The sequence below is a fragment of the Peromyscus leucopus genome, chromosome 19 (genome assembly GCF_004664715.2).
Source record: "Peromyscus leucopus breed LL Stock chromosome 19, UCI_PerLeu_2.1, whole genome shotgun sequence".
NCBI classification, from domain to species: domain Eukaryota; kingdom Metazoa; phylum Chordata; class Mammalia; order Rodentia; family Cricetidae; genus Peromyscus; species Peromyscus leucopus.
This window is the reverse complement of record NC_051079.1, coordinates 35,640,566-35,784,744: the sequence shown is the minus strand read 5'-3', so window position 1 is coordinate 35,784,744 and position 144,179 is coordinate 35,640,566.

The window sequence follows — 144,179 nt, the reverse complement described above, 5'->3', positions numbered from 1 at the left end:
AGATAAAAATCTCAGTTGATTGCTCAGTCTCAAAAGTATCATAGTTATCAAGAAGTCAATTGTGTAGGCTGGAGAGAGGGTTCAGCAGTTAAGAGCACTTGCTGCTCTTGCAACTGACTCTTATTTGATTCCAAACATCCACACAGCAGCAGCTCACAACCCTCCTAAAGTACAGTTACAAGAGATCTGATACCCTCTTCAGCTTTCGTAGAAACATGCCACACAAGTGGTACACATGCATCCATGCAGGCAAACATAAAATAACAAACTTTTTTTTTTTAACGGAAAGCTGATTTTAGGTATGTAGTAGTGGTAGTGGTGTGTCTTGGAGAGGAGATGACACTTTAAGAATATAAAATATAAAAGCCATGACAGACAAGATTAAAGATTTCCAGAGAAAAATGAAGGCCCCAGGTGGGAAAAGGCACCAAGCAATATATCATCATGGGAAGAAAACTTTTAAAAATAATAATAATGAAAGAAAAATCCCCAGTTCAGTTGAATATTTGGAAACTGTTCTTATTTAGTCAAAATCAAATAACAAAAAATAAACAAAATCAAGTAACTAGAAATCTATGGGTTCGCAAGCAATCTAGGTAGTATGTGTCAAAGAAGACAGTGGTGGGTAGTATAGGCCACTGGGGGGGAAAGTCATTCTGAACAATAATATACACATTCGTTTAACTCTTAGATGGCACCTTACATATCTGAAAACATAAATGAGAGAGCTTTTTTTCTTTATTTGTGTGTGTGTGTGTGTGTGTGTGTGTGTGTGTGTGTGTGTGTATGTGTGTGTGTGTGTGTACCTGAAAAGTCCCCTGAGGCTGTGAGGCTGGAGATACATGAGGTTATGGTCTACCTATTGTGAGTGTTGGGAACCAACCTCAGGTCATCTGGAAGAGCAGCAAGTGAGTACTCTTAACAACCACTTCATCTCTCTAGTCTAAAACTATTTTCTGTGCTTGTTTGTTTGTTTCCTTTGTTGTTTGGTTGTTTGTTTAGAGGCAATCGTATAGCACAAGCTGGCCTTTGAAATGGAGGATGATCTTAAACTTCTGATTCTGCTGCCTCCATTTCTAGAGTACTGGGATTTCAGGTGTACACTACCACATCTAGTTTTATATAGTGCTGGGAACATAATCCAGGGTATACAGCATGCTAAATAAGCACTGGACAACTGAGCTACATCCCTTGTCCTGAAAATACAGGTTGTTTGTTTGTTTTAGTTTAGTTTTTTTTTTTTTTTTTTTTTTTTTTTTTTTTTTTTTTTTTTTTTTGTTTTTTTAACCTAATTCAGTTTTTTTTTTTTCTGTTTTTGAAATTTGAGAAGCTTTGCATTAGTTTATAGAGCCAAAATTGAAAATCAATGTATATGCTTTCAGATTAGATTGAAAAAGGAAGTATTGGATCCACACAATGGTACAATAGGTAGTAGGAAAAAAAAAAAAAAAAAACAAGACTAGAAAAGTTATTCAGCAGAGTCAGCTCACATTATGGAAAAAAAAAAGCATAGAAATGCACACAGAAGACAAATATGACTGTTTGGTCATACCTGCCTTGCACTGCCTTTTCCTTCTTACAGTTTTGAAACATGTGTAAGCAGGTACAAAAATCCAAAACTAAATCTTAGCAGTTAAACTAGAACAGATAATAATATCAATAATATGGCTAACAGAAAACAAAACACTAAAGCTTACTGAAGGATGTTCACTGTGAAAAAAACATTAAGATGCGTTACTAGCAGCAAAAGAAACAAAACAAACAAGTCGAATACTGGAAGCCAGTGAATGGCTAAATAATGCCTTAGATGGTGGCTATAGAGTGACCAAAAGGGAAATCCCTGAAAGCATCCAGTCACAGATTTCCAATGAACTAATCAGTTTGAACAGATGGTGTAAAACGTGATAGTAGGGTCCCAATTCACTCTGTTCCTCTGAACTGAGTACTAACTCTCAAGATCATTCCCTTCCGTCGCCAGCACTGTTTGCTAATTCTGACATTGCATGGCTTACACTCTTGCATTGTAAAACACTCCTGCAAATTAGCTTATTTAATACTGGTGAAGGAATATTGCATTTACTCAATTTAGTAAACATTTTGCTTGTTTCAATTATAAGATTAGATCCTTTGAAAGAAACAGTTTTGTTTTCATAAGTGACTTCATGCAGATTGTGCCCAAATACTAAGAACACTAAGAGCTAGAAGGAATTGCAGAGAGAAATGGACTGAATGGCATGATCTTGAATACTTCATTAATCCAATAAAGCAGCTCCCAATTCCTTATTAATTAGAAAGTACTCAAAATCTATGCATTTGAAGAAACATAACATAATACATTGGGTGAATTTAGTTTCTACTAGGGGAAAAAAAGAAGTTTTATACATGAAGATTAAAAGTGGCAAGCAACTGGGATGCAGCTGCAGCCAGCCCCAGGAACACATAAAAATGGATAAAGCATCATTTTGTCACCAGCTTCATGGCTTCAACTTGAGTGATGATTTTTGCAAAAAAAAAAAAAAAGTAGAGGGGGTTTCAGTTTGTATAATTATCTGATTATATCATACTGCTGTACACAATTTCAGATAGAAGAAAAATTTAAATTATTTTCTCTGGTCCTACTTATTTGGTTTTGGCATCCTTCTTTCCCTTCATCACCAAAGACTTACACATCTTATTAAATGCAATTTGAAGCAAATTTAAATAGAAATTGATTCCCAATATCACATAAGATATGCAGTACTATATATTAGCCATGAACAAATAATTGAATATTCTATAAACTCATAGGCAGCCATGTAAATTAAACCAAATAAAAAAATTTCAGGATTAAAAGAAATCTAATTCTTGAGGCCGCTGTCACTGTCAGCTGTTACAGTGGGCATGCACTGGAAGCAACTGTGTTAAACACTAAGCTTTGCATAAATATGACTAGGTATTCTGAAAGACTGTAGATGGGTGAACATGGGATATACATAAATGATGGGGGTTTGCCAGTCTGATGCTCAGTCATCTCTTTTATTATCAAACCTGCTATGTAGTTACTATATAGGTGATTATAAGAATCAAAAGGGTAGAGACAGATAAATATTTCTAAACAATGATTCCTCTCAAAACAAGAAAGAATATTGATTCAATGATCATATCATAGATAGCTGACGATGCTCAACTCTAGACTCAGTCAACTAGGAATATAAACATTGTTACTTATAGTATCAAGTGAAAACCCTGACTCTTTTTTCACCCCAGCCCCACAGAGAAGGACTGTTTCTTAGTGATTAATAAAAATAAAAGACATTCATTGGGATGAATTAGAGAATAGCATTATGCAGGAGAAGGGGAGACTCTCTAGGCAAACCTTCCTTCTATCTCTGTGTCGTTTCTTGTCTTGAATCTTGAGGGGGTAAGATGGGGCAGGAGAATGTTCAGCCCTTTGATTTGAGTAACAGTGTACTGTGTAGCCTGGCTCCTCAAGCTCGTGCTGCTTTCTTAGAACTCTTGGGGATAAGGCAAGCTGAGCTTGCTGCCTATTTTATCAAAATGAGTAGTCCAATTCATGAGATGTCAACACTAGCTCTTCTAGATAGAAGAAAATTGACCCTTTTTATCTGATGCAGTGTAGCTGGGATGTACTGTATAGCCATGTGACTTGCCTGTGGAAGTAGAAGATGGATGGCATTGTAATGTGGCTGTACATCTAAATAAATTGGTTTCCTATGGGTTCCTGTCAAGCTATCAAAACTACACTGAGGTTTGGACCAAGATATTCACAAGTAGTGAGTATTTCCTTTGTCCTCTGTTCTTACACTTGGTCTAAGAACCCAAGAATGGGAGAGAAAAGAAAAGAGGTGGTAAGAGACACTTCTCATCTCCACCTTAACATCTCTACTCTGTAAAATATATATTGGAAACTCTAGAAATTTTTGAGTGAAATAAACTTCTTAGTTTTTAGTTTCCTACAGACAATTAACTATAACAAATTTTACAATAACTTAAATACCTCTCATTCAGTGTCACATGTTCTTAGATTAGAAGCAAAGACAACTCCATATATTTATACCTTAACAGGGTTTACAATGGAGGCTAAAAGCTAAATAAATGAATGAATGTGAATGTAGACATAAGATAACATCTAAGGAATTAATATTTAACTTAATGATAAATGACTTCTGCATGACATTTAAAACAGATAACTGAGTAGACAAAAAGTAGAACTCCTTCAAACTCTAATAACATATGTCATGATGGGCACATGTATAACATTTAATACATTTGAAATCCTCATTCTTAAACCCTTAGCCAAATGTGTAGTACTAATTATGATACAAGGATATCACTGATTCATTTGTGGGAAAGCCAACCAAAATGTAATTTTGAGACACAAAAGTCACTCCTGTTTTAAAGAATGAGTTTTTTAAAGCATATGAATATTACAGACTTTTCTCATTGCCTCATCCAACTATCTGACAAAAATATACCTGGAGGAGGAAAGTTTTGCCCTGATTTGTGGTCCTAGTGGGTCCCATCCATCACAGTGAAGAGAGCAGGGTGGCAGGTATGAAAATTAAGTCTTTCCACTTCAATTAACCTAATCAAGAAAACCCTTCCCAAATATGCCTAGAGGCTAGCCTAATCTAGATTATCCTTCACAGGTGTGCTCAGACATGCATCATGATGGTTCAAGATCTTGTCAAGTTAGTAGTCAAAATTATCATCAAGTTTGTCTCTGTTGATTTGACACCCAAACACACCATATTTGAGCCATAGACTTACTCCCTTTGTACCCATAAATTCACAGCAATATCATAATTTGAAATGCAGTCAACCCAACTTTAAAGTCTTCATAGTCTTTAATTGTTCTGATACTGTTTAAAAGGCATTGTCTCTTCTTCAACTCAAGACAACCACTTAACTGTAAACCTTTGAAGCCTTTAAAACCAAACGAAAGACTTTTTATATACTACAACATAAGGCAAGCATTCCTATTTCAGAATGGAGAAGTTGGGGCATAGAAAGGAATGCTTGGACCAAAGCAAAACTGAAGTCCAGCAGAGCATACACCAAATCCTACAGCTCTGTGTTCAGCTGGGACCTATAGTGGAATCATCTGGACTCTGGAGGAATTAGAACAGTATCACCCCACGTAGCTCTGCTACCTATAGCACACATAGACTCTTTCTTGGTCTAGTTCCACTCTATTCCTGCAGATTAATTCAGCTGATGTCTCATCATCCTGGCATCATCAGTATCCTGGGGTCTCCATTGCACCTTGGACTTCACTTTCATACCTTTATACAGTGACCTCTTTGTAGGAATTCCAAACCTGCCACACTTGGCCTGGGTTTCAGATGCTCTCTCTAAATGCATGTAAAAGCACTTCATGAACCTCTTAATTCTGAGACTTTAACATTTGCAAAACCACTACCACTTCATAGTATTCCTACCAAGAATTAAGCTATAGCCTACCCCCTTGGACTACAGATTCCTTACGCAGTTGTCTTAGAGAAGCGGGGGCTCCTTCAGCTACATTCACAGTTTAGGCTCTCTCCTTTCAAATAAATTTTCACTTTCTCAAGTCTGAGCCTTATAAGGGTGAGGTCCTCTTCTCAGAGGACCTTTGTTATTGGGCTAGGACAGAACAGGGTGTTTCTCTTTGACAATGAAAGACTTTTTCAGCACTGGCTTTGCTTGGGTGTTAAGCTGATTCACACTCTCCCTCTCCAAACTTCACATTTTTACAACATTTTATTAATCATTACAATGTGGATTTTATGACTTATTAAAATTCATCATCATCCTTAGTTGTACTACTACTTTGCAATATTTTCTCATTGGTTCTTTTACTCACCTAGTTGTCTCCTTAAGATGAGCTTTAGTGTGTTGTAAATAGGTTCAGACTCCCTGTTGTGTTAATCTGCTTCCCACTACCATACAAAACAATAGTTGTGAAAATAAACTTGAAAAAGAAAACAGAGAGTATTCATCTCTGTCTGCTTCCTGACTGTAGAAGTGATGTGTTATGGAATAGTCTTTTTTGTATACTGTGAAGATATGTTGTTCTCATTGGTTTAATAAAGAGCTAATGGCCAATGATAGCCAGTCAGGGAAAGATTAGGCAGGACTTGTGGACAGGGAAAAGGAGAGTGCAGGGATGAAGATGGATAGTGTTGTGAGGAGATTTTTTTTTGGGGGGGAAGCAAGATGACCATACTGTGCTGGAAAAAAAGTTACTGCTGCATGGTATAGTGCAGATAAGAAATATGGGTTGATTTTAGTTGTAAGAGCTAGTTAGTAACAAGCCTAAGCTATCAGCCAAGCATTTATAATTAATAATAAGTCTTGGTGTTGTTTATTGGGAAGGCAGCTGTCCCAACAGAAAACTCCCACCTACAGTGAGTGGTGATATGACAAGCAGCCTTTTTGATATTCTGGCTTTCCCACCAACAGGGGCTATATCTTCAAAATTGATAAACCCTCCTTTCTTTGAGTTAAAACAACAAACAAAAGAGCCACATTTACTTTGTGTCACATTTTTGGAAGCTTCACTCTGTATCAACTGGGCCCATTGTTTTATCCATGTAGCCAAGTAGAAAGAAGCTCATGTTCAGAAGAGTGGTATGACAAAGAGTTGGTGGAATTTGGATTAAATCTCAGAATCTTTAGAGACTGGCATCTCTAAAGAGCTAACCATCTCCAGCATGATCAGATCTCTCTAAGGTTCCAGGACCTTCTAACATCTCCCCCCTGGGGTCCAAACCTTTAATGTATGATCTTGGGAGTGACATTAACAATGAAAACTATACTACCAGGCATTAATTTTCTTCCTTTCTAGTATAGAATAATGCATCTATGTGTTTAGAAATAGCATCATAATTTTATAGCATGCATTACTCAAAGAACTATATCTAGGAGTTAGGGTATTGAATTCCCTTCTGTTGCTAGTCTCTTAATATGTCCTACCTTGTCATAATACCCCACTGTCACTAGGTGAATACTGATGACTCAGTGGTAACATGGCATCTTTGTTCTTTCTTCCAGAGTTTGAAATTATACACAAAGAGAGCTGATCAGTTTCATAATCTCACAGATTGTCATAATTCTTAAAAATTCAATTTAACTCTCTTTGTGTTTAGCCATAAACACAAACAACAGTATAGTGTGGTATGTTCTGGAGACTGGAAATTCTGAAGCACAAAATCATCCTTCATGTTTAAGAACAGAGGGTTTTTGTTCTCTCTTAATTTTCAAACATCACTGAAGATGAGACTTGTGTTGAAGTCTAGAGAGAGAAAGTACCCCTGGGTGGAGGTGAAATATCTCTAACATATGTATCCTTCATTTTCCTGTTGATTATTGTTTAAATTCCTTTCCTTTTTATTGTTTCTATAATCCTAGAAAGTCCCTTGTTGCAGAGGAACAAGTACTCCATGGAGAATATGTATTATGGATAAGATCTGCCATCTTGCCTCTCCATTCCCATCTGCAGCTGCTCATAAGACACACAACCTCCAATTACACAGTATTTTATTCCTCTACACTTAAAGAAATAGGCAGATACAATGCACACCTGCAAATCCTGCCCAGATTCACTGAAAGTGCAGCTTGTTGCTAATATTGAGAAAAATTTTACAAAATATGTATTACCTTCTTTTATCTGAAAAAAAAAAGATGAACAAAAAGAGATTCTGTTGGAAAGGAAAAATAAATTACCAAGAAATTAAAAGTGTTGACTTTCTAATGTCATTTATGGATTTAAAGCCATGTTTGTTTTTATTCTAACTCTAATAAAGTAAAATTTTCTACTATAAGAGAGGAAATGCAAAAGGCTGAAAAATTAACTACTAATGATTCCTGTTTAAACGCCTTCCTCTAAAGATCTCATTAAAGTTTGTCTCCATTTGAAAATACCTTTGCTTCCCTGTTGAGTTTCAGCATTTATATATTCACATCAAGTCCTGCCTAACAAAGCTCAGGCAGCTTTTTTCATATTAGCCTACAGCTAGAATCAACTCAAATATCTACCCATTCATGAATTCATGATGAAAATGTGCCATAACTCTGCAGTTGATGGTTGTCTCAGTTTAAAGGAATGCTGTACCCTTAATGCATAAGCATCCAAATAGTTTGCTTATTGAGTGAGGTCTGATCAAGAGTTCCATTTTGCTTATATTGTATCTCTAAATTAGAGGTAAATGATAGGCAGGTACCAGCATTAAGAAAAGGAAAGGCTATGAAGGAACCAGCTGCCTTCTGAATGAACTTGAGGCATGCTTCATTGGAAAGAATCCAGACCTGGAACTGTAACCCTGGTCAACAAGCCACAACTGGGGAGGTTTCAGGTCCAAGGAGGGAACTTACTACTGTTATTAACTAAATGGGCACATCATCTAACTGCCTTCTAAATACCTAAACATGTTTATGCTCATAGACAAGAGTCACTCTCTGGCTTAATCAGGGAAGTTTCTCTATTCAGTGAAGGGCAGTAACTAGGGAGACTTGTGATAAAATAGAGCTAAGAGCAAGTGATGACTGAGGGTTCAGTCCTAAAAGCATTTACACCATCCCATTTAATGATCAGGAAACACTATGAAAGAGGGGGCAGTATTTGAAAGCCAAAGATGGGGTGATTAGTGAAAAGCTGTGAAATGCTATCCTGTAGACTCAACACAAAAGCCACTCTATGATCCTGAACTCATGACAAATGCAGTTACTGCACTAGGCTCCCATGCAAGACTAGACTGACCTTGTCAACAATCAGTGGTGGATGGGCAAAGAGCTCTTCCTTAATGCTGTACTTTTGGCTACTGATAGATTCTAGAAAGAGGAGAATTGTTGTCTTCTATTGTATCCCTACAGCTAAGTACTCCAGGCTCTAACAGAGAGTTCCAAACCCATGTAACACAGACAATCTTGATTTAACCAATGGGTCACAAACAAGTAGATGAGAATGGGAGAAACAATCGAAGGGAAGAGGATTGGGTAGACAGTAGAACCAGAGAAATGGAAGGGGTTAAGGTTAACAGTAGTCAGTGAACATTGTGTATGTATGTGAATTTATCAAAAAAAGTAGTGATAAAAATGATTGCTAATGGTATTTGTCTACACACATAGATCAGTGCCTTTCTCAGCCATCGTTAGAGAAGCTTCCTCCTACAGCAAATGTGAACAACTCCAGAGACCCACAGCCAGACTTTACTCAAAGAGAGAGAAACCTAGGAACACACAGCTCCAAATAGGACGTCTCCATTAAATCTCTCCTCTCAGAGCTCAAGGAATCTCCTGGAAGAGGAGGCAGAGTCTAAGAGCCAGAGGAGATAGAAGACACCAGGAGAACAAGGCCTTGATTGGTTTAGAAACCAACTCAGCAAAGCTCATATGAACTCACAGGGACTGAAGCAGCAAGCATAGGTCTCACATGGGTCTGCATCAGCACATACACTATAGCATTCAGTTTAGCATTTTTAGGGGCCTCCTGCATTTGTGATGGAGCAGATCTCTGATTTTTGTGTCTGCTCCCGAGGCTTTTTTGGTCTGTTGGTTTGTCTTGTCCAACTTCAATGTGATGATTTTTGTTTTATTATATTTTGCATTGTCGTGTTTGGTTGTTATCTCTTAGAAGCCTGTCCTTTTCTAATGAGAGGCAGGAAGGGAGTAGATCTGGATGGGAGGGGAGGAAGAGTAGGAGGAACTGGGAGGAGTAGAGGGAGGAGAAACTATACTCCGGATATACTGTGTAAGAAAAGAATCTATTTTCAATAAAAGGGGAAAATAATAAATTGAATTAATATTTTTTTCTGAAGAGCCAGAAAGGAACTTTGCTTGTTCAATTGGCTCATATCATAAATGGGGTGAGGACAGAATCCTGTGCATTTCTCAGAAATTTTTAATCTGCATCTTAAACTAATTTGTTATAATTTTGTATTTCAATAATTCTAAACTGTCAGTGGATTCCCAAGGGCATGGTAGCTTAAATCAAAGGAGATGGCATTAAAACAAGATAAGATAATTAATTAAAAATGTGCACCCTTCAACTCCTAAGATTAGTAGCTTGTATCAAAGGTCAAACAGATGTGTTAAAATGTCATGTCTACCAGTCAAGCTATCAAAAAGAGGATGACAGCAGTGTCTAAGCATAAAGATTTAATAAATAAACAAGATATGTTGAAGTGCTAGAAAACAAACAACATCATCAATGCTCCTCGGAAGCCAGGAAAGACGAGCAGCAGAGGACTACATAGAGTGGACACATGCAGATGGTGGATGCTGAGCCTGAGGACCACATAGGGCCGTCTTAACGATTCTGCTTTAAATGATGGTAGCTAATATCTATCAACTGAATCTATCAAACACTATTCCAAGTACTCGGTGTAAGCTATTATATATTATGCCTATTATCACATCCATTTTTAAGCACTGTCAATTGAGTTTCCATAATATATTCAAGATCACAGAGAGGACAAAAATAGAACCCAAGTAAGGGTCTCTAGCTTTGGAGCACACTCACTTGACCACTGTGTTGTATGGTTTCTTTTTTATTATATAATTTATATTCAACTTAAGATTAAAGTATATGCTCACAGGCTCTACTCTTTAAGTTGGAAAAGTGACCTCTTCTGCATTGTGAAGAGTATGTCACACAGAAGTAGGGAAGGATTTAGGAAGAATAGTCAGAAACTACTACACTGTCAAGGCTGGCTTCATAGGTAGGTGTCCTGTCTGCTTGCAAAGGAGCCTCTACTTGAATTTTATTTAATTTTATGCTAGGTATCCTGAAAACTTAAGTGTTTTTAAAGCCAGAAGCCCTATGTTTGTATTTTGTACTGAACCCCTAAATTATGCAGCTGGCCTAGGCAGTATTTCATATATAAGAGTTTCTAATGACTTTGGTGTCTAGATTCAGTTGTCTTTGATGATGTGAAATCTGTACTACCCTTTCTACATTCTTGCTTGGAGACTGAATGGAATAACCAATCTATTCAGCATGAAGGTAGGCAATATACCAGTTTATAAAGATAATTCAACTAGTCAATACCCATAACCACCTTATAATGGAGATTCTATTATCAGCATTTGTTTAGGTGAGCAAACTTTGGCTCAAAAAGCTTATAGAACACAGAGAGGCTGATTGTGCAAACTCAATGCCCATTCTTCTAAATCTAAACCAAGTCTTTTCTCAAAGTTCTTGTCAATACCACCCACTAGAGACCGATAGTCATGTTCTGCCCACTCCTGGGACTGCCTTACTATGGCTACTGGCTGGAGTTATTGGAGAACCCCTTTCCCCATAAATCCCCTGTGAACATCTACCACCTTTAAGGACCTAGCTTACCTGTTCTTAGTTCCCAATAATATGGAAATGAACAGCTATGAATTCTGAGGTAAATAAAGTATTATGAAAAAATCTTGACAAATGTGCAGTATGTTTTTCAAACTCTGGAGTAATATATATTCACTGACTTCTTAAGGTGGCCAGGTAAGGTTACTGGGAGACACACGGCATTTCTATTTGTGTGTGTGTGTGTTGTCAGATAGGAAAGTCTGACCATTGCAGCTGTTGTTATGTCCAATCAGTATGTCCAAACTTCAGAGACTGCAATGCATATCCAGGGACACAAGAGGCTCAACTTCTGCTCCTATGCTCTTTAATACCTGAAAACCTTGCACATTTCAGTACCACTGCCCCAGGTGTAAGGACAGCAAGAGGGCAGGGGATTCAACCACTGAAGGCAATTCCTTATGCAATGTAAGCATTTTGGCAAAGCATTGGGGTTGGAGCATAGGGTGAAAGGTGCCTTCTATTGGGCCCATGTCTTAGAATTCAGCCACCTATAAAAAGCAATGCTAAACAAAATTCTGTTATACTCATGATTTTAGACAAATTTTAATTACAACAGTGTATCTGAGGTATCTGTAGTTTTCCTGAGAGAATTTTTGGTGAACTATTCAAAAGCAAAATGAGTGTAGTAGCTTTAATTACACTGAAGGAGAGTCAGTATGCATTCAAATTGCTAATGAGAATTTGCTTCCAAAGTCTCCATTTCCTTTCTATTGCATGCCTTGAAGGAAAAAATAAGGGTCTTTAACACTGTTTTAATGCTGGGTAAGAATAAGGAACGGAAGCTTCTATCTTTCGCTGAGAAATTTGATGATGCGTCATTTCTCATTTCCTGGATATTATTGCTTAGGCAAAATATCCACTAAAATTCACAATTATCTATCATTTCCTAGAGTCACAGTCTCTTTCTGACATCCTACAGACCTATTCATGAGCAGCAAAATTCAGGTAGCTGTTAATGACATAGCATTGCATGTCACTTATACTACATGCTAATCCTCTGCACAGCTCACAACGGAATTCAACCTGACACTTCTCATGTACATGAAGCTGACAGTTTCTGCTGGTTAGAAAGTTCTCAAGAACTTCATGTTTCAACACAAATATACGTGCACCTGGATGATGTCCCAAGTACATTAAATGGACCCACTGTCTATGTGGCATGCCCTTCTTCGTAGCTTAATTAACAACAGCACACTTTTCTTGTAGCCTTTCTTGGTCATCAGATTGGTTGTGATATTTCCATCTTCTATAATCATTTCTGGGGTGAATTACTCATTTCTGAAGAGACTCACATTCATTGACACATACCTGAAGTGGCCTGATTGTAGGGGACCAAGTAAAATCCCCTTATTACTAAAAAAATAGAAAAAAATACATTTCAAAATGGTTATTGGAGAAAATGGACATTTGAAATAAGTAGGGAATCTGTACTTGGTAAGTTAGAAAATTTATTAGAAGTTAATGGAGGCAACAAAGCATCATTTTCTCTAAACTTGACATATTCCCTAAAGATGAGCAGTTACTTTTTTTTTTAAGAAATGTTATTTTAAACACCTGCTAGAGCTGAAGAAATGTTATTAAAAAGTCTGTTAGATCTCAGTTAAGGTGGACACATGATTTACAATGTAGAAGCACATTCAATGGTAAAAAGATTAACTATAGAGGCAGCTAGAAATAAGCAAAATAAAAAGCATTGTCAAAGGTAAAGCTAAAATGCATCTCCCCCAACATCGATGCCTGGGGCAGGTGGGAGAGCTGGCCCTGTGGTCATAAGAATGGGTGAGCTATCCTTGATCCCTACCAGCTGCAGCTCTACACCACTCCAGGGCACCACTCCAGGGCAGCACAACAGATCCAACCCTGTTAGCGGAGGTGTGGGTGAGCCAGCCCCGAAATCATGACCATGGAACAGCAGTCCCAATTTACCATCTGGCAGACCAACCTTACACCTGCCCAGGCCCAGGCCCAGGGTTGTGACTTGACCTGCCCCAGCATCCATCCCATCTATGATCTGCTGGAGCACTTGAAGAGACCTGACCCACAGACCCAAAGCTGCAGGATCTCCACAACACAAGGCGCCAGCAGGATGTCCAGGTAGAGTCCTAGTGGTGGTCCAGCATCAAACATGTAGTGGAGACCAGGGGCCTTGAACCAGAGCAATGACTCTTGGCAGTGAACACTTGCAAGTAGAGATGTATGGACCAAGGGATATATAGCATGACTTGTTGGGTCACACTGCAGCTTCCATGATGAGACTTTAAATTATTTCCCTATTTTAAAAAAAATTTCACATTTTATTGTCTTCATTTTTTTTTCTCTTAAAGTGCAGACCTTAAAGATCATTTACCTTTTGTTGAAAAAAATTTCATGCAACATATTTTGATCATATTTTTCTTTCCCCTAGAACCTCTCAGATCCTCCCACCTCCACACCCACCCAACAACTTTATCTTCTGTCTTCCAAAGAAAACAAAAAAGAGAAGAAAAGAAAAGAAAGAAACAAAAAAAGATAAAAAATAAACATATTTTTTAAAAATAAACACTTGCACATATGCACAAGAAACAAAAACACAAAACAAAAATCAAAATACACAAGCAAAAAAAAACCAATAAGACTAAAAAAAAATGTCAAAACAAAACAAAATGAAATAAAAGTACCCTTGAGTTCATTTTGTGTTGGTTAACTACTCCTGGGTATGGGGCCTGTCCTGAAGGACAGTTAAAACACTCAATGAAAATTCAACGGAGAAAACTCATTTCCCCTTTGTTAATGTCTATCATTTGTCGATAGCTTCTTGGTTGGGGTGAAACCCTGTGTCCACAACCCCTTCTTGGTGCTGGGGCCCTGTCTTGCTTGAACCCATGCTAGCCTTGTGTCTGCTGCCACAGTCACTCTGGGTTCACATATGCATCAGCTCTGTTGTATCTAGAAGACACTGTCTCCTTGGAGTCATCTGTCACCTCTGGTTCATACAATCTTTCTGCCTCCTCTGTGGCATAGCTCCCTGACCCTTGAAGGGCAGAGTTTCATGAAGACATCCCATGGAGGACTGAGTGCTTCCAACTCTGAAGATTACTTTATAGCACTGCCTGATCACTCCAGATTTAAGGAAAATCACTCAATAACTAACCGAGAGATCATGTAAATCAGAGAGTGGACAATATAATTAAAGATGTCAGTATAGAATAGCATGCTTCATTCTTAGGAGCAAGTCTCTGACTGTCTGACAAAACCACTGTAATCACACATATTTTAGCTTAAATAAAAAGGAAGAGGGTGTGCCAAAGTGGACTCAGGAAGCATGACATGAAAGGGCATTTGAACAGGAGGAGCTCAGGCAGGCAAGAACTGTTAGCAGAGGGTCACAGAAAACTACCGGTGAATGTTCAAAAGGCTGTCATAAATAAGACGAATGTCTTCCATGTCAGACATAGGATTATCCTCTTGATTTTATTCAATGGCTCTGAAGCAGAGCCTGAGATTCCTAACCAAACTCCCAGGTACTACAAACACCGCTGTTTGAGAAACCACATGCATTTTAAGAAACTGAAGAGGAAAATAGATCAGGCAGTGCAACACAAATCATTGTGAACAATGGAGAATTCCCAGTGATAGAACAGGGTTCACATGAGTTAGTGAGCTCTGCATAAAGAGAAGTCTACAAAGCCAAACCAAGACAACTATTTAGATCCTTCATAAAATGTGCAGTGCATGCCATGCATCGAGCTCAACAGTATTTGGTTACAAGCCTAGATGTATGACTTTTATGTAAATAGTTAACAAAAAAAAATCATGGTGGTGAATGCCACTAGTCTATCTACTTGGGAGAATGACAGAAGAGGACCATGAGTTCAGTGCCAACCTGGACAACAAGATAAGATCCCCATCATCAAACACAAACACACACACACACACACACACACACACACACACACACACACACACACACACACACACACACACACACTATATGGGCTGAAGAAAGAAATGGCTCAGCAATTAAGAGTATTTTCTGCCCTTGTAGAGGACCTGAGTTGTTCCCAGCACCCACATGACAGTTCACAACTGTCCATAACTTTAATTCTAGGGAACCTAATGCCTCTTATGACCTATGCTGCCATTAAGAATGTACATGATACACACACATACATGCAGGCAAAATACTCATGAACAAAAATAAAGTCTAATAAAATATTTTAATTAAAATTAAATTCCAAGAATGCTACATGAGGGTCACTATTGGAATCATGCCCATTTTCTCAACACTGAATTCCCCAATCAATATTTATTCCTGGCTCAAATGAGAGAGACATGAACACTAAGAAAAATTATCTCCAGCCTTACTATTCAATTCATGGTTCACAGGACAGTCTGCAGGACCTAGAGGCTTGGTTAAAAATTGCAGGTTGCTCTACAGAGCCATTTAATTAAATTGAATAAATAAATAAATAATAAATAAATAAAACAAATAACAAAAATTTATGAGTTGTTTTTATACTAAAGCTCACATATGTCTTTCCCACAGCATCATCTACATTTTCCAAGTCCTAGATGGTGTGATCGTGCTGGCTAACTATTTTAAGTCAACACCACATAAGCTAGAATCGTTTTAGAAGAAACAACCTCAATTGAGAAAACACTACCACCAGACTGGCCATGGGCAAGCCTGTTGTGTATTTTCTTGATTGGTGGTAAATGTGGGAGGGCCTAGCTCACTGTGGGCTATGTCACCCTGGGCTAGTGGTCCTGGGTGCTGTAAGAAGACAGGTTGAGCAATCACAAGGAGGAGACCAGTAAGCAGCACTCCTCCACGGCTCTGCATCGGATCCTGCCTCCAAGCTCCTGCCCTGACTTCTCTGGATGATGGACGACCAGCTGTGCTGCAGCCAACCTTTTCTTCCCCAAGTTGCTTTTGGTCATGCTGTTTCATCATATCAAGAGAAATCCTACCTAAGACAGCGATCTTATGAAAACATCTAAAAGAATAAAATTATGGCGGTATCAAAATGTTTGAACTTGAGTTTGAGGTATAGATCACAGAATAAAAAAATTAAAAAAAAAACTGCTATCACAGAACTTAGACCAGTCATATGAAGCCTAGAAGTCTCACTTCCCATGTTAAACAAAATTCCACATGGGAAATTTACAAGTCCTCTCTCTATCATTTTTCCATACCTTTGTAAAACACTGTTGTGCTAATTTTAGGATTACATAATTAGAAATGTACTCAGCATTCCCACAGCTTCTTATCTGAAGCTATCAAATGCTATCTAAATAACTGGGCTTTAGAAAGAAGGTAAGAGAAACAGCTTATTTGTAAATTTGTATTTGAAGTTAGCATACTGAAATACTACAAAAACTTTGAAAAAAAAAACCTAATATGCAAGAGACAACATGGGACCTTTTATGGGATGACAGAATAATTAATTGGTTGTATCATGGCCAAAGGTTATTAGTGAAGCAGCTGCTTTTTTATGAAGTCTGTGTGATCTATAGCCAAGGGGTTACAGCTGAAGAAAAAACAAGGTCTGTTTACTTATGACAGTGGTTCTTTTTAATTAAACATTTTCTTCCCTGCTTGCCTTTCTGTAACAATTTCCAATGAACAGAGCAAGTGGTTAACTGTGAATACAGACTATTTTAAGAGTTACCCATATCCCTGAATACTAGACACAATGAGAAACTATAGGAATGGGAGGGTAATATACTTTCAAGCCAGATCTGAGGACTCCAGTCCCCCCCCCCAATAATAGAAAAAATCTGGACTGCATGACCTAGTAGAGATTGAAGGGATCATCGCCTTTCCGTGAATAGTAATAGGATATCATCAAGTCCTATTTCTAGTTGTGGTGGGCCAAGAGCAAAAAATGTATACTAAGATATCTATGTAATGATTTGCGTGTGTGTGTGTGTGTGTGTGTGTGTGTGTGTGTGTGTGTGTGTGTGTGTGTGTGTAAGAAAGTGGGGAGGGCTTTGGTAGTCTGAAAAAGCTGAGACCAGTCCGATTCTGTGAAGAGGAGAAAGGAAAGGGATGTTGAGGTGGGCCAGACAGCTATGAGGCATACGGAGGCTGCCACCAGAAGACAGCACAACTCAAATCAGCTGTCAGACAAACTCCTGCTATCAAAAAAAAAAAAAAAAAAAAAGCTTTATCAAGTATTCCTGCTATGATTTGTCATCTCCTGGGAAAGGCCACAGAGAACCTGACCTTTGTCAGAACATGGGAAGAAGTTCCGAGCACAGCAGCTGGGCTTTTGCAGGATTATGTAAAGGGCAAGCAGTACCAGAAACTGTTCTAGGGGATCACCTAGGCACTACAGTTTTCCTACATGCCCCTTTAAAAGTTTTATATCCTCCTGCTAATAAAGACCGTTTACCTTCACTAGTACAATTACTTTCCTATTAGCTTGCTGCTCTCTGAACACAGAGAGGCCAAAGCATACTGATGACAAGGTTTAATTTGTAGCTTGCTGGGACCCTTGGTTTGTTCTCCATCTAGTGGATGTCTCTGTTTCTCTGTGTCTGTCTCTCTGTATCTGTCTCATCTCTCTCTGTCTCTCTCTGTGTGTGTCTTCCTCTGTCTCTCTGTCCCGCCCCCCCCTCTCTCTCCTTCCCTCCCTCCTTCATGTGCTTTGTTTTGTTTAGAACCAGACCTCCATTTAGGTAAAACTTGGTGTCATAGAGAAGGGAAACCAAAGCTTTCATTCAGAATGGTGGTTGACGAAGGTCATTTGGGTCATTGATAATGACAGGGAAAAGGGCCACCTCCACCTCCACTCCTTGGCTCCTGTATCCACAAGTCTCTCCTGTCTGGGACTAGAGCTCCATAGATGCCTCTAATTTAAGAAATACACCATATCGTCAAGGATGCACCCTAAAACTTTTGTCTGAGTAAACACTTGAGCTGTATCTTTATGAGGCCATTTCACTCTTCTCTAAGAACAGTAGCTTTAAAACACAGGGTGATACTTCCAGTAACATATATATTTGGTTTTTTGAGACAGTTTCTCCATGTAGTTTTGGTGCCTGTCCTGGATCTTCCTCTGTAGACCAGGCTGGCCTCAACCTCACAGAGATCCACCTGGCTCTGGCTCTGCCTCTCGAGTGCTGGGATTAAAGGCATGTGCCACTGCCACCCAGCTCTATGTTCATATATATATATATATATATATATATATATATATATATATATATTTCTACATGGGAAAGACAGGCACGTAAAGAGACAGACAAGAAGAAAGAAAGAAAGAAAGAAAGAAAGAAAGAAAGAAAGAAAGAAAGAAAGAAAGAAAGAAGAAGGAGGGAGGGAGGGAGGGAGGGAGGGAGGGAGGGAGGGAGGGAGGGAGGGAGGAAAGGAAGATATTAATTATCAGAGATTGGCCTGTATAAACAAAGAGTCCCACAATCTTCCTTCAGTAATCAGAAGGCCCAGGAAAGGATGTGGTTTAGTGTCAATAAAAAAGTAAATGCCTAAGGACCAGAATATAATGAATGGTGGGAGTCTTAATGAAAACTTTTAGGCCCCTTGAATCAGAAATATCTGTGGCTAATGGAAGGAGAGTATAATGTCCCACAGCTCAAGTAGAGAACAAATTTACTATTACATGACATTTCTGTTCAATTACGGCCCTCAACAAATTGGAAGATACCATCCTACCTTTGCGAGGGTGATCTTCTTTATTAGATCTGTGACTTGAATGCTAATTAGTGTCTTCAAAATGTAACTTTACAGGTGAACTAAAACAATTTTTTGACTGTCTGAGTATTCCCTACAACAGCCAGGTTAACACATGAAATTAACCACCACAGCCACTTTTTTTTTCTTTCACACATAATGTGTAGCTTGGTATAACCCTACAGTGCCACTTATTGGAAGTTTTTCTTTTTTCCCTTGCTACTGTCTAAAATAAAAACAAAAACAAAACCCAAAGCCTAACCTTTTACCAAAAGTATTATTTGTCCCACACTCAAGAAATAAAAGCATTCCAGGCCTAGCAGCTATGGCTGAGTAGTATTTAGTGAAGTTCACGGTAATCTGCGAGCATCCCCCATAGTCTCTCACATCCTATCTGTGTCAGTGTAGTTTTATAGGGCTACAGCTGACTAAGCAAAGGTACTGAGAGTGGTCAACGAACAGCTAAGCAGAGCTTAAATTATTATGGGATTTCCCCATCCCGATATCATTTGATGTATCAGCAGAGCAACTCATTTATATAATTCACATTGTGAAAATTCTAGACATATATACACATAAGAAAGAAGGCAATGGATTCCATGAAATAGAAAGTGCCAAGGAAGTACATCACATCTTCTGTAACTCTTGTATATTAATTAACCAATTTGCTTTGCAGAAAACGATGTCCTAGAAAGAAAGAGAAATATGGAACACCCTGACACTTCCCTTTTCAGGAATTTCTTGCTTGTCCATGAGTGAAAGGAAGACAACGTGGCTAGAAGGTAATAAAAATTCTGGCTTATGTTTGTACTGTTTCCATTTTTTACCAAGAACAGTGTACATATGCATGTACAAGCTTTCAGGTACAAACTATGTAACTGAGAGATCCTAGATAAAGGAAATATTACTATTCAATGCTGCTATTGCACAGCATAATTATCAATGTCACAATTCAAACCAGTCATTTAATATTTTAATTTATATGTACTTAGAACATTGAATATTATTTTACAACCACTTTGAAAAGTCAAAATAGGGACTACAGGAGAGAGGAAAATGATTTATATTTATCAACACTTTTCCCCCTGCCCTTTTAATAAAGGTCACTATATTTTCATTTTGAAGCAGTCCTTGCAAATTATGTAGCTGGCCATGCTTGATGGATTGCACCCCCTATAGTTGAAGATCTGGAGACTGCATTGTCGTAGCTGGCACGTCAGTTTTAATGTATGAAAAATCCAAGGTTCAGACTTAGAACACCTAAGCATTGATTATTCATCTTATAAACCTGCACAGCATTTCATTAGCTAGACACCCTGGGGATCTGCTCGACATGCTCTACACTGAAACCAGTGCAGCTGACAGATGGTAATGATTATATGTGTCACTCTGCTTATCAAGATGGGCTTCTATCACTGTTCCAAAGTGGTTTGATATGCTCTTTGAGGACCTATTGATTTTTCTTTACAGTAAACATTATGACTTTGGGCTTAGACTACATAGGTTCTACTTTTGACACCACAGTGTTATGTGATACATTGCTGAAGCCATCAGATCAGTGTCTTTCCCTATAAAACAGGCTAAAGTAAAACAATTGATAAAAGGGAAGAAGGAGAGAATTTAACCAAGTGACATTTGTATATTGTTGACCAGGGTTACCTATGTGTCTTAGTTATTTTTTAAATTGTTGTGGTATGATACCATGACCAAGATAATTTATGGAAAGAAGAGTGTATTGGGAACTTATTGTTTAAGAGGGTGAATCCATGACCACCATAGCAAGAACCATGGGAGCAGGCAGGCAGGCATGGCACTGGAGCAGTGGCTGAGAATACATATCCTAAGTCAACAACCATGAGGCAGAAAGAGAGAGAACTAACTGGGAATGGTGTGGATTTTTGAAAACTCAAAGCCCATCCCACATCCTTCAACAAGGCCACACCTCCTAATCCTTCCCACACAGTTCCACCAACACAGGTCCTAGCATTCAAATATATGAGCCTACAGGGGACATTCTCATTCTAACCACCAGAGTATTATAACTCCATTCTGATGCTGCTGATAGTTCAAATTCTCTAAAAAATTGCATCTGTTTCTCCAGCTCAAAATCTGTGAAAACAGACCTTCACATTGGAAGTAATCTCTATTGGGCAATTAAGTTAGTAATGTATGAAAGCTGTCAGATCATTGCCTGCTCAACTCAGCTTTTGCTCAACATATATCTTTAAAAATAGTTTATTACACTGACTAAATTAAAAGGAACACTTTATCATGGATTGTAATCGTATCCATAAATCATCTATGATCTTGCATTATAAGAAAAAACTGTCCAGGGTTAGAAATTTAATACATTATCCTATATGCTATGAGCTTTATTAAGGAATGAAAATAATATTGCTTAAGGATTTTTATAAATTATTAGGTTACATTTTGCTTTGTTATTTAACAAAATGTGTATCTCTGTCTTTATACACACACACACATATACACACACTCTTTGTTTCATTATATGACAGAATTCAATGTGACAATAGACCTTCTTTTAGTACAAAATGCCCATAGGTTAAAGTAGTAGGTGGGAAACACCTACCAGTGTTAACTAGTGGAATCAAAGACTGTGACACCACAAACCATCACAGTGAATTTTCCCTTTCTTATTTCCCCAGTTGTACAGTACAATAAGATACCTGCCAGTCTCTTGGACAGGAAACATGAAGGGACTCAAACAAAACTCAGATCAATTTGATTTATTCTCCTGGATTTGGTCATGATGATAACAGATTGTCATATGGTCCTTGGGAATTGCACCCTGCAATCTCATTGGCTCCTTTTAACAGTTTCATAGCACTGTGCGATCTTGTCTGAGTTTCTAAACTATTTATTGGCTAGAAACTCCGGTAGTTCTTCCTCATCTCAGTGTTTTTCCCTTCTAAACTTGAGTTAAGCTGAAGTCCTATTGGGAAAGGATGGTTTTGAACATCACTGTTCAGGGATCTCGTGCGTGCTCAGATTTGGGAGGCCTCTGACTTAGCAATGTGCAGCCACAGGAATTCTCTAGCACTCTAACCTCTGGTGTTACCTCTGAGAACTTCAAGGTCAGTTTGGAGAAATATTCCCACTCACTATCTAGTAATTATTACATTTTGAGGTAATGGGAGATCTGCAACCTCTGTCTGAGACTTAATTTTTATAAAACCTGACCATAAGGCTCTGCTCAGCAGGCACCAGGATTGTTGATTCCAGCCTTGTCCTATGCAACAAAGAAAGAGCCTCCCTTCTAAGTCTTTGCTAAGACTCTTAATTGGTCTGTATAAAAATGTAAAGGAAAGGAAGTCCTGAATATATACTTGTCTGACTACTTCCTTGATTTTGGTCACAGAAACCCAACAAAGTACCACATGCTGGCCCAAACAGTATCCCAGAGGGAGTTCAGTATTGTTGAAAACAATTATGAAATATTCCTTTGCTGTGGGGTGTTCCTGTGGCTTCTCCACTTCAGCCCCCTTCTAGCTTCTGAACCGTGACTCTCAAGTGATTTTCGTACTTCATTTCCCTTCCTTTGGTTTCTATGGAGACTCGACCAGAACCAGCTTTCTAACCTTTTCTACTCCTCTCCACTTTGTCTTTACTAGCAATTCTCAGAAATACTTATGAGTAACTTGTCTTCCTACAACCATTTTCCATTCTTGATAGTACTCGATTACACAAATCCACATGTTAAAGCTAGAAATACTGTATTAGTTACTTTAATCATCAATGTATCAAAACCTTTGGCCAAAGAAATGTAGTGCATGAAAGAATCATTTTAGCTCATAGTTTGAAGGAACAGGCCACCATGGATGAGAAGTACTCTGAAGTGAGGTAGCTGGTCATATTGCTTGCATAGTAAAGTTCACCAGCTTTCCCTGTTGTTGTTGTTTGTTGGTTTGTTTGTTTTGTTTTGTTTTCATTTTTATTTAGCTCAAGAATTTATATTCAGAATGGCTTCTTCTCTGTGCAATTAAAATTTCTGAAACAGCCTTCTAAGACTCACTCAAGGGTCTACTTCACTATTACCTGGACATTTCTAAACCCAGCCAAGTTGCCAATATCATCTCAGATACTATTTCTTATCATTCAACACCTCAGCATTTTCTTTCTATGATTTGCTTTGCAATCAGAGTATGTATTTATAACTTTTATTTCCACATGTTCATTCTTCTTCTCAGAATGTTCTGATAACATTTAACTTGACTGATTCACAGTACAGCTCAAAGGTCTTATAGCTTGAGAGTTATGTCTGGCTAGCTTTTCTAAAGGCATATTATACAAATAATCAGCAGATCATCGCTGCTTATTTCTGACAGAACACTTCTTTTGCTCTGTAATGAGCTTTAAAATGCACAGATAATATATCACATTTGTGTCCTCCATTAGAATGCAAGCTTCATGAAAGAATGTTTATCTTATTTATCATTATGGATCTAGCACCTAGCTTGCTACATAATAAACAAAGTGTAAATACTTATAATGAATGGATAATTTTGTGCATATAAAGGGTATGGGTTAATTAATTGTTTTTTTGATAAATGAAGGTAAAAACTAAAATTTCAAACTCCTTCAACAGATATCTGATTTAATTTCTTCCTAATGACCTTTCCCCCATCTTATCCCTGGTCACTGGCATACAGAAGACCACAACCTTAGAAGTTGGAAGGCACCACCTAAGCTCATTGTTCTTGCCACACAATTCGAGAACACACATGAACAAGGCGAGACAATAGTAGCTGAAATACCTGTACTAATCAGGTTAATGTGCAACACTGAATTACAGCTTGTGGTGAAATAAGGTGAAAGTGTCAGAGACTATGGAGGATTTTAAAGAGAAAACATCACCAGGAGATTCTTTCTCCGGTAACCATTCCCTAATGCTAACTAATTTTCCTAGAGGGAGTTCAATGGAAGAATATGTTCATAGGCGCATAAGAGGCTATGGCACAGGAGCTATTAGTGATTGTTTTGAGTCCATTCAGATTACAGTAACAGATATCATGGACTCAATTTAATAGTTTATAAGTAACAGAAGTTTATTTCTCATGGATGGATGGCTGCAAAGTCTAGGATCAAAGTGGTTTCGGTGTCTGGTGAGGGCCTTTCTTTTGGTTTATAGATGGTATGTTCTTGTTCTGTATTGTCTACATGGCTGAAAACATAAGGATTTACTGGGGAGCTTTCTTCCAAAGGCACCAATCTCCTTCCCTTGGTTAATGACCCCAATGACTCAGTCATCTCCCAAAGACTCCTATCTGAAGGGTGTCACAATGCTGACTACCATCTCCATATCTGAAACTGCTGTAGAAAGACCATCACAGTGACTTTTGGTGAAAATATTGCGAGGTGAGAAGGGATGCCTGAAAAAGCCACTGAGTTCCTCAAAATGCTAATGGGCCAAGCCAACTGACCATGAAAAGAACTGGACAAGCAATTCAGAGCCAATAATGACATCTATGTATTGATTCATTCATTTACTATGAGACGGGGTATCTCTGTGAAACCAAGGCTGGCCTCACATTCATGATCCTTTTGCTTCAGCTCTGGTGTGGGAGATTACAGATATGCTCCACCACACTGACTTTCATTTTTTTTTAAAAAAAAATATGTTTTATTAACTCTTTTACTGCACTGTATTTATTTATTTAAGAAATTTTTTTATTCATTCCACATACCAACCACAGATCCCCCCTCATCTTTCCTCCTGCTTGCCCCCAGCCTTCTCCCAGTCCACCCCCTCCACTCACTCCTCCAAAAAGGTATGGCTTACCATGGGGAGTCAGCAGAGACCAGCACATTCAGCTGAGGCAGGTCCAAACTTTATACTATATTTACTTACTGTGCTGTGAGTGAAGTGCATGTGTGCCATGGTGGTGTGTGTGCATAGATAAGAGAGTGTCTTAGAGTTTGTTCTCTTGTCTTACCATGTGGGTAAGTCCCAAGGATCACACTCAGGCCATCAGCAGTTGGTTACTTCACCCAGTGGGCCTTCTTGCTGGCCTACTGTATTGACTTTAAAACATATATATATATATTTGACTAAGTAATCTTTTCATTTTATTTTTGTTAAACACTATTAATTCTAAAGTGCTAAAGAAATTATTTACCCTTGAGTTGAATTTTTCTACTTTGTTATGTCTTTTAAAGTTCTATAAATTGTCTTAAAAGCAATGAAGACATTTAAAGATGCTCACAAGCTAAGAGCACTTGCCTTTGCAGAGACTAGTTCTGTTACCATTATCCTGTGTGTTCTACCATTTGACTCTTCAGATGTTATGATCTTTTGCAACGTGAGACATTAATATATCATATCATAACTCACACATTAATCATTCAGATTTTTTGAGAGAAAGAAGAGCTGATATTTTAGTGCTGCAATTAAGATGTTGTCTAAAAGCATACTTCACATAGATGTATTTGACTTTAAAATAATAGCTATGTATGATCACATTTTGTTGTTTATTTGTTAATAATGACATTTTTTTGCTTTTTTGCTTGTTTGTTTTTTCAAGACAGGGTTTCTCCATGTAGTTTTGGTTCCTGTCCTGGAACTCACTCTGTAGACCAGGCTGGCCTTGAACTCACAGAGATCTGCCTGGCTCTGCCTCCTGAGTGCTGGGATTAAAGGTGTGCACCACTGTCGCCTGGCTTATTTTCTTATAATTTTTTTTTTTAAAAATTAATACAATATATCTGTTTTAAAAAGATTTATTTATTTGTTATGTATCCAGTGTTCCATCTGCACACCAGAAAGGGCACCAGATCTCATTATAGATGGTTGTGAGCTATGCATGTGGTTGCTGAGAACTGAACACAGGACCTCTGGAAGAACAGCCAGTACTCTTAACCTCTGAGCCATCTCTCCAGACCCTCATACAATGTATCTTGATCATGTCTCCCACCAACTTCTCCCAGATCATCTTCACCTCCCTACCCATCCAACTTTTGTTCTCTCTGTGATGACTAATTATGGCTGTCAACTTGACTACAACTAGAATTAACTAAAACCCAAATAGCTGGGCATACCTGTGAGTGGATTTTTTTCTTAATTAAATCATCTGAAATGGTAAGACACACTTTTAATACAGATCTTCTGAGGAGGGAAGATCTACCTCTAATCTGGGCCCCACCTTCTGCTGGTAGGCTATTATACAGGACATGGATGTAGGAAATTTGCTGTTTGCCAGCTTGCCCTCACTCTCATTGGCAAGTCTATTCCTTCCCTGAAATTGGAGTCTACTGCTTCAGGATTCTGACATATACTAAAGAGCAGCTGAGACATCCAGCCTACTAGATTCTTGGACTTTCTATTGGTAGACAGACATTGTTGACTAGTTGGACCATATCCTGTAAGCCACTGTAATAAATCTCCTCATTCTCTCTCTCTCTCTCTCTCTCTCTCTCTCTCTCTCTCTCTCTCTCTCTCTCTCTCTCTCCACACACACACACACACACACACACACACACACACACATGTCTGTGTGTGTTTACATGTGTGCATATATATATATATATTTGTATAGATAGTTAGATATATATAGATTAATTCTGTCAGTTCTATACCTCTAGAGAATTCTGACTACCAAACAATGTACATACTAAGAAACAATTCCACATGAAGGCAAGGATGTGGAATTGGGGGAATATTCATCCATTGCTTCCAACTTGTATAGCCACTATGGAAATCCATATGGCAGTTCCTCAAAAAGTTGGGAATCCATCTACCTCAAGATCTAGTTATACCATTCTTGGGCACTCAAAATATACTTTATCCTATCTCACAGAAACTGGCTTAACCATATTCATTTCTGCTCTGTTTATAATAACCCTAAACTATAAACAGCCTAGATGTCCCTCAACAGAAGAATGGATAAAGGAAATATACATTTACAGAATATAGTATTAATCAGCATTAATCAGCTGTTTAAAAATATGACATCATGAAATTTGTAGGCAAGTGGATGGAACTGGAAAAATCATCCTGAGTGAGGTAACCCAGATCCAGAAAGATAAATATGGTATATATTCACTTATATTTGGATAATAACTATTAAATAAGTGGTAAGCAACCTACAATCCATAGACCCAGAGAGGTTAAGTATAGAGGAAGGGACTAGGAGAGATACATGGATCTTCCTGGAAAGGGAAAATAGAAAGACTTTATGAGTAAATCGGGGGTGAGGTGGGGGGAAAAGAATGAGAGGACCAGGTAGGGAGAGGGAGAGGAGATAAGATTGAGCAGCAGGGGTGGGAGGGTGCATGCAGGGAGAGTCACCTGGAATTGAGGACATTTAAAGGATGGTATGAAAATCTAGTGCACAGGAAACCTCCTAAAGTATATGAAGGCAATCCTAATGAAGTCTCCTAATAATGGGGAGACAGATTCCCAACTGGTCATCTCTTGTCACCAAACAAGGTTTCCAACACCAGGACTGGGTTGTGTTCAATTGAGTTTTTGGCAAAGGGGGTCCCGTGAAAATCTCCAAACAAACCAAGCTGTTGCCAAAATAATGGGTCGCTCTCCTCAATCTGACAGAAGGGCCCCGTTGCTGAAGATGAACCCCAGAGAACTCATTGCACATGGAAAGTCAAGCTGGCGCCCACATGGAGCCTTTACCCTTACTTTCTAGTATCTTTGGTGCTGGAAGTTACTCTGCAGGCTACAAAAAAAAAAAAAAAAAAAAAAAAAAAAAAAAAAAAAAAAAAAAAAAAAAAAAAAAAAATGAAAACACCAAAACAGCCACAAAACCTTTGACCTACAATCTGTCTTGCCTGCAAGATATGCTCAGGCAGTGGTGAGTGGTGGTACAGAACTTGTGGGAGTAGCCAACCAATGTCTGATTTGACTCACCAGACAGAACCCATACCCAATACTGCTTGAGTGACCAAGAACCAGATACTAGACACTCCAGAGACCTAGGGTAAAACCAAACACTACTGTTTTGTTTTGTTTTAAAGTATCAATACAATGACTCCTAATGATATTCTGTTATATTCATAGATCAGTGCCTTATTCAGTCATCATCATAGAAGTTTTCTCCTTCAGCACATGGGAACAAATACAAAGACCCGCAGCCAGACTTTATGAAGAGAGGAAGTCGTTGGAACACAGAGCTCTAAATGGAATGTCTGCATCAAAGCCCTTCCCTCAGCGCTCAGGGGACCCCTTGTAAGAATAGAAAATGAAAGAGTATAAGTGCAAGAGGAGATGGAGGACACCAGGCCTCTGGATCATCAGAGCAAGGCTCATATGAACTCACAGAGACTGTGCAGCAATCACAGGACCGCTGACGCAGGTCTGCACTAGGTCCTTAGTATATATATTATAGCTTTCCCTTTGTAGTATTCTTATGCATGTGTGAACGAGTGGGTCTCTGAATCCTGTGACTTTTCTTGAGGCTCCTTTTCTTCTGTTAGGTTGTTTGGTCCAGCCATAATGTGACAGTTTTTGTTTTATCTTATTATATTTTATTTTTATCATTTTGTTACCTCTTACAAGCCTATTCTTTTCTAATGAGAGACAGAAAGGGAGTAGATTTGGATGGGAGAGGAGGTGGGTAGAATTAGGGAGAGTAGATGGAGGGGAAACTGTACACAGGATATATTGTATGAGAAAAGAATCTATTCTCAATAAAAGGGAGGGGGAAAAGAACCAAAAGCAAAAGTAAAATATAAATACAAAACAAAAAATATACAAAAAGACCCACAAAAACAAAAAAATTAAAAAAAAAAAAAGCAAAAGACCAATAAGAAAAAAAAAAAATTCCAAAAGAAAGCAAAGTGAAACAAAATGTCCACTAAATACCATGAGTTGGTTTTCTGTGGGCTAAGTATTCCTGGGCGTGGGCCTACCATGCAGTGTGGTTGATATACCCAGTGACACTCCATTGACAAAAACTGATTTTCCCCTTTGCCAGTGGGTATCAATTACAGGCAGCTTTTTGGTTGTGGGGGGACCCCTTGTCTACTTCCCCTTCTCAGTGCCGGGACCCTGTCTAGCTTTAATCTGTTTAGGCCTTGTATACGCTGCCACTCTTTCGTGAGTTCATATGAGCATCAGTCTTGCTGTGTCTGGAAGGCACCTTTTCCTTGGAGTCACCCATCTCCTCTGGCTCTTAAAATATTCCCACTTTCTCTATGCAGAGATTCCTGAGCCTTGAGGGGAATGATTTCATGAAGTTATCTTACTTATGACTGAATACTCCAAAGTCTTTCACTCTCTGTACACTGTCCAGCTGTGGGTCTCTAGTTAATTCCCGTCTACTTCAAGAAACTTCTTGAATAGGCCATTGTGGGGTGGATATGGCGTGAGATATATAGGCCATTGGTTACATAATTTGCCTTAGTGTTCAGAAAACTTATTATGTTACTTAAAATATCTTTATTGATTTCTAGTCTTTTTAATTTTGATAAACAGGTCATGGGTAATTATTTTTGCAACTGACTTGATATTGTAACATTTGAATCTGAAATTCAATGCCTCTTGAAACAAAACTAAAATACAAATACACAGAGAAAAAAAAAGTATTTGCCTAAACTACAACAATCCTTATTCCTCCTTAAGGAAAATCTTCACATTTTACATTGATCATGCCAGACATTTAGAGAAAAAGAAAAGAAAATTGAAGTTGAGGCTAGTACCTCAATAATTATTTAATATACTAACTTTACTATAAGCACTTCCATTTCAAGGAAGTCATCATGATTTTTCATTTATCTTTTATTAAATAAACCTGAATCATTTGTATAAATAAATTTATTCGCACACAAACAGAACAAACACGCTTCACTGTTCATTATATAAACTCCCATATTGGAATAGTTTTCCCTGGTTGGTCATCACATCAGTTATACATTTTCTCTATGCTAAGGTCTGCCGATATGATACACAGAGTTCAAAGTTCTCTTTGAAACTTCAGAGCCCTGATTTGGCACAGACTACCAGCAAAAGTGAAAGGATCTATGTCAACATTTTATTTTCTGCTCTCTGGTAGTTGAATAGTAAATACAATGATCTAAAGAACAAAGCTACGCTTTTTAAATGTTTCATTTGTTTATAATAAGTGGATGAAATATAATTCTTGCTCTCTCCATAAATGGTGAACTATGTGTGATTATTTTAAATATTACTTCATGCCCCTCTTGTAGTCTCCTAAAACACATTTTTTGAAGTCACAGTTAGTATGTCAGAATAGGACTGGATTCGCAGATAGGGCTTTAGGGGGAACCTGATTTAAAATGAAGCCACATAGCTGTACTACAACCTGATATGGCTGATGTGTTTACAAGAGGAGAAAATGTAGGAAATATACACAGAATTAAGACAACGCGAGGATGCTGAGAAGCGATGGAGGCAATCTGCAAGTCAGAAGAAACACCTAAGAAGAAATTAACCATGCCAGCACCTGATTTTAGACCTATAGAATCCACCGGGTCCTCCCAGTCTGTGTACTGTGTACTTGTTTTCATGGATGCTTTATCTTACTTAATAAAGGCTGATGTAAGGGTGAGAAGATAGGAAAGAGAAGTTTTTTTTTTTTCTGTGTAATGGAAAGATACTGATTTTGTGTTGAGAAAGGAGTAAAATGGATAGAGTATACGACTATTTTTCACCTATTTTTAAAGGGTTTATTCATTTTCCTTTATGTGTATGGGTGTTTGCTTACATGCATATACGTGCATCACATGTATGCCTGGTGCCTGTGGAGACCTGAAGAGGGTGTCAGATCCTGTGAAACTGGAGTTACAGAGAGCTGTAAGCCACTATGCGAGTGCTCGGAACCGAACCTGAGTCCTGTGCAAGAGCAGCCCCTGCTCTTAAACACTGAGTCAATCCTTCCAATGCCATTTGTCACATTTTTGGGATGCAGAGATCAAGGCACTCATTTAGTCTTCCTATAATTAAACAGAACAACCCTACCTCACACAAAGTCTGTGATTCTTGGAAAACAAGTTGTGAGTGCATTTTAGTAGCATCACCCATCACATGCTGCATCCACAGGTGGCGGTCCAGACAGAGGCCCAGCACACCCAGAGCGACCTCCTTAGGGAGACCACGAAGAGAATGAAAATTCCCCTTCAGCAGCAGAGCACACTTTATTTGATTTAGATTGCCTTTCTCATACTTAATTACAAGGCCTCTGAGATAACCAAATGTTTTCAAAGACAAATGTCCCTCTGGGGGTGGGCCTTACACAAAAACACCCATTTTTACAGTGGCCTTGACCATCACTATGTTCTGAACTCCAGGGCAGTATTTAGGAGATGTTACCTTCCACCTCATTTCCTTCTTCTTTGATGTTAAAAGGGTATTTTTTTTTTTAAATCAAACATATCCTTACATATTTTTAAGCATGTTCTGAAGCTAATCCAAAGTGCTTCCAATGAAGGCATATCTTTGTAGCTGTAAATTTCTCAGGTCCTGCATTCCTCTGGTCCTGCCTGCCCCTCCCACAGTCCTGCAGCCCCTTATAAAATAATCACCTAGAGGCTTAATATTATTTACAATAGGCCTATGGAAGGCCTCTTGTTAGCTAGCTCTTATATCTTAAATTAACCCATTTCTATTAATCTCTGTTTTGCCAGGTGTTCTGTGGCTTTACCGGTCTGCTGGCATGTTATTCCTTAGCGGCAGGCTGACTTCTCTCTCCAGACTCCTCCTTTCTTCTTCCTGTCTCTGCTTGGATTTCCCACCTGCCTCTAAACTGCCTTGCCATAGGCCAAAGCAGCTTCTTTGTTAAGCAATGGGAACAACATATATTCACAGCATACAGAAGGACATCCCCCAGCACATCTCAGTCAAAATGACAAGGGATTGTGTGTGTGTTGGGTGTGTAAAGGGTGAGAAAGAAGAACTGATAGTTGCCAGGCCATTCCTTTTGTGCTAATCATGGAAGCTCTGCAGGGGGTAAATCCAGAGTTTTGTCCAGTGAGTTCTCAAAAGTGGGCAGAAAGTAATTGAAATTTAAAAATACCTTTGTTTTGCTAACAGAGAACCTGGAGCCATTTGTCTTCTGTGGATGGGGCAGTATGGTCAGCAAGACGAAGCAGATACCTGCTGTAGGGAAATAACAGCAAATGTGAAACCTGAACCCTGAAAGATGTCTGGACCAAGGAACCAGGATGCTCCAGGGCAGCTCCCGCTGCGGCTCTAGCTGGGAAGTCAATTGAATTTCAGGGTCTGAAAGAAACCCTTCATCTATTAGAACAAGTATTCTCTCTGCTGAAACACAGAGAGGGAGCCTGAATTCTAATCACACAGTAACTGCGACCAACCTGGACAGAATACCATTATTCTCGCTCCTAAACCCAGCCTTCGTCGGCCCAGGAACCCATAGCCAGTAGTAGCTAACTAAAGCTCTCTTCAGCCTCCATTTCATAGTAATAGGTCATGACACTTGCTATATGTGAGCTTCACTTATTCTAGTTGGTGCCTGAAATGCTTTAAAAAGAGCGCTCTCACCCCAAGAGTTCGAGCCCCTTGACCACTGCCACCCAGGAGAGGGGAAGTACATAAGCAATGGCATATCGGAAGTCTATATGTGATTGCCAAATGCATGGTAGGAAAGGAACTTCATTCCAAATAAGACATCATACCAAAGCAACTTCTGTGCTTCTGTGACCAAATAGGATCCAATAAAATGCCACAAGTCAGAGGATTCTTAAAAGACAAAGGCTGCTATTAAACTCTTTAGTAATCAATCAGCCAGGCAACTTCTGTGTTAACTTTCTATGTTTCTGTATGAAATGTGCCTCAGGAACACACAACACACACACACACACACACACACACACACACACACACACACACACAAGAGTAGAGCTTAAATCTAAATGTTTAACATGAATTCAATATATATGATATTACATATATATGTATACATATGTATATATGTATATCCTTTACATGCTGAAGAAATCCTGGAACAAAGAGGAGCAGTTGTAAGAGTTAATCTGGAATAGCTAAATATGAGTGCATTTTAATCAATCATCTCATTAAAATGGGCCATATGAACTGGAGTAGAAAAAGCAAACAGGAAGCAATAATTTACACAAAAATATATCCAAAAGTCACGGGCAATTTAACCAGAGAATTTTTTTTTTTTTTGCTAAGCAATTCTCCTCTAGAGCATGAAGAGAAAAACCTCATGAGATGATCACAGTGCCCACTGATTTTCAACACACAGTGGAATGTTCAGGAGTAAGAAGGAAAACTCAAGAAGCCCACTGTAGACATCTGAATACTGAATGACCAAGTGACAATAAAATTACTAAATTGTACCCTTTCCCTCCTCCCTCCCTCCCTCTCTCCCTTTCTCTTTCCCCCTCTCTCTGGGTTCAACTGTGCATGTATATTATCACAACCATCCAAGCAGCTCCAGTGGGGGCTTGTCTGTGTGAGATCTGTATAATAACAGCTTCACATCACACCAATGGTGAGTTCTTAACCTTGTTCGGCTGGCTTAGTTGAGCCGGAAGAGAGTGGTAAGTCAGGATCTGGCCACAGATGCACACAGTAGCTTGTAGAAGATATGCATGCTGTTGCTGTGCTGGGCTCTGCCTGGCCTCAAATGTTTTCCCATAATGAGCCAAAAACACAGAACATCCGGAATAATTACTTGTAATAAAAGTCTGTCAATAGAGATACACAGGTGGTGAATCTGTTCTGGTGTATTATCTGTGGACAAAGAAATTATCCGCTCACTATAGATATTATATCTGATTATGGTCCCCACACACCAATGAATGAGAGTCACACTTGGAAGTACTTTGCACTGAACTAGAGATTGCACTTGGCAGTGCCTCTGAATTTAAAATGAAGCAACATTTGACACCCTTAATGAAATTTGATGTGTGGCTTCCGGTGTTATAAACAGCATAAAACCTGTGTAATGTTCCATCCGAAGAGAAATGGGATAAGGAAATGAGGAAAGGAAGGAGGGAAGAAAGGAAGGAAACATTTTAAACTCACAGGACTTCACAGACATTTTCAGAACTGGTGAACCGAGTCACCAGTTGCTGTTTCAAGTAACATGTAGGCTATCGCCTGTCAAATGGCAATTATGGTCACAGCGAGGTGTTCATTCAGGCACATTGATAGGGAAAAACAAACAAAATACCCTAAAAGTCAAGTTATCTGAAGAAAAGAAGTTTCCTTTATCAAAATGTAAAATAAACAATATTTACGTCTTACTGAAGAGTCTATCATATTTGAAATTATAAGCCAACACAAACTGCATTGGCTGTTCTCTGGTGTTCAGGGGAATGAATTCAGAGAGAAGAGAGAATGAGTCACCTCACTGACCTCATCTTAAGGGAAACTTCTAGGTAAGCCACTTCTAAAATAGTAATTTCACTAAAAACATAATTATTATTACCTAAGCCTAGCCTCTGTATATAATTCCCCTTTTTCTCAAAATTTAAATATTTTCTTTAAACAATAATAGTCAGTTTTAAATATGGTGCATTTTTTTTACTTTTAAGAATTATTTACTAATTTCATTATTTTTATCACATTTATTCAGTGTGTGTGTGTGTGTGTGTGTGTGTGTGTGTGTGTGTGTGTTTGCACACTGTAGTATCAAATCATATATGTGGAGATCAGAGGAAACTTGTAAGAGTTGGTTCTCTCATTCTATGATGTGGGTGCCAAGGGATGAAACCAAGTCCTTAGGCATGGATTAAGAGCTTTTTACAGGTTGAACTATCTTGCCACCCCAATAATTATTTTTCTATAATATTAAATTAAGATTTTTTTCCTTTGAGACAAAGTCTCACTATGTAGCTCTGGCTGGCCTAGAACTTTGCCTTTTCCTCTTGAGTGATGGGATGAAAGTCGTGTACTACCTTAAGTGTTTAATTTTGTTTTTATTTTATGTATACGAGCATCTTGCCTGCATGTGTGAATGTACAGTGCTCTCTGAGATCAGAAGAGAATGTTGGAAGCCCTGGATCTGAAGTTACCACGAGTCACCATGTGGATTTTCAGAACAGAACTTACTTCTTCCCCTAAAGCAGAATGTCCTGTCTCCTGAACTTCCTTGACTGTGAGTTCCCTAGTTAAAGTTAATATTGCGAGTGTGCCTGCTTTGAATTCTCCTGACATCACTCAATAATGGACCTTGAGCTAGAAATATAAGCCAAATAATCCTTTCCTCCCCTAAGATGCTTTTAGTCATGTTATTTGTCACAGCAATACATTGAAACTAGAACAAAGGATTTTAGTATTTGTACATAACATGGCAGCATTATAGTACTTCAACTGAAAAAAAAAAGCCCATATTCAACATCTTCATAAATTTATAAGAATATAAAATTGTTGTATTTCATATTTAGGATATTCCTCAGCCCTACATCTAAGTTGGCATTAGAAAAACTGTCTACTAAATGGTTAAGTGGTCTAACACATCCTCATTTCCTAAAAAAACTTTCAGAGATTAGGGACACTTGTAAAGAAGTTTTAAAACTCCAACACATGCAGGGAAAATAATTCTCTGAAGTAGATGCTTGTTTCTATTTAGTTAAATGCATGTTATTATCACCAGAAACTTTGACTTTCAAAGGTTTTAGTAGAAAAGGGAAAAAAGTACATTTTCAGGAAAAAAAAATGTTGGCTCCTGTAAGTGCTGTTTATCACTCAGAGCTATTTCAGGTATGGTTTGATGAGAGTTAATTGTTCAGTACTATTTAGTACAAAGGAGGTGGAAGATGGTGCATCTAATTGATACATTAGTCCTCATTCCCATCTTCAAAAGTTGCAGGAGGCATTTTTTAACAGCCTTCATTTTCCTTGCAGGGGATCTTCTCTATGCAGTTTGTTCTAGCTTACATTTTATTCAGCAAAAATGATTATCACCCATCCCAAGCAATCACTTTTTTAAGCTAGCAAAAGCTGGAAAAAGTAGCCATGCCCTTCATCCCAGCACAATGCTGGGAGTTGCTCTTGTTTGACTGCGTGCTTTCAGTCTTACCTAGGGACCATACTGACTGGAATGGATTCTTGCTGTGACATGCACAGATGGCCTTCTCTTGTTCATTACTGTGTAGTGTTAGTCTATGGCAGTAGAGAAATCAGCAGCCTCTTCCTACCCCCATCCCTTTTCCTGAGTCACCTTCCTCTTGAACTGAATCCTGATCATTAGTTTGGAGGGAAGTGGATGGACAGGATTGTGGTAAATCTTGCTGTGACTCTCTGGGGTGAAAAATCGTTGATGAAGATCTATCTAGAATTTTCTGGTATGATTACAAAGAAGCTCTATGGACTAGAATTTAGCATTTCTTCTATTTTATTTTCCTGTCAGTCTTTTAAAGGATATAAAAAACATTCAGAACATTTGGGGGGAAAAACATGCCTTCTGTCTTAGTTAGGATTACTATTGCTGTGATAAAGCATCATGACCAAAAAAACTTGGGGAGGGAGGGTTTATTCAGCTTACACTTCCATATCATAGTTCATAATCAAAGGAAATCAGGACAGGAACTCAAGCAGGGCAGGGACCTGGAGACAGGAGCTGATGCAGAAGCCATGGGGAAATGATGCTTACTGGCTTGCTCATCCTGCTTTCTTACAGAACCCAGGACCACTGCCCCAGGGATGGCACCACCCATAATGGGTTGGGTCCTCCTTCATCAATCACTAATTAAGAAAATGTCCTACAGGCTTGCCTACAGCCCAGTCTTTTGGAGGCTTTTTTTTTTTTCAATTGGGTATATCTTCTAATTAGCAAGAATGGCAAACTGTCAAATTGACAAGGGGCAACTAGCCAGTCTGCATTTTTAAGTAATGTGCAATAAAAAAAAAGGAAGTTTTTTTCTATTAGCCATAACAAAGCCAATTTTAAAAATTAAAACTATGTAGACTAAATAAAGCTATCCCCTGAAGATTCTACTATCATGTGGTGAAAGTGTTGTGATGTCTGGGTTCTAGACTGAGCAGAGTAAAAGTTGAGAAGCAAGCATGAGGCCTGAGCTTCCCCCTCCATCTTGTTCAGCTCTCTTAACATTCTCTCCTAAGCAAGGGTTAGCTTTGGTTCCCAACACTCACATGGCTTCCATCTGTAACTCCAGTTCCAGGGTGTCTGGCACTCTTCTCTGGCCCCTGTAGGTACCAGGCATGTACATGGTACATATATATGCATGCAAGTAGGTCAATGCTCATCACATAAAATAAAAATGAATTTTTTTTTTAAGCCCAGAATCTGCCGGGCGGTGGTGGCGCACGCTTTTAATCCCAGCACTCCGGAGGCAGAGGCAGGATGATCTCTGTGAGTTCGAGGCTAGCCTGGTCTACCAAGTGAGTTCCAGAAAAGGTGCAAAGCTACACAAAGAAACCCTGTCTTGAAAAAACAAATAAAAAAACACAAAAAAAGCCCAGAATCTTTAATCAACGTTCTCTTCCATTGGAGGATTATTTTGTGTTCCTTTATTCAGTTTTTGTTTTTGTTTGTTTGTTTGTTTTGTTTTGTTTTGTTTTTTGGTTCTTTGGAGACAGGGTTTCTCTGTGTAGTTTTAGTGCCTGTCCTGGATCTCACTTTGTAGACCAGGCTGGCCTCAAACTCACAGAGATCCACCTGGCTCTGCCTCCCCAGTGCTGGGATTAAAGGCGTGAGACACCATTGCCTGGCCCTTTACTCTGTCTTCCTTTAAAACAACATGGTTAAGTGGCAAGCTATGACACACTGAAGTTATGTGGTTACTATTATACCCAAATTTCTAACAGTTTGTCCAAATATAAGGCCCATTTATGTCCAATGTAAGTTTCTCCAGATGTTTAGCTCATCTTCTTCAGTCAATATTTTCATTCACGTATTTATAGACTTTAAAGTATTCTAATCAATAACTACTCAAAATGTACAGAAAGGGTATTACTGTCACACTCCACAGGGAACAAAAGTTAAAAAACAACCAAGAATTGATTTTTAAAGACATAGCTTAGTTATTGTTGTAATAAAAGAGTAAGTTGGACTAGAGGCATTCAAAACCACGGTGGTACCCTGCTGTTATTATTTACTGGTTATTTGTCCCGACTCTGTTCTTGTTTAACTCTTAAATAGAGTAGTAGAATGACACAAATTGATAAAAAGGTATCTTTGAAACTCATAGAAATCCTAACTGATTCAGCCTATAAGTATTTACCATTTGGCAAAAAAAAAAAAAAAAAAATACTGTAGAATAAAGATGAAAAATAGTTTGCATGGTAGTACAGGATTGTGGTCTCAATACTTCGGAAGAAGAGGCAAGAAGTATTCTAAGTGTGTCAGTCTCAGAAGATCAAAAATAAAATAAAATATTTTTTAAAAAAGCACTGAAGAGGTAAGGGCTCTAGCGTTGTATTCTGATGAAATATGTGATTTGCTGCTGAGTCCTTTTTTGACAATAGAAAGCTCATTTATAAAAGATACCACAGTGATAAATACATGTTTGGGCATTTCCAATGCCCCCTTTTCACTCACAGATTTTTGGTTTTGGTGGTATCATGGATCTTGTTAACTATCAACACAATAGAATCTGGATCACTTGGGAGATAGACCTCTGAACATCACTGTAGTAGATTATCTTGATTGAGACAAAGGAGGTGGGTGGTATCATTCCCTGGCTGGGATGCTGGGATGTGTAAACAGAGTGGGTGGGGACAAATAGCACTATATATTCATCACTCTGTGGTACCTGACTATGGGTCTAATGTGACCAGGTGTTTTAAACTCCTGCCACCATGATTGCATTCCAAGAAAGACTACAACATGGAACTGTTATCCAGAACAAAGCCTTTCTCTTTTGAGCTGCTCCTCCCCCAGGTGTATTGTCTCAGCAATAATGGAGAAACTAAGACTGGTGTTTACAATCAGGTTCTAGTGTGCCTCACACCTCATAGACACTGGCTAAATGACCACTCCTAATGCTTACTGACAACTCTTAAGCTTCTTGAACATAAAATTAAGGAGCAAAATAGTATAGGAAGCAACTTATCATCTCTCTAAATCTTCAGGAGAAAAACAGCAATGAAAAACTTCTATATAAAACCCAGGAGGAAACTAAATTCTTTCCTAGTCATGTTTCATTCTTGTTTTTGTGTATACAACATGGTTTACAAATAAATGATTCAATTTTCAGCTGAAATTTAAACAAGCATTCTGCTCCCTGTGAACAAAGACCTAAAGGCACAGTATGATATATCTATCCAACATTTGCTGCAACTAAATGTCCCTTGGAAACTGAATTAAGCTATCAATGCAGTCTCAACTAGTTTAGCACAAAATTTTGAATGTAAGCATACAATTCTTAGTGATAAAAAAAAAACTGACCTTCAAAATTCCTTATTTCTTCTATTGAGTAGAATTTTTTATGGGTAAAATTGATCTTTTATATACAAATTAAGTATTTTATAGGAAAGTATTTAATATTTAGTTAATAGTACATCCAAAGACAAACTTTCCTACTGAGGTGCTCATTTTATCTCCATATACCTAGATTTTGATGACATATATCCAGTATCTAGGAGTTCTTGTTTTAGTAGGGTATGATGGTTAGTTAGTTTGACTGATAATTTGACATAATGAAGAATTACCTGAGAAGGTAGTCTCAGTGGGGAATTGTCTAGACTAGATTGACCTATGGGTATGCCTGTGAGTCATTTTCTAATTTGGGTTAATAGTGACAGGAAGACCCACATTGAATGTGGTGGTACCATTTCATAGGCTAGGTCCTGTGATGTGCAAGCTGAGTATTATCAAATGTACATTAATTCACTGCTCTTGACTATGGATGTAACACAACTAGCTGCTTCAAACTCCTGCTGTTTTGACTCCCTTGCAATGATTAACTGTCACCTGGATGTGTGAGCCAAATAAATCCTTTCTCCCTCGTTGCTTTCATCAGGGTATTTTACCACAGCTATAGGAAAGGAAGCTAAGACATAGGGGAATAAAAAGATTAACTAGCTATTTAATTAGCAATGAACATATAAATAAAAATATATATTTAATAGTAGGCAACTTTTAAAAAGCCTTTTTGTTCACCTTGAAAATAGATGAGTACTCAATATTGGTAGCCATTCTTTAGGCTGAATAGTTTGCCTTAGGCAGAGATGTCAAAAAGATGGCTTTCTATAATAGACCATACATTTAGTTTGGGTGCTAGGTGGGGCTGAGAAGTCTAGACCAAGAAAGCACCCAATGGAAAGCAAGAGAAACCAAGTGTGAGAAATCTCACAGAAAGATGGGTAAACAGGAAGTGAAACAGATATGCCTGAGTGGGAATGACTTAGGTAGGATTCTTTCTGGCAAAAAGTTGAATGATAAAATTTCAACCAACTTATTCAAACAATATGATGTCGTGGCTTCCATGACTGAGCACAACTGGAAAGCACTGCAAGGCAATGAAAGACCTTAGTGGTTATCCATCCACTTTTCTTTTCTTCAATCCATCTTTTCTGCCTCCTCTATGCTACAATTCTTGGTACTGGCATCTTCCAACAGCAAGCTTGGGTCTGTAGCAACATGAAGCTCCCACATCCCCATAAACATACCCACCCATTATACAGCCCAGACAAAAAGAGAATTTTCTTTCTGACAGTTCAAACATTGATAAATCAACACCCTGTCGGTGGCTTATTCTTGTATCTTCATCTCAGGAGCTATCATTCTGAATTTATTAGAAATTGTACTCAACTTCTAATAGGACAATAACTTAGAGGAACCAGAAGTTTCTTTCATACTTTAAAAATAAAATAAAGCAAAACTAGAGACACATAGTGAAGGACTATTATGTTAATTCCATATTATGAAGGTTAGAGATAAAAACAAAACAAACAAAAACCTAAAGGGTCATTAGTTGCATTTGTTAAAATTGAATGAAGAACATGAAATACTCAGTAGAGAATAAATTCCTAGTAATACAGTAAATTGAATATTATTGGATATAAAAGCACTTTACAACATTAAATTTCAATTCTCCCCACACCCACATAGATATTAAGTTACTCATTGTCAATAGCAAAAAAGTGTAAAGCACTGAATAGAAGTATTTAATATTTACTTACTTACAAAATGCATCAGCTGTCCCCAAACTATCAACATGCCCCAAACAAGTAAAAAGTTAAATGCTGTTTCAATCAAAATCTTCACTATGGATTTTTTTTAAAGAAAAATTTTAAAATACTATATAGAAAAGCAAAGAGCTGGAGTTTTCCAAAGACCAAAAAACAAGAATTGTTAAGATACATTCTGCCCTACATTCTCCGGGCAACTGTGAAGCTAGAACAGCTAAGAAACATTGGCATGGAGATAGGGAAGCAGACTGAACCATGATTAAAAATTACATATAGTTAAATACATTATACCAATGATTGAAAGGGGAAGAAACTGGATGTTTAATGAACAATACTTGGAAAATTGATTTACAGGGAAAGAAATTAATATATGGTAACCTTACAGTAGGAGAAACAAAAATCAATTGCAAATAGTATCAAGTCTGAATCCATATTGGAAAGATGCTAAAATTCTTTGTAATGAAATGACTCAATGGCTTATTATAGGAAAGCATTATTAAGAGTAACTCACATATTAAATTTACTAATACACTAACTTTTAATTTCAAGTGCATCAGAAGACAGTGAAATAAAAATAAAAGTCTGGTCACTCATTCTCACTGGAAAAAGATTGTTTTCAAGTTGAATAATGATCAATACATTTGTAAATGTGGAAATAATATTTTAAATATATAAGAAAAAGACAGAATTCAATAGGAGAATTCATGATAGGCAGAGGAAATCCACAGAATATGATCTTTACTTGAGAAAGGACCAACAGATATATTAAAAAAATATAACTACTTACAAAATATATTAAAAGTAAAACTGTTACAAAATACCATTTTGTGCCCAATAGATTGTGGAAGATATAAAAAGATAGACAGTAGAATAGACATGAATATTGTCTGCATTTCTCAAATGTTACTACTACTGTACAAGTCACTGCAGCCAATTTGAGGGTCATTTAGCAAAATATTGAGAAAAAGATTACTTAGCAATTTATTCCTCTGTCTACATATTGATGGTTATAGATATTGATAGATCTAATGTATATACATATATTCATATATACACCATATATAAGTCCCCACACCATGCAAAAAATGTACAGGAAAATATGTCTAGCAAGAATACTTATAAGTGTAAATGGAAAAGAAGTATGAGTGGAATAAATAAGTGTGGGTTGAGGCAACAATAAATACATGGTGATATATGAATATGTTTCAGTACTATAGACAGATATAAATCAGTGCACTCCTCATCAACCTATATAGACATCTCTTAAACCAGTGGTTCTCAGTCTTCCTAATGCTGTTATGCTTTAATACAGTTCCTTATGTTGTGGTGAACCTCAACTACAAAATTATTTCAATGCTACTTCATAGTTATAATTTTGCTACTGTTATGAATTGTAATGTAAATGTCTGATATACAGGATATCTGATATGTGACCCTAAAAGTGGTTGTGACCCACAGATTGAGAACCACTGAACAACAGTTAGTAGAAGATAAAAAGGCAAAGATAGATGTTATATACAAGAAATCTGTGCATTATATGCATACCTACATACATGCATGAAGTCTATAGTACTATTTAATTGGCTTGAGCTTCTATTGAATATCACCATGAACTATTTCTATCAGTTCAGGAGACTAGAAGTCCAAGTTCAGACTTCCAGAATGAACAAGACTAGTGAGGTACCTCTTTTGGAAGACAGGTCACTGACTTCGCTTTATCCTTATAGCCTCATATGGGCAGGAGAAGAGAGACACACTGAGGTAGAGAGAAATAACACTAAATAATTTCTAAGATTTCCATGTTTTAGGACTAATACTTTGGGAGTTAATATTTCAACACAAACTTTGGAGAGACAGAATATTCAGACCATAGCAAATAATAAAATAAAACTATTTTCTAGGAATGCAGTTTCTTTTACACATTAGTAAAAGTATAGAGCTATGTAAAGGAATGTTTGAACAATAAAAAGAATACTTATTTTTAGGAGAAGGAAGAATGAATCAGGGAAAGGCAATTAGGAAGAGTCACCACATATAATGCATGTGTATTTATAAAATATATGTAATATTTTGTACTATTTTATCTGGGTGGTGGCTAATAGGCATTCAATTGTTATAAATGCATTTATATATGATACATTTTAAAACACTGAAACAAACTATTAGTATGTCACAGAATTGAAATATTCAATTGGAATGAGATTCAAAAGCACATAGAAGACTTTAAAGATGGTGGACTGCACAGACATGGTATGGTTTAATCTCATAAGTTGGAGGATGGCTATCAGCAGCTGTGGGTGACACTAAAACTTCTACATTCAATGGCAAGGTAAAACATGGAAGTTTGCAGAATAAAACAGGAGTAAGTCCAGAGTCCATCCTGGGCTGACTGGCATGGTTTAGGAGTTATTTCCTTCCTTCCTTCCAGAGAGAGAGACAGACAGACAGACAGAGACAGCACTCAAACAAGAAGATGGACCAGAAGCATGATTTAAGACAGGGGGTCTTAGACAATCTGTACTGTACTTCCAATAATACATATTTGCTTCCTTGTTTGAGACAGGGTCTCACCATGTAACCCAAACTGGCCTCCATCTCACAGAGCTCTGCCTCCCAAGTGATAGGGTTAGAGACATGTGCTACCAGGTCTCAATGTTACAGGCAGGGGAGACCACGGAAAAATCCCTCTTCTCAGTATTTGACTGAAAACAAGAAGCCATTTTTTTTTAACAACCTCTGCTGAGTTGGCCCTCGGCCACCCCAAATGTCCCTGACTTGTGAACCACAGAAAGTGTCCTGGGATTATAATTCTTGGGGTTAGCCAGGAACGTACTTCTAGAGAGCAGGGAAGAGACTTCCCTGAATCTGAAGTGTGCACTATCCCAGGAGGTAGAAATCTGGACAGAGCTACAGTCTCCAGGAAACACAGTCACTGGTTCCAGATGTAAATCAGACACCAGGAAGGTCTCCCCAAGAGTGTGACCAGCATTTGCAACTTGACCTACAAGGGCCCTAGCACTCATGGGAAAGGCATCTGGGACCCAACTGGAAAAGACCACCCACAGGTGTGACTACTGTTGTCAAACACACCAATAACAGACTGCCTTGGGACTTGAAGAGTCAGCCGTCTGACCTGGATAATGACTTCCCAAAAGAGTGATAGACCTCTGTGAGTCTTCAAACAGGCCTCTAGATTTGAAACTGGATCCAACACCTAGGAGAGAAACCAAGTTCGAATTTTGCACACCCATCCTAGGGTCTTCCCTTCCTTCGTTTTCCTTATTCCTTTCATTTTATACCCAATGCCAATGGAGCTGGCCAGTGACATCCTTCTTTGCTGCTGTTCTCTGTTATTCTTTCTTTCTTCTCCATTCTTTTACATTCTCCCTTTGTTAGGCTTTCTCGAACAACACAGGTTGGCCTGGTTTGGGTGTTCTTTCTGCCTCAGGCCTCTGAGAACAGGGGTTAGTTTGGATTATCAGATTGAACTTTTTAAAACTATTTTTTTCTCATTCTATTAGCTAGGACTGCCTCATCATCTAAACCCTTACTGTTTATTCCCCTTCCGTTTTTATTTCCCTCCACTCGTTTTCCTTTACAAGCCCAACAACAGTGACTAGCCTTACTCTGCTGCTTCCATTTCACTCACATTCACACTCCCACTCTCACTCATATCTTAGAGCACATGGTCATACCAGTGTTCCTATACACTTTAAAATGATTACCGTTAAAGGGGTAATGGTATCTTAATAGATTTCTAACCTCTAATAGTATTCTTTTAAACATTACTCCATTTTGAATTTAGTACTAGAGAATGAGCCTGGTGACCAAGCACGTGGACTGAGGGAGGGTCTCATTGTTGAGATACCCTGGAGTCCAGCAGAAATAAATGACTCCTCAATCTACTACAACCTGGTTATTCTAGAACATCACAGGTATCTACGATGTAAATTAAGGATGATTAAGAAAAAGCAAACCAATAATCTAAGCTCTAATGTGCAAGTCCATCTCAGATGCATAAAAAGAAGGTTAATTTGACTCACAAAAAATGGCAATACCTGTAGTAATGACTTCTAAAGAGAGTGAATTAGATGAAACGCCAGACAAACATTTGGGGAAGAAAAAAAAACACTGACAAGGAAGGAATTTGCATGTTTTCACTCTAAAGAAATGATAAATGTTTGTAGAGACAGAGATGTTTAATGAGACTTACATATAAGCAATACATATGTAAATTGAAACATTACTTAATACCCGACAAATTTATATCCATTTTATATTTTGATTTAAAACATAAGTTGAAAACAACAAGGGACTTTAAGGTACTAGACACAGTAACTACCCTGAGTTGATCACTGTACTGTGAGTACATGGATTAAACATCACTGTATTGTACAAATTTATACAAAGACTATGTGTCAACCAAATTAAAAAAACATATAACTACATTTGGGTTCTAAAATTGACACCCGTAGGCTAGCTCCAGCCCCTAGTCGGCATTTACAAATGGAGTTTTGTGGAGACCAGTCCTGATGGATACATCTACAAAACATTTCCACACCTACAGCTCAGGAAACATTGCAGAGGTTGAAGATGGGGTGGAAAGATTCTAAGAGCCAGAGAATCTAGGAGTTCGCTGTGAGATTGTGTCTCCTAGTAATGCCAGAAGCTACATCCATAAAGTCTCATCAACAAGACTGTCAAAACATGAACCGAACAAGGATGACATCAATGTCATGACAAATCAGACAGGGAAAAACCCATGAAGCCTCCACTCTACACAAAAAACTATAGCAACTGAGAAATTCTGGGATTGGGAGAAGTGATCCTTCCCTGGGAAGAGCACACCAATGGTTGTGTGTAGATGGTTGTCTAGTACCAAACCATCAGTCCTGAAAACACACACACAAGAAACATTATATGGGCTGAGTAGGTTATATTTAGGAACATATATGCGTATATACACACATATAGTTGTACAGTAACAATTAATGACAAAAAGGCCATAACTTTGAAGGAGAGCAGGGAAGGGTACATGGAAGCATTTGGAGGGAGGGAAGGAAAAGGAGAAATGTAATTATAACTACAAGATTTTTAAAGAAGAAAATATTTACGAGAGCATTGCCATACACATTTATTTACATACTGGTTCTGGGTGTTTTCATTCTTCAACATTATAGTTGAGTAAGTACAACAGAGACAGGATGGACATCAAAATCTAACCTGACTCTTGTCTGGCTTGCTCATTACAGAAAAGTTTGCCAATCCCTTTATAAACTGTTGATTCACATTTTGTTCGGTAACAACCACAAACTTTCATATGTTGCTCATATACAATATTTTAGCTGTGTCTTCTGAGTTTATTTTCATTATTTGAGTGGATACAGTTTAATTCTTAATATTTGAAAGAATGCTAACATTTTTCAGTACTCCCAATGAAAAAAAAAGTGAGACCCAGAAATAACTTGATCAATCTTTCTTAAGAGAGAACAAATCAAAACATACAGATTAAATTGTGACAGAGCTATCAGAAAGTGTCACTAGTTATCTTCCTGTCACATGAATACGTTACTGTCAAAATAAAGGATACTGAACTGATGCTGTAAACCAACTAAAAAGCTGATGGTGGGGAAGGTCAGGGTCCCCAGGGAGGAACTTAATTCTTTGCTTATCTACACTGACATAGTTGAACTGCCTGCAAACTGGATGCAGCTAAGCCCAAGGTCAGCCTTAAGCAGAGAAGTCTCCTGTTCCCAGTGAGCTGCTGGTAACTGCAGAGCCTCATAGCAGCGCAAGAATACGGTCCTGAGAATAAGCTACAGTTGCATGCTCAGTCCTAAACAAGAAAGTTATACTGTCCCTCCAACTCCCCATTGCTGTGCCACCCTGCATTCACTTCTGATAAGTTCAAAGGAAGGCAGAGCCATTGCCTTCTGTGTGTACCTACTGCTGACTCCACCAGGCTCCAGTGGAGAGTTCCTGTCCTGTCTGTGGACAGCCCTGACTAAATTCAGTGGATCACACAACAACACTAAATGTCAAGAATCTGGGAAAAGAACATGTAGGGAGGTGTGGTCAGGTTAGTAGGGGTAGGAAGAGATAAGAGGGCATGGAGGAATAAACAAATATAATGCATTATATCTATGTATGAAATTTAACATAATTAAAAAGAAGTCAGACATAGTCATGATAAGTAATACAATGCCTGAGATTTAAAAAAAATCAGTAAATAAAAATAAAACAAAGGATACTCAGTTATGTTTTAGAAGAAAGTAAAAGCTATGGTATAAAATAGTAGAAAAGTAACATTATAAAACTATAATTTTTGCTCTGAACAATTATGAGTGAATATTTTCCCCAGTGAAAGGATGGATACAGATACATACACACACACACACACACACACACACACACACACACACACACACACACACACACCCTTCGAAGATCCAGTAATACCATGTTAGCTCAAAGAGGCAATTCTATGACTCTAGGCAACCCACCAGTCTTGCAAGTCTGTTGATTAACTGTTTCATAGAAATGTCTGTCAAGGCATATAAAAATCACTGGAATAAATTATGTTTTCCATAGTTAGAACATACCTAAAACAGAGAAAGAATGACCAAAAAAAATGTTCTGTAATACACTTGAAATGACCTGAGGACTAGATTTGGTATGTAGTGAATGCAAACATCCAAGGAGGGAATTAATGAAATCCAGTTAATTGCTTTTAAACATGCCACAGCCAGCACAAAGGGCTTTGTATTGGTTAAGAGAAAATAACCATTTAGAAAAATCTAGCGTTCCACTGGAAACTACTTATAGAGAAATAGAGGCAAATACAAAGGAAAAGAAATTAAAAAGAGGCTGCTGTGGGATGTCTTTCTGTATACTGTAAATATGTATTGCTTCCATTGGTTAATAAATAAGCTGCTTAGGCCTATGCCAAGGTAGTTTAGAATCAGGTGGGGAAATCCAAGCAGGGATACAGGGAGGAGAAAGGCAGTCAGAGAGACACCAGCCTGGTAACGTCAAGGCCACGTGGCAACATATATATTAATAGAAATGGGTTGAGTTAAGTTATAAGAGCTAGCTAACAAGAAGCCTGACCCATAGGCCATCCAGTTTTTAAATAATATAAGCCTCTGTGTGTTTACTTGGGACCAAGTGGCTATGGACTCTGGTGGGAGATATTCCTCCCAACCATGGTGCTAGGCAGGACCAGAGAAACTTCCGACTACAAGGGGCTGTGGGGGGATAGTATAGTCTAGATGTGAGTCTTAGAATGTCAAAGAGTTGGAGGACAGAAAGGCAAATGACAACAGTTTGGGGGGAAAAAAGGAAATGTTAAGAAATAAATCAGTTTGTCAAATACAGGGCATCATCATGTTATCATTCACCAGAGCCAGTGTATCTAGTTAGCAGAGGAAATATGAAGGGTAGAAAAGTGAACATAAACATCATACGTAAAATCACTTTGTCATGAAACTAGTATGTCCTACATATGACTTGAAAGCTTGCAATTAGAATTCCTGTTTGTGTGCATATTTGGATGTTTGTTGTTTTAAAGGCAATATAAGAAGTGATAAGACTTTATTTTCAAAGAAATATATGCAATCTAGAAGGTGAAAGAATAATGATGAGATGGACCTAGTAAAGGGAATGTTTCTTAAATTTTCACGTTTTAATTACATTTTGATTAGGTTTGAATATTTCCAGTGCTAATAAGATGAGAGAGAAATAGTGGAAGTCCCAGAAAATTCAGATCCTTGAAACTATGTAATACTGTGCAATAATTCCACAAAGATGAGATATGGGGAAATATTAGGTTCCATTATAGAGAACAATTCTGAGTCTCAGTGGGTATTTACCCCAATAAGTACTCTTCTCAAGCAACTCTCCTATGTGGCTAGTGAGAAAGGAGTAGGAAACCAGGTCAATTATTCCAGATACTTTGCCTTGTAAACAGGAATTCAGAGGAATCCTAGATTTTTTTTTCAGGCAATACAATTGTTGCTGCATTTTAAATGATTCATTCTTTAATGCATATTATATATAAATAAAGATGTACTTCACTCTCTAGGATGATTCATTTCACCAGGCTTTTGGTAAAGAATTAGTAGTGGGACGATATGGGAGGGACTAGAGAGAGGAAAAGGGGAAATAATTAATTATATTTAAATAAATTTAAGAATGTTTTATCTATGATATGTATGATTAAGGGGGTTTGGATTATGCAGCTACTCAAGAGAAACATTTTAAAGACACATATCAAATTGTGTATAGTAATCATCTCTGGACTAAAACAGGTTATTTATCAAATTTTAACAGTATTTTCTGCATTTTATGGGTGCTTTTAGTTTATAATCAGAATGTAATAAAGTAATTGTTCTGTATAGAATTATTCATATTCTTTTTTTTTTTTTTTTTTTTTTTTGGAGCTGAGGACTGAACCAAGGGCCTTGTGCTTGCTAGGCAAATACTCTACCACTGACCTAAATCCCCAACACCTTATAATCTTTTAAGACTTACATATTTACAGCTATGTGAAGGACAATGTTTTTGCATATTGAAACACAACTGTCTAATAAAACATCAACATTTGAAAAACAAATGCATGATAGAAAATTTTAGCTCAGGCAAAGCACCCCCTGAAATTATTAGTTTATAAACTTAGCAGAATTCTATGGTAACATATATGAATAGGGCATTTAATTCAGTATAGTTTATATTTATTTCTAGGGCTTTAGACTATCAAGATATTACTATTTACTACACACTTATGTGGAGTTGCCACAACTCAAAATAAAAAAAGCAAAGTTCACAGCAATTACCAGTTACATGATCTTTAGCGTATCACCTTCTAGATTAGGTATTGTTTTCCTAATGTGAAAGAATTAGATGATCTACCGAGGCAAACTCCTCTTTTAGGATACTGAAATTATTGTTAATAATTCATTTGTATCCTGGGAAAAATACATTAAAAATATACATGTTTCATAATACAAATTCACTTCAGCCTAGTTTGGGCTGGGGGAGGAGGTCTAGGCAAATTCTGGTTTGTCCTTTAATTGCTATAGCAGGAGAGCTGAACATTTCAAAGCTGAATTTAAAAAAGCTATGGGGCAACATCATGTTAATGTATGCTCCAGGCATCAAAACCCTTTAAGGGATTTGCAGACATTGGAGGTTTAACTAAAGGTGAAAATAAGATTACTTGAAGTACAAAAAGAATGAAAATACAGGCAAAGTATCTCAGATAGAATTAATTTAACTGTAGGCCAAATCTGTTTGAAAGGATAAGACAGGGGTGTGGATATTGAAGCCTATGGGTGAAAAAAAAATCTCCCCTAAAGGAGAAAGGGCAGCCAGAATACATTTGAATGTATTATTCCAAAGAATAAAGAAGTTAAATAAAGTTCTAAGATATGTAGACATTAAAATGCATTATATAAAATTGTACTTATTCATAAAACTGCCATGCTCAATATTGTTAATTTTAAGGTATAATTTATCTGGGAAATGCTTATAAACATAATATTTGAATTTATGTTGAAACAATTTAATTCTATGCCAATTGTCTCTGGGAGTCATGAATTTAAGTTTTAAAAGGAGAAACAAACAATATTTAGTGGAAAATAATCTAGTTAGTAGGGATATGGGCAGATCTAGTACAATTATGAAAATAATATTCTCCCTTGTGAACCAAGAACATAATAATGCCCATCAGTCTGAGGGAGGAAACAATGCACTGTCACTAGATCTCATTTTTATTAACGGATGTTCACCCACAGAATCGAAAACAGTTACTTTGAGAATTTTACCTCTGAATTACTGTACCTTGAAAGTATCGCTATTTCCTGCTGTAATCCTTACTCATCTTCTTATGTCAAAGGCAGGCAGTGCTAATCTCCATCCATTAATCTTGCTATGAGTATGGCAGAGCACAGTACTGGTGGGAAAAAGTTTGCAAAGGATCCTCTATGTGCTCCAGTGAACACAGCATGAACAGAAAAGTTAGTTATGGGGAGGTTAAGAAATGAGACCCTGACAGCATAAAAAAGCACATAAGTTTTCCTGGTACTTGGCCATTGTTATGATTTTCATCACTTTCTAGATCTTAGATTCTAATTATTGTCTTTTCATCTATGCTATCATTTTTAGGTTGCCTGTGTACCACATAGTTTTTTTGTTTTGCTTCTGTCATTTTGACACAAATAATAGTCATCTGAGAGGAGTGAACCTCAATTGAGAGAATGATGTCATAAGATTGGCCAGTTGGCAAGACTGTGGGGCATTTTCTTGATTAATGGTTGATGTGGGAAGGCCCAGCCCATTGTGGGCAGTGATACTCCTGGGCAGGTAGTCCTTGCTGTGGGATGATCTGTATGTCCTGTGGGAGCCCTTCTTGGGTTCTTTGTGGCGTTACCCAGCAGGTCTGTATAGAGGATGATTAGGACCATGGGCCTGAGTGCAGGTGTTTGAGATGGTCTGCACTTGGCTGTGCTGGGGGATGGTTTGTATGTCAAGTTGTTCTGATTGATCAATAAATAAAACCTGATCGGCTGTGGCTAGGCAGGAAGGATAGGCGGGACTAACAGAGAGGAGAAATAAAAGGACAGGAAGGCAGAAGGACTGGCTGCAGCCGCCGCCATGACCAGAGACACTGCAGCCGCCGCCATGACCAGCAGCATGTGAAGATGCCGATAAGCCACCAGCCACGTGGCAAGGTATAGATTTGTAGAAATGCGTTACTTTAAGATATAAGAATAGTTAACAAGAAGCCTGCCACGGCCATACAGTTTGTAAGCAATATAAGTCTCTGTGTTTACTTGGTTGGGTCTGAGCGGCTGTGGGACTGGCGGGTGACAGAGATTTGTCCTGACTGTGGGCAAGGCAGAAAAACTCAAGCTACAAGTCCTGGATGGTTTAAGGGAGCAGGTTGAGTAAGCCATGGGTAAAAAGTCAGTTAGCACCACTCCTCCATGGCTTCTGCTTCAGTTTCTGCTTCTAGGTTCCTGTCTTAAGTTCCTGTCATGATTTCCTTTGAGGAAATGTGATGTGGAAGTATAAGCCAGATAAACCCTTTCCTCTCCAAACTGCTTTGGATCATGGTGTTTTGCCACAGAAACTCTTAATAAGCCACCTTGCATACCACTTCTTGCTCTACAAGTGAACCAAAAAAAAGTAAGTTGACCCTATGCCAGAAAGAGATAATTGTAGGAGAGAAAATGGAGATGCATGAACAGAAAGAAGCATTTTTTTCTGGGAATCTATGATGGTAACACCATGTGAATTTTCTTGAAAGATGGTGATAGGCAAGTTTAAAATTATTAAAGAAAGCAAAATACAGATTCAACACAATCCCAAACAAAATCCCCATCTCATTCATCACATGAATAGAAAAAAATTTTAATTCACATAGAGACATAAAAGACCCTGAAATGCCAAAGCAATTCTTAGCAAAAGCAATAGTACTGGAGGCCTGCCTTACCCTACTCAAACTCAAGCTATAACAGAGCCTCCTTACCCTACTCAAACTCAAGCTAAACAGAGCCTCCTTACCCTACTCAAACTCAAGCTATAACAGAGCCTCCTTAACCTACTCAAACTCAAGCTATACTATAACAGAGCCATAGTGTGGTGGTCTGAATGAAAATGACTCCTGTCCTGCTTTAAAGATGTTCTGGGACTATGGGTGCTGAGAACTTGACTAGTCTAACTTGAAGCCCATGCCTGACACTGCCCAGATAGCCAGAAACCAGAAGTTAGATGGCCCAAAGACCTAGAGTAGAACCAAGCACATCTGAGAAAAAAGTCAATGAAATGATTCCTAATAAAACTCTGCTATTCTAACAGATTTGTGCCTAACCCATTATCAGAGGGGCTTCCTCCATCAGCTGATGGGAACAGATGCAGAAATTGACATCCCCACCATTAGGTGGTGATGAGGGAATCCTGCAGAAGAGAGGGAGGAAGGATTGTAACAATCAAAAGGGTTGAAGATACCAGCAAAACATGGCCCACAGAATCAACTAAGCAGAGCTCATAGGGGCTCACAGAGACTGAAGTGGCAATGATGGAGCCTGCATGAGTCTGTACTAGGTACTCGGCATAAACATTGTGGTTATTTAGCTTGGGGATTTTGTAGGACTCCTGACCATGGGAGTGGGGTATCTCTGACTCTTTTGCCCATTCTTGTGTCCTTTTCCTCTAACTGGATTGCCTTGTCCAGCCTTAGTATAAGTGTTTGTGCCTGGTCTTGTTGCATCTTGTTAGGCTGTGGTCCATTGATATCCTTAGGAAGATTTCTCTTTTCTAGATGGAAATGGAGAAGCAGTTGGATCTGGGGAACAAGGGAGATGAGAGGGGATTGGCATGGGCAAAAGGAGGGGAGGCAGCAGTTGGGATATATTGTGTGAAAGAATAAATAAATAATTCAAAAGTAAGAAGAATGACCCCCCCATGGGCTCATATGTTTAAATACTTGGTCCCCAGTTCATGGAACTGTTTGTGTGTTATTAGGAGGTGTGGCCTTGTTAGAGGAGGGGTGTCACTTGAGCTGGGCTTTCAGGTTTCAAGAAACTCGTGCCATTCCCAGTGTGTGCTCTCTCTCCTGCTTGTGAACTGGGCTATCAGTTCTCAGCCACTGTTCTAGTGCCATGCCTGCCTGCCTGCTGCCATGCTCACTTCTATGATGATGGTAGACTCCGATCCTATTGGAACTGTAAGCCACAAATAACATCTTCTTTCTGTAAGTCACTTTAGTCAGGGTGTTCTACCACAACAATCAAAAAGCAACTAAAGCACATAGTAATTAAAACATCATGGTACTGGACTGAAAATAGGCTATTTTTAATAGAATAGAAGAGAACCCATATTAAGTCCACACAATTATGATGTATTGATTACTTTTCTGTTGCTATGATAAAAAATCATCACTAAAAGCAACTTATAGAACAAAGAGCTTATTTTGGCTTATGGTTCCAGAGTATAGCGGGCCCATAACATTGAGCAAGTCCCGGAAATAGGTGGCCAGAGCAGGATGCTGGTTGATCATATTTTGTCACACAGGAAACACAAGGAGAATGAACTGGAAGTGGAGCAATGTTATAAATCCAAAGTCCACCTTCAATGTCACTCTCCAGCAAGGCTCCATGTCTTAACATATCCACAACCTCCCCAAACTTCTCCACCAACTGGAAACAAAGCATTCAATTACCCAAGTTTATGGGAGACATTTCTCATTCACACCACTACATATGACCATCAGATATTTGACAAAGACACACACAAAAAATACATACTGGAGTAAAGATATCATCTTCCACAAATGGTGTGAGAAGAAAAGTGGGTACACCCGTATCTGTCACCCTGAACAAAAATCAGCTTCAAATAGCTCAAAGATCAAAGATCTCACTGTAAAATCTGAAACTTTGAAAGTGCATGAAGAGGAAGTATAGAGTGTGCTACAGAACACAGGCACAGGCAGGGGCTTTCTAAACGATATCTGTCACTCAGAAAATGACACCAACAATTGACAATAGGACCTCACAACCATCAAAGGTTTCTGTACCGCAAAGGAAGCATTCAATTGAGTGGAGAGGCAGCACACAGAATGAGATGGAAAAGTCCTTGTCAAGTACACGTCCAACAGAGGATCATTATCTAAAATACACCAAGCACTAAAAACAAACAAACAAACAAACAACAACAACAAACCACCAAGAAAACAAAACAAGCAACCCAGCCACAAAACTGGTCATGAATCTCAATGGAGGATTCTCAAAAGAAGTTCAATGGCATATCAATCCTTTCTAAAAGTGCTCAACATCATTAGGAATCAGGAAAATGAAAATTGAAAGTACTCTGAGATTCCATCTCATTCCAAGCAAAATGGCAATCATTAGGAATAATAAATAAATAAATAAATAGATAAATAAATAAATAAATGAAAACAAAAACCAGAAAAGACAACAAATGTTGGTGAGGATGTAGGGAAAGAGAAACTCTAATTTACTCCTAATTTACTCAGTTTAGACACAAACATGATGGAAATCAGTGTGCAGAGTCCTCTAGAAGCTAGAACTGGATCTACCATATGACCCAGATACTCCATTGCAAAGAACTCCCTCCATATATTGCAACAAGGGGTAGGTGCTCATTCATGTTTATTGACACTATTTACAATGGTTGGAAAATGGGATCAGCACAGATGTTCATCAACTAAAGAAAAGATAATGAAAACAAGATACATATAAACAGTGAAATTTTATTCAGCTGTAGAGAAAAATTAAATGATAAACTCTGCCAATTAATAGAACTAGAAATAAATTATGAGTGCAGTAATCTAGGCACAGAAAGACAAATGCTCCATGTTCTTCCTTATACTTGGATCCTAGACTTGACTCTTTCTGTGTGTTCAACCAGGAGAAAATGTGGAATCAGGCAACTAGAAAGAGATCACTAAAGAAGAGTGTGTGGTAGTTTGAATGTAATTGGCCCCCATAAGCTCATAATGAATAGCACTATTAGGAGGTGTGGCTCTGTTGGAGTAGGTGTAGCCTTATTCAAGGAAGTGTGTCACTGTGGGGGTGGGCTTTGAGGTCTCATATATGCTCAAACCACACTCAGTGTTTCAGATCACTTCCTGTTGCCTATGGATCAAAGATGTAGGATTCTCTGCACCTTCTCCAGCACCGTATCTGCCAGTATGCTCCCATGTCCCACCATGATGATAACGGACTAAACTTCTGAACTGTAAGCCACCCAAATAAATGGTTTCTTTTATAAGAATTGCTGCTGTCATTGTGTCTCTTCATGGCAATAGAAACCCTAACTAAGGCTATGTAAAGGTAAGGGGGGAATAATAGATTCTAGACGCTAACTGTTAAATATACATATCAAGGTGGGAAGAGGCATGGGTAAAGGCCAGCAATCTAAAAGGAGGATCATGCAACTGAAAAAACAGAGACATTAAGAAAGGCAATGATGAAGACAACAGAACAAAATGGAAGTGGAGGACACTGAGGACAAATGGGTGTGATTGGTGAGGTGGGGACAGGTCGCTGAGGGGCAGATGCAGGCAGGGAGAGAATCAACCCGAATTAGATGTGTATCTGAATCCCCAATGGAAACCCATTACTATGTAGGCTAATTTAAAAAAAAAATTAAAAATTAGGCAGGCGTGTGCGCACGCTTTAATCCAGCACTCGGAGCAGAGGCAGGAGGATCTCTGAGTTTGAGGCCAGCCTGGGCTACCAAGTGAGTTCCAGGAAAGGCGCAAAGCTACACAAGAGAAACCCTGTCTCGAAAACCTAAATAAATAAATAAATAAATAAATAAAAATTACATTTTGCTTAAAATTATTCAAGAAAATAACAGTGGTTAATTGAAGTAAAAGTCAGAAAAAGTGAGTTCCACAATATGGACCTATTCAAGGTTCAAGCTACCACCATGCAGAAGTAAAGAAGTCCCAGAATACATACAGAATCGGTTTGTAGAGAAAACAAACCTTCTTCCAGAAGCAGAGGCAGAGGCTATACATACAGCTCCACAATATCTGGGAGGGAGAGCGTCTTGGTTCTAGCTCTTCTGTGTCATTCACTTGTGCATTGCATCCTCTTGGGAGACTTTATAAATGTCACAAAATCCCATGGATTAGCCAAGCCCTGTTAGGTTGCCAGTGAGACTCTTCCTGAAACAAACTTAAGCAGTGACAATAAACACAGCATTGGTTTATCTGTCTATAAAATCTATGAGACATTCAGCCTGAAGCCTTGAATGATCCAGGAATGGTGTGATGTCATTAGGAAGTCTGTTGGATTTTCTTCCCACGGCTCTACTCTCCTTCTCTTTTGTAAATCTCCATCTTGGCTATGTTGTCAGGAGTCTGGCAGACATTAAGACGTTGTCCTTACTGGCCTTAGGGTATTAAAAATAAGATCCCAATTCCAATGTTTCTGTTGATCTCACAAAACAAAAAGAACTCTGACCTCTGATTGGCTTATCTTGAGTTATTTTGCCACTCCTGGCCTAGCAATGTGGTGTGACAAGGATGCTACCATGGTAAGTTTCAAGTAGGAAAAGAAAAATTTCAATGGAGAAGATGCTGAACAGACCCAACAAAATTACTGCAGGGTTCTAGTCTGTTTGGGGGCCAATCTCTGCCTGTGGTATTATCATTCTCTCCCTATAGCTCTGGCATATTCAGTCTTCAAAAACCAACACACAAGAACAAGTCACTATGAAAAATGTTTTTGTGAACTTAGTAATTTGTGAATCCAAGTCCATTATTAAATTTAGGAGATACATAAGTAAACAGGTGAAAATGAAAATAAAGTATGTTAAGTGTATAGACGGCTATGGAAAGATTGGTTAATTTATGTAATGAAACTCCATTTCAAATCTATGCTCAATTTGAGTCTCATCATGTTAGAGAAGAACCAGAAGGAAAATGAGGTAATCTGCAGCTGGATATATCATGGGCATTAGTTTCCCAGAAGAACTGTAGAGACTGACATGACAAAATATTTGAATAACTATAATTGAGAGTAACAATTTCAGTCTGGGAGCATTTCTTATAGGATTACTAATAATGCATCATACCATTAAGATGGACTTGCTTTCTGTCACCAGAATTCTCTTTTAAACAAACAAACAAAAACTAGAAAAGTATTGCAGGATATTTGAGAAAACTGTGTAAAGGTGTGTCACTGTCTTACCTTGCCTGCCTAAGGGCACCTGATTGGTTTAATAAAGAGTTGAATGGCCAATAGCAAGGCAGGAGATGTAAGCTGGGACTTCTGGGCCAAAACGGGATGAATGTAAGTGCACAAGATTTCAACAGAGAGATGGGGAGCAATGTGGATGCCGGTATTTTTTTTTTTTTTTTTTTTTTTTTTTTTTTTTTTTTTTTGACATCAGACAAGATACAAGAGCACAGAGTGCAGACCCCCCCCCCCCCCCCCCCCCCCCCCCCCCCCCCACTCAGCATCCCACGCGCTACTGAGGAGAGGTAAAGAGCCATGTGGCAAAGTGTAGATTAATAGAAATTGGTTAATTTAAGTTATAAGAGCTATTGGAACAAGCTTAAGCTAAGGCCAAGCTTTCATAATTAACATTAAGTCTCTGTGTGATTATTTGGGGGCTGGTGGTCTTAAGAAAGTTCAACAAGAAGGACAAACTACAAGAAAGGTAGAATGAAGATAGAGTAAGTAGGATAAAGATAGAATAGGTAGGATGAATAAAGATAGAATAGGTCTTCATAGGGTTGTCTGCAAACCTGGCTGTGCCTTCTCATGGTAGCAAATACTGTTGTGTATCAGCCTGACCATCTGGTTATTTATAAAAAAGAGAGAGATGATGATGATGCATCAGACATTTTGCTTCTTTCCTGCCTTTGGCTTTTGGATTTCAAGCTTCTGATTATAACTTTTACAAGTGATATTTTAATTCTTTTAAAGATTATGATGTACCTCTGGAGCTGGAACTGACTTGAATGCCCCTTTCCTGTGGAGTAGCTTTCATGGTAACAGAAGAAGCCATGCAAGGTTCCAAAGGAAGGAGACAACCAACAATCGTATCCACCTACAATGCCTATGAACCAAACCAATGACCGGCATGGCATATTAGCCCTGATGGTGTAGTAATGGCATTAATACCTTGTTGGTAACCAACAGCTCTTTAATTTGATTTAAGACCTGCTCAATGGGAGGGAGATCATGCTTGGTACTGGAAACCTGACTAACTACTCAGTGTTAGTGCAGTCATGGTTATTGGAAGAGAATCTACAACTACTAATTTACTAAACCAGCATATTCCTAACAACAATCTATAAATGCTTGTCTTTGTACCCATAGATCAGTGTCGTCATCAAGGAAACTTGTCTTTGCAACAGAGAGAGGGCACTACAGAAAACCACCACATACAAAAATGCAGAGTTGTGGAACCCAGTCCCAGTGGACAGATACATCTATGAAGCTCTCCTGCACCTAAGGCTCAGACAGCACTGTGGATGAGGGCTGGAAAGGCTGTGAGAGTCAGAGGATCAGGGGTTTTTCCGAGATCGTGTCTCCTAGTGATATCAGTAGACACGCCAAAAGAGTCTCACCAACATGACGACTATCAGCTGAACAAGGATGACACCAGTGAACATGACCAACCGGATGGAGAAAAGCCCACGAGACCTCAAATCCACACAAAGAACGACAGGCCACTGAGGAAATCTGGGAAGAGAAGAGATGGTCCTTCCAAGGGAAGAACACAACCCTCAGTTGTCTCGTGCCCAGTGGTCAGCCCCAAGAACACATACAGGGAACAGTATGCACACTGGACAAACTGCATTCCGTAATAAATAGATTTTGTTTTGTTTTGTTTTCTTTTCTTTTAGAAAAAAAAGAGGTCATGAATTTGAGTGGTGAGGCATTTATGGCAGGGTTTGGAGGAAGGAAATGGAAGGGAGAATATTGTAATCAAATTATAATTTGAAAAAATAAAGAAAATTTTGTAAAGAGTATGAGGTGTTTAGTATATCAATCATCTGATAATTTTTATAAGAAGTGTGGCACTGGTAAACAGAGACTCCTACAACAGAGTGAAAATACTGTGGCTGACTTCATACTTCATGGGTGTTTTTGGCATTTCCTAGGGAAATGTTAGCCATAAATAGAAACCATTTTCCTCTCATTCTTGCCAATCACTTGAAGTATGTATGTGTCTGTGTGTTTGAATATGTACATTTTATTTTTTTTTATTTCTTGGAAATACCTACATTTAATTTTGAGAGAAACAGAGTGCCTCTGGTTTATTTTATATATAGATAGATAGATAGATAGATAGATTTTGGATGGAAACAATGGCACAAGGAGGAAGGAACTGCCTCATCACATGCTAACGTCTTGCTGGATATAACAAAATACTTCCTGGATTTTCAATAGACTTTGTCACAAGTGACTTAGGAATGACTCTGTTTGTGGTATAGTTTATCTCCCAAAGAACGGGGGTAAAAAGATGATTCTGTGGCTGACCACAACCATTTTGCATAGCCAAGTGTTTACAGTTCACACCCAAATTACCCTTGAAAGGGTCATGAGCTACGCCTCCTACTTATTACAACTTCACTTGAAAAGAGAGAGATTGTATGTTTAATTTCTCCACAGAAAACCCTATGGTATTTTGAAATACCAAGGCCTAATAAAGAAAGCTGTGTGATGGGAATACAAAAATTGTCAGATAAATGTCAATTTGTTACTTTATAAACATTTGATCTGTCCAGAAAAGTGTGGGCTGATTAAGTCAGTTTTGACAGATAAAGAGCACTCCCTCAATATCCCCTTCACGAGAAGATACTTACTTCATTAATATTTATGTTTCTCTTGACTGAGCAGTAGCTGTAAGCATAGGTTGGGTAAATATAGCCTAAATTGGGTAAGCATACATAGTCATGGGCTAGCTTTTGTCTAAGAATTCAGTTTCTGTGAATAAAAATATGGTCGTGACTCTGTGTGTGAAATTCCTGGATTGCAAGTTCACTAATCACTAATTAAAGAAAATAAAAATCCATGACATATTTGAATCCATGGGGACATCTATACTCAGTGAACTCCTGATAGACAAGGAGCAAGAAGTGGCTCCAGTTCCCATCTGATCTCATGTACGTGTGGATATATATGCATGTGTGTGTGTGCTTTGTGTTCATCATTTTTTATTCTGCTGTGAGCCTGCGAGGAGTCACTAAAAATATATCTGGTCAATAAAGGGCAAGGAAAATTGGAGGGGTTGCTATAGGAACACACAACGTGATATAAAAGAGAACCAGTCTAATTTATACTGTGTTTCCATGTTGCATTTCCATTGTAGTTAAGTTCAACTTCAGAAGACATTCCTCAAGAAGGAGGCTGCTTGAAATTCAGGAGATTCCTCCGAAGGGATTTTTATATACTAACTTTAAAAATAATAAATCCTGAATCTGAGCAGAGCTACAAGCAGAAAACTGATCTTTCTTCTATTTATTCCATTATGCTTTCAATGCATTGTGACCAAAATCATTTTTACAGCGTGAAAGACCCAGAACTGCATTTTAATAGTGATGGAAGCAGGAGTAAGTAGGCACACCAGCTCAGCTGCCGCTTGCAGCCTCCCATCCATTTTGATCGCCGCATCTATATTCCATCCTCTACCCCCCTCATACTTAATTCTGTTGAAATACCCAGCTTCGGAGCTGTGCTTTTCACAAATCTTGTTTCTTCCAAAGGTGACAGACCCTGCTGCCTTGTTTCTGATCTCCACTTGATAACTCCAGGGTCAGCACTGGAGGTCTCTCAGATAGACATAACCAAAATCATTTCACATTCTCCAGACCCGGGACTGAAAGACTGGGTCACTGCACCTATGGCCGCGTGGAATTTTTCCAGAGGGGATGGCGGCACTTTGTGATTATAATTGAGGGAACGATTAGCTCAACTTCACGGTGCTTGTGTCTGTTCATTCTCACGTGTCCAACTCCTAAGCTCAGTTAATTTCCCTTTCCCCACCCCACCCCCGAAATTGTTGTGGCAAGAGCAGTTTCTAACCCAGTGATCAAAACGCCGCGTAGATGGAGATGGCTCAGGGAACGAGATCATTTTTCAAAATCAGGTAAACGATATGGCTTCCATCTAAAAGGAAGCCAGGGACAGAGATCAAATGTTCACTCTTTCATCTAAAACAAAAAGACTTTATGATTGACAGAGGGAACTGTGGTTAACCTCATAGTCGCTGCTTCATCCGCTCTGGTTGAACAGAGTGGTTTTAACCTCCGTCATCTGGTGAAACACTGGGGGCTGACAAGGAAAGAGGCAAATGCAGGCTAGTACTCAAAAGATAAAAGTCACAGCCCAAGTTTGGAAACTGGAAAGTGACAACTGAGAAGAGTCTGTGATTAATATTTATACAAGTTACACTTTTTATTATGAAACAATCAATCATTATCTCACATAGGGTAAAACATTCAGAAGTTCAGTGTTAGCTTTCCCTACCTAGGGGCAGGTTAAATGATGTCTACAGAAAAGCTTTGGGTCGTGAATGTGAGTGTGTGTGTTCTGCAAGAATACAAAAGCAACTTCTGTGTTTTATGTTCCTAACTAAAGAGCAAGGCTGTTAAGAAAGGTGTATGTCAAATACTCAGCTCCTGCTCTGTCCCAGCACCTAACATATAATATTACTAGCTTTTTGATAAAATTGTACATAGAATTCTGAACTATGTTTCAAAACTTTCTAAGGTCTTCTAAAGCAAAAAGCTTAACAAAAACCACAAATTGACAAATAATGGTAAATTCCAAAAAGCAAAGATCTGAAGTCAAAAGCATTCCTTTCTCCTATCACATAAGAAAATCATCCTCTCTTATTTAAAAAGGCAACCAAGTATATCATCCAAGAAACGGTTCTAGTTCTTACAAGTTCTCATTTTGAGCTGAATAATCTTTTAGTCTCAAATGGATGTCAAGGCAAATTGAGGGGAGGGCTGAGAAAAGGCATTTGAGCCTTCAAAGGCAAATGGAACCCTTTATAAATGATACCTTTCATCTCCGGAGCTGTGAGCTGGGGGCAGTGCTGCTGAGCTCTTAGTCTGAAAATGAATCTGCATCCCTCTAAGTAATCGTTGCAGAGTTAACTAAGAGCCCAGGATGTGAGCTTTCCAATGCAAGCTGCCTATGCTGAATCTGTTGATCACAATCTCAACAGTTTTCCATACCTGGAGAAGGGTACATGCATCTTTACTGCCCATCCACATAGAGAGAAAACCCAGCTGATTTTAGTGAATTGTGTGTCTAATTGTTTCCTAGTTGCAATTTCTTCCTGAGAGCATTTCCCTGAGGGCATTACCGTTCCCTGAGAGTGAGTGCCATTTCTGATGCTTCAAGCATTGATGTGTTTTTCCCTGCTCTTCCTGAGAACATGAAGACAGTTCTAACTGAACTGATACAGCCCAGACATGTTTCTTTTTCTCTTACTTGCCTGTATTCACAACCAGTGGGAAGTCAGAAGAGCATGGCAGTTCAGAAAGAGATGATCACGGGTACCCCAGAGGCAGCAGGGGCTTCCAGAGAGAGCGGACAAAGTGGCTGCACAAAGCATACCTGCTTCCACCCCAAGTCTCCATCATATCCGTCATTTCTGCTGAGGGAAAAGTCAGTGACTCAAAATACTGTATTCTCCCCACCTTAGTCCATGTCATTCATAGAAAAGTCTGTAGCAAGAAGAAAAGGGACCCCCACTTACCCCGATACAGCAAGCTCCTTTCCCACTTAATATACTACTGACCAAAGCAAAGTGAAATCCTTAAGATCTAAAATAACTAATTTGCCCTGACAAGTTTTTAACTTAATACCAAGAACTGATTTAAATACTGAAAAAAAACGTACCTCATTAATTTCTAACATTAAGCCATATCTCCATTCGCATAGATCCTTTGAAATTAGCCTTATCTACATAGTAATGAGAAAACTGGAGAAGAATTTTGAAACTTTCACATCCTTGGTGTTATTTATTCCACTCTCAGCCACGGGGTGACGAATTGCAGTCTTAGGTTGCATGGTCTGTTTTATATATGATGTTTTAAAAAAAAAAGTAATGAATTTTCCACCCACACTGATAAACTTACTTTGTAGATATAGCTCATTCCGTTGGAAGGATGCTATCCCCCACTGTGCAAAGCCATGGGGGTGTTTTAGGCTTTGCCAGTGTGCTTGTGCTTAATCTTTTTTATTCTAAAAAGAAAAGTTTAGATGATTCAACATACAATCTGGAATAAAATGCTCATAACCTTTATTTTCTTTGCTTTTGATTTGCAAATGCTTTGGTCCCCGTCAAAGACTATGCAAATAAAGACAACAGAACATCCAGGGTGTAGCCTGTGAGTCTCCATCATCCTACCCATCCACAGAAATGACCCAAGTACAGCAGAACTGAATCACCAAGCTCCTTAACATGTGCCACATCTAAAGTGATGTTGACTATAGGGAGATTAACTTGATTAGGAAGAACAGCCACCCTTCCCTCATATTATTAGCTCTTGGGAAATTATTACTGTACATTTATGATAGGTGGTAGTAATAAGAACAGGAGATAGAAAATGAACAGGTGGCTCAGGTCATGGACCAAAGCAGCATCTCCAGGAATGTCCTGGGTCCTCAGGTCAGCAGTATTAGGAAGAAGCCCTGGTTTCTCAGTCTCCTCAACCAACACCTTGCCTGGAGGCTGGAAATGAGGGCGTGGCTAAAATGCAAGTCCAGACACCAATCACTTCTGTTGAACAGTGTCTACCTGGATCACTGGATTTTCTTGGTGAAATGGGTTATTATATACTCCCTAATTTCATCCCATCTCCTAAATGATGTTAAGGATCAAAGGAGGGAATGTTACATTGAGTCCCATTAAGGGAAAGAGTTTTGCTTCTCGTCAAAAGAATAGAATGTACCTGTGACCCTAGGTAGAGACTAACATACAAACTACCCAATACATAAGAGTTCATCTAGCTGAGCCTGTCAATAACCTAGCCAAAAGACTGAATCCCCCACAAAGCTGATTCACCTTAAGGCATGCTAAAGGGATGGGAAGAATAATTATCCTTTTAATGAGCTAATGTAATTTTCCTTCCATGAAACCCTGCCATCACTTCAATAGTAGGGAGCCCCCTTGAGGGTCTGTGCCCTCTGCTCTTCTGGGTCTGAACTCAGGAAGGCATAACACTTAGTGATGTTGCACTATGATAGTACTAAATGTCTGACTCTGACATTTAGTGATGCTACAACAAAGACAGGATGCAGTTTTCTTAGAATATGATTTATATTGATTAAGATTTCATTAGATAACTCTGATATCATCAAGCATCATATGACCAGCAGCTACTTCAAGTATAATACTCTATCCGCACAGGAACCAAGTTCCTGGAGTTGGTTGTTTAATTACTATCTGCCTGAATTTTGGAGTTTAACAGCAGGGACAAAATTTGTGATGTAAAAAGGTAGCTGAAATAATAAAGGCAAAGGTGGAAAATACATGTTCTGTCCTCCTTGTTCAACTTCAGTGTATTTCTACTTATTATAAGTCTTTCATGTCTTCTAAGAACAGGTCAAGTTACTCAAATGAGTTTCTCAGTGGCTTGACCTCCCTTTCAAGTACTGAACAAAGTCTGCTCTTTCACCAGCATTTTCTCAATTTTTCTCTCTTTTTTTTAAATCATTTTTCATCCTATCCATTCCAATAGGCTACTTCAGTAACGTTCTTTGAATTCTTTACTGTTAAAGATTAAAAATTTTCAATTTAATATTTAATGATTACTGCTTATCTTAACCAAAAAAAAAAAAAAAACTGCCTTTATCGAGAAATAATTTAAGACATTCTATCTCATGAAGAAACACAGAGTAGAAAAATAAAATATGTTTTTAGTTGGGATGAAATTTAAAGCAATGAAATATTAAGGGTAATAAAACATGGCATGAAACCAGGATGATGAATATAGAACATTTATGCCGTAAAAGCCAAGGCACACAACAGAGAGCTCCAATCTGTCACCAGGTTGTGATCAGTCAGCAGGGGCAGAACAGCATGAATAGTTATGTAATTTACTGTGTTTGCAAGATAAAGATATATCAATTGCTCTACCAAAGCACTGGGAACTTTTCCTGCCAGACCCTTTGAGAAGGATTCTCTATTAAACTGTGAACCTGCCACTGAACCCTTCCAGTAAATACACCACAGAGCCCCACGGGACTCTTTCCGATGGTGTCCTATGGGATGATCTGATGACATAATTCGAAGGCAAGGTATTACAAATAAAAGCCACAGGGAAGTCGGTAAAATGTACGGCCCAGGTGTAAACCAATATAATACTTTTTACACTATTGAGAATATTGTTAACACATACAACTCAATAATTGTGTTGTGAATGGGCATCCGATCTAAGGCACAGGGTGACCCCTCAGTGACTGGCCATGTTTCACCAAGTTTCTCACCAATGGAGAAATTCGGAATTTTTAAATGAAAACTATGTTAAGAGGACTGAGTGCCAACTGCTGAACCCACGCATGCTCTGAAGGGGCTGCTGTGAAAATTTACACCAAGGCTCAGAAGGTTTTCTTGGGGATAGGGCTGAAGACAGAAGCTATAGGAGAGAACTGCAATTCAAATACATGATTGTAAAACCATAGAAATCAAGGAGTTGGCCTCATTCGGGCAATTAATGAAATAAATTTCTAGAAAGCATCCCTTTGAAGTATAGTGCAAACTAACTTACAATTATGCCTAAGAAAGATTAAAAACAAGTTATTGCAAGCGACATTCATAGGCAGCAACCGCACGAAGCAATAGCCAGCATTATTATTTATAAACCAATTTAAATGGAAGCTGGATTGAAAAGCAAGCATAACATCGAAGTTTTGGAAGAGCTGATATGTTTTCTTCTTCAATCTTTAATCGTATAGCCTAGTGTTAAACACATGCTACCTTTCCATCTACACATAAGAAAATAATCAGTCTCCTGTATATTAAAGTGCTTTAGCAGAGAGAGGGGGGAGGCCTTGTTATAATTACTTGTTTTTCACATGTTACCCAGCAATCTCCCAAACATTATTTTTGGTTTTCCTTGTCACCTTCATATCCCCTCACTCCTGAGTATTCTGCATATAGTAAAGTTTGAACAAATGTTTACTGAATGATAAGTGCATGTCAAGTAAGACATTCTTAATTCATCACAGGGAAATAATTATTATGGTATCTGCTTTTTTAAAGTAATGGTATTTTTTTTAAATTGCTTACCAAAAAAATGTATATACTTAAAAAGAAAACCAAAATAAAATAAATCTTTAAAATGGAGGAGGATACGGGAGAGTAGGGGTGGAGGGAAAGAAGGCTGAGAACAGGGGAGGTACAGTTTTCAGTCAGATATGATTAACTCAGGTTCTAGTACACTTCCATTATCTCCCTTTAGCAGTCATTTCAGACTATTTGAGTGTAATAATTGTCGAATTTAAGATCTCAAAGATACAGCAGTGAGCTAAACATGGTGATATATGCCTGCAATCACAGCACTAGGGAAACTGAGGCAGGGTGACCAGAAGCTCTAGCTCAGTGTGGGCTACATAGAGAGACCCCACCTAAAAAAACCAGACACAAATTTGCTCCAAGGGGTAGTAATGCAAATTCTGTACAAATATCAGCAGCTCAAAGCCTCGGTCCATGCCTAGTTTCTATCTACAGTCAATGGACAACAACACATCCATAAAAGTCATAGACAATCATGTCAATACCAACAGCTGCAGTTGTAACCCAGATCCACAGAAGAAGACCTGCAGGAGGAAAATTTGTAAGTCAGCAAGCAATACATTTGAAAAGAAATAGATGTGCATCTACAAAGCCTCTAATTAAGTGATGAAAGTTAAAACTACCCAGAGAGTAAGATCACCTACATTCTGGATCCATGATCAAGAACTGTCTATAGGTAGATAGATAGATAGATAGATAGATAGATAGATAGATAGATAGATAGATAGATAGATAGATAGATAGATAGATAGATAGATAGATAGATAGATAGATAGATAGATGATAGATAGATAGATGATAGATAGATAGATAGATAGATAGATAGATGATAGATAGATAGATAGATAGATAGATAGATAGATAGATAGATAGATAGATAAACTACAGAAAAGCTCCCTGAGGTCAACAAATTTGAGCTTATTAGCAGACCTTTAGCAAAACTGAAGTCTCTAGGTTGACTTCCTAGAATTGCTTTGTTTTTTTTTTTTCACTCATTAATTTCATTCTCAGACACCCTATAGAGTTACCTAATGGTTCTAATGTAAATTCTAAAGGGGCAGAAACTGAGAGACATTCAACTTGAGCTGTCAGCCAGAGGGCTCAGTGATGTTAGTTACAGGTAAGGATTGTGAAGAGGAAACTGAGGGTCTCCGACAAGACATCCTAAATACAGTGAGTTTCCCTGTGTTGTGACTATGTGAAGTCACAACTCCTTGTCTATGAGTATCCTTTATTTATTTAAACGTCTTTTATGCTCCTAATAACTACCACAAACTCTGACAGGTGCTTAGAATGTAAGGGGGCAATTAACTGAAGTGACTGCTCACATTTGAGACTGGTTATAGGAATAGCAGAGTGGGGTTATAGGAATAGCAGAGTGATGGAGTGGGGGCTACTGTGAGGACAACTGAAAAGTGGGCAGAACTCAGGCTCAAAGGCAGGAAGGGGACATTATAAATGAATCTCTAGAAAAGTTGATGCCTCCATTAAGATGTACATACAAAGACAAGGAATCTGACAAGTATGAAGTGAGGATGGTAGGTAAGGCTTTCAACAGCATGGTACATGTGCAAGTGATGTGACAAGAAGCTGTAATGTCACAGGAATCAAAAGCTGGGGTACCACACCCGATATGGAACTTTGAAGAACCAGAGCCAGATAACTGAACTATCAATGGAGTAATAGTAAGGAAAACATGTAGAGAGCTAAACCTTGTTTAAATCAGGAAATTAAGACTTGCATAAACACTTTTTCACTTAGGAATTTTGGGCACGAAGACAGAGAGGGAGAGGGAGGAGAGAGAAAGAGGGAGGGGGAAGAGATCATTAAGCCAGTAGGTTTTATTGCTGTAATGTGCAATTATCCCAGAAAAACATGATCCTCAGTGCGATATGACAGAATCATAAAGTATGTGAATAATTCTTGGTTCTTTCTCATTTATGTTCCTTTCTTGTAAGATAAATGAGTGTAGTTAAAACAAATAGTGAGTGGTCAGCTTTTTGCCCAGGCCTCTCAGATCCAGATGTGGGGGTGTCAACAAGTAGCAGTTTTTCTCTAGAGGAATGTTTTGTAGAGTAACAGGGTCACACTAACGAAATATTAAATGCTTTCCTACTCACTGAAGAACCATGGTCCACTGAAATGCTCTAGCAACAGTATTTCAAGGTTTTCGGGATTGGATGACCTTCTAGAAACTTGCATTCCTGTCTCTCATGGTTACATTATATTTCCCCCAGTGTCCTGTGCTATAATTCCACTTTTTATGCCTTTTCATCATTCTCTCCCAATTAGAACTAAAAATGTTCTCAAATGAAGATATATTTTAGTAACATAATTTCTAAAGGAAATTAGACAAAGAGACCCATGATCAGAGAACAGGCAGGTTTGCATGGAAACCCAAAGATACCTTTTACTCATGAATGACCTCATCACAGAAATAAATTAGCATAACTTATATCACTTATTTGTGTCTATTAGGTGTGAAGAAACGAGTTTTCATGGTTGTATTTTGTCAGTTTGTTTATCCCTTGTTATGCCTAGAACTACAAAGTCTTTTTTGTTTTGTTTTGTTTTGTTTTGTTTTGTTTTGTTTTGTTTTGTTTTGTTCTCCCTGTAGGCTTGGCTGTCCTGGAAATTGCCATGTAGACCAGGCTGGCCTCCAACTCAGAGATCTGCCTGCTTCTTCCTCCGAGTACTGGGATTAAAGGCATGTGCCACCCCTGCTCAAAGTCATATTAATAGAGTTGTGAAAGTGGCCGTGGACTGAAGCACTAGTAAGTTCACCATTAAATAACTGTGACCCCATGTTTTCTGGATGAAGTCCACATGGAGGCCAAACTTGACTAGTTAATTCAAACCCTCGGCCGTCACTGTGAGATTGTCTATAAACCTCTGGTTCCCTGTGCCAGACGTGTTCTCTTCCCTAGGAACTGGTCAATCACTTTACCACACACACACACACACACACACACACACACACACACTCCATTTCATTTATCTTTGAAAGTGACCTCTTGACTTGTAATCATTGGCATTCTCTTCATGCTTTATTTCACTCTCCTTTACCAGAGAGCATTTCAGAGTGTTTGTCATGAAAAGAGCTACATAAATATTAATGTATTGATAGTGTTATGGCTTCTCAAACCTATATTTCATTTCATGGATTTTAAGAGCTACAAAATTTACTGACTGTACAGAAAATATAGGTATAATGGACTTACTGAAATGCCCCCAATGTGATAAAATATATGAATTATTAATCCCAGGAAAGTAAGAACCTGTTTAAAAGCAAAATTTTTGGAACCAGTCTTGAGGGTTTTTTTTTTCCCTCAACAGAGATAAACTTTAGGATGACAAACACAATGTACCCTTTCATCTTTGAAATTCAGGCAGATCCCAACAAGGTTTCTTGTTGATCAAGAGTCTAAAATGGGCTGTGTGAGTTAGTACAATAAGGCATATCCAAGTTAAAAGTTTGCTGTAACAAACAAACAAAAATCTCCCCAAAGGAGCTGTCCTTACAAAGGGAATGGGAACAACTGCTTGCTCTATGATAGACTTTACTTGTGGAGCATGGGGCAAAATTGAATGAGAAAAAAAGTCTCTATTTTGTTTGTTTAGTTTCTTGTTTTTAGGGTGTGGCGGGGGGATGCTTCAATTTGTGTCCTTTAAGGTAGATTCTCTGCTATCACATCTGAGCACAGGATTTTATCCATTTAACAACACTCAGGTGACAATTACCTTAGTCCTTACCATTGTGCAGCCAGTAGAGGCCAACATCCCAGAGAATGAAGTGGGTTAAGCTGTCTTTTCCTTCAGCAGGTGTTTGACAGTGTTTGACAAATCCTGACAATAGGAGCTGGATTATACTAGGAAACATAAGTGACACTGGACCGCCATTTTGGGCTTCTGGTATTGGTGAATTTAAAATACCATTCAGGAAAATGAAGCCTGTGTCCAAATGTACACCCAGAAAATAGAAAGCAAGCAGCATTTAGCCAGAAAAAAAAAATGTAATCTAAATTGGAAACAGGTTTTTTAGTATAGAATGCCTTAACTTGGTTTTTGTTGGAATGATTGCCATGAATTAATGAAAAAACTAGACAATCACTAAGCAAGACAAGCCAGAAGATGAAGAAATAGTAGAAATATGTGGTATGTCCAGTTGCCCAGGCCTTCTTAAGCACAGGGCTAGTAAAGATTATTATTATTATTATTATTATTATTATTATTATTATTATTAATCTAATACAAAAAGTAAACATCTCATGGAGCTGTAGCATGTCAATATTCTAATAGGAGTCCTCATTTTAATTACACATACATCATAATAGCTTTAACAGAAAAATAACTACAGGCTATCACTTATGCTCACCAAATAGCACATATTTTATTTTCTCATGAAGGATAGAATCAATGTTGTATTTGAGCAGATAATTTCAATTCTCTGTTAGCTGATAAATGGAAACAATATCACAAATTTATAAATTTAGTTACAAACTTGATAGGTTGGGGATAAAAAGACCTTATCTAAATTTTGCAAAACCTTCCATCAATGTGACCACCTCTGTAATGGTAAAGAAATATGTACTGACCTATTTTTCTGACTTTCCCTTAAAATAGAATGTCTTTTCCTCCGTGATGTTAGTTGTATAAAAAAAAATAGTAAATACGTGATGAAGTAGCTGATTTGATTTCTTTCATTGTACACTGTTTCTGAACATCATTTTTTTTAAAAGAATCTAAATAGAATGCCCTTTAAATAAAGTGTATGCCTTTGGCTCAGTTAGGTAAATTCTTCAGATTTCTACTTAAAAGTAAAAGCACTAGACCCAGACACCCAAAGTGTTGTAGTGTTGATGTTTGGGAACTAGAACCAATTAAGATCTATTTTTCCCTGGCTTATTTCAAATCTTACCTCTCCCCTCCAAAATGAATCAAAAACCGATGGAAATGGGCCAAACGGGAGAATCAATAAAACAGCATTGTTAGTGTTTATGAAGAAGGGAGTAAATGGAGATGGAAAAGTTAAAATGTGTAAAGTAGAAAACACTTGGACAGAAATTAACAAAAAAAAAGTACTAACAGACATAGACAGCAATAGGAGAAATAAATTTTACACAATTTACAAAACATATCCTTGTTTGAATTTCAAACATTTGACTTCTAGATTTTTTTCAGAAAGAAAGAGAGACAGGGACATTGTGGAAGAGGGGACAGTAAGGGATTTTTGAAAATACAACAGCCAGTGGTGTTACGATCTGTGAGAGGAGAGAAGGCAGTTTGGTACAACACAACTCTGCAGCTGGTATTGGTTCAAATGTTAAGAGCCTGACCTTGAAAAGTGTCTTTCAAGCATAAACAACATATCAAAATATGAAAATAAGTGTCCTACTGATAATGAACTCCATCCCATGTGCACAACACAACTTAAGACATAGCTACATTAAAACTCTCTGTAAAGTACAAGTGACATCTTCCATAAAGACGGGATCTACAGGGTAACTGAGAATATGGGCTCAGGTTAATTGTCTGGTGGCAGGAAGATATAGTGTGACCTGGCTACAAAGATAGCAAAAAGTCACCAGGCTATTAACCATATTTGCTCCTTAGGCTTCTGGGCAAAAAAAGCAGGTTATATACCTCTCCCTTTGAAGAGATAACCCTGTGTGTTTAACATTCCTTGTTCCCCTAGTGCTTATCTGTGAGCACAAGGAGCTTCATGCCTGCAACAGGGCAGAAAGATAATAAGAACCAGAGGATCGGGGAGTTTGCTGTGAGACTGTGTCTCCTAGTGATATCAAAAGTTACACTCATATACTCTCACTGACATGGCTGCCTAAGTGTGAGCTGAACAAGCATGGCATCAATGAGCATGACAAATGGATGAGAGAAAGGCCCATGAGGCCTCAACGCTACACAAGAACTATGGGCAACTTAGCAAATCTGGACGCAGGAGACATCAGGGAAGAGTACAACAACCAGTTTTCTAGTATCAAATGGTCAGTCCTGAAAACAAACATACAGGTAGCATTATACCTGACTGAACAGGTTATATTTAGGAATGTATATGTATATACATGTATTTATTTGCATGTAATAACAAGTAGTGAAAAAAGAAAAAGAGGTCATGAATCTGAAGGAGAGCAGGGAAGGCTGTATGGGTAGCTGGAAACGGAAAGGGAGAAATGTTGTAATCAAAATATTATCTAAAAACTAAAAATAAATAAATTAAATTAAAAAAAGAGATTACTTTGACTTTTGTTCTGTTGGTGGTGAGGAACAGATTGGGAGAAGCAGAGGGAAGTGAATCTAACACAATACCTCACTTATGTGCCACATCTACGTGGCACCAATATCAATACCACCATGAAGATTAAAAAGTGCTGACCCTACACAGTCTGACATTTAAATTTAAAGAAGGCATCCTTGATGAATGAAACATGTGAGTTAGGCATCTCTGTCAGTGTTGAAGGCTTTCAAGTAAGGCCTTGGTTCAGTCCCCAGGTCATCCAAATATCGAAAACATGTTCCTAAAAGATTACTACATTGAGTTAGTAAAGATAGTTGGTATGGCAGTTGATATTGTCAACAACCAGATTTAAAATCACCTAGGTGACTGGGCTCCACACATTTCTGGGAATGACTGTGAGGGTACTCCAGAGAAGATTAACTAAGAAGGAAAGACAGGATGAGGGAGGCACTACACTATGGACTGACAGAATAAATGGAATCAAATAGAAAAAGGACAAAAATGAGTTGAGTCCTAGCACTTACATTTTCTTCTGCCTTCTTGTCTGTAAGATGTGAACATGTAGCCTCTCCTTCCTGCTGCCATGGCTTCCTCAGCAGGATTGATTGTTCTCTTCAAACTGTGAAACAGAACAAATCTGTCCTCCCTTACCTTTCTTCTTGAGAGACACTGTGTCACAGGGACCAGGGAAGTAACGGACACAGGGAGAGAGACAACAGGTGGAAGAAAAGGAGAGGAAGAGGCAGAGAAGAGGACTAGGTTGAATACAAGAAATAAAAGCAGATTTCTGAGGATGCCATTTACATGGAAATAAAATTTTGATGATTAAGTGTTGTAAATGTTCATATACACTAACACTGATATGCTAAAGAGCAGTCACATGAAATGTGAAAAGAAGTATAAAATATTCTAACTATATAAAATACTCAAATTTCTTTTAAAATCTATATTTTGACATATATGAAATATATTTAATGAAACAAAATGATAAGAAAGATTTCAAGTAAGGAAACAGACTAAGACATAGGAAGAAAGGTATGTTGATATTATTGATTTCAAAGAAATAATAATGTATAATACCAAAGGTGTAAAAGAAACAAGAAGAACAGGAAATGAGGTTATAACTCTACTCTTTATATAGCAAACAATAAAGCAATCTATCACCTAAATGATGACGTGTGAGAAAAACATGGGAAAAAGGCTAAAAGACAGTAAGCTCATGAAAAGTATCTAGTGAAGAAAAGAATGAAAGTGTAACATTTATAAACATACTTATTTGATGTACATACTCATTAAATTTATATCTTACTAACGTGTAGCAATGCCCACGTTACTACCTGTTCACCATGTCCGAGTGAGGGACTAAGGATTAAAACAGAAAGACAAGACAGCAAGTCTCAGTAGAATGCCCTTTATTGAAGGAGGAGGGAGGCCTTAAATACAGACTTACAGTACAGTGGAAAAACCTGGGAGGACAAAAGTTCACTACATATGTTTTACATTCTAGCATTACACCGCTATGCAGGATACGCAAACAAGGAGCCTTCGGTAAGCTGTTTAGGAGGAATGAAACTGTCAGGGAATTAGCATAGGGAGGATATCTGATCAAGGTCAGCAAGCAAGGCAACAGCTCCCCAAGGAACGGGGCCAGGGCCCAACACTAACACACATATTAATATTCCAATAAAATGTTGCCTCAAAAAAGTTATATTTCCATTATAATTCTAATATTTGTTAAATATTTCATTTGACCATAATTCTGAACACAATAGATGTGTTTCATATTTCACAAGTGTAGGAAATAGAGATGTTTTATTTGTACTTCAATTTAAAAAAAAAAAACTATCAATAGAAGTTAAAGTAAAACATTTTGTTAAAACGTATTTAAAATAATTCCCAAATAATGAATTCAAAACCAACTGCAAAATTTCTAGAAATTAATGAGGCCTATAAAAACATAGATGACATTACTAAAGCTGTATCTCAGAAGGAAACATAACTAAAACTATACCCGTTACAATTAATTGGACAACAATCTAAATAAAAAAGACAAGCTTAGAAATCATCTACAGAAAATCATTTACTCTTATAGAAAAGGAGAAAGTCAGACGTTCATCCACTAATCAATCCAGCATTAATAAAGTAGTTCTTTGGTTAAAAAAATTCAATGGAAATGACTCAGAGTAAAAGCTAAACAAAAATTAATAGATTCAAAATAATAAATGCAGAATTAACCATAGGTCTCAAGAAAAAGAATGATAATGAAGCTGTTAAAATTTCCAGTATATATATATATATATATATATATATATATATATATATATATGTGTGTGTGTGTGTGTATTATATATATATATATATATATAATATATATAATATATATATATCCTAAAGTTTAAATTACTTTCCCTAGCAGTAAGTCCTAACTAACCAGCAAAGCATATAAACACAACTTCCAAATAAGTGGTTTAACATCAAAATTTCTTCATGATCTTATATATCTACTTCAGACACTATCACACCAAAGGGAGGCAGCAAAATACTTCACAGAACAAATATCACATGGGTGCATGCTGGCCAGTCTCACCAAAGAATACTAATATTAACTGCACATTGTCAAGTGGTAATAAAGAAGTGGAGGGTTATGCGAAGAAGAGCTGAAGAGAATCCTAAGAAGTTTATTACTGAAGTATGTTTTCCTCAGTAATAGGAAGTCTGTTGATGTAATATAGAATAGTAACAAATCAAAAAAAAAAAAAAAACCAGACATTCTAAGCAAATGTCAATTATCAAATTTTAAATGTATTTATGATTAAGAGAAATGCTACATAAAATTCACAGGTTTCACATTATAAAAATACATATTTCAAGCTGATTGTAGCATTATTTTTATGGTAATAATCCAAAGTCACTTTACTGAAATCAATAATGAAAATTTTAATAAAGGAAATGAGAAATAAACATTGGGGAAAAATTAAGCCTTTTCAACAAATGATGCATAGAAACCACTTATGAAGACTAAGACTACACCCCTCTCTGTCACTCTGAAGAAAGGTCAGTTTGACACAGATCAAAACTCTTAATGCAAGACATGGAATTTTGAAACTACTGGAGAAAACACGGGGAAACACTGCAAGGGGTGAGGTACTTCGAAGATCTCAACCACTCAGGAAATAGCAAGAACTAACCAATGGGATTGCAATGCATCCCATGAAACAGCCTCTCCAAGAACTATCAACAAAGTAACTAGACAGCCTCCATCATGCCAGAAAATCAATGACAGCTATTTATCTGGCTGAAGAATAATATCCGGAGTAGAAAAATCTCAAAAGAATTAACAGCAAAGACCCAGTAACTCAATAAATTCGTGGCTAGATGAATTGAGCAGACAGCTCTCAAAAGAAGCATAGGTAGCCCATGACAATCTGGAGGTAGAAATATTTAGCACATCTTCAGCCACCAGGGAATTGCAAATCAAAAACAGATTGAGATTCTGTCTCCCCCCAGCCACAACGGCTACCATCAGAAAACCTAATTAATTAATTAATTTAACTAAAAATTAAAAAACGCTGGAGAGGATACAGCAGGACTAGGAAGTACTGTTAGTGAGGATATAAATTTGTGGAGTCACTATGGAAATTGCTATGGAGACTCCTCAAGAAAACTAAAAATAGAACTATATAATGTGATCCAGCTATAACTCCTAAAGATGTGCTCAGAAGAGGCAAAGTCGTTATACAATAATGATAGTTGTGCACTCATTTTTTTATTGCAGCACTAGTTCACAATAACGGTTATGAAATCAGCCTAGACGCCTGTCAATAGATGGATGAATAAAACATGTAATATGTAAACACAATGGAGTATTAGCCATAAAAAGAACTAGATTATGGTGTCTTGGGAAAATAGATAGAAGTAGAGATCACACTGTTAAGAAAAATAGGTCAGACATCAAAAGATAAGTATGACATATTTTCTCTCACATGTAGCATTTTAGGAGAAAAATATGCAAGGGGGGATATTTAGAAAGAAAAGGGGGACTTGGGTGGTAAGAGAGGAATAGAGTGAATATGATCAAAGAATATTATGTGCATGTGTTTAAATGTTCCATTGAATCCCATTATTTTGTTCAATTAATATTGTTTAAAATAGTAAGAAGAAAAACCAAGAATTAAAAAGATAAAAGTGTAAGGACAAGAGGAGGTTTCTCATAACAATTTCTATTTTGTTTTTACACCACATTTATTAGTCCTGATCTGGAAGTACTAATGGGACAGGAAATTCTCATTTTTTTCTGGGTACAAGGTGATATAAAGTCCTCTCGCTATTAGTATCAATTTCCAACTATCCTTTTGGCCTATACAAATTTGGCTGGACCTTGCAACACAAATGAGTGAAGAGTGAGAACACTTAACCCAGATGGTGTGCAGGCAATGGCAGAAAGCGAGCCATTCCAGATCAGGAAGTCCTGGGTGAAATCACAGCAGTACCTCTGGTGCAAGCTGGGTAATCTATGTACAGTGGTGGCAGCAGGCCTGACCCCCAAAGGACTTCTAGGACATTTCTGATTTGTTTCTTGCTAATAGTTCTTAGCCCGTCTCGCAGCTAATCCATTGTTAGCATCTGATGTTTCTTCCCTTAAGAATTCTGTTGCCACCCCCACCCCAGCAGAAATTAACAATAGGAGATCCTGAAATGATAGATACTCATTTGGAAGACAAGAAGAAACACATGAAAAATATCATAAATAATAGATATCACTAAATGTAATCACTTTCATATGTAAGAATGATCTACACACATGCTGGAAGCAGAAGGGAATGCCCTATTTGTGAAGGTGGTAAGGAAACAATTCATAGAGTAAACAGAAGGATGTGTGAGTCACATATAAGGAAATCCACAAAAGCATACCAAATGACATAAAATGACAGTTAAGAAAATGCAAAGACATTTTTTCTTGGATAGGAAGACTATGGAACTACAAATTCATTCAAGAAGTATGTGGGTATAAAATTTGATTATAATTAAATATCACAGGATAATTATTATCAAGTTCCCACCTGAAGAAATGAAAAGAAAAATCTAAAGCAATTCTAAGAAAAGAAGACCGACCCTGGAAGGGAAATAATCCTAGCAGACATTAAAGCATCACACAAATATTAAAGCCTCTGAGAAATTAAGATATTACATCCATATTATGTCAGCATATTAAAGCACCTTGGAGCCATAGAAATAGAAAAAATCGTTAAATGAAATTAGAAGAGGCAAAATTATTCTAATAATAATGGGATTTTCATGGACTATAAGAACAGAAACCAGTGCAGAAAAGAGAAGTCAGAAACTGGGATTGTATGTCACTGAATGATGTCTGAATAACAAGAGCTATGTAAAGATTTTTTTAAAAAAATCTTTTCAAGATAGTCTTGCTATGTAGCTCAGACTAGGCTCAAACTCCTGACCTTCCTCCTTGGCCTCTTGAAGGCTAGGATTACAGAGGTGCATCACCATGCCTGACTCCTTCCTTCTCAAGCAGTTTCACCTAGTTTGGAGCTGCTGTAACAGATTCTCCACACTAGGTGGCTGAACAACTAACTCAATTGATCCCCAGAGGTCTGGACACTAGGCATCAAAGACTCAGGTCTGGGCAGGTTGTCTCTCTTCCTTACAGGAGGCCCTTTTCCTAATTTCATCTCATTGCTTTGTCCAACACATCTATCCTTCCCTTCACTCCAATAACTTCATTTTACCTTAATTGTCTCCCGACCTTGTGGCTCTACTTTGCTTTCTGTTGCTGTGATGAATGCCATTGACCTAAAGCAACTTGGGGGAACAAAAGGTTTATTTCAGATTATGATGTACAGTCTATCATTGTTGGATTATAGGGTAGAGTTACAAGACAGGGATTGAGGCAGAAATCTTCAAGGAACACCCCATACGGGCTTGCTCCCCAGATTAGAGTTTAACTATCTTTCTTATGCAGCCTAGGTTCACCTACCCAGAGAATCTACCACTGCAGTGGGTGGGCGGGCTGCTAGTAGCAACAAAGAGAATGGCTCACAGATATAGCCACGAAGCAAGGTAATCTTGGGAATTCTTCAGTAGATGGCTCCCTCTTCCCAGATCCTCTAGGATGTTTCAGATTGACAGCTAATGCTAAACTATGACACTAGATTACTGGTAATTAGGGCTGTACTACATGAATTTTGCAAGGTGCCTAGTCAGTCTATGACAGGTTCTTCAATAAGAAAGCCAAGCCAGCAGTAATCTGGAAGCTCAGAACAAGCCTCTAAGATGGAGCCAGCTATGTACACTTCAGAGAGTCCTCAGGTGAACTTTGATGCATGGGGAAGTTTGAAAAACTTTCCTTACACACACACACACACAAAGACACACACACACACACACACACACACACACACACACACACACAAAATGATACCCATACTGTTCAAAGATAGAATCAAGATAAGCAAAACTATAAGAGTATACTGGATTATAGTCATGTCTAGCCTGGACCTGAGAAAATAATCTTATAGGGACATAAATAGAATCTTTCAGACAGAAGTTGTTCAATTCAAACCATACTGGTTTTGCAGAACCAACAAAATATAAATCAACTGTCAGGCAAGGTGCATCCTCTCGTGTAATAGTGGCATGAGTGTTATGGAGGTAACCAGCCATTTTCTGACTGGATTTGAGGTCTGCTCCAAAGAAGAAAACTCCTGCCTGGTGCTGTAAACCTTGTCAAGAGTGGGAGTGAATGGGAGACCACTGGACTCAGCAGGTACTTATTACTTTTACTTACTTATTTATTTTTTGCTAAGTAGCCATATTGTGAAAATGCCTTCTAACTGCTTATGTTTATATCCAAGGATTAGTGCTACTCTCAGTCTTATTCACAAAAGTATCTTTTGTAGTGGGTAGCAATTAATATAGAGATTTGTAACAGGTCAAAGTGGTGAGAATAAAGGACTATGAGGTACTTGCCCTTAAATATCTATTTAAGTGACTCTGAAGCTCAAGAAAAACCATGTAAGAGAGAGTAGGAAAAAAAATGTAAGAGCCAGAGGATGAAGAGGTATGCATGTGTTCTGGATATGATTTAGCCATTGCAATCATGAGCTGGCTGCAGCTGTGGTTATCTGCACAGAATCAGCACGAGATTGAGCCTGTAAATATTTCATTGTGGATGGAGAGGAGCCCAGTAGTCCTCATCCATTCCGAAGGGAGGAGCTATTGATAGTTAATAATATCTGAGAGAAGGCTGTCACTTCCTTCACTGGTGTAGCTAGCAATAAACTGACCTTGCTCCAGTGAATAACCTCCCATTCTACTCATGTAGGCAACCTTACTTCAACTTAGTAGGACACACACACACACATGCGCGTGTACACACACACACACACACACACACACACACACACACACACACATTAACTTTAAAACAAGAAGGGAACTTGTTGGAAAGAAAAAAAGTTTTCAGTGAGAATGGGATGGGGAATAAAAAAGGGAATAGTTGGTTAAAAAACAACTAAGATTCATTATATAAATATATGAAATTGTCAAAGAACAAAAACAAATTACACACATGTATTTCCTCCCCCCACATATTTTAAATAAAGTATTGTTAAAGTCCTTCTAAGATCATTTATATTTTAAATGGAAAGATGATTTAAAAGTCCAACAATAACTTATGTCTATTATCCTCTTCCTTGGGCATTCTTTCATAGTTCAAAAAGTGTGTTAAACCGGGTATGGTGACTCAAACTTGAACCTCAGCATGAACGAGTCTGAGGGTCCACACTAGCTTGAGGAAACAGTGAGTTTCAGGACAGCCTGGGCTACAGAGACCCTGTCACAAATAGAGAAAGTCATGTTAAACCATTTGCATAAATGAGTGCTTTCCCTTTCTCTAGGCGGAACTATGATGGGAGATGCTAGGTGCTCACCAGGACACCCACAACTGATGCTGGGTTCCCTACTGCAGTGGCACATGGAGTGGGAAGCATTTGTGGAACATGAACTCCACAAATTCCTGTGCAGTGATTATTGTCTGCAGATCTCACTTCCATCAGATATTCAGAAAAAGTCCTTTTTAATAAAAGTAACTGAAAGCCACAATCTGTAAAACATGCCACTTCCCAAGCATTTGGGAACTTTCACCTGAATGATGCCTAATGGGCTCATCATTCAACCAATGAACCCACAGAAAGGGGCAAAAAGGAAGGCAGATGCAGGAGGGTACCACTCATGGTCAGACGGAATATTTTAGCAATCCACGTGCATAGGTCAATGAAGCCTTTAATTAAAATCCAACTGACTGTGGGATTGGATGGAAGTGCATGTCTTGATTTTGTTCTATTAACACAGTATATAGAAGAGCATGACCATGGAATTAGCATATGCTTGCCAAGACTTTGGATTAACTTTGTCATTACTGTTCTCTTCTTTTCACTTCTTATCTGTCTTTAAACTTAATAGATTAAAAACGTATTTTGCAAACCTACACTATGAACCTTCTCTTGTTTAGGAGAGTCAAGATCATGCTTTTAACAAGGTAGCAAGGGCAACTGAAACACAAAGACCATACATTAGTGCTGTTTTCCCCTTGTAACAAATTATGTGTCTTTATTTACAAAGAGAAATTTGAGCTTAATATGCTTTTAAAAGAAAAAAAATACCAAGTTCTGAAGAGGCCTAGACTTTATGAGTATAAGCCATGTGGGTGTGTTTTTTACTCAGATTGTTCTTATGCTGATATAATTAGAAAAGACACTGGAAAAATTAATTGTTTGTCTTGCTTCAATAGGGCATCATGGGGAAAGGGTGTGAGTTAACTTTGGAAATTAGGGAGAATTATTAATGGATTCTTGTGTATAACAAGGACCTTGGCTTGAATTGTTATAGAATAAAGGCATATTCAGAACTTTTCTCTGAGGTCTGTTATGGAAAACAGTTGGAGGATTCTACCTAATCAGGTTTAAATTATGAATGTTTTGACTCTATTTAGGGCATGTGAGACAAATTACACATCTAGGTCAGCACACTTCTTTTGGGACTATGTTTGTCCATATATAGCAAACAAAAGGTGACATCTTTTCCAATAAAATATTTTACATGTACAGCTTTCAGCCTTGTGTGTAAAATGCCCAGAAAATAATGTGAATAGGCAGAGCAGCTTAATTCACTTCTGATTCGGGGTTATAAGAGATGGACTTGCTATTTAAATAGAATTCAAGAAGAAAAATGGGAAACAGATTATGTTTTCTTATGGGGCAAATGCTCTGCCTTGCACATATTTACAGAAACAAAATTAAAAGCATACATGTTGATATATGCAATAATACAACTGCATGCTAGAAACAGGTTCTTATGTCTTGTGGTCATTTCTCAGAAACACACAGTTTTCTATTTCTAGGGTTTTTGTGGATTAGAATGAGCCCTCAGCCAGTTTATTTTTCAAAGTAAACCCTTTTCTGAGTGTTCTTTCTATCTCAGCACTTTGCTTTTGTTATTTATTGACTTTATTTTATGTGTATAGTAGATAGAATATGTATATATTTGTTCTTCTTCCTTCTTGGCAAAGTAGGCTAAGAAAACGTGTAAGATAAACAGCAGCATATTGACAAGCTAGTTAGTAATTTTCCAGATAAAATTCCAGTTTAGTGATGCAAAGCTTGTGATGTCTGCAGACACCTCTTTTACACTTTAAACCTGGAACTTTTCTTACTGAACAAATAAACTCTGGCTAAATGGCTACCTCCACAGAATGTGAGACCTAGTGGTCACCCTTTTCTTAATTAGTGGATCTGAATGCCAAGACTCAGAGAAGTTCATGTCATACCTAGACAATTTACAAACACTAGCAACCCAACCAAAGGTCTTTCACCTTGCAATTATCAACACGAAGCATCTATTTAAATACTCTAATAATTAACACTCTTCCTGAAAATAATTCATTGGTCTAATTTCTACATAAATGGGACAATTTCTCTTACCAGCAATGATTCAGGATCTATTTTGGACCGCAGTAAGCAGGTGTGCTGGAGTGCGACTTGGTGACAAATCAAAGTTGGTCCACCTGGCATTGGCACAGTTAGTACTTCAAAACCTCGTGGAACCCCATAGTCCCAACTTCCAGCAGCTGATTCTAAGCAAACTTTATTATCACCAAAGATGAAAACCCTGACCGTGAGCTCCATGAGTCTAGTCTGCCGTTCTCTGAAAACAAGAACAAGCGTTCTTGTCTTTAAAACAATGAACTGCCAGGCTGTGGTGGCACACGCCTTTAATCCCAGCACTTGGGAGGCAGAGCCAGGCAGATCTCTGTGAGTTCCAGGCCAGCCTGAGCTACAGAGTGAGTTCCAGGAAATGCACAAAGCTACACAGAGAAACCCTGTCTGGAAAAACCAAAAGAAAAAAAAAAGAAAGAAAGAAAAAATACAGTGAACTATATGAAGTGTGGATTTTTGTTTGAGGTGTAAAATTTTAATTCATGTGTTAAATATTTTACTGAAATTTTAAACTATCTGGGAAGGTGACACTTATTATACAATCTGTTGATTGCTACAGTATTTAAAAATGAACTGAAATTATAATTATTGATTTATTTCATGATTATGGTTGAAAATATTTTTCAAGCAGAAGGAAACATTGACAGATGCATTAATTATGCTGCAAACTTAAATCTCATCCTAATTATAGTTAGTAATCAACCAAATGTTTAGTGATTCTCATGGCTAAACTAGTATCATAATAGTAAACGCATGGAAGAAGTTACATTATGTAAAAGCGTACTTAGCAAAGCCATTGCTCTGTCTCCAGGAATCTGGATTGTAAGGCATGTTTGAAATCTATGCACCTACCAGACTGCTGAATTAGGAGATGGCAACTGGACAAAAAGGCAGGCCTAGCAGGAAAATCTTGGGACCCCTAATTTTTGTTCGAGTATCAGGTTTGTACACACAGAGAAACCAAATGGAAGCAGGTGTGCACTTCCTATGTTCTCACGATTTGAAGTCATCACCCTTTTTAATCTGAAACGTGTATAATACTAATACTCAGTTTTATATCTTTGGCCCAATTTCCTTTACAGAGGACCTTTCCTCCTTGTCTCTGGATTCTCTCTAGGTTTTTCTTTAGTTTTCAGTACACATCTCTTCTAAACTAAAACCATCTATGAGAGCAAAAGCAGCTCAAACTCCCACTTTAATCCCCCCCCCACACACAGGCAAAATTATCACCCGATTCTTCATATATAACTTCAATCAAAGACAGATTCATAGGAAAAAAAGTGAATCTGTAATGAAGACACACAGGCTGTTTTTTTCTTATTATTCTTTGGCAAATAATATAATATAATAATTATTTTATGGCATTTGCATTATGTTAGGTATTGTAAGTAATTTAGACAGTATTGCACTTACAGAGGAGGCTGGGCACATTAATGCACATCCGTAGTATCAGTACTTAGGAAGAACTGCTTGTTGCATGAACACAGGAGTAGGAGATGAGCCTTGAAAACACAGACTTTTCTTCACTAGAAAGAAAGAAAGAAAGAAAGAAAGAAAGAAAGAAAGAAAGAAAGAAAGAAGGAAGGAAGGAAGGAAGGAAGGAAGGAAGGAAGGAAGGAAGGAAGGAAGGAAGGAAGAAAGGAAAAAGAAAGAAAGAAAGAAAGAAAGAAAGAAAGAAAGAAAGAAAGAAAGAAAGAAAGAAAGAAAGAAAGAAAGAAAGGAAGAAAGAAGGCTTACTGCATAAAGTATGTGGAAGAGCACACATGTGTCCTATGCAAACACACTTCATCCATTTACTTAAATGACTAGTGCATGCTCAGATTTTGTCATCTTTGGGGACATCCTAAACCAAGACCCAGTGGATGTCCAAGGAAGACTTTAAAAACAATAACAATCCAGAAAAACCTACCTTAGGAGAGAATAGTTTATCCTGAACTGATGAAACTCAACCAATTTTTCTTCACTGAAAATGATACATAGGCCATTGTGCCCTTAGTGTTTAATTAGAGCTTGCTGGCTCTTTGCTGTCCCATCCCTAGGCTTCAAGGGATAAGGTTTCTAGTCCACTTACACCAACCTGGAAAATAAGAAAAGCTAAATATGTCCTAACTGTGATAGTTATGAAGAGAAAACAATGAAGAGTTTTGGAGTCCCTGAAAAGGGCATTCTTAAAAGCATGCAGCATATGGGGATAATTAACTATTGTATTCACCATGGATGGCGTAGTCTGTTCCAGAATTTTTCTACAGCTAGTCTCCTCACATATTTAGCATAGTTTGGCTTTCCTCATGAGCAATTGTAAAAAGAATATGTCACAAATGAACACAATAATTTTTAAAAATAATTTCTTCTCTAATTCTTCAATTTGACATTCTCTGCTACCTTTACCCTGATATTTTGCTGTTGTTTTATGATCCTAGGAGGATGTAATCTCAATCTTCCAAAATGGACCTAGGTCTACATCCAGAGGTAAGGGAAAATTCCATTTCTAGTTTTCCTTGATTTATTCCAAATGGCTCTAAAACAAAATGGACCTGCTTGAGTTTTAAGGCCAGTAGTCTAGAAAATTCTAGAGTCTTCATATGACTACATTCAATTTTATATTTTCTGGAATTGAATTTTAAGTACCAAAAATGCACATTTGATATTCTTGTTTTTCAGAATTAGGGAACATTTTTGGTTATTAATGATGCATCCATCCAGACATTGTTTAAAACAGAAGTGGGCAAACTTCTTGTCAGCTGACTTTCTTAATTTTACATAAAGTTTTATTGGAACCCAACCTTTTGTTTATATATGATCTTTTGCTGCTTTCTCATTACAAAGGCAGAGCTCAGCAGCTGTGACAAAGCCTTTATAGAAAATGTTCACCCACCATCATGTTAAACAGATATCTACATAACAATAGCTTCAAACTGAGTAACGTGTGAAGGAGCATCAATACAGGTTAAAATGTAGTACAAATTTACAATTAAATTATGGATTCAGTCTCAGAAAATGTAAATAAAGAATAAGGATAATAAGCAGATGTATTAACTAGAGAGACAATACAGGTTCTGAAGAGGAAAGCATTCCCTATCAATGGCAAAAAAAATACTGAATAAAACTATTATGGGAGCAGTGAGCTGTCTGAGAGGGTAAAGGTGCTTGAGGGGCTAGCCTTTGTTTTGGGAGCTTCTAGGTTAAACTTTCGATTTCGTTCTTAGACTGGATTCTCTGGGACTAGACTTTGCTTAGCTAGATTAGAACAAGAGAGATCAAAACTTCTGAAAAAACAGTAGCCCAGTCATGGGTGACCAAGACACCAAGAGTTAGTCTTTCTCCTTTCCTCTGCATCACCACAGCTCAGCAGATAAAGACACTTGCTACAAAGCCTGACAACCTGAGTGTGATGCATAGGACCCACACAGTGGAAGGATGGAAGGGCTCTGAAAGTCCCATAAGGACCTCTTACTTCCATACCTATGCTATGTCACGTGCATGCCCATATAAATGCACACACAGAGAGAAGCAAATAAATGAATAAAGTAGTAATTCAAAAAAAACTTATGTATTCTTGAGTAAATCAAAAAAGCACAGAAACCTTAGTTTATGCAAAGTCTCATGATTCCTGACATTACTGCCAAAGAGAACCACCTGGACAAGGACATGACCACCATAATCCCACCAAAGAATCATATTCCACAGTACTAATCTGCCAAAATGTGGAAAACCCATCACAAAGTGAGATGTTGGGCTTTTGTTACACCTGAGAATTATTTTCCATGCATCTCCTAAAGACTGAATCAGAGCCCCAGGTTACTCCGTACTGTGAAGCTGGTAGCACAGAATGAGCATGACATTGCTGACATTTGTGGGCAGTTGATTTTTGTTTGGTTTCTCTGAGGCAATGACATCAAGTCTGTGTCTTGATTTCCAATTAACTTTTGCACCTATGACATCAAGGTGTTTACCTCATACTTGATCTGCTTTAGCCCTTTCGGATGTTGGTTTGGTTGCATTCATTCATAGCAATAAAAAAAAAAACTCACAAAAAATAGTACAATTAACATGTGCAGGACATTCTAATTTCAGAAATACAAACTTGAAATTAAACGTGCATATATTAAGTGTATCTAAGGGGACAACTTGCAAGCACCTCTACCCGAGGAGCCATTTTGGTGATCCTGTTTATTTAACTTTATTCATGGTTCATTTATGAATTCAACTTAAATTTTCAAAATACGTGTGATGGCTCAAGCTTCCTGAAACTTAATAAAGTTTAACTTTGGTACTAATAACATTAATTAAATAGTATTTCAGGCATACCTTTACAATATCCATTCTCCAGAACTATTGTAAAATAACTAATAATAACATCACAGTCTCAGACGTCTGAAGAGAATTAATGAAAACTAATGGCAGTGATTGATCACTAATATGGAGGAGATGGAGGTGCTCCTGAGTTCAGTTCCTGCTAGCAAATTAACTACAATTTGGGTAGCAAGTGCACTGGACTGAGTTCATGAAAATATAATTTCAAATGTGGGGAAGAGATGTCATTTTTACAATGAAACCTATTCCTAATTATTTTGGAATGAGGTTCATAATTGAGTTCATAATACAATGAGACATTCTGTGGATACTTACATATTATCAAATGAAAGGACAGACTGTTTAATGCTAGTTTTGAGGGACTTTACTACACAAATTAAACCCTAGTTAACTTTTTGAGGGATAACAAATGAGGCCATAACATTGAAAGAACATTCTTGCATACCTTGGATTGTCCTGTTCAAAGATAGCACATTATATTTCCCTTATGTTTTCTAAATTATCCCATAATAACAATATGGTGGCAGAGATCACTGAGCACCAGAGCACTGAGACTACTGAGGTGATAATTACGACTTCTTTGGAAATGTGATGATGTCTCATGACAACTTTCGGGATCTCGTGTCCTATCTGTCTCTAAAAGAATAGACCCTGCAAGAATTTGAGTGCAATTTGCATTGTAAATGGGTGCCTGTAGCATCACACTCTGTTTATAGTCTGAAATCATGCACCTAGAGTTGAATTTCTTCCTTGGGCATTCAAATTATCTTATATAATTCATTATCCAGGTTAGTCTTTTTTTTTGTCATTGATGTTAATGGAAACATATACTATGCCTTCTCTCATAACTTATTTTTTTAGTTCAACAATTTTAAGACTAATATTTTATTATATTCATTTATTTGTTCATCATATGAATGAGCATGTGTGTGCATGTGTGTGTATGTGTATGCTTGTCCATATGTGAGCATGTGTGTGCATGTGTGTCTGTGTATGTTTATGTGCATGTAGGTGTGTGTGCATATGTGTATGAATGTGTGTGAGTGTGTATGTGTACACACACATACACAGTTGGACACATACATGCCATAGTGTGTCTGTCTTTCAGGAGACTGTTCTTTCATTGCATCGTGTGGGTCCCAGGAATGAACTAAGTTGATCAGTTTTGACGACAAGCCCCTTTACCCACTGAATCAATTATCTGCCCATATTTTAAGATTATTTCTTTATGTGTGGTATGTTAGTGATGTTGTTTTGGCTAGAAATAGATCATTTATTTATCTATCTGATTATAAATTGATAATTGGATTGTTTGTAGTTTCTATGTTTTGATAAATATTGTCAATAATAGTATTTTGTACTTCCATTAGTAAAATATCTAGTATAGTTATTCAAATTGAAGTATAATGATGACTAGAAAAATAAAGAAGTTTTAGTAACATATAAGCAACAATATATTAAAATAAAGAATAAAACATAATTAATCACAATACTGTGTTTTATAAAATACAGAAAGGCCAAATGCATGCCACTCTAGTTGGCAGTATGACCTGGGAGAGTGGGAGCTAAAAATGAGGCAGACTAAAATTTCATGCAATAGCCAACTTTATTTAGAGTGGTGGTTCTCAACCTTCCTAATGATGAGACCTTTTAGTATAGTTCCTCGTGTTGTGGTGACTTCCAACTGTAAAATTATTTCACTGCTACTTCATAATCTAATTTTGCTACTTATATGAATCATATTATAAATATATGATATGGAGGATATCTGATATGTGACCCACACGGGGTCATGACCCACCGGTTGAGAAACACTGATTTAGAGTATCAGAAAATTTATACTCCGAGGATTAGGATGGGTCACCTAAGTAAAGTGAACAATCACAAGGACAAGCTGCAATGACAAACGCTTGATTTTTCCAGAGAGGCATATAAACAAATAAGAGCCAGTTGTAATGAATAATCTGAAGTAAACTGACTCCTATATGCTACACCTTCGAGGGGCAAGAAAGTACTTTCCAAGAACAACCCATGCTATGGAGGAACAGAGGTTACAAGACTCTTGCCTTGCTTACTTGGAGTTTTCTCACAAGATCTCAGAAATCTCCTCACACAGCTTCATTCATGGACTGTGTTCTGATAGCCAGACAAAACAAAAGGCTCTGATATTAAAATAAGACTTAGTTTCTTTGGAACTACGTTTTCTATTCACAACTCTCTAAGAAAAAAGTATATGTGTGTATATATGATTCAGAGAGCTACCAACATTGCAAAGAATAACTGGCCAGCTATAGGGTAGGATTCCAGTCAAAGGCATACACCTTTATTTCAAGGTTACCCCTATTCCTGGTTCTGAGATACCACAACAAGCTGGAAAGCAGTTTTCAGAACCATAACTGTAAATGGCCAGGAAGAAAGACATCTCTGTCAAGTACCATCAAGGACAAAGGATTACTAAATATCTTATTTAAGTAAGAATAACTTATTTTTTCTCTGAGGCATGAAATTAAACCTGTACTACACAGGTACTTGCAAGCAACACAACTCAAGATAATTGACTTCTGTCTTTTGGGTAGGGGAAACATGAGAGAAGTTGAGAGGGTAAGGGGTGGGAGCAATATAGATATAGTGCTCATATAGAATTTCTCAAAACATAAAATTAAATAAAAAGGAAGAAGTTTAAAGTCTTTGGAGATCAGCTTTTGAAAGTATAATAAATTTAGTTCAGCAGATATGGTTGAAGGGAGTATCAGGAAACTGGAAGTTTGTCAGAATGTACTATTCAGAATAAAGAATGAAGAATTAAAATTATGAACATTTCTTAAGCAATTAAGATGTATGAAGAAGACATTGGCAACATTTAAAATGTTAAAAAAAATTAAATCCTAGAAAAATGTTTAAGAATGTAGAATAAATTATCTTTTAGAAGATAATCTGCTGAGAGTACCCCTCTGAAACTAGTACAAAGACATACTTTCACATATTCAGGAAGTTCTGTAACTAAACAGCTAGGTGGATCCTAGAGTAACTTCTAGCAGCATGACTAAGTCCATCTTTACATTACCAATAACTAGAAAAAGCACAGGGGTTCTTATAATAAGGAAATGGCTTATTTCTCCACAGAAACAGTGAAAGTCAGAAGAGAGTGAAATGATATTTTAACCACCTGAATTCACAAAATAACTGTCAGCTTATCTTTTTATCCAAGCAAATTCCCATAAACAATGAAGATAAAGAAATTATACTTGATATCAAGATCATGAGACAGAATCCATGCCCAAGAGTCCTATATGCACAAATATACTCTATTTTCAGGTAGACTGAAAATAACCATACATGACATCCTAGAGGCACCTTAAGAAATAAATTTTTAAGATGGCTAAGATGCAAATTTGGGTTATTCCTAAGAGAATTGGCAAATAAAAAATTATATAGCTTTGGAATATGTCATTAATTCTGGAATAGATACCTTGCTGGTTTGCTTCTGATGATTATTGAAGATGCTGGCTCAATTTTCCCTGTGATATGGATGAGGATTTGTTCAATTTTGTCAAGTACATATTAAAGACAAACCACACATCTCTACTCTATGCAACCTAAGGGTCCTTGAACATCTTAGAATATGGATTTCTAAGCGGATTTTATGTACCACAGGCTAGCATTGCGCATTAATTTTAAACATAGAGGATCTTAAGCCCAAGAATGCAAGGAATTAGACTTAGAATGAAAAAAAAAAAAACTTATTCCCAGTATGCTAATTCAAGGTCTGCAAAATGATAATTTTGATTTTGTTTGCGCTGGAGCATAATTTGCTCATAGTTTCTGCTTATCAACTAAAACCCATGTTTTCTAAGATTCCGTAACACCCCTGAAGATGTTCTGCTATGGATATCCAAATTCTGAATATGGTAGCCCTGAGAAGGCTGCACTGGTTTACACCACACAAGGTAAGTTTTCCCTGAATCACTAAGAGCAGCCAACCTAGCTCAGGCCCTGCAGAACTAGTGAGAGAAGAAAAGCCCACACACCTGGACCTCTTACAGCCATATCATGGTCTAAAGACAGCAAGGACTGGGTCAGGAAATTGATCAAAGAAGGATATAGTCACTGGACAGAAAGAAGGAAGCATGTCAAAGTGGTAGAGATATTTCTAGAGATACTTCTCAATTATTTGCATAAATTAGTAAGAAAGCAAGCATGATCTTGAGGAACATTGAAATTATAAAGTTTTAAAAGATAGGTGGCCTTACTACTTCTAAATATAAGATGAAACCAGCTGTCAGAGATAAGGCTTATTTTGTGAAGAAAACAGTCCATCATTAGCACGTAAGATGCCAAAAGCCACTGTGGTGGTTTGAATAAGAATGGCCCTTATAGGCTCATATATCTGAATACTTGGTCATCTGGGAGTGACACGATTTTAAAGGATTGGGAAATGGAGATGTGGCCCTGTTTGAGTAGGTGTGGCCTTGCTGGAGAAAGTGTGTCATTGGGGGTGGGTTTTGGGGTTTTCAAAAGCCCAAGCCAGGCCCAGTGTTCCTCTTTTTCTGCTGCTTGCAGATCTAGATGTAGAATTCTCAGCTACTTCTCCGGTACTATGTCTACCTGCATGTTAGCATGCTCCCCACCATGATGACAATAGACTAAACCTCTGAAACCGTAAGCTAGCTCCAATTAAATGCCTTTCTTTACAAAAGTTGCCATGGTCACGGTGTCTCAACACAGTGATAAAACACTAACCAAGATAGCTAATTATTCCTGAGCCCTAAAACATGGTCCATTATGTCTACTCTTCGAAGTCTATCTATTTTGATGTGGTACTTAGCAGGCTGTTTTTATATTTTATTTTGTTTCTTGCTTTCTTTTCTGTTTTTATACTTTGATTAAAATTTTAAATTTTATTCTATTCCTTTGCAGTAAAAATAAAATCTGTTATGAGTGAGGTACAAATAAAAGAATTTTGGGTAGCGAGATGACCCCACGGTCAATAGTACTGGCTGCTCTTGCAGAGGACTCAGGTTCAGTTCCCAGCACCCATATGGCAGATCACAATTGTCTGTAATTCTAGTTCCTGGAGATTCAATGTCTTCCTCTGGCTTCGCTAGGCACCAGATACACATGTGAAGCAAATACATGCAGGAAAAACACTTAAATACATAAAATAAAAGTAAAGGAATCTTTAAACAGCAACAAAACAAAACAAAAAAAGGATTGTATACTATCGTTACTACACTGCTTAAGCCATTTTCTTATGCTAGAAGCAAGCTATGTTTAAACTATAGAGAATGTCCTTCCCTTCACTAGTCAAATATTTTAAGTACAAATAGAAAAGCAGAGAGGGAAGAAAAGCTCACAAGGCTGAGGTATGCTTTTTATCAGATATCTGTTTAAAAAGCATCTATTTTATTTAATGGCTTGGCATTTATACTTTACAATCGCAATCTCTTAAAATTTCATATTTTCCAACAGCTCTTTAGGCCAATAACTAATGTTGTTCTGGGAAAGAGAGAGAAAAAAAAAAAAAGAATGTTTTCATCCTGGTCAGTCTCTCTCTCTACAGCAGTATTTGTAGCTAACATTCACGGAGGAGTAACCCCTGCCAAACCTGAAACTTAGTGCTCCATGCTTTTCTGGATGACCTTGTGAATACTTGATTCCACCATGAGACACACTGCTAGCAGTGTCCCAGTGAGCAACAAAGAGTGATTGCCTACTCCCCAAACTTGAAAGGGATTGGAAGTCTCATTTCCTCAGCAGAACTGTCACAGGGGTACTCATAAGAAAATCTGGGAGTGTTTTGTACATCATCGCCGACAACCATCACAATAATCTCCATTTATTATCCTCCCCAAATTGCTGTCATAATGCAATTATGTAAATGAGGAATTGCAATCACACTGGGTATTTGTTCCAGTTTTGAGGCAAATACTTATTAGATCAGAAGAGTTTAAAGAAAACAAGGTCTCACCACCAACAGAATTCTGCAAGCAGGAAAGAGCATGAGAAATTCCCATTGGAAGTGTTCCCAAAGTGTTGCATAAATAAAGGTCGGGTTTGTTGAAGCCTCCCTCCCACCTCCTCCATTTTCTGCAAAAGAAGCACGCTTAGTTGAAAGAATGAAGTAAAGCTTAGCAGTCGTCACCACCTCTTCTATCCCAGGGTGTGTGTGTGTGTGTGTGTGTGTGTGTGTGTGTGTGTGTGTGTTTCCTTTTATATCTCCCAGCTTTTGGTAGCCTTCTCCCACTCCTTATGCCCTCCACAAAGAAATTCCAGCAGAGAGCAGCTGGTGCCCCATATTGGCCATTTTCCCCAGATTGGGGGGTTGGGGGGGACTGCTACCAGGAAATCAAAGGCTGCTTATTTTCCCCTTTACTGCAGTTTTATGTGTAGACTGACATGGCCTCAGCCATAGTGATCCATTCTGCAGAGCTATTTCCATTCAGATGTGCCTCTTTGCAAGGAGCGGAAATTAGTGGCGGGCCAGTGTCAAACTGCTTGTCACATCTTGTTTTCAATCTGTTGAGATCAGGTTTATAGTGTCCTATTCAGCAGCCTGGGCTCCTCTGGAGTCACACAATGCATTTCAGGAGTTCCATCAGGCGATAAATGCAGAACTTCACATTGCTATTAAAAAATCATCAAAATGATTAGGCTTCTGCATTTTTTTTGAAGGAAAAGATTTGCATGAGATGTGCTGTTTTAATTGTGAGACGTCATCTGTTAGGGGCATTCATCCCCCTGATGTATCAAAGTGTTCCTTGTTCATTTGTCAGTATTCGAGCTGGAATGTGTGACCATGACCGGCTCCAGGGACTGAGAGCATGAATACAGTCAATGCCATACCATGCTCTGCTAAGATTCCTTAAACCTTCAAATAAATAATAATTAACATTTACTGAATGTATAACATGCGCCTAGACCACTACTAAATGCTTTACAACCCATTTAATTCTCACAACAACTCATTGAGGGAGTTACTATTATAATCCCCATTTTATAGCTGAGGTAATTGAGGGTTGAAGTGATTAAGCAACTTGTGGAAAGTGTCACAGTTTGTTAGAGGCTAAGCTGAACAGCCCACGTATAGAGCCCATGAAGCAACCCCTGGGCCATTCTGCCTCTCTGCAAAGCAGTTTGTTTGGCTCAAGGCCATTTTTTTTTTATCATTTTTATATTTAGTATGTAAATGTCTTCAGAAAGCTATGTAAAAACTACTGTAGAACCTTGTTCTAGAAATGACCTAAAGTTTTGGACAGAAATGCAAAATGAAACACTCATTTGCCTGACACCTTAGGTACGTCAGTGCAGTTAGTAACGAAGAAAAGAGCAGGAATGTATGACCAAGTAAGCCCAGAGTAGGAGATGGCATGCAGACTTAAAACAGATGAGGTGCTTCCAATGGCATATTCTCAGCAATGAGGAAGAGCAACCAGGTGCTCATTCATGGATGTGTTTTCTTCACATAGTATTTCTGATAGAAGCAATTGCCAGGTGGTAAGTGCTACTTGGTGCTCCCACAGGCAAGGTTAAACCCCGTGCACTCAATGGTCAGGTTGAAAAGGATGGCTGAAGTTGGTCTTCCATTCAACTATTTTTTTTTTTTTTTAATGAGTAAGAAAGAGGAATGCTATGAAGAAGCATCAGGTCTTTCTTAGGAGATGCTTTTCATTTTATGAGTAGAGAACAGGGTGTTTTCAAGTGACTGTAGTCTTGCAGGTTTAACCTGTTGTTAAATGTCTATGACGTTCTCCGTGTCGTCATTTATGCTCATCACAAAAATGTTTTCTAAATCAATCGTCATTCTTAAAAACTGTCTCTTGATTACATGGCAGTTTCAAAATGCTAGTCTACTAAGCAACTCACGTGATTTTTGTATTTCATTTAAGAAATTGTTCCCAGATAAAAAATTATAAAGCTTTTTTCTCATCTGTACCACAGTGTTTCTACTCAGTGTCACTCTCACATTTCTACATTAGTGATTAAAAGGCATAGCAGTATGGAAATACTATATTCAAAACACCAAGTCCTCCAACAACACAAGCCACTAACGCGTTCTAGGCAGAAGCCTCGAGAATGAGTAGAGCCTGTAACTGCCGAACGCATATAGGCTAATGAGCATGCTCTAAGCTCACCTGGGCACTCTGCATAAATCCTCTCCTTGTGTGCTTCCTCCAACTGTAGACGCCAATCCCACTTCCACTCATTCATTCACTGTGTTGTCACTGAGACAAAGCTGAGCACGAAACTCTTATCTCATTTAAGTTCTTTTTTTTTTTTTTTTTTTCTGTTCTCTTCCCACTGGGTTAGGGTTGGGATAGCAACAATAACATCGTGAATTACTTTCAAAATAATCAGGATTCTAATATGAGTCTTCATTGACAAGCTATTTAACCTTGGGCTAATCAATTAACCTCCTTTAAAAAGTTATAATTGTATTCTGCTCTGACCCACTAACAAGCCTGTGGTAGAATTAAAATAAATATTCTCAAAAACTTTGGGCTCAGTGTAAAGTCCTGACTATCACTGTTGGTCTGAGAGGTAAATGCCTCCATTGCTTGTCTATATATCACAGCAGGCTGTAAGTCATATTCACCACCTATATACATGGATATACACATGAGATAACAGATTTTTCTCAGAGTGTGTAACTATGCTCACCATTCTACCCACTACATTTACTTTTGCACACTCTAGCTTAGCATTCTGACTTTCCTTTTCTTCTTTTTCTCACTGAAATTATCATTTTTGCCCACACTGTTCTCCTTTGCATCCTCTTCTCACGTTAACCAAAACTGAATTTGACTTTTTCATTTTAAATTATTCCCTGCAACAAAATATTAAATACTCATTTTCTCTGGCCAACTGTGAATTTTCCAATGCATATAATTTGGAAAAGTTCCATTTGCCTAGATTTTTATTATTCATTGCCTTTCAGAGAATTCTAAAGGATATAAAAGAGGAATGTTCAGGCTGAATGAAATGACCTATCAAAAGAAACCATTTGCTTCCTTTCACTTAGAAGCCCAGGTATATCCAAAAGACAGCTTGCAAAAGATGCTTTGGGACAGTCTTGACTGAAATCACAGAATAGACCAGACAACCTGCTCATGTATTAAACACCCTTCCTCTGATTATATAATGAACAGATTGTTAAAAATCCATCACTCACAAATTCATTTATCAGTGCCATCTTTCCCAAAGACAGACACATTTTCCTTATAGTAAATCTGAGGAGAGTTCATTCCTCTTCTCTTGCAGAAGCTGAACTATTTTGTGTGTCACACATTTCCAAGGAATTCTGTATGTGGAGACAATGGAGACATCCAGGAAACACCAAGGGTAGAAGGTCATTTCTGAGGACTCCAGAGAGATCCCCCTGACTTTAGCACTTCACAGATTCCTCCTGTCTCCAGGATCCAGTATGGACTTGATAAGTGAGTTTTAGCACAATAGCACACTAAGGACATCATCTTCCATGCCTGCCTTCCTCAGGAGATCCACATCAGTAGCCAAGGGGACTACCACAGGACTAGATTTACAAAATGAGAAAGTAATTGATGTCACCTTAGCTATAGGGGCAGAAAGCTTTAAGAGTTCTGAAATTAGAGAGCCAGTAATAAAATCAAATGGAAGAAAAGACAAAAATGTTAATGCTTATAAAAATTATGTACATGTAGATTTCCCCTTTTACTATCATATCAAGTATGAGGTGCAAAAATTACTATATATAAACATATATACACTTATACGCACACACAAATATTTACATATATACATATTCAGAAATCTTACACCTTAAAAAAATGTTTCTGAAAACATTTCAAGAGAGTGGGGACAAAGAAATGAGAAAACAACCCAAAGACTAAGAAGACATGGGGTTAATTTTTAAATTAAAGAAAACACACTCAGGAACAAAAGAAAGAAATGACAAGAACTTGTTATTTTGTAATTAAATATTAGTAATAAAAATATTCAAGTTATGTATCATATAGTCAGCAAATAAAAGTGCTAAAGTCATAGTTTCGCTAGAATAGCATACTATGTGGTAAAGAAGCCAGATGCTCCTGAAAACTTATGTTAATCATATTCTCCATTAGTAGGAGATCAGTACCAGAAGAACATGTGCCTGTCACTTAAAGGCATTTACAGAATTAGTTCTGTAATTAATACCCATATTGGCAGAGGGTTGCAACTATTGTCTCTTGGCTTTGGTTTAAAATTCGAATTATAGATGAGTTGGGCTAAATTTTGCATGTGCATGCTTGAGTGTAAGTGTTTCACAGTTGTGGACTATTTAAAATAATGAAGTGATGGACTGATTGAGAACGTATTGAAAGGAGGGGGAGAGGGAAGGGAATCAGGCATCTCATCATCAGTAGAGCATAGGAATTTGTCTTATGCAGGAATGATGGGTTGCTCTACATGGAAGTAAAAGTTTAAAAAATGGATCTGTCAGGTTGGGAAACATTTGAGGAGAAGGATGTTACGAGAGCACTAAATATGTGGTGTCCTTCCTCGGGGAAACTCCAAACACCATATGAAACTGATAGGTCTGGAAGAGCAGTGTGTCATTTAGGATGGTGGAAGCAGCTAGCCCTGTCAGAGGCATTACAGAAAACAATACAAGAAGGATAGACAGAGGAAAGAGGACTTCCAGATGAGTCTGCCCATTAGTCCTATTATAGTTTAAACCATCTTATTATTTACTGTGATAAAAAAAAACATAAGCAAGGAGAAAAAGGATGCATGATTTTTAAAAAATATATTGATAAACTATAGTCTATAATAAACGATTGGCATGTGGTGCTGTCCTATAAAGTTTCTGGGATATTCTAAATCTGTGCCATCCAATGTCTCTACAACCAGCCACTGTGTCTTCCTTGAACAAGACCTGTGTCTAGTGTAACTACAGAACTGAATCTGAATTGGAACAGCAGCATGTGTTTCATGGCTATCATAGTCATCAGCCCAATTATACAAATAATTCCTAGAAGCATCAGAAACATTAATTATTTTTTTTCTCCCAGAAAGCCTCATGCTTTAAAACATTTTATAGGCACCAGAAAGATGGATCATTAGGTCAAAGTGTTTGCTCTGCAAACCTGTTGACCTGAGTTCAGATCACAGGAGCCCAAGTTCAACAAAAACAAACAACAACAAATCCACCCCCATCACCAACAAACAACAAACAGGTATGACAATGTAATCTGTAATCCCTGTATTTGTTTTGTTTGTTTTTGTTTTTGTTTTTTCGAGACAGGGTTTCTCTGTGTAATTTCGATGCCTGTCCTGGATCTCGCTCTGTAGACCAGGCTGGCCTCAAACTCACAGAGATCCACCTGGCTCTGCCTCCCGAGTGTTGGGATGAAAGGCGTGCACCACTGCCCCCCAGCAATCCCTGCATTTCTAAGGCAAGATGGGGAACCTGCAGAAACAAGGGGATCATACACTCATGAGTCACCTGGCCGGGAGTATATGATGAAATGGCCGAAATTAAAATCAAGAAAGACCCTGCCTCAAGACAAAGTGGAAGGTGAAAACTCCTGAAAGTTGCCCTCTGACCTTTACATAAGTGGCATGTACATGCCTGCATTAACACACACACACACACACACACACACACACACACACACACTGTGGATATCATTCTATATAAATAAAACACTAATGGCCAGTGACCAGACAGGAAGTATAGGCAGGACAAGGAGAGAGGAGAATTGGGGAAACAGGAAGAAGGGGGGGAGACACTGCAGCCACCGTGAGGACAAGCAATATGTAAAGACTCTGGTAAGCCACCAGCCATGTGGCAAGGTATAGATTTATAAAAATGGGTTAATTTAAGATAAAAGAACAGTTAGCAAAAAGCCTGCCATGGCCATACAGTTTATAAGTAATATAAGCATCTGAGTGATTATTTTATACGTGGATTGTGGGACTTCGGGGCTTGGTGGAAGCTGGAGAGAAGCCCTCCAGCAACGCACACACACACACACACACACACACACACACACACACACACACACATCAAAAAAATTCCCAATCCCATTTAAATAATAACTTATTTGTTTACTGATCTTAGCCAAACATATATGATAGCCTCTTATCTCTTCGATAAGCCACAGCTAGAATCATCTCATAATGCCCAACAGACACCAAAGAAATGATGTTTCTGAGCAAAGGAATTCATTCAGAATATGGATGTGATCCTTATTAATCTTTTAAAACAGTAATGTGGCTCCCAGGTCTTCTAGAGTAAGAAGAAACCTGAAGAGTCTGAGAAGAAACAGTGTTCTGAAGTCCAATCACTGGCCCTATTCAAACCCCTCCTGGAATCGTGGAGGACACTGAATCAGTGAGACCTCTAGAGTTTCTCTTCAAAACCGTGCATGTTTTGCTCTTTTGTGAACATTTCGGCTGTTTGGTGTCCCTGATGTCAGCAAAGTTTGCTAAAACACAGAGAATTGATCCTTCTTGAGCCTCTTGCCATCAGCAGGTCCTGCAACCCCACAACTATAAAATGCAACATGCTTTAGGCATCAGAGGCATCATGGTTGTTCCTTGGCCAAGCCTTACCCCATGACCATTCCAACAGCATCCTCTAACATTCAGTTCCAGGACAAAGGAAAAGCATTCTTCTGCTTCTGTCCTTTTGGTAGTCACCGAGGGAAAGAGACAGTCTTTGGAATGAAGGTTTGGCATTGTTCCCTTCATGTTCGGCTCAGTAGAGGCAACAAGAGTTCACGGGGTCCAATCAATAATCAGTGTGCTGGGCAAACAAGAGCCAAGCACTCACACAGCTTTTCAGCCACCCGGAGAAGCTGTTTCATTCTATTCCTAGCTCACCATTAGACAAGATGTTTAAAAATCGTACCTCGTCATTTTATCTCATGTATTTTCCTAAGTAGCACCATGTAAAATCCTACATATTTGTTTGAATATTTATTGTAAGCACAATTGAATAATCTTTGGCCTTTGGTCTTTAAAAACTATAAAAAATAAGCTGGAAACATACATTTATTTTGTCTCCATCTTTGACTCTGTGACTCCTAAGGTATTAATTACATCCCTCCCAGAGCATGATATCATTGTCCCCATCTCACTGAGCCCCCATCACCTTGAAATGGTGTCAGAAATACTGACTATAAAAACGATAATAACATAAAGCTAAATCATTGAATGTGACTATTTATACCATTATTTTAAAGCATAAACATTTTGGAATAATGATATAATTTTTAGATAAATAAACATGTTTACTTGATTATTTGAAGTACTTAAGTTGTCTGGCCTTAAATTCATTATAAGATTCTTGAGCTGGCACAGTGGTGGCTCACCACCTCTAATCACAACATTCAAGAGGCAGAGGCAGGCAGATCTCTGTGAGTTCAAGGCCAGCCTGGGCTACAAAGCGAGTTCCAGGACAGCCAGCACTGCACAGAGAAACCTTGTCTCAAAAAACAAAAAACAAAACAAAAAACAAAATAAAGATTTCTGATGACATAGATGAAATCTCATTTTTATTTAATATTCTATCTTCACCCTATATGAGATTCATTATTTCTCATAGAAAGAAGCAATAAATCCAGAGCTAAATATGGCAGACAAATCCTTTATGTTGTGCATTATTTACTTTGGAATACTAAAGTTCTGTGTTCCTAATATCAATTGACCAGTTTCCCCTGAAGTAAAGATATTTAAAAAATATCTGTAGTTTATCATGGAGCCAACTTTGTTTTATGAGAGGTACACCTAATCCATTGTTTGTTGTGAACAAAACTAAAGCCAAGTTGACAATGAACACTGGCTAGAAATGTAGAAGGAGTTGATTACATTTAGTATTTCCTCACATAACATAAATAATTTGCATTTGATTCATAAGCCTATGAAGTTTAGAAAACTCAAGAAAGAACCAGGTGAGTTGAGAGACGAGTGAGTAAAGAACATAGGGTTGATTTCCTGCTGGAGAAAGAGCTGTTAAAATGGATGATAATTCCAGAGAACTCATCATTCAGACATCTGCATGGAGCCAGGTGATGGTGGTGCATGCCTTTAATACCATCACTCAGGAGGCAGAGGCAGGTGCATCTCTGCAAGTTCAAGGCCAGCCTGGCCTATAGAATGAGTTCCAGGACAGCCAGGGATACACAGTGAAACCCTGTATCAAAACAACAACAACAAATACAACAACAACAACAAAGACATCTGCATGGGAACCAGCTCCAAAATGTTGAGAACTAAATCAAATTCTAATCCCTGTGTAATCAATGTAGTTATTATTTTAAATGCGATGCTTTTTACTATCTTGTTTTTGTGTGACTTAAATAACAAAGTAACATAAAATGGTTCTCAATGAAACAGTGTGACCATCATTCCTGAAGTCATCTGCCATGACTGACCTTCATCACAGATAACCCCTTCCTTTAATTTCTTAAGCATTCCCTCAAGGTTTCTTTACCTAAATCCATACAAATAAACCACCTGTTTTGCTAAAATAACAAAATAACACCTTCCTTACAAAAAAAAAGAAACTGTCTTAGTTAGGGCATCTATTGCTGTGAAGAGACACCATGACCACAACAATTCTTACAAAGAAAATATGTAATTGAGATGGCAGCTTACAGTTTCAGAGATTGAGTCCATTATTATTATGGCAGGGAACATGGAAGCATGCAGGCAGACACAGTGCTGGCTGGATATGCAGGCAACAGGAAGTGGACTGGGACACTGGGTGGTATCTTGAGCATATATGAGTCATCAAAGCCCACCTCCACAGGGATACACTTCTTCCAGCAAGACCACTGCCTTTGGGGGCCATTTTCTTCCAAACAACCACAGAAGCCTTGTGCCACTTAATGACAGGTAATTTCTGAAAAAAAAAAAATGCTGGGAGGTTGATTTGCTGTTTTGAAGACATCTAAAATGCTCTTACATAACAGATTATTACCCTTTGAGGCTGTACAGACAGGACCAGTGTATGTGCCTCACAATTGACAGAAACATTGCTCCATGCCACTTGATTTAACTGGCCAAGCATTACTTTGACACTTCTATTTAATATATGTTTCAGAAGTCTTTTTACATCAGTATATAGATATCTTCCTTGTTATCTTTCTGACTGCATAACACTCTATGCATGTGTACAAACTACATAATCATCTCCTGGCAGTCATTTAGGATATTTTCAATATATTCTTAATTTTAAAAGGAGGGTAATTAATCTGACATACATACATACACACATATGCAGGATAACTACCATATGACAAATAGAAAATAGAAGGATCAACAAGGTAAAAATTAGGTCGGGAATCTCAAACTGCCTGCAGAGTAACTGTCAACAACAGAGAAGAGACAGAATTGCCTCATTAGACAAGCTACCATCCTAGCTTCACTTCTGTTGCTGTGATAAAATACTCTGGCAAAATCAATTTTAACAGAGAAAGGGTTGACCTGGCCTTATAACTACAGTCCACCATGGAGAGGAAGCCAATAAAGGAATTAAAGCAGCTGGTCACATCCATAGTCAAAGAGAAAAAAAAAAATGTGTACATGCGTAGAGCTCTGCCCCCTCTTCATGTGTATACAGTCCAAAGGCCAAACACAGGAAATGGCTCTTTCCACATCAGAACAATCCAGTCTCCCACAGACATGCACAGGCCAACCTGATCTAAATAACTCTTCACTGAGACTCTTCCCAGGTGTTTCTATGTTGTCAAGTAGATGATTAAAACTATCACAGGTGTCATACCCAACTAACATATTGTTCAGGTTTTACAGCAATAGTTAAAAACCCCCTGGGATGGGAGAGATGGCTAAGCAGTTAGAGCATTCACTGCTCTTGCAGAAGACCCTGGATTCAGTTCTCAGCAGCCATATGGGGGCTCACAATAGTCTGTTACTCCAGTTCCAGTAATTTAATGCCCTCTTCTGGCCTCTGTAGGCACCTGAATGCACATGGAATATATAAATTCATGCAGACAGACAGACAGACAAGCAGACACACATACACACACACCAACTAACTAAATAAATAAACAAATAAATATTATTTAAAAACTCCTTAAGTATATAAAATTCAAATATATGCAACCTTGAACCCTTCCTAAAAAGACAAACAGCTAAATTCTGTCAGGAATTGGGAGTAAAAAAATAATACAAAAATAGTTACAGTAACAAAATTTGATTATTTTTAAATAAGCAACTAACAGAAATAAAAGTTATATAAATTGTCTTCATTATCACCAAATATAAAATAATGTCAAAACTATAATAAATGTAGTAAAATGTGCATATGAAAGGAAATGAGAACACAGTTTGAGATTCTAATGTTTACATTTGCATACTAAATTCAGTCAGAATTCTCTAAAGACCAAGTGTAAAGCTGAAAAAAAAAACGAATAAAAAGAAGATTCTAATTTCAATGTTTCTTTCAAACTCTCTTTTCAGAGTTGGCATTAATGTCTGATAAAGCTTTGTTGGAAACACTTAAAATTTAGTAATTCCTTCAGTTTCCTCCTTTGATTTTTCCCAATATTTAAAATAAGATACAGTAATATAATAATTTTATTGCAAATTAACAAAGATGTTATAATGAATTATAATTATAAACCACAAACAACAAAATATATCTTTCCATTTTTATTAGAATATTTTTAAAAGATCAACTCTATAGTCAGGTCTCAAATGCTAACTTACAGGTACATAGCTATCTTATTGTTATTGTTTTGACTTTTTACTTATTTTTTTAAATACACACACATATACCCTTATATACTATATATACAATATATATGCTATATATTATAGACATAGATAGACATAGACATCATAGACATAGAGAGGGTATCATTATGGACCACCAGGCTGGTCTCAAACTCGTGGCAGTTCTTCAGCAGAGTGCTATAATTATAGACACATACCATGATACTCAGTTATCCATATACTCTCTTGAACTATTTAAGTTATTTACAAACAGTATTTTTTTAATGTGTGATTTTAAAATTAAAAATGTAAATAAATGTTTTTAAATGATAAATTTATGGCTTCTGGGGTAGAGAGATCCAGTTTTTAAAGGATGTAACCCCTGGTATGTCTACCAAACTCCAGTGGATGGGTCCACATTACATGAGTACATGAACCACAAAAATTGGACTCAGTGGGCTAGTATTAAAATAAAAAAGGATATGAAGTACAGAGGGGCAAAGAGGTAGGAGTGAGTCTTGGAAAAGTTAATGGGAGGAATACAAGATGAATATGATCAAAATACTCGATGGAATCTCAAAGAGCTAATAAAATATCTTAAAAATAATATAAGGGAAATATGCATAGTGTGATTGTGGTAGGACAGGCCCATAGGGTTGAGGAAATTGGCTCAAACCACTTGCCAAGGTATTCACATAATGTACTTCCTTATGAGCCAACCTGGAGTCTGCCTGAGTGCCTAGCAACAGGCACTGTCAGAGTTCCTGATGTGCAGAGTCAGCCTGAGTGCCTAGCAACAGGCACTGTCACAGTTCCTGATGTACAGAGTCTGACTGAATGTCTAGCAACAGGTGCTGTCAGAGTTCCCGATCACTGCCAGAGTTCCTGGTCTCTGTCAGAGTTCCTGATCATGTGGAGTCTGCCTGAGGGCCTAGCAACAACAGGTGCTATCAAAGTTCCTGGTCACTGTCAGAGTCCCTGATTATGCCTAGCCGATGAGGGACAACCACACAATGCCACCATATAGAGACACAGCCTGGGTGCGGGGAGGAGGGTATATAAGTCCTTCTCCATTATTGAATAAACAAGTCTGGTGTTTGCCTTCAACTGATTCCCAGTGTCTGTGTCATTGACATCAGGCTGTCTCAACTGCTCCTCCAAGGGAGCTGTTAGGATCTAGCAACAGTATGATCATTTCAATAATTATCATACTAGAGTCAAATCAATAGCTGAATAATTAGAAAACGAGCAAGTAAAGAAAGCATATTGAAAATATTCACTGAAAATATGCCCCGCTAAAACAGGAATTCTGGAGCATATGAGGCAGCGAGGAAAATGTTAACTACATGATGCTAATTTTTTTAAATGGTCAGGAAAATAAAATTCAGTGTGAATGCAATTATTTAAAATAGAGTCATCAACAGGAACAGAAAAGCAATGGAGTGCAGTCAATTGGAACTGAGGTGGAGTTGACTGCTGCCTCCTTCCCTGTGTTTTGGTTATGCTGCTGATTGAGTTGGCTGGTGAGATGGTGAGATCTAGCAGCACAAAGAGCTCACACTCATATTTAAATGCTTAAAAATGTCATTCACAGACAATGTGAGAAGCATGAGAACCAGGGCAAATGTATGCTTTTTGACTCAAAAGAGTCTCTGATTTGGGGCTTTGACTTACCATGTCCTGAGATTTAAGCATGTATAAAATTAAGGTGATAATTTATCAAGATATTTTTTGAAAAGCATAACTAATTTTAAAAGATGCTGTTTTATTGGTGACCACTATCAACAAGAAGAAGAAACCAGAATGTCTATCCCCTGTACAATGCTTGCACAAAGAACGCAGTAGCATCAGCAGGTCATTATCTGCTCAGCCTTGAATCTTGAATTCTATTTTGTGGAAGCGGAATACAACCTACTATTTTCCACAAAACAGTGAAGCTGTTAGCTATACTTGATCTTTGTTGTTGTTCTTTAATTTTTGTGAGTGGGTTTCCTTTCAGAAGCCAAAACAATCCTTCCCGTGGTGCTAAAGGAACAATGGAAGTTATTGACTTGGCTCCTCTACAGCTGCAACATAATACTAAAGCATTGCTGAGGCATTTATCTTGCTTTCTGAGAACACCATCATGAAATGTGTCGATAGCTGCCATCAGGTTTCAGGTTTTCCAGGTGGGCAGCTCCCTACCCATGAGATTATAATCTTACAACTTGTGAGGAGTGAGAAGATAAAAATGGGACTGAAAGTGACTGCTTTGTCCCTGTTGTATTTCCTTGGAAGGAGGTACAGTAGAAAGGTAAGCTAATGGGTGACAGTCTCAGCAACATGTGCACATGCATGCTGGTGGGCCTTGTTGTTGCATGGGGTGGGATCAGGTGTTCATCTGTGTATTGTCTCCGTGGGTCTATTCCTATAAATTTTAGCAAACAAAAAAAAATGGCATTTTCCAACAAGTTTCATTGGTATCACCTTCCTGCTTTGCCAAGATAGCCTTCATAAATAATAGTAACTCAGGAAGTGGCAGGTGGGGGTGGGGTGCAACAGAGGTCTTGGGGTTCACGGTAAGCTTCTCAGTGTCTCACTTACTCAAACTGTTGCTTTATTTTTTAAAGAACTGCTGTTTTTTGTTTTTGTTTTTGTTTTTAAATCACATGGTGGTAGATAGGAATTTTTCAATCACATCATCTTACTGCCAATCCAGGGAGAACAGAATTCCTGAAACTCAAGTGTTCAGAGTAAAGCACAGTGATGGAGGAGGTGACCTGAAAGCTGTTTCACAGAAGGGAAAGGCTGCTTGTGATTGGGTTTTAATTTTACATACACTTCCTAGAATACTCATTAAGACAGGAACCTAGCATTTTGTTTACCCATCCCTAGGCAGTTTTCTGAGCAAATGAGAGGTTCTTCCAAACACTACAGAGAAAAAGAACGCAATGAATTTTATCATAAAAAGAATACTTACTGAACAGTTCTTGGCTCGAGCATCTAAAAATGTCAATTAGAATATAAAAATGAACATTGGAGCTGGAATAAAAACCTGTTAAGCAAGAATCAAAAGTTACAGGAAACTCCTTTATTTGGAATCCCAAACATGAGTGTACCTGCATTCCACTTTTAGCAGAAAGAAACAACAGCATGTCTAGCTTAAATCTATACAGAATCCCCAAACAAAACCAGAAAAACAAAAACAAAAACCAGCCAAAACACAAAACCTCAGCAGCCGCGTGAATAAAGAACAGCTCCAGTTCTCCTGTGGAGAGGTATTTCTCTCAGAGCTGCCACAAGAACATCTCCTTCATGCTCAGTCACTTGGGAATTGAGTGGATGTTTAGCCAATCATCGGTGATGGAGCCATATGACTTGCTCTTTAAAAGGTACAAATAGCAAAATTATCTTGCCGCTCAAATAATATAGTTCTCTAACCTGTCTCTGCCCTGCACTGAACACCACACTATGCAGACTGGGTGGCAATGCACTCTATGAAGTCCTCTATGAAGTCCTCCACTTTCAAACTCTGATCTGAACCCAACAAATGGGTTACAGCTACAAGCCTGTTGAAACTGCAGAATCCTCGATCTTATTCTAGAGTTAATGAGAATCAAAATCCCCAGTATTCACAAGGTCTGTAGGTGACTTCTACACATTATTACTTTAAAGGCAGTGTTCGATTTGAGAAAGTAAACAGTCTCCACTGCACTATACCCATTCATTGTCCCTGTAATGGGTGACAGTGTGGCCCATGTACTCATTGTATTGTTCTATTGCACCATGGACAGGGGCGAGGCAGGCCTTGAAAGCAATCAGCTCTGGAGTAGAAAATCAGCTCTGATATTTAGTTATGAAGTCACTAGCATTTAACATAACCTCACCAGATCTTCTGCCTGGAATACTGAGATTATATAAACCACCTGCCATGGCCTTTTGTGGGAAATAAAGTCAATTATTCAATTAGAAAATGTTATCTACCATGTGGCATAGAATATACTCAATAACTGTAGATTATTCTTCTCATCATTGCCATCATACCACCACAAAGTTCATTATATCATGGCTGCCATAAACTAATAGTCAACGTCAAGTAGGTCATACATCATAAATTATATCTATTATATGAACCCAGAGTACTCCTGACACAGTTTTGTGAGCTACAACAAAATACCACTTCTATTCCCATGAGAAATGACTTGGCTCACATAAGGCTTTTCCCATCTTTCTGGGGCTCCACTCAGATTTGAAAGTGTAGTGGAGGCCTTGGGCTAAGCCTGTGTGAGCGAGTTCTTGCTCACAGACATGCAAAGGGCCCTCTGTTCAGTCTCCAATAAGGCTAGGAAGTGAGGTGGGTACCAGACAACATTTTCTAACAAATCTCTCGTACTGGGAATCTATTTAGGGACCCATCAAGTGGCTCTTCATCAAGAACAGAGCAGCAAGCTTGGAAAAAGTGTCATCTCAAGTGGATTCATATGGAAAACAGCTTTTGTTCAAGAAGGCAAAATTCCAAATTGAGAGAAAACTCAGTGAGTTGCTTTAGGAGAAAAGACTCCTTTTTAAGGAGTAATTTAATTCTGGGGAGGGGGGTGGATAGCAACAAGGCTCTTGAAACACAATGTGATGTTGTTCATACCACGGTCTGATGTCATATATGACAAGCTTTTCTCCTAAAGCAGAGAAGTGAAAGACAGATATGCACATTCAAATAATTCCCACAGCTGTCCATTCTTTCTAGGAATTAGTTGGCACTTGAAAATGGAATGGTGGCTGCTGTCTTTGTATCAGGTATCAGGCCAAGAAGGAGATGGTGACGGAGGTCACAATACCCAGTTCCAGACACTGAAGTCCATCAATGTCCATGCTAGTTACATGCCATTTTTAAACCCACCATGATTAGTGCTCTGGTCCTCTCCTCTCACACGATGTGTCCCTACTGGCTTGCTTGATCACACCTGCTGCTGCCATTTGAAACCTTAGCCAACTGTTAGCTAGCTATGAGACACTCGGAAACACTTCCCCACCAAGCTGGCAGGTGCAGACGCCTCCAGGTTGCATGTGTATAAGCTTTGGGGATCAACCATCATTTGATCGCTCTGATGTTGAGTAACCGTTCTTATCAAGCCTCAGGGAAGAGCAGGTTGGAAAGAAAGAAAACTTATGGAGGCAGGTCTAGAAGTCATTCACAGTAACTAAAAGTTGAATGGTTAAAGCTGCTCGAGTTCTCACCCCAATCCCCACCACCAACACCCCCCCACCACTCCCCTCACCCCACCTACCCCACCCCCACTCCTCCCTTACCTCACCCACCACCACCATTCCCACCACCCCCACTCCTACCATCCCCCCACCCACACCACCCCAACTTCCACCACAACTACCACCACCCCACCTTCACTTCACCACCACCACCCCACTACCACCATCCCACACCACTTCACCACCCTACCACCCCCAGCTGCAGACACCCTGGGTTTTGAACCCCCTGACTAAGCCTGGAGCATCCCATCTCTTTGATAGAAAGTGTTCCTCGGTCTTTCTAAAGTCCCCACTTTCTGAATGCTGGCCTCTCCAGGGAAAAGGCTCCTTCCTGATGGAATTCACAAATGTGTAACAGGCCCAGATCTAGAAAAGTTCCCTCGTCCCTTTAGTAACTTCTCAGAGTGAACATTTATTTCCAAGGCCATTCTACCCACCTTAATCCTCGACGATGTTAGAATTCAGATTCAGAGAACATAAAATCTTATTCTCCACATCCATTCCATTGTATGAAAACTAATTATTAATGAAAAAGTTATTATGCCAATCTCTCTGTAAAGAAGAGTCTCACACACCTGAACAATCATAATGGCCCTTTATTTCAGACGGTGCAGACACCACAAGTTCAACTTAATAGAAACCATTTAGGTTCAAGGGTACAGTGCCGCAGCTATGAAAGGAGACCACCCTTACACAGGCCTGTTTCCCACTCCAATGCTTTCATTGTCAAAAATCCTATAATAGCATAAAAGCTGGATTGAAAGAGAGTGGGGGAGGAGCAGACAAGGGTAGAGCCAAGACTCTTCTCTTCTTAACAAGCAAATACAACCATGTATAAAATTAACTCATTTTCCTTCAGACCTACAGCAAGCTCAAGATGGTCTGAAGCTCCTGGTCTCATGTCCCTAGTGATGGTCAGGAAAGAAAGCACAAAAGAAAGAATCTATATGTCAGGCAGCTCTTGTCCCAGCAGGCTTCGCAGCTGACTCCACTCCTTCATTCTCTCCCAAATGTGCCTTCTCTGTCCTCATCCAATGGGTCTTTCTCTCCCTATGAAGTCTAGAACAATCCAGACACCCATGCTTCAGCCCCTAGGCACCCATGTCCCCTCTTCCGATGCTCCTTCTTTCCCAAGCTTCTGTCTCCCTGGTGTACTGTTGGAAAGGTCGGCACATATTAGGGATGGAAAACAGTCAGAACTAAAGGACTGTCTCGGGTAGTTATAATGGCAAGCATCTGAGAGAACAACTTCAAAGGAGGAGACATTGATGTCAGCACACCATGACACAGATTTCAGTCTATGCTCAGCTTGGTCCATGGCTGGGGCTTCAGGTAAGGCAAATCGTCACGGAGACAAGAATGTGTTTGATTAAGTCTGACCCTTAAAAGCTCAAAAATGTATTGGAACAGGGTCACGCACCCCCTCCACACTTTCTCACCATCTACTTCAATATCTTCTCCTCCTCTTCATTATTTCTCAAGCTACCCCCACCTTATTTTTTCTCTTGCTAACCCCATTAGAGTTCTTGGTCTATCATGGGTTACACATTGTTAGTGCATCGCCTGTTTTCTCAATTATCAGCACTCCGTTTGACTGTTAATACAGGGGTGACTGGGCTAGAGAAATAGTAGGTAAAGAGCTTGCCATATAAGTGTAATGAGTTAAGTTCAATCCCCCTGAACCCATATTTTAAAAAGTGTATGGTGGTAGACACTTGTACCCTGATCTCAGTGCAAGAGAGGCAGAGATAGAAGGTTCCGTGGGGTTCGATGGCCAGCTGGATTGTTCTAATTGGTGAGCTCTGGGCAAATGAGAAACCCTGTCTCAAAAGCCAAGGTAGGGAGCTGGGGGAGATGTTAGTAAAAGTGTCTGTCACTCAAGACTGGTGACCTGAGTTCAGATCCTGGGAACTCAAGTAAAACACTAGATGAAGTGCAACATATCCATAATTCTAGCATGCTTTCCGTGAGAAGAGAAGCAGAAATAAGAGAATTTTCAGGAAGTACATGGGCCAGCTGGCCTGGAACACACAGCATACAGTGTATAAGAAAGAGAGACCATGCCTCAAAACAGGTGGAAGGTGAGAATCACACCCAGAAAGCTGTTTTCTGACCTCCATTTGCACACTGTGGCAAGAGCATGCTTGCTCTCACACATATATTACACACACACACACACACACACACACACACACACGTATACAAACACAAACACGTAAAAAGAGCTATGTCTATTTTTCTACTGCCTTGCTTCAAATGATACCTTTTACTAATGTGAGAAGTGGAGCAAAATGATTTCCCTCTGTCCATATTAGTGAAGTATTTGGCATACACCCTCATTAGAGAATATAATCAATTCTTTTTATCTGTAGTAGTTACATTCTATAAAGCTCCCTATGATGCTGAATCAGAAAAGATTAAAACCTTCTTCCCGGGAGATACAAGCTTGCTCTGGGATAATGCATTTGTATACTGGTTTAATAAAATGCTGATTGGCCAATAGCCAGGCAGGAAGCATAGGTGGGATAAGCAAAGAGAATTCTGGGAAGAGGAAGAGCAGAGTCAGGAGTCACGAGTCAGACACAGAGGAAGCAAGATGACAAGGCAGAACTGAGAAAAGGTACCAAGCCACATGGCTAAACATAAATAAGAAGTAAGGGTTAATTTAAGTGTAAGAGCTAGTCAGTAATTAGCCTGAGCTAATGGCTGAGCAGTTACAATTAACATAAGCCTCTGTGTGTTTACTTGGGGGACAAGAGTAGGAAAGATTTGTCCTGACCACCAGCCAGGTGGGACACAGGAAAACTTCTAACTATACAAGCTTAGGTTCCTTTAAGTCTTTGCTCACAACATCTCGGTCAACAGATCAACACATAACCAAGTTAGGCTTGCTTTGCTTGTTTGCTATTAATGGTTAGCATTTATTTACTACTTGTTTATTTTATTGGGAAGGGCATGAGATACAATGGCACGTGTGTAGATGTCAGAAAACAATTTGAGGGAGTTGGTTCTCCACATCTACCAGATGAATCCCAGGGGTTGTACTTAGATTGTTAAGAATAGAAGCAAACACTCTTACCCACAGAGTCCTCTCTCTGGCTCCATCCTGCTTCTGTTCATTTCCATTTATAGGCATTTATATTTGCTCATAGTCAGCAGTACTCTAATTTGTCACTTAATAGAGCTAATCGAACACATGTAATTTCCTCCACAAGGTAGCTCATGGTCTTCTCGAGCTTAGGACCACTAGACAGCACTTTAGAATTCTATGTAAAGGCCATTTTATACAGTGAAATCACCAAGAAAAACACGAAGATTGTGCCACTAAATAAATCATAAAGAACATTTAGTTAAGATATGAAAGTTGAAATGATAAGAGAGTGTTGCCTTGTCTGATCTGGAGACATGTGTGAGGTCACTCAAACTTGCCCTCCTTCTGCATGTACCTATGAGTGACTGCAACAGGACAGTGACTTTGCGGCTATACACAATTTTTAGTAGGTGAATATGCAAACACAAACCCCAGAAGCAACACAGGCCAGCTACAGTACCTTTAGATAGACATGGTACTATTTCTGTCTCAATTGAAATTTTGATTCTTTGGATTATTAATGAGATGTATTGGGGCATACAACTGAACTATGTGTTTCATAACTGAATTACTGAAGACAGTTCACAGAAAAGCATGAGATAGTTGGGGTTATTTTTGTAAGAGAGTGGCTGTCATTTTGGATTATAGAACTCAACATTGCCACTAAAGACAGAAGATGAGGTATTGAGTTTGTTTTAGAAATTGGTTATGGAAAGCCAAGATATGAGTTTAAAGACTATTATATTAGCTTGTTTTTATATGACTATAACAAAATTTTCAAAGTTGAATAACTTTATGAAGTACATATAAACATAGATTTATTTGCCTCTAGTAAGAACAAGATTGGGCAGCCCCATTGGCTGAGACACTGGGGAGGGATTATGGCAAATGGATCATGTCAGAGGCAAGAGCTCTCTTTATAAGACAGAATGTTACATGTAGAGCAATGGCATAAGTATTTTAAAGGACAGGTTCTAACTGTCCCAATGACTTCCCACTAGACCAATCTCCCAAAGGTTCCACACTACTTCCAAACTACCTCATGACAGACAGACAAAGTTTCCCAGCATGAACTTGTGCAGACAAAGTCAAAACCATGTCCCAACCAGAACTACTGCCAAAGGTATTGGGCCCAATGGCCCCCTTACACCTGTGGTCTCTAAAGAACTGATGACCAAAACCTTTGCCCTGAATATTTTAAATGTTGGACAATTAAAAATGTGGGACATTGCAGAAATACTGGAGGGGGGCCAGCAAGGTCAATGCACAGGTGACATGGAGAAAGGAGAGCCAGAATAGTAAAGGACCAAAAACGTAAGTGAGAAATACTTTAAAATAGAAGACACTATTTTAATAATCTTTAAAAAATAAAAATTTAAAAGATTTTAAAAATAGAAAGCTTTAGAAACATTTTTCATGCTTAGAAATGAACTGACCTGGTTTGAACAAGGCACTTTTAGATGCACAGTGTGGAGAGAGGCAGGTCCTATGTGTTAGAAAGAATTTGGCAAGGCCACAGAACGAAGGCCAGGTATCTGTTCTGCTCCATGGAGATGAAAGGACATTGGCAATACAACAGGGGCTGTGAGCGCCCATGTTTTCACATGAGCCACACTCTCTCCTTTGATGTCATTGGTAATTCCCTCCAGAAAGCTCAGATTCCAAATCTCCAATGCAAATGAACACAAACTACAATTTTACTCAGGTAACAATGTAATTATAGCCACATACGAAAGCAAAACAGCATTAATTATGTGAGCAATAACTGAGTGAAAGGACATGCATTTTCCCCCACAAAGTACTTGATGAAGTCCCAATAAGGTTTGGTTTCACTTAAAACAACACCATTTCTGGCACTCCTTACAAAGTTGCAGAGACATAATCCTTCAGTTGGTTCAATTGTCTTAAAAATTCTCTTTCAAATGTACTGCTATTACATATATACAATGATACATATAAAGGTTTGCAATTTTCAAAGATAAATTTTTAAATATACTTTTTTTGCATATTTTATCTCAGATTCAATGTCAACAGTTTTATATCCTCAGGACATTTTAATATCATGTGTACGAGTTGCCAGGAACCACAAAAGCCTACAGTAATATAGTCAGGGCTATGTCTGTTCTTTTTTAACAGAACTGTAAAATAAACTGGCCAGGCCTTCCTTTTTGCCCTCAGTTACTCAAAATGGAAAGTAAAAGGTGTTTTAAGGTAAAGGGGGTTTTAATATGAACTTCCGTGTTCTGTTGAAGACCAAACCGGGAAGACGGGACTGAGAATCGGTGTAGTGAAACACAGTATAATTGTGTTTCTCATCTCCTCGTAGGTGCACACCTGAAAATGCTCTCAGCTCCAGAAGGACCCACACATCAATGCTTTTGCTTCTGGATTATGGTGAATGTAGGTTGCTATGATTTGTATATTAAACACCCTAACAGGCCAGGTGTCAGGCTGAATCCTTAGCTTATCCCAGTTGGAATGTGGTGGAACTAACAGGTGGGAACTAATGAGAAGTGTTGGGTTCATTGGGAGCACGCCCTTGAGAGAGATATTGAGACCTCATTAGCTTCCCTTCCTCTCTTTCTGGCTCCTGTATCGAGGGAACAAACTTTCTCCCTCAAGCCTTCCTGCCATATAATGTACTATGCTGTCACAGGACCAAAGGTGGTGACATCAACTATGAACCGAAGTCTCTGGAACGATGAAACAAAATAATGCTTTCCTTTTATCAGTAGCTGGTTTTCTCAGGTATTTGCTACAGTAACTGAGAGACTGAGCGAAAGGATATCGATGTATACAATGTGGTATTCCATAAGTCAGTAAAAAAAAAAGAGTGAAGTAGCTTTATTTATTAATGAGAATATATGTTCAAAACATGTTAATTCAAAGAGGAACTTGGTAAAGGAATGAGATTTGTGGTGCAATATCATTGATGAAAGTAAAACAGTTACCAATCATTATGAAATCTCTCTCAAGGCTGCATAGATGGGATGAAAAACAGGCACCAAACAACAGAAGTAATGAAATATAAATCAGCAAGATGAGCAGGCGAGCAAGGAGTGGTGATGGAGTCAACTGTGCACTTGGTTAAATTTCTAGAAATTTAGAAGCTGCTCTAAGGAGCAGTGTTTATTACTAACATATTAAAATAGAGTGAGAAGTAAATGGAGTTGAATTTATCAGATGTTTAAAGTCATTTTTAGAAACACAGAAACATCATTATCTACATTATGAGTTGTAAATAATCAAATACATATATATATATACATATATATATAAATTTATGATATTTCAGAACAAAGTCAAAAATACTGTTTTTAATGTATGGGATATGTAACGCTACAGTCTAAGAAAGCAACGTGGTTTTTCAGAATCCCAGTCCTTGACCAAATAGAGATGTTTTGATACCTGGCATGTTTTGTGTGAAGCAGCGACATTCTCATGACTTCTTAGATATAATAATCTGGATACATCAGATCAGGGCTGGCAATCACATAACTTTTCCAAACTAAAATATGTCTACATTCTCTCTAGAAGAAAGCAGCTTTGCATTTCAAATTGCCAATTATGTTTGTTTTATAACTGATTATGCCAGTTATAAAAATTCAACTGCAGCAGCCACACAATGCCACGATTAGAGATGTGTGTTTGGTAACTAAGCAGCATTTTCTCGGGTCCTTCCATGAGGGATCTCATTGTGATTGTACCGTTTAATCTTCACGACACACTTCAGAGACTGGTAAAGACAATTTAAACAAACAGGAAATGAGGTTTAGAGAGGTGAACTTGCAACTGTAACAGAGCTGGGGAAACAAACAGAAAACTAGACCAGCAGTCGGGATAGCCGAGGGCCCCCACCACACACTCCAATGCTGGCGATGAACTCATCCATTCTGAGAGCTTTCCTTTGGAATCTAGATCAGTGATTTTCCTTAACTCAGTAGTGAATTAGATCTATCCTTTTCTGTTCATCCACCACACTCCCCTCGATTAAGAAAGCACCCATAGAACAGCTACTAGCTCAGCCATTTTTTGGTAAGAACACACACTAGTAAAAGCAAGTTTAACTTTCTGAAAGCTCCTTGACCTCCTCAAAAACAGAGCCTTCAAAGGCAGTGACACTGTGTTATGATCACACTCAGGCTATCAGCAGTTAGATTGCTAAAACACATTTCCTCGGCAAGGATATATAATACACCACCTAGATTTGCACAGGCTCTTTCTTGTCAATCAGGAAATTGCATTTCCTGGTTTACAATGGTTACAACAACTGATAAGATTTTTTTTTTCTCACTGCCTTGCTTACTCTTTATTCTCATACAATTAGCTGGAATCAGGTAAGTCCATTTGAAATCAGGTTTGGAGAGAATATAGCAAAGGTTGCTATCACTTTTTCATCAATGTTTTAGGAGCATTGTGGATTACCTCTGTACGTATCTTTCAATAGCTTAGCGAATGAAAGCATTTTTCTTATGCTACACAGTCTATCTTTCTGACATTGGTTTAGACCTTTTATGGAGTAAAGAAGATTGTGCCATTACAATAGCTATAATACAAGCTGATGCTGAGCAACACAGCACACTGATTTAGGATTAGAGCCACAAGCATGCTGGGAAATTCCTGAGTAGAAGATGGCAATCAAAAGATCATCATCCAGAATGAGGTCTCTGTACTAGTTCAAGGGAAAGAGAGTCTGGTCATCTTGGGGTGTCATCAAGTTTCCCAAAGAGAAGCAGGACAAAAAGCCAATAACAAGACAATTGCCAGAAAATGGTTGCCTCAAAGCCTAGAATCTAGAGTCTCTTCTGGGGACCTTGTCACATGTATCTTATTTATTTCATTAGCTCTTTCTTCAACTTCCTTGACTTCTTGCAACTTAAGGTTATTCCAGTGTCTAGGCAGTGCCACCGAAAAATCAAGATAAATCTCCGCTAAACAGCTTTACAGCCATCACAGGCCATAAAAATGCAGGGGACACATGAAATGCTGTGCTGCCGAAACTTCTCACCAGAGCTCACATGGGAACAATGAGACACAAAATAAGCCACGTCAAGACCTTCCAAGCAAGGCCTCTTAAAGAACGATCAATGTTTGAAAAATGAATTTAAATGTTAAAAATGTATATTGGAGGTAATTCAGCGATGTGGGTAGAGAAGCACCTTTGATCCTTACGGTGAAGGCATTTGGTGGTTACGCTAACAACAACAGGACACTAACACAGAAAACCACATCTTATTCATTTTCCATAACATTTTTATAGGTATTTATGGGTACGAGTCACAGGACAATTAAGCAGGAATAGACGCAGCTAGTGCGTGGGGGAGCCATTGTCCTTTTCTGTTACTGGAGGAAGTCTGGCTATTATCTAAGAAATTAATAAACATCTTAACTTAGAAGCGATTAGTAATTTTTCTCATAAAATCTTGTTTAGGGAAAGAGAGCTTGATGCTCGGAACTTGCGCGTCAACTCCTTTTGGTGGGGAGAATTGGGATTTACAAAAACCTGGAAGTCAAACATTAGACACAGAATTAGCTGCTCTAAACTCTAAGGTCTACAGCAATGCTGAAAAAACATTTTTCTATGTGTCTTCTGCTCATAACCAGTTGATTTTTTCCTTTAGTTTTCTTTACATGTAATTACTTATTTTGACTTAAAAATCATATCCTTAGAAAAATGGTATTTGAAAGAACTTAAACTAAGAATTATTCTTGATCAGTAAGATGTAGGTACTAACAAGTTCCAGTAAATTTTAAAGTACCCAGCCCTCCCTGAATATTTTGGAGGACTGGGGTTTGACTCATGACAGAGACTGCCAGCTGTCTCTACTATCTTTATCTTCTTTTTTACTTTTATTAATAGAATCCAGACATTTTTGTAAGCATACAAAGACTGTAGTTCAACTTCTGTTAAAGCTAGCTGTCTCTGCAACTAAATTCTGCTGGACATGGAGGTGGGGGGAGGAGAGAGAGTCCCGTGGAAGTATAGTGTACAATGAGAAAAGGAAGAGGAGCCCACAGCTGGTGTGCCAGCCGCATTCCACAAGGGACTCAAAATCTCAGGGCCCTTCTAGCTCACTTTAGCTATGATTGTTTTAGCTCTTCTTTCTCCTAATAGCAAAAAAAAAAAAAAGGAACAAACTTTACTTAAACAGAATTATGCTCCTGCAAATCGCTTGAAGAAAATGTGATTTGGAACAGGGTAGTATTGTAAAGAATAGAAAGTGAGTAGATAAAGGATGAATATAGTAAGGCATTTTCCTTCCATCTACAAGGTTGGCTCTGCCACCTCAAGGAATTGAATCACTGCAAAAGGACTCTTGAGCTCCTTTATGTAAGCAAAATAATACATCAGGCAATTCCTGCCTGCCTCGCTCTCGACTTCCATCTCCAGTCCCATCAGCCCCATCACCCTGACTCCAGACTCCTTCCACCCTTAACCCACTTGCGGTTCAAAGTTATGACTTCACAGCTGTGTTTTGGCTTTTCTCTTTAAGTTGCTAGAAGCACGTGCTCCAGCTCCAGCTCAGGGGTCCTTGGCCTGTTTCCTATTTCATTAGCCTTTCCCACTTACCCGGCTCTTTCCTCTCTCCTGTAATCAGAAAATAGAGCTAGGATTCGAAGAGTAACAGCACAACATGAATTTAACAGATAAAATGGACCTAGAAATGTCAAATTATCCAAAGCTGTGAAGCAAATATTTGGTAGTACAGAGATTAGAAAGTTGCTGTCTTGACAAGAGACACATGGCTCTCCTCCTTCACCTAGAAGTGGTCTATTTTTCATCCACACCCCACTCTCCCTGTCCTTTATGGTCCATAGCCCTCATTATATATGTCTGTTGATAAAGAAAGTGAAGAAATGAAAGAATAAAATATACATACATATCTTCATATATGTGTGTGTGTGATCCAGTGACTCACCACTGAAATGTTCATCAAAAGGTTGCTTGTATTTTTTTAATTGTCTTTTTGAATAAATTGCTTTAGAGAATCAGACTTCCACTTTGAAGAAGATATGTATGTTTTCACATGATCCTAAAAGATCCTACATAGTAGAGTTCTATTTCTCAAATACAACGCAAACCTCCTGTGTTCCCAGTCTTAGGAGCTGGAATGGCATCAGGTAGAGAACCCTAAATTCTGCCCTTTGCTCTTCTCGGTATTTTCCGCTCCTTTATTAATCAACAACTGCTATGAAGTGTAGCTCTCTTTTTTCCTGAAGCCACTTTTAATCTCTTTTACCTTCACTAAAATAGTGATTGCATTTCTTGCTGCAGTTAAAATTATCTAAACTCGTTCTTATCCTGATAGTAAAACTCTAGTCTTTTCGAGATAAAAACAAGATAAATTAATCCATGCCAGTCAGAACAAAATGATTGCCCAAATAAATATATGTGGAGCACAAACAGTAGCTATATTGCCCCTTCTCATTCCATGTCAAATTTAGTAGAATGAGAAGAAATGGGGAGAGAGGGGTAGGACACAGACTGTTTTCCTAGATGGAATCTGGGTAGTATTTTTTCCATAGCTACAGTAGACATAAAAGCCAATTACACTAAAATATCTCCAGTTAGATAAGTTAGAGAAAACAGCCAACAAGAGTGACAAATTTCAGACTGATAATTGGATTACAGAGGAGTTGTAAGCTTCATTACAGCAGTAGAATGTGACCAAGCAATGTTCATTTTTTCCATAACTCAGCTGCCAAGTGCACACATACCAGAGATCCCTTTAGTGTGCCCTGTGTAGACTCTAGAAATGCCCATTCATCCAAAATGAAAAGAGAAATTTAAAAATGACAAAACCTCCCTAAGAATCTCAGCTGTCTTCTTAGAGAACTTTGAAACTGCACTGTGACCCAACTAAAAATACAGAATAAACAACTGAAGTTGGAAATAAACCATCTCCTTCTGATGACTATTTATTTCCAAGAACTTCCTGTTGCCAGCACAAGCTGTTGCCGTGATATTCCCATACATGTTTAAGAGACAAACAGCACAGTTTTCCTGTGGTGAGTGATGTTGAGTAATTTCACAGCCCCCAGCCTATGTGCGCCTTAGGCTGAATCAGAACTGCATTTCCATCCAAAGCAGTGGTGGCATCTGCCAGCTGGTAGCCTTCACCGCTGTGTGCACTGTGTACAAGTGGCTTCCTTTGTCTAGTGAGACCACATTTTCCACACTATTTTTAACACATTTCTGGCCATTGGAACTATGACCATGATCATAGATGGCCTTTGATTCAGAGAAAGTTAGCTGTAAGTAAGTCATAAATAAGGCGTGTGACCTCACATGGAGGGTTAGAAAAGATAATTGAAATATTTGCTATTATAAGCAAACAATTTTGATGTAATAATCTGATGATTTTTTTTAAAGAAGTTTTGCAGACAAGGGACCAGGAGTGTTGTCTCTTTTGAAAACCCGAGGCCCATTGTGTATACTCACTTCCTGAGTGCTTTTCCTCACCTATCTATAGAACTCTGTGCCTGAATTATGCTTATCTATTCCACTGTGGGTGACAATGAGCTCAACCATGTGATACACATTTCATCAATTCCACAAATGCAACTGAAGTTTCATAAGAACTCAACTATTTGAAAAAGAAAAAAAAAAAAAGAATAACAAATGATGTATTTGGGTGTGATTAAAAAAGTATTACATTTAAAAAATCAAATGGGAATTAAACTCAATCAAATCATGTTTTGTTTTATAACATTTTATGGCCACAGTTAAAGCTGACCTTTAAAATCATGTTATTATTAAGATCAAACATGGTACTCCACTGAAATTCATGGCCATAGTTTTAATCCAATATGAAATGGAATGTGAAATCTGCCTAATTTTGCCCTTTATCAAAGGGAGTATAGAGCTGCCCATTACTGCCACTGTAGAACACCTGGTCAGCATCAATGAAGATCTAGATCCCTCTGAATTGGGCTCCCAAAGCCAAACAGACAAAAAGGTAATGCACATTTGCACATTGACCAGATCTGGTTATTGAATGTAGTTTTCTGGAATGAAGTACTTCAAACTCTTTAACCACTTTAAGTAATGGACACAGATACATTATTTGTTTTCTTGCCTGCTGCATATCTAGTTTCATTTCTTTGAAATGTTAAGAGTACCTATTGCATAAAATGCAGGAAGTATAATTAATTTGTTATTAGGCTCTCCTATTTCTAATTGTATATTTTGTCTTAACTGAGACATTCCACCTGCATTTTAAGACCAAAATGTCCTGTCTTTGAAGTCTGAAGTGCAGCTATTCCTAGTGTGTCAACGGACCCCAAACTATCACTAAGAGATACAAACTGGCATGTGAGCTCACTAAAGAGTTGTCAGAAAGCTAATATTCTTCAATCAGAAATATCACATTGTTTAACAATTGTTTTGTTAGTCATTACAAAATACTAGTTGAAGCTTTAATGAGTCTTAACACAATAAGCATGAAGCACACGTATGTGAACTCACACCACGGCCTTTATAATTTATATCAGGCTGTAATGTACATATTCAAATATTTTGTTCATTTTTCTTGAGTTAGTTTTCCTTTTGTTGTGAACTTTCGGTAATGGCTACTCTTCAATTATTGGTTCACAATCACTGCAGTTGAACTTTTTAAAAACTGTAAAGTATGTACAGAAAACCATTTTAATAAATTTCAATGTAAAAATATGTTTCATGGTTCGTAAATTCATGAAGCATTTTATTTACCTAAAGGAGAATTCTACACTCGGGTTTCTTAACATTTGTTGAAGAGGTCACAGACATCAGAGCTCCCCTGGATAACTAAACATTCTGAATTCTCCTTTATAGAGTGTAATAGAATCAAAGGACACACAGAGGCACTGAAGTCCACCAGCTGCTCCATGGAGCCCAGAGTGAAGCACCCAGAAGCTTACCTTCTGAGAAATGTAATCTCATATACTTCATGTTGATTATTTGCTTCACATAAGCTACTCCATTGCATGTCGATAATGATAAGGTAAACATTTCCTTAGTCTTGATGAGTACATACAAGGAAGTTACACAGTTTCTTTCAAAACAGAATGTTACTATCACCAGAAAAGAGTCCCTCACGCTTCTTCCTGCAGTCTAGGACCTGCGCAGCCTCTCTCTCCCCCTCCGTGCAGAGGCCAACCACCGCTCCGACTCTTTTCTCAGGGAGACTGGCATGGCTTCTAACAGGACTCCACAAGAACGTAACCGTGTAACATGTTCATTTTTATGCTGAGCTCTCTCTCGGCACAATAAAATTGAGAGTCAGCCATTTTTCCCTCTGTATCAATACTGTGCTGTTCTCGATTGCTGATCCGTGGCTTCTTATACGAAGAAGGCAGCCTATCCTATCCAGACCCCTGTGGCGAGCCACTGAGCTGTTACCAATTTCAGATTGTTTTGAATAAAGCTGCTCAAATATCCTAAGAACAATTGTTTTGTGGCGACATGCTTTTATTTCTCTGGAAAAATTACTCAGGCGTAGATGTTTTAGGAAAGAAAATGCTGTTGGGCCATTTTACAAACCTTGGTGTCATTTTATAGAATAACACATGAGGGTCCATTTTCCACAGATTCTGTCCAATAATGGACAAGGTCGGTCAGCCTTTTTAATTTTAGTTATTTTCATCATGGCTTATGTTTGAAATTTCCCAAGGATTAACAGAGATTGATCTTTTCCCATAGTTTTAGCTATCTGTACACATTTCTTTGTAATGTACATATTCAAATATTTTGTTCATTTTTCTTGAGTTAGTTTTCCTTTTGTTGTGAACCTTCGGTATTTTAATGCTGAGAACACTAATCATTTTCAGACCAATATGTTCTATAAATATATTTTTTTAGTGAATAGGTTGCCAACTAATTTTCTGAATTATTTATTTTAATGGGTAAAACTTTTGTATTTTAAAGGATTTCAACATACCAACTTTTTTCTCTTAGGTTTGTGATTTGTTCTAAGAAACATTTGTTCATGCAAACTTTGTAGAGATATTTCCTCATATTGTTCTATGAATTCATGTTTTGTTTTAGGCCCATGATTCACCTGTGGTTATTTGGTAGTGACCGGGAAGAACTGAAACTCCTTTATTTTTGGTGAGTTGAACCAGCACCCTTTGTGAGGAAGACTTTTCTTTGTACACTGGATTTCTCTGTTGCATTCATTTAAAAATGGACTAGCTGAATGCGGGTCCATTTCTGAGTTCTATGTTCTATTTTATTTATCTGGTCATCATAAAAATAAGTAGTATCTTTATTAGTATGTTGGCACAACCCTTTGGTAACCATGACTTTATGACCCTGAATTTAAAAAAAAACGTTGGTTTTTAATTTTCATTCTTCATTACTCCTTTTTAAAACTGCCTTACAACTTTATTCTTAACCCTTGGAGTTATGCATATATTTTAGAGTCAATTTCTCAGTTTTACACACACACACACACACACACACACACACACACACACACACACACACCATCTTGTGATTGTATTAAATCTTCAGTTCAATGTGGAAAAATATCACAAACACTTGACCACTGTGTCTACTTATCTTTGACAGGTCAGTCATTTGGATGCTAGTACATCAGTGTTCTAGCTTGTATTGCCCTGAAAAGCTACTTTGATCCAATCTGGATTGCATCTTGAACTATTTTGTAGTTTTCAAGGCTTCTCTTATTAATTTTTACACAGTAGACCTGGGAAGTAGATTAGACATAACAGAATCCAATTCTCATTGGAGAGATCTTCTTATTGAGGGTTCTAAATAATCTTTAGACATAACCAATGGCATAAGGTGATTTTCTTCCCCCCAAATATTTGATGCTTCCTGATGCTAGTTGCTAAAAAGGAAAAAAAAGTCACAAGATCAGTTAAAAATTTTTATATGAAATCACAGAATTATTGTTTTACATTCCTTGATTGTTATTGTCCTTCCTGTATGATCTTTAGAGATTAGCAACCACTAATACGAAGAATGCAATCAACAATCACTTTACTTCCCTTAAAGAAACAGTTCATTCTTACTTAATGCAAATAGAAGTTCTGCCTTCTGATTTGCCCTAAACATCTGAAAAAAAAAATCTTATATTAAAGCATTTTGTAAATTATGAATGCTAGGAGCTATTAAAAAAAAAGATGGCTTTAGATCTGTCATGCTTTAGAGGTGAAAAGAATGTGCTTCTTAGAAAGTGACCACAGTACAAACACCAAAAAAAAAAAAAAAAGAAAATGCATATGGCTTTGAAGAGTCAGAAACCCACCTGAAGCTAATTTGTGGGTCATTATTACCTTTTGGGAGCACAAGGAAAAGCATATATTACTATTGTATCATATTATATGGGTAATAAAAAGGATTTTCAAAGCATTTTCTATTCCTCTTCAGCCAATTTAAGTCATTTGAAACTCTCCCTAAAATCACCAAACTGCCCAAAGCACAATCTCACATATGCAGGATGTGTTGACTGGTTCATCAGTCTCTCTATGTTATTAGCTAACATTTAATGCATGCCAGATGGAATGATAGGCTCTGAGCTTTAACGCAAAGACATATATCTTCACTGTTCTCGTGAAGTTACATTATCCAGGAAGGGACACATAATAAGCAAATAAAATCAGACATTCTAGTAATGGTTTGAGGGGAATCATCAGCTACAATAGCTAAAGCAAAAAGGACAAGTGGGCAGTGGATCTACGTGGACTGGGAAGGCAAGAGATGTCTGCAGATAATAGCATGCAGATGAAGAACGGGGATAAAGGATGAGAGTGAACTCACATCCAAGTACCAGCCAGGCCCAAGGCTCCTTGGTTTCTGCTATCAGGCGCATTCCAGGTGGTGATTGACAGGAGCGTACTTTTTAAAGAAAGAAAAAGCTTCTTCACTCTCATAACCTGGCACAAATGTTTCAGAGGTCTGTGTTGGGCATCCTCAAGCTGACAGGTATGCAAGCTAAGGAACTAAGAATGAGGGGAGAGGACAGGAGAATTCTTCACTCACATCTAGCCATGAAGCTCTGTGGCTTTTCCTTTTGAGTCGCCCATCAATGTCACCTGTGTTAGACACACCTCACCCAGACAATGGGAGAGAAAGTAGGTCGCCTGTATCCAGAGACTTGACATGATGTTTTCAGTTCAAATACTAGGTAATTGGAGAATTATACAAAACGACTTCCGCTAGCTACCCAAATGAGTCTCAAGGATCATATTCTGACAGTGCTCTTAACATGACTTACACAACGCTAAAACAGAAAAAAAAAAAGAGAAAAATAAGCAATGGGGGGTGCGGTAAACATCAGATGAAAAACTCCATTTCATCTCCTTCAAACAGCAGTGCACATCCAAATGTGAAATTGCTGGTCTGACTTACAGCACCGCAAAGAGTTGGGCTTCCTTAAATGATAAATTTAATAACAGCCTATAATAATGTATTTTTATACTTACTACATTACTAGGCTTTCATAGTTTACAGGAAAGTAAACTGGAGAATAATTCTCCCACCATTTTTATTTATTTAGCACAGAATAATGAATTTTATATGTCTGAATGCATGCCCAGACACATATAAATTTTCATCATATTATTATCTTATTACAAAACTCAGGATGGCAAGATATTGAAAATCAGGAGAAGACAGATTTCAAACCACTATAAATTAATTTACACATTCTAGTTTACATTAATATAGCCATAGAACACAAAGCCTAGCTTTTTACTTAATAGCTTTAGATGTTAAATAGATTTATCTTACTACTGAGTTAATTCTAATTGGATTTTTTTTTGTTTTTATTGTAACATGTTTGCAATAATGATAAACTCCAGGTGTTTCTATAGTTTGCTAATTGAAACTGAGAGCACAAATTCATATTGAGTTTTAAGATACTCATAACTATGTAAGTGGCAATATATCTGAAAGAGAGGGAAGGGAACTGTTTATTAATATAAACAGTTGTTCTGACAGTTGTCCTTTGCTATCAGAAGGAGGCTGATTCCAGGAACTCCACAGATTCCAAAATCCCCAATGTTTGAACCACATACATAAACTGATTTATAATTTGCCTATAACCTGTGTACGTTCCCCATTGTATATTTTTTATCATTTTTAATGTATGTATAAGTGTGTAGAATGTGGGTGAGACCATATGTCTGCTAAAAGCACTTAGGGAGGTCAAAGGACCATTGTGAAATCCATCTCTCCTCCTACCATTAGTGTGGGTTCTGGCGATCAAACTCAGGGCAGCAGACTTCTGCTTAAGCATCTTCACTGGCTAAGCCACCTCACCAGATCTACTTCAAATCATTCCTTGATTAATCATAACACCTAATGGAAATGCTGTGTGAATAGTTGCTATGTTGTATTGTTTGCCTAATGAGAAGAAAAAGGCCTGCACACATTCAGTGCAGGTATACTACTTAATGATTCGGTTTACAGACCATTGATTCCACTAGACAGATAGGAAACTCACAGATACAATGCAATAAAATCTGCTTTGATTTTTTATATTTTCACTCTTCCCCAGGATTTGATGGTGCTAATAACATTTACTTTTTTGGCATTTAATTCACATAGCAGGAGCTGCTTCTTAGTTGGAGAGCACATAGGCCATTTCAGAGGCATTCCCAGGATCCCAAATCTCATAGGTGACACCTTTGGCCCAGCAATCTTTCCTATAGAGCTGTAGACCTGGGGAGGAAGTAGGGTAGCTGGAAGTTTCCTGTGTCCCGCCTGGTCCTTGAGGTCGGGATGAATCTCTCCCATCTGTGCCCCACAGCTGCTTGGTCCCAAATAATCACACAGAGGCTTGTATTATTTTCCAACTATATGGCCTAATGGCTCAGGCTTCTCGATAGCTAGCTTGTACATCTTAAATTAACCCATTTCTATAAATCTATACTTTGCCACGTAGCTTGTGGCTTACCAGAACTTTTACATCTTGCTTCTTTTGGTGGTGGCTAGCAGCGTCTGACCTACTCTCCTTTCTCCTCTCACTGTCTCTCTTTGGTTTTCCTTCCTGTCTCCATCCTATCCTGCCATAGGCCAATGCAGTTTTATTATCAACCCATCAGAGCAACACATATTCACAGCGTACAGAAAGACATTGCACAGCAATGTGGTGTTACTGAGAATAGTGAAGAAGGGAGCTGAGAACCAGCCTTGATGCCCTTGAAATTCAAGAGGATCTTGAGTTATGAGAAAGCTTCTCTCATAACAACAACATAACAAAAGCACACACAGCATTGCTGTATAAACTCAAGGCCCTGGAATGGGTATTACTGCTCCCTGACACTATTCTGTGATTAGGCCAGAGTATGCCAATAGTGTCTCATTTTCAGTCAGTTCAACTGGCTTTTCTTTTTCATAGCCTCATTTTAAATGGAGGCGATAGTATGCCAGTATACGTTTTGAAATAACTTCCTCATCTCACTATCAAAAGGTAAAGCCCTACTTGTAGTCCAGGAACAGAAGATCACACTTGTAGATACATTGGTCCAGAAGGCATGCAAAATACATGTTTCAGTTCAGTGGCTACAACCGCAAAGCCTGTGAAGGAAGAATTCCATATGAACTACACTTGTTGTATGCAGAAATTAATAAGCAATGGAGTGTTCTGGGAGTCCTAAAGTACCAAATGTAAATCCAAAGTAAAGAGAAATAAAAATAATTCTTAGGGCTATATCCTACCACAGATAAGCACAAACACAACTACATATGTAAACAGCCCTCGAGCGACAGGGACTACAAATTCTATGATACTTACAATATCACAAATCCACAAAGGGTAAGGCATCACTAGAGTGTTTTTAGGTGATGTCTGGGACTGCCCCTTTCAGTATGAAGAGACCCAGAACAGAAACAAAGCTGAACTCTCATGGAGGCAACAACATTCTCAGAAGGAGATTACAAGCTAAAGAGTAGCTGGAGGAAATATGTAAGGCTGTTCCTCAGAGCCAATGGACACTCCTATGCAGTGAGTACTCTTGAGGAAAGTAGATACTTCCTTAGAAGAAAGGTAGAAATTTCCTCACTAGCGGAGGAAGAACCATGGAGATTTCTAAAGGACCATTGACATGAGGCACCTAGGAGCAGGAAAGTTAAGAAAAGGATGTCACTGTGAAGATCGTAATACCAAAGCAGAAGGTGGGTGGGCTGTACAATGAAACCCTCAGTTCATAGTTTGGACATTTCCAACAGTCTAAACTTGTTAGGGAGAGATGTGTGTTTATTTCAGAATCAGACACAGGAGGAAGAGATTTTGAATCCTTTGTTTTGTATCTCAAACTTAATTGACTGACATCTGATGCCATCCCTAGTTTACACTGTACACATTTCCAGATAATTTTCTTTCTTCCTAAGCTGCCCTTTGAAGTTCTGATTATATTTACTATCAAAAGGGAATCACCAAAGAGACCTAAAGAACTTGAGCTTGATTTAAGTAATCAGCTTCAGAAGGTTGTTTCCACTTCATTATAAACAGCGGCCTCCAGGAATGAGATGAATCTGATTTGGAAGAAAGCAAGCAAGGGGCTCATGGGGAATAGAGTGCTGCCTTGTTCAGTGAGGCTAGCAAAGACATCACTCAACTCAGTTATGTAAAATTTCCAATCACCATTCTACTGTATTAATTTATTGTACATTTTTACAAGAATTAGGAGAACATTTTTATTTACATTCTACCATTTCTCACCTTTCCCTCCGTCTCCTTAGTTCCAATAATATGAGGATTTTTTTCAAAGCAACAAACACTGATTAAGCTCGAGGTGGTTTCCTCACGTTGCATTTAATATCTCCTTTTCTATGAAAGACCTGACAAGAAATTACCCTGACAATTACCCGGACAAGAAGATAGCTTTTGATGAAGGACCTAGGGAGGAAATATTTCTTATAAACAACCTCCCCGTGGCCTCAAATCCATCCCATTAGTGCTGAGGGATGGGGCAACTAATTGCCAGAATTTCTGACATACCATAAACCCTTCCAATATAGGGACTGACCAGCTGAATAATAAATTCATTCTTTGATTCACACATAGCCTGTGATCATGTTGCTGAATGTTAGTGTGGTAACAACTGGAACAATGGAATTTAGGATGTCCCGGGTAAAGGGTACAGAGAAGTCCACACATAGTGAATGAATTGTCCATGTGAGAGGTACCTTATTTTTTAGAGTGCTTTGTATCCATGACAGAAGTTGGGCTATGTCCACGTTATCATGGGAAGGGGGCTCAGAATGACATCTTGTCTTCAGGAACACAAACAGAGAGTATTGTTCATAAACCTTACCACACTAGTTTGCATTTTTGATCAATTTGAAAGGCTGAAGTTAACTAGAGAGGATTAAAGTATGTCTATATCCTATATGTCAATTGATTTTTCCATTTTTATTTATTTTATTTTTCTGTACTAGTGCTTAAACCCGCTTGTACATGTATATGGAAGTCAACATCATGCCTATTTTTAATGTGGGTGCTGAGGATCAAATTCAGGTCTTCACCTTTGAGTAGCAAGCATGTTATTGACTGAGCTATATCCCCAACATATCTCCAATTTTCATAGATTTATCTTTTACTATATTTGTTTTAGTTGGGATAAAAATGTCTCATTATTGCCTCCAAAAACAGTATTGAACCCCTGATATTTCTAAACAAACCAAAAAAAACTTAATTATTACTGAGTTATAACAAAAGCCAATAAAAGATTTTATTAAAAGAGCAAATGAGTAATCACAAAAAGTGTTGTACTTGGCATGACATTCTTTAAAGAGAGCAGTTTCTATTATCTGGGGGGATTATTATTACTACAGATCATAATTAGGAATTAGAAACCTAATAATAAAATATTAGTTGTTTATTCATTAAGCACCAAATGTCTTGACAGGGAAGTAGATTATTACATATATTCTAGAATACTGAAATAAATAAAAATGGTTGTTAAATGTAAATCACCATATTGGATCACTGCTAGTGTATCTTTTCAGTGTCTGTCCTACTTCCTTGCCTATCATGTTGCCGATAACATCAGTGAACAAGGGTCTTAATACTATTAAGCAAATAGAGTATGGCATAGGCGAGATTTGAATTGTAAATGTATACTTGTGCATGATTTAGCTGAGGCTAGAAGGCTTGTGCCTAGGATCTGGGACTTACCAAAACCTTTGGCTAAATGAAGGTTATGCATCCTTTAATTCAACTCTTAGTCCTTTATAAAATACCACATCCTCCTATGCTGTGGCACTCTATGAGCCTTCAGTAACGAAGGACTTAGCGTCTTGCAAAGGCCACATTGCCTCATTTGGCCATCACGGAAGTCATTTCTACACTAGACACAGAGTGTAGAGTCAAGCTCTCCATGATTTCCTTTTTCAGAGCAAAGTGCTGTTTTAGACTGGCTGGGAGTGTGGTTGTCTACACCGACGTGTGAGGGAGGGAATGATGGTCCTCTTCACCAGCACATTCTACAGTGGGGAAAAATCGCTTTCACTTAGGTATTAAAATTCAAGGTGAAAATAAACAAACAACCACAAATGAATTCTTAGAGGTAACGCTTCTGGTTAAAGGTTGAACATTTTTTCACAAATATAATTTACTTCTTCATAACTCACCTAGAAAGGCTGAAAAAGACTTCTCAGCAGGCAATAATCCTACAAATAAAGACCCTTTCAATGGCTGCATTCTAGATATCCTGAGGCTAATTTTCTCCCAATTATAAAAGTCTATCAGTGTTTTTTTGTTCAGTGACTGCTACTTAAAATACCATGTAGAAAGGTAATCCGCAGAACAGTATTTTTATTGTTTGGAAGTCAGCAAAAAAAAAAAAAAAAAAAAAAAGCATTGTGAGCTCTCGGCTGATGTGTGCAGCTAGAGCTAGGTCATCTTATTGGGCTTGAAGGTCAGTCTCTCTTTCTGTGAAACTTCTGTCTTTAAGTAGAGAAAGAAGGGCACAGAAATGTAGTTGAAGCTCTGACCCACACAGACAACCTCTACAATTAGCCAGCAAACCCTGCTCCAACTTACATCAAGGAGCCAGATACCAGTTTGCTTCCTTTCCATAAGAAAAGCACATGGAGAATGCCAGTAAAGAGGTATAACAATGCAGCCACATTGGCTACCTGTGCTGTGATAAAATACTATCACAAGGGCAACTTCAGGGAGAAACGGCTGATGTTATACTTGACAGTTCGTGGAATGTCATCATGTCATCAAGATGTCATCAAGCAGCAAGAGCTACAAGTGTCTGGTCACAATACTCAACTGTCACAGAGGAGCCATGAATTCATGAATGTAAGCTCTCAGCTTGATTTCTTCATTTTATACAATCCAGGTTCCTCTGGCCAGGGAATGTTCCCACCCACAATTAAGATCAGTCCTCCCCCATCAATTAATAAATCAAGATAATTCCCTACATGCAGGCCCAGAGATCCATTTCCTAGGAATTTTATTTTTTCAAGTTAACAGTTTACACTAACATCATGGCTGTAGTGAAGATAGCCACAGGTCTGAGATGCTTAGTGGGGCATGGGTTTCTAGGAGCCAAATTGGCCTTCTTTCTAGAGAGATCAAGATTGCTTCTCTATTAAAATGCCTTGCTATAATATTCAAGTCCTCTGAAATACGTTAAGAGCTATGTGGAAAAATGAGAGGCATTTGTCAACAACATGAAGGAGACAATTTAAAAAAATACCCAGAGAAGTTGTTGCTTTCCTAAAAGGAAAAGTCATCAACTGGGCATCATGTATATTCCTAAAGAGTCACATGGAAATGGGAGATGGTGAAGTACTGGATGGATAAAATTGTCAGAGTCTATGGAAGCAGGATATTCATCTCAGATAATATTAATATGAAGAAGGCTATCTGAGCTTAGTTCATGCTAAAAAGTTTAGTATGCCTCCCATGAACCAGTCACTATTTTTGATGTTGTAAATATAAGGAAGAATGATGCATGGTCACTACCCCAGAGGAAACTGTATTATTAGGAAGGACTATCGGACTGTATATGGTTAACTTCAATGTAACGAACTAAATGCTATTACAGCATTAGGGTGGGAAGTCAGGCCAGACTAAAAGATCAAGCAAGGTTTTCTAGAAAGCATAATGCTCCAACTGTCTTTTATTTAGATCAAAGCCCAGTACTATTTAGTTCAGTGCTATAGGGCAGCCAGCATAATCCCTTTGAGCATACTTGCTCATTAATTAAAAATGGGTGCAACAATACCAACCCCACAGGTTTGTTGTGTGGATTAAAAGATTAAACATGTGAAGAGCTTGTTCCCTCTTTGTAAGTTGAAAATGCTCACTAAATGTTCTCTTTCCTGCAGCCTATAAAATGTTAGTGCTGGGAGGTGCCTGAGGTATGAATGACGGATGTTGCTACTTTATAAATGAGGAGGCTGTGGGTACAAGGCCTGGTGAAATTGTCGAGGGCATGTGAATTGGTCTTAGAGCAAGTTCTCCCACCTGTAGCTTCCTGCCATCTGTGCTATGGCACTGTTTTATATCCATATGGGCTATGAAGATGAATGGCCATAGTATAAACAGGTATAAACATACTTACATGCGCTGTAAGTATGGAGATGCTAGGAGAATAGATGAGATAGATTGTTCAAAAAAAAAAAAGTCTGTGGAACAGCTGAACAATCAATCTTGAAATTAACCTGAAATGGGACTTTAGTTTTTTTGTGTTTTTTTTTTTTTTAAGGTTTAAAAAGAATTTGAGGATCAAGAGATGGCTCAGTGGTTAAGAAGAACACTTATGCTTTCAGAGGACCCTGCATTCGATTCCCAACACCCAGGTGTCAACTGACAGCCATCTGTAACACCTGTTATAGGGGATGACACTCTCTTTTGGCCTCTGCATGCACCAGGTGTGCATGCAGTATACATACATAAATCCACATCCATACACATAAAAACATAGCTTAAAAAATAGAATAGACCTAAAATCATACTTTACAATAACCAAGCACACATAAATGATGTGTAAAGTTTAGTTAAGGACCATCTTCATTTTCAACAGCATCGTATATAGATAGAATGAGTATGATTTGACAAAGGCAAATTAAAATTAAACTGGTCTATAGAGCAAGTTCCAGGACAGCCAAGGCTATACAGAGAAACCCTGTCTTGAAAAGAAAAAAAAAAAAAAGGTTCTTAAACTGTTGAGATATAAATGCTATTACTATTTTCATCTCTGAGAACTGCTAAAAGCTGGAACATTATTGAGTTTGATCTTTGGGAATGACTTATAGTCAGTCCCTAATTTTCTAGTTAGAGGCCTTTTTACTCCACCATACATGGATACTTACTCTCAAACAGACATGGGAACAAGGTTCACTAGAGATACAGAGCTGGCCCTTGGCCCAAGTGTAGGTTGATCTGGCTCAGAAATGATGCCAAGGCCAAGGTGAAAATGGCAAATCAGGAGGAGCATGTCCCCTACCCCTGGTCCACAGCTTCCTCACCTCTGTATCAGATACCACTTTGGTACCTGCCTCTTAGCATGGTGGTGAAAAGTGATGACCAGTGAAAAACAAATGCTATTGTGACTTGTTGATCACAGACGTAGACGTCTTCTTTTGCTCCTCTCTTCCCAGTCACTGGGCTGTGCACCATCACAGGCTGATGAGCTGACCAAAGGAAGAAAAGACAAAGATACCAATACTGAGTAGGAAAGCACATTCAGGTAAGTCCAGGCAGAAGAAATGCCAGGTTCCCTAGAGAGCCCTTGCTGGGTACAACTTCAACAGCTGTTAAAGAGAAATATTAAACTTCGGAGAAAGTTCAAGTACTGTATGATTCAGGTGTCCAAAAAGAACCATGTGTATTGCTACATTCATAAAATCAAGTGGTGTTGATGGCTTATTGGAGGGTAGGGTTCTAAGTTGTATTAGACAGGAGAGTTCACTTCTCCCACATAAGAAAATAAGAATGGCCTCTGCTCAAAACCAGTTTTTTATATCTCAATTGGACAACCTGTTTATTAAAGTCTTTGTAAACTGTGTTCATGCCTGGGGTCCCCTGATTAGATCACTTAAGCTCATTTGTTTCATATCCACATTCCAAGGTGTGGAAAGATCTTGAGGCAGAACCTCTTGTGCATTCTAGAATAGGAAAATCTTTTTGTCCTTCATTAGGATTAAACCACCCTTGGGATAATCCTGACCCTAGAACTTTGCCTAAGTGTTTGCACAATACCTTACTTTAAAGGTCCATTGTTTCATGAAGTATCGCTCAGCTAGAAGGCTCAGCAAGATATTTCCCTGCTGTGACCTTTCCACAAAGGAGGTCTTCTTGAAGACTATTGGTGAAATTATTAAGGCCACTCCATGTAGTTAAAAGGAGATTTATTTAATGGTGTAACTTACAAATGAAGGAATAGGTAGGTTGAGGGTTCTGGGAAAGACGCAGCAGTAGTCCGGTGATGTTCTCTGGAGAACTCTCCTCTGTCCACCTCTAGTGTCCAGGCTCCCAGCAGCAAGAGAGCACAGCACATCCAGATCTCGGGTCTTCAGGCCCTCCCTTGGCCCCGCCTTGTGGGCGTGATAGTTACCAAAACCTCAATGGGGGTTGGAACTTCTAGACCAAAGCTGGAATGGCTACCCACTACAGAAGACAGCCAGACCTTCAGGGGATTATGGGAAAGACTCCAGCATCATGTCACTATTCTTCAAATTTCCATGCTGTCGAGGTGCAGATGTTTGTTTCTTAACTGTGAATCAGCTTGCCCAAGTCTGTCATCCTGAAGGCCCTTGAAGTTACCAACAGCTTGAAGAGCAGCACATATGAGACATGGCTTGTTTGGCACACAAAGTGTCTACATGTTGGCACCACAACACTCTGTGTGTCCATACACATTAGGAACATCAAGAGACAGAGACACCCCATGTGTGTCAAAGTTGGGATGCTGGTTTTAAAACCTCCTCTTCAGTCTGGGGTGATGTTCCACTTTAGAATCTTGGCAGGAGAAAGGATCCTGACTCATCCTACTCATCCCTGGCAGCTGGGCATAGACATGGGACCTGGAATCAACCGATGAGGTGCTCTTTTTCAGGGCTTAGAACACAGAGAGTGTGCTACAAGTACAGCAATGATTTACAGCAGAAGCATGACCCTACTTAGTCTTAATCAACAAATACTTGGAGTCAATTGTCAGAGTAAGGCTGAAAGATCAGAGAAGAAGAGCATCCAGCCACTAGAGACTTCTTACCTCTATAAAATCTTAGACCAAAAGGGGGGATCCTGTCTCTATGGGTCCTCAGACTGAATGGGGGCAAGATCCTGTCTCCACCCACCTTATATTCCTGTCTCCACCTCCCTAGTGCTGGGATTAAAGGCATGCATCACTGCTGCCTGGCTGTATATCTCTTTTAGACTGGTTTAGTCTTGTGCAGCCCAGGGTGGCCTTGAACTCCTGATCTTCCTGCTTCCTCCTCCCAAATGCTGGGATTAAAGGTGTGTGCCACCACTGCCTGGGCTCTTTGATCTCCAGGCAAACTTTATTTGTCAGAACACAAACAAAATATCATACAACATACAATCAAAGCAGGAGTGCAGAAGCCAGCTAAAGAGACAGACAACTGCCAAGTTTGTGACTGAAACAATCTTCCTGTGGCCTGAACTCAGCTGTCATCTCTACTGTCAACTATGTCTTAGCTATGCCACTGGTATTCTTCTCTAGCCTTCTATTAAGTCTGTGAATGATTCAGTATCCTTCCAGTAAATATCCAATATAGCCCATCTGACTGACTGTGTGACCTTGGACAGATCACTGATGCCACTAAACAGCAAGACTGTCCTACTGCTATAGTTAGGAGAGTGTTTGAGTGGCAACCTAGAGTTTCATGTGTTGGATACTCACTCCTCAATGTGATAACGTCAAGGTGGTGTAAGCTTTGAGAGGCAGGGATCAGGTCAGTTGGGGAACCACCACTAGAAGAGATTAATGTATGTCAAGACTTTAATTAGTTCCCATGAGAGTGACTTAGCAGCCCCAGCTCCCAAGTTCCTTTTGTTTCCTGACTTTCCATGTAACTGCCCCCTCTTCTAAACGTTCCTACTAGGATGTCACTCCTCATACTGTGAAATAGGCAGAAGGCTCTCTTGAGGCTAAACCAGCAGAGAAACTCAGTCTTTTCATTCCAACTTCCAAAACTGTAAGCTAAGGAAACCTCTTTTGTTTACAAAACATAGCTTCCAATATTTTGTTATAGCAACAGAAAGTAGACCAAGATATTAGTCGGTGATAATCGTGATAATATCTGTGTCTAAGATTAGTTGCAAGAATGAAATAAAATAGCTCTAAAGGGCTTGTGTAGCACAATGCTGCAAACACCGTAAATATGAAAGAAATGTTGCCTACTGTTATTTTATTAGTGAAGTCTGAGCATTTCTTTACACACAAGTTTTCTTCGTTAATATATCAAAGACTCTTTAAAAAGAGGATTGTACATCCATTACATTTATTTATACATTCGGTTAGCCAAGAAGCATTTATTTAAGCAGTTAGTCACCTTGTAAGGAAATGCAAAGGTAATCGAAAAGCACCAAACAGACACCAATTCCAAAGCTCTCAAATGGAGATGTAGAACTGTGAAGCAAAGGGAATGAGAAGTCAGGACACAGCTTTGCTGCTTCAGAAAGGACAGTTCGGAGGCTAGTGTGGAACTTTGAAGTGGGGTTTCAAGATGGAAGAGTTAACCAACAAGAGTGGGCAAGATGAATATTCCAAGCGTAAGAGCACACAGCTAAAGGTTTATGATGATAAGTGTGGTATTTTCAATGCTGAGGGATGAGACTGTCAAGGAACCTAAACGACAGTAGAGCATCATGGCAGGAGTGGTACCCTGCAGACCTAGCTCATAGGTGATGTGTACTTCAAACATCTTGAGTGATGATCTAAGATGAGTCGTATAAACAATTCTCTTTGGAAAAGCTGCCCTGGCTACAATATGAAGCCTGAATAATGTGAAACAAGTGATAGGGTTGGTCCCTAGGAATCTATTGCTGTAGTCTGTGTAGAAGAAGGTAGTAGGTTGAAATAGGCACTCATAGCGCTTATGAAAAGAACTAGCGAATTGGGAGATTTGGGATTTAAAATCAGTGAGACTTTGAGTGGGCTGCTTACTAAGGGAAGGAGATGCTAGAGAGATCTCTTGTTTCCAGGTTTTAGAGTGGAGGTTTAGTGTGCTTGCAGAGAACCCTGAAGTATATATTCAAGTTACTTGCCATACAACAGTTCCCCCAAGTCTTAGGATACATAGGTTTTTGACATTTATGAAGTATGTTCCCATGCATCTTAATACATTCTTATTGAGGCCCATGAGGGAAATAATTTGCTTCTAGGTAACACAACCAGTAAAGGAGGATACTGGGACTGAAGACCCATATGCTACCACCCTGGTTCTATGTACATTCTGCTCCATACAGCTGATGTTTACCCTAGGTGGGTACTCTTTAAAAAAAAAAAAAAAAAAGCTGATAGACTTTTCATGTAAGTTTGTTTTCACAAATGCATTATCATTTTACTCTGTATATTCCTGTGTAGAACCAGGCAATAGTTCTTACATTTCTTCTGTAAAATAAAGGGATAGAAAGACTTGCAGGCTAAATATCCATACTGACAATTTCTTGAATGAAGGTTATTCCATTGATTCTTATACAATAATAAAAGTTGAACACCAGTTATGTCATAGAAGAGTATCTGGGAATGTGTAGCTTTTTAATATGCAACTTTTTTTTTTTTAGGTTTATTTATTATGTATACAGTGTTCTGCCTGCATGTATACCTGCAGGCCAGAAGAGGGCACCAGATCTCATTACAGATGGTTGTAGGCCACCATGTGGTTGCTGGGAATTGAACTCAGGACCTCTGGAAGAACAGCCAGTGCTCTTAACCATTGAGCCATCTCTCCAGCCCAATATGCAACTTTTTAAATATGCAAAACGGAAACTTATCCAGCAACCCTTTAAAGATATTTTATAGATGAAATTTAATTATATAGTTACAGATCACTTCAGTGACCTTGGTAAAGTAAGGGTTCATACCTTTTGTGGGAATCAGTGTTTAATCAATAATAATGCCATGTTGGTAGAGGACAAGAAAAGACAGGCTGGATGAGTTAATCATACAGTCACTCTCACAGGAATTTTTGGCGTTTGGGAGTCATTTTATGAATCTGAGAAAGAGGTTTAGATGTTCCTTGAGTAAATAGAGTTGCTGGACTTTTCCTTTTCATTGATTTCCTATTGATTTTTGTATATTAAGAGGCAGAATCCACAGTCCATATGAGAAGCTGTTATCAGGGTGAACTAATCCCATATTGAGACCAGTTACAACTGCATCTATATGGAAAAGAAATGGTCTTCATAACTTCAAGGAACTGAGCACCAACTCAGATATGCGACTTGATAAGACAATCTTTGTTTTCAAATCTGTAGCCTGGATGAAATAAAGACTAAGAAAGGTTTAATGACAATATAATGTACTGAAGTTTTAATAGAAGTGCTCTCAACTCTAAAATCCATGAGAGTCAGAAACATTTCTTGGTTGACTTTACTGAATTTCTCAAAATTCAACCCATACTTTAGACTCCCATTAAAAGTATTCAGAAGGCAGCCAGGCGGTGGTGGCGCACGCCTTTAATCCCAGCACTCGGGAGGCAGAGCCAGGTGGATCTCTGTGAGTTCGAGGCCAGCCTGGGCTACCAAGTGAGTTCCAGGAAAGGCGCAAAGCTACAAAGAGAAACCCTGTCTTGAAAAACAAACAAACAAACAAACAAAAAAGTATTCAGAAGGCACACATGAAAGAAATTTGGAGAGTTAGACACCATACGCAAGTGCAAGGCTGCTCCCTCTTTGAGCTTCATATTCTGAGGTGAATTCATATCTGAGGTGAGTGGCTTGGTTTGATAATTCTTTACTCTTGGCAAAAACACATTCCTGTTTTTTTTTTTTTTTTCTTCTCCTGAATATAGTGGAAGGTTCCAGCAGATGAGAAGTATAGAATGTGACCATCAGCCTGCTGGGTAAATTTTTATCTCTATCTCATCTCAAAGCTGACAGAGAAATACTTAGGTGAACAGGACAAAAATCTATGGTACATTAAAATTTCACTTTAATAAACGATCATCACTCTGTTAATAAGGGATATATACACACTATGCCATAATTTGTGGTGCCTACTTTTCAGCTTGACCAGGAAAGAAATTGGCCACATTTGTTTCTCAATATGGAAGACAGCAGAGTAAAGAACTGATTGTAGACATTGAATCAGGTCCTTCTTGCCAGTCATGTTAAAGGTGACAGGTGTGCATGTATTGAATAAAACATTAAATTAATGAATGAAGAATGAATGAATGGAATCTAGTGGCACATGATGAAAGTCATGACCTATGATGACATAGGCCAGTTACACTTTATAAAAGAAACCATTCATTATTGACACTATCAGGCTAACTAAAATGATAGCAGATTCCTTCTATGAATTTCATAAGCTTTTGTGGTTTTAAAAAATTGGCACAAAACCACAACTTATAAATGCCTGTTCACAGGAGTCCTGCCTACTACACAACTTTCTTGATACATAGCTTCCAGGTGGTTCTACCCACTTGTAAGGAGAAAAAAAAAATTATACTTATTCTGATTACAACATATGGAGATGTAAATTATCCTTTACCTTATATGCATAAAATGATCTCCAAGTGTGGTTTTAAAGGATGGTGCTATTGCCTGAATACCACACCAAATTCATTAAAATAGATTATTATAAGACAAAGCTTAGTCTTGATTATTTCTAGTGTTTCTTAATCTGTGGTCTGAACTAAAAACTAATGAAACTCCTGTATAGGAGTTTCCTTGGCCAGACAGAATGTAGGTGCTATCCAGTCTTTTCAAATTTCAGTTACACAGGTATCACCCAGAGAGCCTGTTAAAATGCAGATTGGGATTTTGACGGTCTGGGTAGGGCCCAGATTAGGTCTATTTAAAAAGTTCCGAGTGGTATTATGATGCTAAATTGCTCCAAAAAATCACACTAGGAAGGCAAAGTGCTGAACTGCTCATGAACTGTGGGCCCCTACAAGAAGAAAGAATAGATCTCTCAAGAGATGACATACAGCTGATACATATTCAGACCCTCTAAGGCCATTTAAATTTTTGAAATAATGCAAGACTAGAGATTGAGAAATAACCACAGCTTGCTAGCGTGGACCTCTTTAACAGGTTTGCATACCACAGTCATTGCAGTCACTCATGGGTTAATGCCTGCTGCATCCGGGACCCAACAGCTTCAGCGCTAGTGGCTGTTTTTCACTTCTGATTGGTTGGGCCTTTTGCTGAACTGGCTATTAAATCTCTTAAATATCACTCTGGAGCACCATACAGGCTGTGACCCTTGGAAGGGTCAAGCCTAGAAAATGGTCCAATTGTCATCTTGAGGCTGTGTTATATTGAAAGATGATTCTGTTTCCTCACTAATATAGGTGATTTTGATGAAAGAAGGCATGAAATGAGTACGGTTTATTACAATAGACAAATTAATTGTTTTTTTAAAGCCCAAGTTTGAAACCATTGAGTTTAAACACCCACCCCCCCACACCAAAAAAAAAAAAAAAAAAAAGAAGAAGAAGGGAAAAGAGCTGTAATTCATTGTGTAAGTTTACCAAGAAGGAGATTGAGGGAAAAAATTTAGTTTAATTAAAGGCTAAAAATTCTATACAACTGAAAACAATGGGAAAGATCTGCTATTGTCATCAACAAAAGCACAGGCCTAGCTTGAGAAAAGTTATCCATATCGTATTATAAGGCATTCACTGCCTTGCTTTGACAAATGAGTAATTACAATGCACCACATGTATTCTAATAACCACTTCTTATAAATTTTAGTGAGATACTTGTATTTAGAAAAATGGTGACATTTAATCATGTGCAATTACTTATTTTGAAAAATGACTTTCCAGATTCGTAGTTTTACCTCATTGTCTCTACATGTGTTAAGAATTAAAAAACAAAACAAAACAAACAAACAAACAAACAAAAAACCTTGTATGTGTGTGGCAGGATGAATCTTAAACCTTTACTTTTGTGTATTCCTCCTAAACGTATAATCAAGAAACCAAGCTGCAACAACAACAACAAAAAAGCATGTGTGTGGTGGGAGGTGGGGAAGACTCTGTAACAACTGTGAAATTCCTTGACAATTGTGCAGGCACACTCAACAGAATGAGCCAGTATAGACTCTGTCCTAGTGTGGTCATGCTGGTATTAGCTGCCACTCTCTTTGTGCCTAATTGAGGCAGCTGAGTCATAAGTTATCATGTGAACATTGTGTGCTCTGAGCATCTTAAAATCCGCTCATTAGGGTTGCTAATATACACTCAGGCCGTCTCCTCTGGTGCGCAGGTGCACAGTGGCAGCCCGTGCCATCCACAGGGCCCATTTTCCAGCTAATCTGCTTGGTTTTCCTTTTCCTCATTTTTCACTTTATCTCTACGTTTTAAAACGTACAACAAAATTGCTATCATAACTTCTGACATTTTTCCCTTCTCCCATGGATCTAAATCAAATACCATTTTATTTTGAAATGCATTTCATAAAGGAACATTTGAAGCTCAGAAACATGCATGGCAAATTATCTGTGAGCAATGCTTGCCCACATCCATCTCCTCTTTCCTACCAGGACCACTCCCTCCCCTTGCTAACACTTCTAATATCAGGACCAGAAAATCCTCCCACCATATGTCAAAGATATTTGATCTCTTTCTGTCTAAGCCTGTGGTGGGGCTTACAGTTCACACTGTCTGCTGTGTCTGATCCCTCCTCAGGGGAGTCTGATTTCACATCCTAGCGGTCCCAAATAGACGGAAGAAATAGTTTCTTCTTGCCAGATTGAGAAAAGAACAACCATGAACAGCGAGAAGAAATAAACAAATAGTGACTTCTAACTGAAAGGGCTGGACCTCTGTGTGGTCAGCTCCTATCTGCTTATGCACAGTTCACTAGTCACCCCCTCCTGTTGGGTCATAACAAAGCAGAAATACGATATCAGACCTGCCAAGCTTGGACAGATGGGGCCATTCAGGATACAGAGCAGGTATTTCCAGCCCTCTGTCAACTATAGACAGAAATTAATATGAAGCCTAAAGCATGGAGCTTTTCAAACAAAACTAGTAGAAACAGATTTTAGAATGCAAAATAGTATTGAAGAGCAGATCCTGGAAAAAGCCAATCCAAGTCCACACTGCAGAGCAATAGCTGTATAATGTGATCCCAAATGCAACAGCCTTTCTATTTTTCTCCCCATTTGTTTCTGACTACCATCTCCTCATGGAGGACCTGGCATGTGGTAACCCTCCTGCTGCTGCCTGCAATGGGGGACCCTGTGATGGCATATGAGAGCTTTGTGACCCCTGGGGTAAAGTTTTCTCATTCTGTTTTTAACCCAAGCAAAAGCTAATTTAACCACATGCTGCCATCTTGAAATTATAGGCCACTGGGACTTCTAGAGAATCAACTTCCTTTTATACCTATTGGGAAGCCCAACCACCCCCTGTGTGGATCTGAAGGTTATGTTTTCATCTCTGGGTGAGAGAAACAGACTGGCCATATAATAGCACATGGACGGATTGGGGGGGGGCGTGTTCAAGACAGGGTTACCTTCTGATGAGGTGGTCATGTTAGCATATAGAGGACAGTGAAGAAAAGTAATGGAATTCAGTGGAGCAAACTACCTTGTTGGGAAGATGGAAGAAGCTACCCATACCTGCCATCCATGCTGCTTCTGGAGATGAGGTTACTCTTTATCCTACTTTTATTTCTTCGACACTTTACCAGACCTTCCTGTGGGTGAGCCCTGCTCACCATATCCACCATCCTCCAGCCTGTTTGCAGACAGCAGACTTCTGTCGCTGTATCAGAAAAGAATAAAGCCAATCAATACCAAAGTACACAATTTATTTTTGCTTAGGAATACATACAGTACTTATTTTTGGCTGGTGTCTTGGGGTTTATACTCATGTTAATAAAACGTTTTTCACAATAAGGAAAAACATAAATTAACTGTGAATGTACTGCAAAGCTCGCCTGTCTCTGCATCCAGAATGCAGACTCAGGAAGAACCCAGGGAAAAGGTAGTTCTACCACTAAGCATTTTCCACTCTAATTGGTGTTTCACCTCAGGTATTTATCCATGTTACTTCTCTAGGAGCAATGATGGATGTCAGAGGACACTTGTACAATTGCTTTACAAATTGGGACCAAAATTTCACTTGTAAAAATGTTTTTTTTTTTTTGGGAGGGGGAGAAAAAAAACAAAAGAAAAAAACAGGTCAGAGAAGTATAGGCAAAAAGAAAGAAATTTGATAGAATATGTCACACTTACAGGTAGAAGGAACAAACTCCCCTCTGGACTTTAACCTAAAGGACCAACACCTTAAAATGACAATTTATGAGCACTGCAGCAAAGCCTTGTTTTGTTTAATCTCTTTCTTCTTTTAGTTTCCCAATTGAGGAAGAGAAGAGTCCTGGTAACAAAGGGAACATTGATGGGGGAACTACCACTTTTTCATAAAGACTTCAGGTACCATCTGATATGTCAATTACTGCATATTACAAAGACATACAGTTGCATTTGCAATGTGTATCACTTCTGGAAGGATACAATTGAGAGACTGCGCCTTCTTGTAGCTGGAGCCTCTTGGTTC